At 36.6% G+C, this 110,096-nt stretch overlaps 1 protein-coding gene across 5 annotated transcripts; it reads right to left on the minus strand.

Moving 5' to 3' along the window:
- Positions 1 to 4,127: 4,127 nt before the first annotated feature.
- Positions 4,128 to 94,328, minus strand: OPA1 (OPA1 mitochondrial dynamin like GTPase). Of its 5 annotated transcripts, none has more exons than XM_032337637.1 (31): positions 94,103 to 94,328; positions 87,381 to 87,699; positions 86,630 to 86,726; positions 84,847 to 84,954; positions 84,297 to 84,350; positions 83,542 to 83,609; positions 75,161 to 75,271; positions 70,084 to 70,137; positions 66,905 to 67,009; positions 65,170 to 65,256; positions 64,363 to 64,476; positions 59,976 to 60,056; positions 59,778 to 59,852; positions 59,398 to 59,469; positions 59,214 to 59,313; positions 58,750 to 58,880; positions 55,852 to 55,924; positions 55,691 to 55,763; positions 53,287 to 53,402; positions 52,396 to 52,460; positions 51,554 to 51,630; positions 44,793 to 44,958; positions 42,450 to 42,602; positions 40,363 to 40,471; positions 39,567 to 39,646; positions 35,748 to 35,888; positions 33,850 to 33,966; positions 32,170 to 32,263; positions 31,352 to 31,466; positions 9,592 to 9,659; positions 4,128 to 7,436 (listed from the first exon to the last, which is right to left on the minus strand). In XM_032337637.1, exons 1-30 carry the CDS (start codon positions 94,132 to 94,134, stop codon positions 9,629 to 9,631), a joined length of 3,018 nt encoding a protein of 1,005 aa, XP_032193528.1. In that variant the 5' UTR covers positions 94,135 to 94,328; the 3' UTR covers positions 4,128 to 7,436; positions 9,592 to 9,628. The 5 variants fall into 5 exon arrangements, with proteins under 5 accessions (XP_032193528.1, XP_032193519.1, XP_032193538.1 ...); XM_032337628.1 differs by having other exon boundaries at positions 31,356 to 31,466; positions 94,103 to 94,327; XM_032337647.1 differs by lacking the exon at positions 84,297 to 84,350 and having other exon boundaries at positions 31,356 to 31,466; positions 94,103 to 94,327.
- Positions 94,329 to 110,096: the final 15,768 nt, after the last annotated feature.

Genomic DNA, 110,096 nt, shown 5'->3' on the forward strand with positions numbered 1-110,096 from the left:
CTTTGCCAGCCTTCAGCTTCTTTGTGTCTCTCACATAATAGAGAAACACAAACTGAGCAGCACACGATCTGTGGTTACACCCTTGGACAGAGCACACTCTTTGCAAATGCTAATAGTATTGTAGCATCCTGTCACCCGGGAACACAAAAAAGGATGTTGATTTTCACATGAACCAGAACAGGCCCATTGTACGCACGTTTGTGACCAACTTGTAGTATCTGCACATCAAAAGCCCAGCCAATCATAGGGTGTGCAGCTGGCGAACTGCACCGATGGGGGTGCCCAACGGAGAACAAGATCCAAATGCCTCGTCCGTCCATACAGCGACACACACGGTACTTTTGACATGAATGAAACTACCATCTCACAATCCTGGTTCAGCTCTGACCATGGCAATTGGCAAGTATAATTAGCAAGAAAGGAGATGTCTCGGATGTTTAAAAAGAGAAATCTGGATGTATGAAAACGGGAGTGGTTTCGCTCGTGCTGAGAGCCTCCCATATGGGAGAGGCAGCAAAGGGGGGGGGTGTTTAATTAAGGGTGATCTGATACACAAGAAGATAAACTCAGGAGGATGCTGGCAAGAAAAGTATCTATTTCCAAGTCCTGGCAAACTAGAAACTCAAGGCAAGAAAATTAAATAAAGAATGTATATGATGTTCTTAAAAATAAGTTGAGTCAAATTGTAGAGGCTTCTGCTAACAGCCTTTCTCTCAAGGTTTAAGCTTATTAGAAACAGAAAGGCAGCCAAAGTTTGGGAAGCGATTCAATCCAGGTTTTAAAAACTGGGGTAAAAATAATCCTGGATCTGAATAGTTGGACTAACTCAAAAGAATGTAGAGAATCAACATAGGTAAGATGGGAAAATTAACATAACATGTTGAGGAAAAATCACCAGGTACTAACTACTACTGAGGTTTGAGGTCTGAGGCAGGCAGGAGATTAGAACTCCCTGAATCTCAGTATCACCTTGTCCCCCAGGACCCCACAGGAGCCCCCGCCTCTGCTGAGATCCCCATTCTTGTGATGCAGCAATAGCCTCATTAGTTAGGGTTAGTCCCTTATGCATGTTCTAAGGCTTTTGGGGGCCAGGATACTCCTCAATAAATTCACTTCATAAATAAGCTCACTGTCCTAAAACTATGAGAGACAGGAATGTGCACACAGGTTTGTAACCAGACTTGTTTTCAAATTTAGAGTTTACTACTCACTAGAATGACCTTGGGCAGGTTACTTAAAATTTCGGAGCCAATTTCCTCATCGACAAAATGGAAATACTACTACCTGGGGTAATGAATGCAAAACACAAGATATACCCGTGCGAGTTCTTTTCTTAACTTCAAAACTTAAAAGAAAACCCCCCAAAATTTATGGGACTAATCCTTGGCAGGACAGGATACTAAAAAGGCTTAGGGACCTCAAAATGCTAATGGCCAGTGACAGTACACATCTTTGCTGTGCGCTCAGTCCTGCAAGGACCTTTCTGATGTGCCCTTAGTAAGGGTGTGCTACTGTCTGTAACTTTCTCCCAACACGCACCAGGCACCTCTTCCTCCTGTTAGTACTGCCAATGGAGGCAAGGAGGCAGGCTCACTGTTTCGTGCTGTGCTCTTAAAGCATAGCTGAGGCGTTTTAAGTGTGGGTACTTTTGGACTTAAGCTCTCTAGACAAATACATTTCTTGATGAAGAGAGAGTAAACATTGCAGCTTGTTAGTGATGTGTGACAACTTGCATATTAAGACCTATGGAAAAGAGAGATTAAAAACAAAAGTGGAAAGCAGAAAAATGGATAGGTTAATTCCTTAAAAGGTAAATTAATTTCAGCATTTCCTGCAGCTGAAGTGAAGAAACAGGTTAAAGTCTTGAATTCTTTTTGACAGTGACATATACATTTGTTTGGAGTGGGAAGCTTTGCTGGAACTTAATTATCTTGTAATCCTTACTTTAATGAACTTAAATGATAACAGTTATGTTCTTAGGTTTTACTTCTGCAAAGGATACTGCTGCTCAGTTAGAGGTTTCACAAGCTTCTGGCAAGTGCTAAATCGTATAAACCATGACTGTATTTCCTGACAAGTGGATATAATTCTAATTTCCTTGCTGTTTCTATGTGTTTAGGTGACTGCAAGAGGAAGCAGCAGAACAGACATTCAGCTTCAAACATGGAGTAAACCCTGTATTGGTAACAGCTTCTGGGGGAGGCAGCTAGCAGTGTCACGGTATGGTGACTGGGTTTTCACTGGGGTCTTGGGCCTACAGGTTTTTTAAAAACCGGGTTTTTCAATTTTCTCAAATATCTGGATAGGAACCAGGCCAATACCTGGATTAATTAGTTAAAAACAAAACAAGTAAGAATTCTTTACTGCAAAGAATGAGGGAACAGGGATTTAAAAAATTACTTCCTACTCAGTGACTTGTCCCCAAATGAGCCTCAACACTGGCCCTAGGGAATGTGAACCTAACTCAACTCCTTCATTTCAAGATACTTATTTAATCTTATGAGGCACATTTTTCTTACCCTTATTCTATAGAACTGTCTTCTTCAGGGTAAAGGCCACTCACATTTAAATGGAGGTTCCTCAGCAAGTTCAAAATAGAGCTACCCTAAGACCTAGCAACTGCACAGCTGGGTATTTACCCCAAAGACACAGATGTAGTGAAAAGAAGGGCACCTGCATCCCAATGTTCATAGCAGCAATGTCCACAAGAGCCAAAGTGTGGAAAGAGCCGAGATGTCCTTCAATAGATGAGTGGATAAAGATGACGTGGTTCATATATACAATGGAATACTACTCAGTCACCAGAGAGGAGGAATACCTTCCATTCATATCAACGTGGATGGAACCGGAGGGTACTATGCTAAGCGAAATAAGGCAATCAGAGAAAGATAATTATCATATTGTTTCACTCCTATGTGGAATGTAAGAAACAGTGCAGAGGACCATAGGGGAAGGGAGGGAAACTGAATGGGAGGAAATGAAAGGGAGACAAACCATGAGATACTCCTGAGTCTGGGAAACAAACAGGGTTGCTGGAGGGGAGGTTGGTGGGGGATGGGGTAACTGGGTGATGGGCAATAAGGAGGGCACATGATGTAAGGAGCACTGGGTGGTATATGAAGCTGATGAATCACTAAACATACATCAGAAACTAATGATGTCCTATATGTTGGCTAACTGAACTTAAATAATTAACAAAAATAAACTTTCCTGATACTGTTCTGCTTCTTAATCTTTGATAATTTTTATAGTGCTCACCTTAACTCTAAAGTTTTCTACATCTATTAACTTATATGTGCAGAATATAACCATTTTAATTATCACCAACTGGATGTGTTTATTTTAAAACACATTTTGTAACACACTTAAACAATACATCTGTATTATTTACAAGCACATGATGGCTGCTTCTCTTTGGTAGAGAATTCTTCATACATCTGAAACTAGTTTAGTATTATGTTAACTATATTTCAATTAAAAAATGAGTAATTTTTAAAAGGTATGATTTTTTTTCATTTGGAAGTGTGAGAAGGAACAAATCACTCTGTTAATCTACGGGAAGTAAATTCTTCAACCTTTTTTGATGCATGCAGTTTTTGAACCTGAAGTATACAAAGGATAATAAATTAAAGTACAACTACTTTTTGAGCCTCACATTGAGAATGGTCTGTTAACAGTGACAAGTGACATACAGGCTAACGTGACTAAGACATGTTCTTTTTTACAAAACTTCCAAAGGAATTCGAAGACGGTCTCTTCACATTAACTCATCAGCAATAAACCATATTCCAGCTAGAATGTACTACTTATAGAAGTGATCATGACTTTGAGTCTTTCCCTAGTTTTGACTTCAGCCAACCATAGGAATCCTGGAGAAGGCACTCCTCTACTCTGTCTTATTTTACACATCAAATGATCAACAAACATTTAATAAGCATCACTTAGGAACAAAGTTCTGGGAAGAAAAAAAAAAGAAATAGGAGTTCATAACAAGGTGGTAGATGGAAGTAAGGGATCCTCAATTTCTTCCCATTCTAAGACTTGGGTATGATTTTCCAGTAAGCCTCCTGTACAAATGAACACGCTAGCTAGCATCATTAATGAAAATGATGGCCATGGCAGCAAAATCCAATTAAAAGACATTTTTAATATATTTTATCAGAGAAAATACCAAAATGTTTTGACAAATATCAAGACATGAAAAAAGGCATTGTTTGACCATGGATTACAATGGTGAAATGTGAAGCATGTGAAATATAAGTATTCAGAAAAGAGCCACATTAAGAGGCTTATGAGACCATGAATTTGGTTACACTATGAGGTCAAATTATGAGTCTAGGTGCACAGGTCTCTCTCTTCTCTCTCTCACCTCCTCATTAATACAGAGAAAAGTTAAAAGATGCTCTCCAATATCAAATTATAACATGATTTAAAGATCTTTAATTACTAATCTATACAAATGACCTTAATTAAGCACAGGCAAAATAAAATAGCAATAACAACTACATGGAGTATGAAGGTTTTAAAAAATAATACAAAGTTCATTCACAGTGCACAAGTAAAAACAAGGTTAAGTTCTAAATATTTAAACACACAGCCATGACCATTCAAAAGTAAGTATATTTGTAAGCACATCTCTACACTGCTAAGTACCTGAAACTACAGCCAACACCAGCTTAGAGAACTGAGAGAAAAAGCACTGTTTTGATCCCTTTCAGTGGAAAACTAAAATACCATTATTTCTTTTTTAAGATAAATACATCTGAAATAAATAAATATAAAATTATTAACTACTTAAGGAATTTACCTTTTAAGCCTACACTCTGAATCTTACCATCATATGTAAATTTCTCAAATTATACGGTGAGGAAGTATCACTCTCTGCAATGTTCCCTACTCATTTTTACACTATTCATTTCCATTTGGAGGCAAAGTACCATTTCCAGTGGAGTGGGAAGGAGTCCACTGGGGTAAAGTCTGAAAAAGGGGGGTAATACAAAGAGGAGAGAATATAATGAAGCCACTAAGAAAGGCGGATTGCTCCACCGATAGCTAGAGCTCAGTGGATTCAACTGTGAAGCAGCGAGAAGGGCTTATTTCCTGTTGTGTACTGCCTACGAATATGGAGTTTTAAAACTGACACCTTGACCGAGTTAATTATAGATATCATCTACTTAGTTGTTCAGTTTCCATACAGGGCTTTGTTCACCCTATTCTTGGCAAATTCTGCCCTAAAACAAATGATTCCTGGTCAAGTTAGAACTTAACTCCTGTATATTCAGTTCCTGAAGTGATTTGTTTATATTTGAATCATTTGTAATTTTTTGAGTTACAGACAAAACACACAGGATTTACTGTTGAGAATCTGAATTTTATTTTTTCTTTAAATAACATCTGCATCAACCTAACTTCCAAGGGGTGGGGGGCAGGGGAGGCATGCTTAGAATGAGATCAGCTTAAAAAGGAAAAAAAAAATGTAGCCCATGAAAGAAAGAAGTCATATTAGTGTGGGGGATGAGAGGGAGTGTCTAGACTCTTACATGGGATTTTTAATCACATTAATTTTTATCATCTATTTGTGTTTAATTTATAAATACTGATCTCAAAAATGAAGACACCCATCACTGTTTCTTGTATTTACATAAAGAGATGTGAAAAAGTACTGACTTAACATTAACCTTCTGCTCGGAAAAAAGCTATAGAAATACAGCTGAGGGTATTTTTTTCCTATCCATAGCATATACAAATAAACATGGTCCTATTTCTTTAGAAACAGATTTATAGTTGTAAAGTGGCTGTATTTTACAACTACAAAAATATTAATAATTGCACGGTGCCTGCTTCAGTGAGGAGTAAGTTACCACCAAACAGCATGGTTAGAGGGAGTTAACCAGTGAGGTCATCTCTAAACTCAGCACAGAACATGTGTGTGTGTGTGTGTGTGTGTGTGTGTGTGTGTGTATGTGTGTGTGTGTATTTATTCCTTTTCTGTTCATCCATCAGCTCTAGAGGTGAAAGACACATGAAATGTTCTTGACTCTCATCTACCAACTAACAACGTAGATTGCTACCAGCTGAATAAAACTGGATCTACCTTTCTTATCAAACAGTATAGAACAAATATTAACTGAATTCTCAATTTCTGAAATAGTCTGTGATATCCTTCCAACTTTGTATATTAAATGTCCTCAGATCTTAGAGAAATCACAATGAAGAGTATATTGATGCTAAATTAAAAAAAAAAAAATGGGGTAGCAAGGACACTGTTACCAAAACATAATTCTAAAATAGCTGTAAAATTAAGTAAACTATAAAATAAAACTGTCACACAATGGGCACTTTTATTAGAATAATAAAGGCTTAATGAAATGGCAACAAAGAGCAGAGATAAACGAGAAAGAGATTTTAAGCCCAAAATAGCATATTTCTTTGCTGTAAGGTCCTTGAGCCAATAAAAAAGTATTTGTATGAAACACACAAAAATGCTGTGAGGGTACAGTAACTGAACTGCAGTGAATCAAATTTTATGTTTTTTTTTTACACGGTCGGCTAAGAGGGAGATGGTCAACGTTATTCGGTTGAAATAATTTCTTTTTAAAACAGTCTTGTGACAGAAAGCCTTTTCCTGAAGCCCACCAGAAGTGCTTGATAACAGTCTCAACGAAGTCAGTCAACTGATTATTCTTTATCTTCCTTACCCTGTGTCACAACCCAGTAGCTCTGCCCACAGGTTCAAAACACCCATGGTTAACAGAACACCGACTTACCTATACAACATCCAAAATGGGTACAGAAAGGATGAAACTGTCAACGGAAGCAACCAGGGAAGCTGCTGCCGACTTCGCTTCTAAGGCAGCCCCCTTAGCGAGCAAGTTGCTGAAATCCGAATTCACCTATTTGAGGCACTCTTCTGTTAGCTAGTCCTCTTTCACATGATAAATGTAAACTGAATTTTCATAATCAGATAGCTACTGCATATAGAGCATTACAAAAACAGACAACAACTTAGCGGGTTACCATCATCTTATATACAATTGATAGCTCTTCATAACATCTGGCATTTTTTCCCCAGAAAAAAACTGACACTGAGTAACACGAGCTAATGAATTAGTTGAACACGTGCCACCACAAATGAGACAAGCAGGAGAGCAGACTTCTTATCTTCAAGGACTGAATCTAACTGCCACACCACTTGTACTATCTCAATTTGTCACTTCAATAAAATAAAATAGGATTTTAATGCCATTTCCATTGTTCTTGCATTCGAAAGGCAACTGATGGTTAAAGTGCCTCGAACACGCATAAATTATTTTTATCCCATGACTTTATTTTATGTTTAAAAAGGTGGAATAGCAGAAGGAAAAAGGCAGGACAAGAGACCTTGACGTTTTCTTTCTTCACATGTATGCAGAGGTGATTACATTATGGGTAGGATTCTGCAAAAATAAACACATTTGATAAATTAAGGTATGAGGCAAATACAAAATTTCTAAACTTTATTACTGCATGATTATAAAAATACTGAAGCTTAACTGCCTGTCTGCTAGTTTTATTAAATTCAAAATATCACCTAATGTAACAATAGAACAATTTTATTAACATGATGTGTAAATAAAAAAATGCTGTAATTTATTTTTTATGGCAAAAATTTAAAAACCTATTAAAACCAATCAGCAGAAGGAAACTGTGTATGACTGTGTTGGGTATAAACCTCTTCAGCAATTATCAGAATGAACTTAAAAACCATCAGGCTGAGGAACCCTATCATTAAGAAACTATTCTTTAAAGTTTGTTCCTGGTAACTTTTATAAAATGGTCAGAATGAAGCAAGGCTACTACCATTTTGCCACGTTTATTCTTTTCATTAGCTTTGCAGGCTACAAAATAGAATTACTAACAACAGTTCACAGGATTATAAATCCCAAGGGTTGGGAAGGGCCTTAGAAAGACTAAAGACAAGTAAGGAAGAATGAAAGTTGGGGTGGTTTCCTCATAGACAAATATCGTTACAACTTAGCTCTTGGGACTGCCCTGGACTCCACCTGACACAGACACTCTGGCAGGAAAAGGCATGTTCTCAGAATCAACGGTAACACCAAGATGTCACACTGACCAGCTCAGGGAAGTGACACTGACCATTATGTAAAACACTGGCTGGCTTTAGGCTTCTTCATTTTATTAAAGACAGAAATAAAGCTTCTATTTTTAATGGGCTTCTGTGATTTTCATGAATTTTCTCCACCCCCTGCCCCAGCCCTGAACCACATTTATTAACAAAAACCTCAAGAGCACATTGGTGCTGAAGAGGAGAATCTCCAAATCAAAAAAGCTCTCAAAATGTTTATTTCTAACATTAATTATTCATAGTAATTATGACAACGAGGAAGATATAACAACCTTATAGCTTTAAGAGAAAATTTTCAGACACTGAAGTTGTATAAAATAATTTATGAACATAGACACTTAAAAAACAATGAATTACTTTTGGATGGTGTTCAAGATGATTGATACTTAGTTTCTAGATACATTTTGTATACATCCATATATACATCTGTCTTAACTTCAGGGAGACAGAACAAAATAACAAAGCATTACTAGAAAGCCAGTTTCTAACTCCTTCCTCCCTCATTCATTGCTGGGATGCTATTCTGATGAGAAGGATCTGAGCTGTGCTTCCTTTTCTAGCTTGCTTTCTCAAAGATACTGTCCTTCCAATAGAGGAAAACAGGTAGTCTGGCTAACGGCCTGTCCTGAAATGAATGCAGCTAGGGAGGGAATCTTTCACTTTTCTATTCCTTCCAGTTCTGAATGTGTTGCATGCTGCCTACAGGGCAAGGCTAACAAATGAAGTGATTAATTAAATATTTTAAATACACAATAATGGCTTAATTACAGCATTTTCCCTTTCTCAATTTCTTCAGTAAAAGCAAAAGACTTACTAATTATAATTCTTTAGCAATAATCAGCAGGTTACTAAGCTACTAAGGCAAGTCTTTAAATATGTAATACTTTATTTGGAACATGCTTCCAATGCCAGACTACAGAATTAGACAAGAGTCCACACATTCAGAAGAGTACTACATTCTAAGGCTATCTGAGTTCTTTTAAACAACAGAAATATTTTTAAACATAAGAGAATAAGATTTAGGAAAATTTTCAGGATTACTAGTCAAGCCAAATAAATGCTTTGCAACTTAACATACACATAATTACCTACTGAATGTGAACAACGAGCAATAAAATAATGAGGGCTACAGTCCAAGTCTTTACATGCAGAACACTTACGAGCCACATGCATATTATGAAACAGCTTAGAGCTTTGTTTACCTTTGTTCTGTTCAAAATGAGTTCTAGAGGATATTTTTAGTTCAGTCAGAAGACAATCAAGTATTTAAAAGGGACATTACATGTATGAAATGTAGAATTAGTTTCAGAGATTCCTGCTATTAAAATTATTTAATTACACTAAAACTGTTATTAAGGACAAGCAAAATATAGTCAACTATAATGATAAACTATAATAAAAAGTTAAAAAATACAAATTTTGCATCTAGTCAGTACCAATGCAGTAGGAGGACTTCTACTTATTACCATTTATTTCTCCTGATGAAGAGCTTCAATAAAAGCATCAAGTTTTTCTTGAATTTCTCTGACTTTTTCTGCAGAGAAAAAAAGATAACAAATTAGTTAAAAGTGAATTTATTTTTCAAGGCAACACAAATCGTAAAAGATAATTGTCCAGGGGTGCCTGGGTGGCTCAGAGGGTTAAAGCCTCTGCCTTCAGCTCAGGTCATGATCCCGGGGTCCTGGGATCAAGCCCCACATCGGGCTCTCTGCTCAGCAGGGAGCCTGCTTGTGATCTCTGTCTCTTAAATAAAAAATTTAAAAAATATATATAATTGTCCAATAAATGGTCTGGGATACTCTATTAGGGAAAAGGGGAAAAAAATTACTTTAGCATCCCATACCACCTTATATCGAAAAAAGATTAAGATAAATTACAGTAGTAGCTCACAACAATTTTCTGGGAAGGGGCCCGTAGGGTTTGTGATAGACCCCTTTCAGAATGTAGTAAGAGTTACGGAATCTTACACAGAAAAATGTATGTATAGATACGTATGTAATTGTGTATAGAATTTTAGGGAATTCTCAGATTCTCTGGAGTCCAACCCAGGACTCAGTTAGCAATATCTGGAACAAAGAAAAATATAAAATAAAATAAAAAACCATTTTTAAAAATTAAAAGTAAATACAGTGAGCATTGAACAGGCCTTAGACTGGAAAATGACTTTCTAGAATAAACGGGAAAAGTTACAAAGGGTAAGATTACCAGTAAGACCACATTAAAATGCATACTTTATATGTCAAAGTAAATCAAAGAAATTGCAGGAAATATTTGCAACAAACATGAAAAGGGCAAAACACTTCAAAAATACATAAAAAAGGGTACTTTTCTAGCTATAAATGAATACAGTTTAAAAACACTGCAGGCACTGAAGACAGACTTACATTATTTTATTTGATTTTAGGTTTTCATGTTCATAGACTTCCAAATAAAATCTATAACTTCTCTATGAAATATAAAGATTTCCTTCACAGATATACCTTAGTCACAATACATGTGAATTTCCAAATGTTAAAAACAATGGAAGTTGTGATTTATTCTACTTCATTGCCAACTTAATAATGCAACTCCTCCTTCAAAATATAGCTTGTGGTAAGCACAGTGACAAATATTTTTTTTCTTTTAATACAATTCTATATATTAGTGGGAATTATCAATTAAAGTAAAGTGACTGGTTCAAAACTATTGATCTAGAAACAAAACTGTAAAGTATTCTGCATTATAGCTATAGAAAAACCACTAAGATTTTCAACATTAGTATCTTTTAAGAAATTTATTTATTTATTCATTTACTTATTTTAGAGAGAGCAAGAATGCTTTCAAGCAGGAGAAGGGGCAAAGGGAGAGGGAGAGAATCTCAAGCAGACTGTGCTGAGCATGGAGCCCGATGCGGGGCTCATCTCATGATCATGACCTGAGCTGAAACTTCAGGTTTCAGATACTCATGTGACTGAGCCACCCAAGCACCTCAACATTTATATCTTTTATATTTAAAAATAAAGAATCTGGGGTGCCTGGGTGGCTCAGTCGGTTAAAGCCTCTGCCTTCGGCTCAGATCATGGTCCCAGGGTCCTGGAATCGAGCCCCACATCGGGCTCTCTGCTCAGCAGGGAGCCTGCTTCCTCCTCTCTCTCTGCCTGCCTCTCTGCCTGCTTGTCATCTCTGTCTGTCAAATAAATAATAAAATCTTTAAAAAAAAAAAGTTAAAAAAAAATAAAGAATCTGCAACTGAAGACATAAGTATTTCTACCAGTGAGACAGTAGTTTTGATGAACATCCAAAGAAAGGAAGACCTGTCTTCTTCATGAATTCTTATTAGCATTATAGGAACTCAACAAAGCCTATATGGTTCCAGATCAAGAACATAACGTCTTCATCTTTTTTTTGGCCAGTGATTTAACACTTCTACCTCTTGGTATTAGTCTGAGACTAACATAAAATCTAGATATAGGAAAAAAAGTATATTGTTTTAATCAAACTATTTACTGAGCCAACATGAGAATAGTTATTACAGAGGTGGCAAGAATTCCTTGTATGTGAAACCGGAAAAAATAATCCCAACCCATCTCATGGAAGTTTAGTCTACTTTTTGACTATAAACAGTCAAACCAAAAATATACAACCTTTCTCAAAATAAGGCTGTATTTTTATTTTTAAAATTAATTCATTTGTTGCTTAGAAACAGTTTCACCCATTTTCTTCAGCGAGTATTTAGAGAGTTCCATGTAGAGCAGTTCATCAGCTGAAGAATTTTTTTTAAAAAAAGGAGAGTAGGAGAAATGGAGTTTTCTTTTCTTTTCTTTTTTTAAGATTTTATTTATTTATTTGACAGGCAGAAATCACAAGCAGGCAGAGAGGCAGGCAGAGGGGAGGGGAAGCAGGCTCCCTGTCAAGCAGAGAGCCCGATGCGGGGCTCGATCCCAGGACCCTGAAATCATGACCTGAGCCGAAGGCAGAGGCTTAACCCACTGAGCCACCTAGGTGCCCCGAAAAGGAGTTTTCTAAATTGTCTCACAGAATTTTGGAAATGAACAGGGTATTTAAAAAATCATCTGGCTTAAATGGCACAACATATGGAAATCTATATCAGGTGTTTAAAGCCTTGGCAGCTCCTCTTAACATTTCACCGAGAACCACTTCAACTTGGGAAAGCTGTACTGTATGAAAAGGAAATCGGATTCTATCTTCTCCACGATCTGCGTACAATCGGGCAGCTGCAGGGCCAGCTCTATCCATCCTTTTGCCCTGTCCATGACCTCTATCCTCAGCTGGACAGACGACCTGAAAGTGGGTAGTATAGCAGCATCACTCACTAGAGACTGTTCAGAGCAAAATCTATTTGTATTGAAAGAAACCAAGGGCTACTCAGATGCAGGCAGCTAACTGTGGAGTCTGAATCAAACTCAAATTCTTCTAAAATTAGAGATAAGCAGTGTTTTTTTCCAAATGACAGTAAAAGGCTTATCTAATTAACTTTAGTAAGAAAACCACAGAATAAAATTGCCAAATTTCCCTTCCAAAAAGCTGTTTTTACATATTTTACAATTAGAATATCAGGACACTGTGCCACTATACTTTGAAATCCCAAGAATGACACAAAGAGTATTTAAGTAAGTAACCAGGAAGTAATGGGGGTAGAAGAGAAGAGAGAAGAGAGGGTGGAGGTAAACATTTCAAGTAAAAAAAAAAAGAGTAATTGTAATAAATGTACCCTTTTTACATTAAATTTAAAAATTTATTTCTGTGTTTGTTCCTTTAATTAATACAGTGCACTTAATGGAGTGACCTGGGGGGATACAGATGCTATCCTGCCTTTGAGAAGAACTCTTTGATCACCTCCTACCTACCTCATTCTAAGTCTATGAAGTGTCTACTATATTTGGAATGATTTTAAATCCCACGTTTCATTTGGTCCTCATAGACCAAAGGTGTCACTGCCAAAGACAAGGACATGAATCCTGGAGAGGTAGCTTTGACATCGCTCTAATTCAGAAACATACCAGATCTGTTACCATATACACACTCTAAATGGTAACAAAACAAACGCTGTTATTTCAAGTGTGTTTGTTTTAAGATTTACCTTCTATGTGAAGTAAGACACACTGTGGTGAAAGTTAGGGAATGGACTAGTTACCAAGCATGCTCCCAAGTATGTGCCTAACAATGACTAAGAAACATATAATAAATACTATTACAAGGAGGACTAGATCTGCACGCATTTGAAGAAATCCTTGGAAAATAATACAAAAGTATGAAACTGGACAAAAAAATTTCAGCATCTACAACAATGTCAGACTCAATATACAAGCTCAATAAATACTCGACAGGTAGTAAGCGAAGTTCCCAAAAGTATAGCACAAAAAATAAAGGCTATAGGTTATTAAGAAGAAAAATATCACTTAATAGGCTTCCTGAGTATGATGCCAATGACCAAGAGGACAGAAGTCAGGAGCAGAGGCCAGAACTAGAGCCACCCTGGGAACAGGAGGCAGGGTACATACGAAGGTCAAGGACAGCTGGTGGGTCACCCAAACCATATAAGCAATACAGAAGAGAATACTCAGATCTAACAATATATTACCAGTGTAAAGAGAAACATCAATTTGATTATTTCACCTTATTAAGAAGACTAAACTATGCTGACTGTGTGCGTGTGCACACACACACACACACACACACACACACAAAGAGTTTTAGAAAGTAGACAGATTTCATTGCTTGCAAAGAAGCTATATTACCAATAATAAACAATATTATTTCTTATATTTGAATTCATTCATTTTAAATTCTAAGTTTTCAGCTCTTCTTATATACAAACTGTCATCTAACTGCATACAGGAAATAGAGTTATCTGTAAAAATAAGGTTAAGTGTTAGCAACTAAAACTTTTTACTTTTCTGATCCTTCCAAATTAAAGTCCCAGTATTAGTGTTTTCAAATTCCAAGATCTAACTTCACTTAACTATTTTGCTATTTAGAAATTATTTTCCCATAGAAATTTGTGTACAGATTAGCATAGCTAATTACAAAACAAACTCCTTTTTCTATTATATATTTGCATCAAATATTTATAGCTAGAGAATTCTTATAAAATTTCAGATTAACTTGATAAATTAAACCAACTCAGGAAGGGATTAACAAACCACTATTTCTGTTTGAACTGCTATTTCGATTCCGAAATAGGCAATTCTACATATAGTGAATACGGAGTCTACTTTCCATTTATCCAATGTTTACTTAAAAGATGAACTATTTCAAACATCAATTCATTGTGCTTCTTGAGTCATGAATATTCCCATAATCCCCACCTCATAAACCATCCGTCTCAGTGAATGAAGTTCCTTCTCTTTTTTCTTTTCTTCAGATGACTTGACACCCATTCATGTTTTGGGTCTCTTTATCTCCACATGAAATGATACTGCTACTCTGGATTTCTTTTTGAATCTTCTGATACTTGCTCTAAAAGTCTCAAATATAGACTAATCTGTAATTAGGTTTTGAATACACTGTGAATACCAAAAGACCAAACCAGGGAGAAGGTTCACTTCAGTGGTTAATAACAGTTTAGAATAGGAACAAAGAATCACACACAAAACACTACTATATGCACTGAAATAAATCTTTTACAACTTCTGAGGTTTTTAAAGAAAGCACAGAGAAACGAACTGCAAAGTTCCTAATGCAGTGTACTTTCAAGAAAACCACACATCCAAAGATCAAAATGTACCTTAACAGAACTGTTTTGTAAGATGCTGAAAACCTACTTTGTACCAAGATGAGGACATCTTGTAGGTGAGATTTTGCTGTAAAAAAGTTGTTCACTAAAGGAACAATTCTTAAGATGTAATATTTGTTGTTCCTAAAAAGGTTTGCCTTTTATTAGACAATTATACTGCAAGTGCTCTATAGAACTTCAGTATTTAGAGGAATTATCTAGAATACAGGGAAACAAGGAAAATACCCAACAGATGAAAAAGGTGGACAAGAGACCAGATTTAAGATTCTCAAAGGAATAGTCAAAACAGATTTAGCACAAGTAAAATGGAGCACCTTTTATAGTCAATGAGAGGGAAAACCAAAGAGATAGTCAAATGTATATTGCTAAATCTCATACTTCTCCTCTAAATCTTGGCACTTTTCCCCCCCTTCAAACAGGCATGGCTATTTTTAAAGGGTTATTAATGAAGATGAACAGAATATTTCTGCTTGTTAAACAAAAGGTAAGCATCATTTCCTATGTTCTGGAAAGCTGTTTGAGACTGATACAGTAATTTCAAAGCTGGGTGGGGCCCCTGACTTCTAGGGGTCTGCTGAAGGTGGTAGCAGAGTTGTCTGGGTTATTTCTATTATCTCAGGATATCTTTGGCCAGAATTACGCCTACTCCCAGAACAATTATTATTTAGTCTGATAGAAGATATAATTTTAACTATGTTTCTAATGAAAAAGTATGTATTACTGTAGACAAATCTTCCAAAACATAGACTTCTCAGAGTATATAATGAAAGGAGTGTTTCATGACAACAAAGGTTAGAAACCCCTGCACTAACACCCCTAATAATCAATGGGGTAGTAACTTTATATGGTTTTTATAAAGATGAGAACATAATGGATTAAGAGCTATGTGACAGCGTAGTCAGCAGAAGCAAGGCTTCTAGCCCTTCCTTTGCCTTTAACATTCACAGTCATGTCACAGCCCGTTTATCTGTAATGTGAGGGAATCTATCCAGAAGAATTCAAAGCCTGCATTCCTTTAAAACTCAGAACTGAAATGTACTATTCTAACTGATCATATCTTTTAACTGCATCCTTTTAAACTTAATTGTCTTGTTTGCTCCTTACTACTTTTTATAATTTATTCAGTATTAAGCACAGAATAAAAATTCAACCGCAAATAACATTATTATTCTCACAGGGCTACATAATTTCAGAAACATTAGATTTTTTAAAAAGTCTATGAGATAAATTACAACTTAGGTCTAATGAATATACAAATAGCTCAAAGTGACTTGTTAGAAAATTTGCCGCCAGCCAGCCTGCCTGCCTTCCTTTCTCCCTTCCTCCCTCTTTTTCTCTTTTTAAAAACTCTCAACTGCAAGCATTTCTACTAGGCTCTTTTGGCCAATATAATCAAAACCTCTTAAAACATTTCCATGATATATTAAAGCGAATTCTCTAAAAGACTTCAGGATGAATGAACACAGAGTAGCCTTACACTCAGCTCTTTCCTTTTTGTAAGTAGATGGCCCTGTAATTTCATCTCAGCTAATTATTAATGCTTATGGATCTGCCCTTAATTAATAGAGTAGCTCCATTCCAGGTGTTTGTTACTGTCAACGAGTATAAAACCTTGAACCTTCTACTACTTGATTATTACAAGGCTCAGCTGCAAAAAGAAATCATATGTATGAAAGACTGTATGCGGGATATTAGATACTACGTAAGTTCATCTTTAGATAAGTCAAACAGCTATGTATCTGGACTGCATCATTTTGATTTCACCTAGAACTACTTATGTTATTAGCCTATAATGAGCCAAAACCAAGAGCCCCACAAAATTCGTGATAATACGTAGTCATCTGATGTACTCTATCATATAACTTAGTGTTCTGTCTGTGAGGATGGATGAAATTTCCCTCAGGTGTTGTATGCTAGCAACACCTATGCTTCCACTAAGCCACTGCTGGGTCTGACAGCCACCAGCAACATAATCAACTTTGCTTTCCATTTTGCATCAGCTGTCTAGGAAACTCAGAGCTAAATTTTCAGGTTACTTACAAAACAGAAGAACCCCTAAACAAGTATTTTGAGAGGGTACCAATCTTATCCCAAGTTTCACATGATCTCATGGGCCTTAACTTTCTCTTTCCTTTCACCCAACTTTCCACTTAAGCATTTCTACCTTTTGTACAGGATAGACCTCTGCAAGCTGCTGCAAACCCTTTTTGAAACGGGAGAGGGAATCAACAAACAAACTAAAAAAACTAGTTTGTGGAAGGTGTACCACTAGGCAGCTGTTTCATATAATACAGCAAAACTTGAGAAGTGGTCTTTTTATGCTGGTAATATTTTTAAAATCAGTAATTTAAAAACATTTTTGGGGGAGCGATATTTGTCCCATTAGGCTTCTATAAGTAATTTCTGCATGGGAGAAAAAAATATTTTTATTTCTGCTCAATGCTTGGAAAATCCAATGATACAAATATAAATACTTGAAGCATTTCCTTTTTAGCAACTGAAGAAAAAATAATAAATTTTTATGGGATTCATGATTGTCTTTTCAGTGTAAAAGTTAAGATTCTAGCATAAGATGAATAGTCATCTACTGTGAATTATTTTATTCTGTATCCAGTACATAAAATGTTCCATATTAATTACATCTATCAACTCAAATTATGGTGAAAAAAAATCTTTATAAGTTACTCTACATACTAAGTCATCATTGCTTTATTTGTCCCTCACAAAAGTTTAAATACACTATTTCAAAATAAATACATTCCTTTTGTCTCCACAGAAAAATCTAATTATCAAAACAATTTCTAAAATTGTTTTGATAATTAGAGGCAATTAATTGAGCAGGCTAAAAAATCTTTAGTAAAATATTCGGTCCCAATCAATTAAGTTTGGAAATAATCCATCACTTTTTTCTTTCCTATTTTCCTCTTCTTCTTAAAAATATATTTTATTCTGAATTTTATTAGAAGGGAAGTTGAAACATTTTAAGAAAAAGAAAACCACCCAGGCAGCCCTTAAAGAGACAGGACATCATTTATCACCTGCGAAGACAGATTTATAAGAAGAGGGCCCCTTCTGTTCCTTTAAGGCTGCAAAACAGATGGGAAGTGAATGGACAGTCAATGGGACAAGAAAACACATGGGAGGTGCTGCTGTATGTATGTTCCCAGCATAAGAAAGAGGTCAAGATTGTAACTGCATGACTGGGTCCTGGAAAGGGTCTTTCTTCAAGCTGTTACAAAGACAAACGCTGTTCCTCATCCTGCTGTCAAACTGTTATAAATATTGGTTTGTCAAAAGACCTTCAGTGCTGAAGCTTTAAAAGGAGGCGTAACAGATGAATGAATCATGAGAATGATTCTTAAACAGTCAGCTCATTAATGTAATCTTTAAAAGTAGAAGAAAATAATATGAGAATAAAGACTGTAATCTGATTTATGAACCTTACCAAAAGCTTATAAAAAAATATGGTACTAAAAATTGCAGGTTTCAATAAAGTTACGAGCTAAGTGAGATGAAAAACAAAAATGAAATACAATGATATTTCTTAACTTAGATGCTGCACTAGGACAAAGGATTATTATTAAATTTATCACAAGAAGAGCTAACAGGGATTCATGTTTTGTTAGGCTGATTCCGTAAGTTCTCAGTTATTTCTCACTATGACCCTGTGAAGAGGTATCATTGTTGATGCTGGTTCCAGTCAGAGTAAGACTCAAGGAAATGAAAATAACTTCAGAATTAGTTTTACATATAATCATTAATTCAGAAAATCACCTTCACATTTTGTCACAATTTCTTATTTTCTACAAAAAAGGATAATCACAAAATTGAAAGACCAATGCAGAACACACAGTTTTATAAACCTATATATTTATCTTTTTTGAAGAATGAAACCATTACATACATCTTTAGGAGACAAATTCACTGTTTTCGATTCTTAATAATTAGTTTAGAGAGTAGGATCAAAACTAGCACACTGAAAATAATATAAAAAAGGAAGCCAAATTATATGAATTTGGTTACCCACAAGCACAAACCTAAAGACTAAAGATGAGCAGATCCCAAAACAAATCCAAAAATAAACTATCTCTAACACATGTTGTTATCCCCAGTTTTGCCATAAATATTTATGTAACTAGCTAAATCTTTTCCCTCAATGATCATTAATTTCCCCATCTGAAGAACAGGGGCTAATACCTCACAAGCTTCATATGCCTTTACAAGGCAAACATGGACAAATGTAACACGTTTTGTAAAGTGCAAAGCTCTACACAGTTGTAGAGGTCCAAGCGGAATGTGGATCCCAAAGTACCAAATGCTGCGGTTACACCAGAATATACTTTCTATTCCTTAACGCTCACCTGGCTCACTGCTTTCTCCTGACTGTCAGCGATCTTGGAAAAAACAAATTTGGCAGAAGTGAGAACAAAAGATTGCAAAGTTAAGAGAGTGGATGGTTAAAGTGGAGGTAGCAGGCAAACGTTCGAAGGTTTTTCTAGATAAGAAAGTCAAGATCAAGGCAGAGTACATGCAAGAATCAATCCAGTGGCTTTAAGATGGGGCTGATGTGAACATCTTTGGAGAAAGGACAGACAAAATACAGGCATAAGCACACACAGGAAGTGCCAGGGTCCTGGATACAAGGTGGGGATTAACTTTCAAAGCAGAGTGATTTTCTGTGTGTTTTGCTATGATATATCCTTTGGAATACCTGACCTATTTAAAGTAACTAGTACCATATGAAGAAAAAAAGGAGAAATTTCGCTTACTCTGATAAATGAAGAGTCCAGAAATAGGAGCAATGGCAAGGTAGTGAAGATTGGTAGTGTAAGAGAAAGCCAAGCTAAGATCTCCACATGAAAAATGGGTTCCAGAAATGTGCAGAAATTATGTCCCTAAGACCACATTAAAATTTTTGTTAGAATACAGTGTTACAGTGGTTATCTTTGGGTAGTGGCAATTGTTTTAAAAATTTTGCACTGTATATTTTCTGATTTTCTTTCCAAAGACTTTATTTATTTATGGGAGAGACAGAGAGAGAGAGAGAGAGAGAGCGCAAGCAGAAGCAGGGGGAACAGGAGAGCGGGAGGAAATTGGAGAAGCAGGATCCCCATCGAGCAGGGAGCCAGATGTGGGGTTGAAAGGCAAAAGCTTAAAAGACTGAGCCACCCACATGCCTAGTATTTTCTAATTTTCCACAATGCAAATATATGTACTAGTTCTATGATAGTAAGAGGGATTAAAACCAACATCTGAAATCCTGGTAGTGTACTTGGTGGAGACAGGTAGTCTGTACCTATGACTCAGAGAATGAAGGAGTGCCTTAAGGAGACTCAACAGGTAAGTTTAGAAAGACCTGAATTCCTTTATCCAGGAAACAGATCTAACTTAAGTGAATAAAAACCAGCAAACTCATCTCTACAATGCACAATACTAAGGAAGATACGAAACAGCTGTCCTAAGAGAAATTAAAATGGACTATTTTCATACTTAGCAGGTAACAATGAAGCAGGGAAAATCTATTATCTTGCATGGGTTGCATGAGCTTGAAAACTTCACCAGTTCAAGAAAGATTTCAATTTGTTTACAGATGACAGAGTGGGCATTTACTGGAAATCAGAAAAATTCAAAGTGAATCACAACTACTGAGGAAGACCCCATGATGAGCAATTACTATCTAGTCCCATGAAATGTCTCTTGTCATCACAATCACCAAGAAATTATTTGAGAAAATCATCGGTCACTTTTAAGATTGATTATATCATGAATTAGATTTGTCATTTCTATGAATACAATAATTAAGAATATGAAATTTCTAAGGTAATTTTGAATTATGCTTATTTGGAGAAAGAAATTTAGAAATGTACAAAATAGTAAACAGTTAAAATTCCTTTGCTTTTAATTCCCCTCTCCAACTACCCCGAGAACCCCACTTCACAGAGGTTACGTCTTCAGTGCGCACCAATTCATCCTCCAAGACCGTTCCTTTTAAAAAAAATTTCTTCATATCTTGCTTAATTTTATTTTTTTAACATAGTGTTTCACAGGCCAGTAGCCTGTTCTATGATTAGATTTGGTTCTCAATGACTAAAATGTTGTTTTTTTCCATCTTAGCAGTGGAGAGAAAATCATAAAACAAAAACCAAAACACATCACAATTTAATCCCAACGTTAAAGATACTACTTCATTCTAGTAAGGTCTCAGTTAGGAGGAAGTGGTTAAGAATTATTAGCCTGGGTGGGGGGAGGAGTTGAAGTTCTAGCTGAAAATATGCACACTGGCCTTTTTACATAACGAGACACTCATAAACACATCACAATATGTAAATAAAACCTACTTCAAAATTTATTTATTTATTTATTTATTTATCTTTCTTACTTTTAATAATCTAAAATGTGAGTTTAAGGCAAAAAGAATACACTTGCTAGTAAAACACTACCAGTAAGTAGCCTGTATAAGATTACAGAGAAGTAAATACCATTTTCATCATATACCAATTTATCAATACCCCTGAATGTTGCCTTTAAAAGATACACTTAGGCCATGAAAAATGTGCTTCATTCTAAATGCCCCATTTTGAGTCTGGATTTTCCCATCAATAACCTGGAAAGCACACCGCTCAGGCTTGTCATGTGAATTCTGTGTGTAAATAACTACTTCTCTAACACAGAGGACTCTCCCTGAGGATTACTTTATTCTTTGGTTGTCTGTCTGTCTGTCTCTCTCCCTCTCTCGCTATAACACAAAGCAAAGTCTACTTCACCTGTGCAGACTCAAGGTAAAAATAATCCTTCGCTATCTTCCTTAGTCTGTCATTTTCACTTACTATGAAAAATATTTCACAAAGGCAAAATGTAAAATTCAACTACTTTTACCCTGAACATGCCTTAAAGAACTCAAACACTGGTAACACAAAACAGAAAGAAGTTATCTTACTCTGTATCAACAAGAGAAACATTCCAATCTTTCCGTTTTTAAAAATATACTAATTTCTACTAATAAACATTCCAAAAAGTACACAAAATGTACCCGAATGTTAAAGACAATGAAAGCAATTCCAATTAACTTAAAAAATTATGAAAGTTTTTTTTGTAAATTGGATGGATTGGCAATTAGGAAATCACTGGTGACCTAGAAGCAAGTGGTTTCATTAGGAATGAAAGCCGTATCACAAGATGTCAGCAAGGGAGTGGGTGGGTGGAGACAGGGAGAACACAGCAAATGCAAGCTGTTCTACAAGCGAAATGATATGGTAGCTTTCTGGCAGGACAGAGTGTTAGAAAGATTCCTTAGGATAAGAGTTAGCTTCCTTCCTCTTTTTTAAGCCAGGACCAAGAGGAGGCTAATAAAGAATCTGTATTAAAAGGTCATGATTAAATAGTCACTGAACGCTTACAATATATATCATACAAGATATGGTGCATTTATGAAAGAACCAAATCCCTTTAGCAGAACAGATCAAAACAGGTAAGAAAAAATTTTTTAAAGATTTATTTATTTGAAAGAGTGAGCGAGCGTGCCTCACAAGCAGGCTCCCTGCTGAGCAGGCAGCTGGATGTGGAACTCCAGTGGAAACCCAGGATCCAGGAAACCCAGGGTCCTGGGATCATACCTGAGCAGAAGCCAGGCACTTAACTGACAAGAGTCATGCAGGTGCCTCCCCCTGCACCCCTACCAAATTTTATTTTTTAAACTGGTTATTTCAGTTGATCTACTGTTGTCTACAGTGGGAAGTCTGCCTTCTGCTCAATTAAACAATACTGGCAGTAACTCAGTAAGGTTTTCAATCACTGGAGGAAGGCAAATAAGTAGGGAGGAGGAAAAATCCTGGTTGAGCAAGTGGTAATAGTCTGCAAGAAGGCAGACTGCAAGAAGGAAGAGACATAAAAAACAGACAAAGGGAAAAGACTGCTTAGAAATGTGCTAAATGCCAGGAAAGATCAGAAACCTGTACTGAGGTCTTACAATTAGTGGCCAAAGAAATGAAGTAACAGTATTCAGATACAAGTAAAACTGAACGGGTTATGGTCCTTATACTTCATGTTTTCTCTCCAGGGCACCTTACTCTATTCTCTATGATTGTGCCTTGAAAAAAAAAAGTAGGCCTTTCTAGGCCTACTTACCTAGAATTCTACAATTCAATGCTACCTGTTCCCTTTTCAAATCCCTTTAAAATTCATTTTCTGGGGCATCTGGGTGGCTTAGTGGGTTAAGCCTCTCCCTTTCTCCCTTTGGCTCTGGTCATGATCTCAGGGTCCTGGGATCCAGCCCCGAATCTGCTCTCTGCTCATCAGGGAGCCTGCCTCCCCACCCACTCTCTCTGCCTGCCTCTCTGCCTATTTGTGATCTCTTTCTCTCTGTCAAATAAATAAATCAATCTTAAAAAAAAAATTATTTTCTTTGGTTACATCAACAGACACAAAATGAATATGCTACTACAGGCAGAGTTCAAATAACTTACCAATTTTCAATAGTCACATGGTTTCTAAGGTTCTACTAAAAGAAGATAAGTATCAATTTTATCCCAGTTAATAAAAAGACAATTTTAATGCTGTGAATAGTTAGAATTTTCTAGAGTATGGACTTGGGGGCAGGAGGATTAGTAGTGGTGGTGCCCAGCAAAAATCCTCTATGGAGACTTGTTAAAATTTGCATGCCAGAGCCCTACCGCTAGACAAATAGTTTTAAATAGGAGTTCTCTTTTCCATAATTTTAAGTTCCAGATTCTGAGTATAATAATCATTTTTTAGGATAATTTTCAGTCTCACACTACTTCATAGTCACTATTTTCATCCATAATGGCCTTCGAGGATATGGCAGGTGTGGAAGAAGTTTAGGAACGTGGAATAATCAACAGAAATTAAATCCGAGTAGTCTTCCTTTCTAGATCAAGAACAACAGTATTGTTCTGGCTGAGGGTTCCATCTAGATATGTTCTGACTATCTTTTACTCAAGTTTTAACATAGCACAAAGATGTATTTCTTAACTACCTTACACACTTAGAATTATGCTTTCTTTCTTTCATGTCAGTGGTCTTTTAAAAAAAAGATTTATTTTATTTAAAGATTTTATTTATTTATTTGACAGAGATCACAAGTAGGCAGAGAGGCAGGCAGAGAGAGAGGGAGAAGCAGGCTCCCTGTGGAGAAGAGAGTTCAATGTGGGACTCAATCCCAGGACCCTGGGATCATGACCTGAGGGGAAGGCAGAGGCTTTAACCCACTGAGCCACCCAGGCGCCCCAATAAAGATTTATTTTAGAGAGAGAGAGCTCAAGTGAGCGCATACATGCATGGGGGGAGGGGCAGAGGAAGAGGGAGAGAGAATCCTCCTGGAGCGGACTCCCTGCAGAGTTCAGAGCCCAACTTCTAGGGCTTGGTCCCAAGACCTTGAGATCATGACCTGAGCCGAAATAAGTCAGCTGCTTATCAGACTGAGCCACCCAGGCACCCTTAGAATTATGTTTTAGATCTAATAAAAAAAGTTTAAAAATTTTTTAGTTGAAGTATAACTGACATGCAATGTTACATTAGTTTCAGGTGTACAACTCAGTGATGTGAGACAAGTCTGGTATTCTATGTGCACCACAAATGCAGCTCCCATCTGTCACCATACAGTGCCATTATAATACCATCGACTTGATTGCCTATGCTGTACCAGTAAAGGATCTTTTTAAAATTTAAGCAGCTATGGTGCATTTCTCTTTCAATTTTAGCTTTTAAAATGGCAGTACTGGTTCACTCTGCTGTCATGCCCTTTTTATCAACACAATTTCAAAAATACGCTAGTATGCTAATAATGAACAAAATTTTCACTCCAAAAATAATTTGCTAATGAATATCTGGTAGCTCAGAGAAAAATAAAATTTCCATCTAAGTTTTTAGAGCCAAAACTGAATCTCATGCACACTAAGATACAAAGCTGGTAACTTTGCTCCTTTTTAATTATCAAGAGAAAGCACAGGATGGATTATAAGAGGAGACTGGGAAAGTGAAGAGACACAAAGACAAGCCCCACCAGCATTGTATACTCCCAAGAGAAACAAACTTTAAGTTTTAAGAAACAATTGCTGGCTGTCTGGGAGATGCCCAGGCATCAAACAATAAAGAACAGTCAACAGAGGCAAGAGGCCGAGCACGCTGCTGTGATTCCTGCTCCCTAATCCCCGGGCTCCAGTGAAAGGCCAGCTGTTGCCACCTCGCGTAGGGAGTCAGCAGAGCAAATTAACTGCAGGAGGAAAAAAGCTGCGGATATTGGAAAATTCTAATCTGCTAGGCTCTATTAGCTGTACTATTTTAAACATTAGGGACATCAAACTGTATCATTAAATAAAATAAAGTATAAAGCAATGGCAGCCCAAGTAAAGGAGTTTATCATTGTTTCACATTTCACTTAGTAAATGAGATGGAAATACGAAGTTACTCCATTTTTACTGAAGCACACCTTTAATTTGTATAAAGTACAAGAAGCAGGAAGCAATACACTGAAGCCTGTTACACAGATTTCAACACTCCCAGGCCAAAAACAAAAACAAAAACAAAAAACCCCTCATCTTGGAGTAACAATGTTTACGCTCAAGTAAACATGCTCTATCTGTTACAACTGGATCTTGAAAAGCTGTGTCTGAATTTTGGGCAATGTACATACTACTTAACTCTGGTGGAATTTGATAGATATTAATTTGAAGCATGTTTACAAGTCATAAATTAATTTCTTTAACCTGGTCAATGTCTTGGTTTACACTTTAGTGTTCCCTTATCTAGATGTTCTAATTCTATCAAAGTTTTCATATCATTTGAAAGTTTAAATATTAAATCACTAATATGTATGTTTTTCTGATGCACTCCATAAAGGACACTGTTAACTATAAGCTTCCAAATGAAAAGGACCACGTTTTGTGTAATTATATTTTTCAAAGGCTTGAGTTTTGTTCTCAAGTTAATTCAGCACAGTAGTTGAAGACAGGGACTCAAATCTTGGCTTTACCACCTACTATCTATGTGTTCCTAGGCTTCCATTTCTTTATCTATAAAATTAACAAAACAAAACAAAACAAAACGACTGAACCTATGAGAATGCATATAAGGCACACAACTAACATCTAACATCTAACTAACATCTGGCAAAGGAAAAGTATTCAAAAATTAACTCATCATAAACAGTTTCAAGTTCTGATATAAAAATGATATGTATTTTAAAATAAAAGGGAAAGACTACAGATCTTGGATCTAAATGATTTGTAATGCCCCCTTAACTCCCTGGTATCAATGATTCTTAGATTGCGTACAGAATGAAAATTCGGGATTTACTGAACAAGAATTTAGAAAGAAACCTAAGCTCTAAATCCCAGGCAATTTGATATAAAGGTCCAAAACTCACAATAACCTTGGTTAACAACTGATACAACATTCATATAACAAATAATAAAAGAATTCCATGCTGTTTTGCTGAAACTCACTTTAGCAACATTACAGCAATTGTTACCAGTGCCCAAATACTCCATTTCCAGCGTGGGGTAGAACAAATTCCAAAATGTCTATGAGATGTTAACATTATCTATGAGTTGTTAGTATTGTTTTATATGATGACAATTATAAAATAGATTTTATAAATCATAAAACAGTATTTTATGAAAAAACTATACCAATCTTCCCCTCTTTAAAGAAAACATTAAAAATACAGTCTGTTTCAATAAATATATTGAAAACATTACTACAAATTTTACTAGGAATCCAAATGGATTTTATCTAAGTTGACACTGTATTTAAATATCCACAAAAAATCCTTTGAAATAAAATTTGCTACAAAGTCAAAAGAATTTCATCAAGGTCATAGTGGGCGTATTTCAACACTAAATAGTTGTAGGTGGAAGTAGATATTGTAAATAAGGAATTACGGTGGAAAGATGAGCTATGCAGGAGGTAGGGTACCTGGCTGGCTCAGTTGGTAGAACATGTGACTTTTGGTCTCAGGGTCATGAGTTCAAGCCCCACGCTGGACGTGGAGCCTATGTAAAAAAGAAAAAAAAAATGTCTAGGAGGTAACTAAGCCTTTCAACACATTCAGAGTTCATATTTTTAAAACTGTCATTTTCTCTAAATTATTTTCATCTGACCATGATCCATTTATACAAACAAATCCAGTTATAAAAATAAAATTAAACCATTTCATACCCTTTTTTATGTAAAAATTATTTCAGATATGGAGAAAAGTTAGAAGAACACTAAAAAGAATATTTTTCCTGAATAATTTACTGTCACTACATCCCATAAAGCCCAAATATTGTATTGTGTATTTGCTACAAATGCAGATTATCTTCCTAAATAATCCCAATTTCATTTTATTTATTTATTTATTTTTTAAAACAAGATTTTATTTAATTTTTGACAGAGATCATAAGTAAGTAGGCAGAGAGAAAGGGGGAAACAAGCTCCCCGCTGAGCAGAGAGCCTGATGTGGGGCTCGATCCCAGAACCCTGGGATCATGACCTGAACCGAAGGCAGAGGCTTTAACCCACTGAGCCACCCAGGCGCCCCAATAATCCCAATTTTACAATCAAAATTTAAAAAATTTACACTGATGTATCATTACCATGTAACACCCCATTCAAGTTTTACCAACTGTCCCAATAACATCTAACAACATCCCAATAACATCCTGTAGAGCAACAAAATTAGGTTCGGGATTACACACTGCATTTTGTTTTCAGTATATGTGCTGCTGAAGCGAGCACTGCATTTTGTTTTCATTCTTTAGTCTCTTTCAACCTGAAGTACTTCCTCACTATTTTGTTTCTCATGATCTTGATACATTTGAAGATTATAGGCCAGTTATTCTATAAACTGTGCCTCAATTTGGATTTCTCTAATGAATCTTCATGATTGGATTTAAGTTACACATCCTTTGGTAAAAATATCCAAGAAGTAATGTTTGGCATTTTTTTTTACTGCATTCCACAAGGTGGCACACAGTTCTAATTTGGCCAGTACTGATAATATTAATATTAACTTTGACAACTTGATTAAAGTGGTCATTGCCAGGTTTCTCCATTGTAAAGTTACTCCTTTTCCTTTTTCAATTATTTTGTGAGGAGCTATTTTGTGTGATTATACAACCACCCCATTCCTCATCACTAATTTTGTTCATTTATCTATATAATCCATTTTATTCATTTATATAATTATCAACTTATGGAATCCTATTTTATTCAGTGGGTTACAGTTAGTATTTGTCATTATTTCTTTTGCTACCTCAATTGTCCTAGTTTGGCTAGCGGGAGCCTTCTGAAGCTGGCTTTTGCACCTTGCTGACATGTCCCCATCATCCTTCAACCACTTCCTTCTTCTGTCATCTTCGGATGCTCCGGGTTCATCCTAATCTTTTCTTGTTCCAGCTATGGAATCCACCACCTCTCCAAAGAGTCCTGTTTCCTATGTATGACTTCTGTTCTTGACACTAGAAGGGGTAGGCTCTTTTTAATTTCTTTGACCCTCCTAACTCAGGACAATCAGTTGGTGAATCTCCAAAGGAAAGGAAGTGGTGAAAGCATTTAAAATCGAGCAAGTTTAGTAAGACTAGCAAAAAATATGATGCACCAAACTTTCCCAAACTCCACAACACTCTACCCCTGTACTATTTTGAAATTGTAGTAAAAGCTTGTTTGACAATTTTCCCTTCTCTAAATTCCATCAACATACGATATTCTAACTGAATACGCTATATATGAAAAACTCTGATCCAAGTAATACAGTAGTTACTGTTAAAACTTTAAAAGTTTTCTGGCTAAAAGGATCCATGACCATATTCCCAAGTGTTACGCTAAAGATAAAAAAGTGTGGAAAAGGTACTCCCAAGAGTCTTTTCCAACTAACAGATAACGTCATGGCTCATCTGCTCCTTCAGGGTGAATGATGAATCTGAGTCACTGGTGAAACACTTGCAAGGACGTTATTTGGTACATTAACACGACCATAATTTTATATGTACAAAAACAGTAAATCATTTCAAGGGAGTCATAAAGTATTTTCTCAGGAAGACGAGCAGGATAACATTAAGACTTCGCTTGACAGGGTACAAATCTGTGTTAGCAATTCACTTTCTTGAAATAATCAAATTGGGCCTGGAAAGTAATGGGGTTATTATATAAAGCTCTCCTACAAAATATGAGAAAAGACACATTATTTTTAATTACTTAAAATTATATATGCTGGTGAAATACAAAGAAGTATCTTGCTGTCTGATAACCATGTCCTGAAGGATACGAAAGAAATTATTTGCACACATTGGAACACTGACACACCTCTTCCTGTAACAGCACTAACGAATCATAAAACTGTGAAGAAGGGACTTGCAAGTGGTTTTTGAAGTAATTCTCCCAAAGCCCCTCCAAGCAATATAGTAACTACTGGAATCATTTTTATAAACAAAGGGGCTAGGGCTCTGAGAGATACCCTGCTTAAGGTAACACAGCTAGTGAAAGGCAGTTCACAAACACAGATCTACAAGTTAGCACAATCTTAATTATTCGATAAAGTGACAGAAAGACACTTAAAAAAAAGCAGCAGAAAATGAAAATAAAGGCTAAAATGAAATACGTTTAAAAAAAATTATTTAAGGGAAGAAAAAGGATAGAAGAGAGAACAAATGACGAGCTGAGGAGGCAACGGCGGTGGAAAAGCGTGCTGCTGAGGCACTGGGTGTTAAACAGGAAAACTGCTGGTTTCTCTTGGTTATTTTAGGGAGCATATTGTAGTGACCTAAGTTCAGATTAGAAATGGTTTTCAAATGTGAAGAACTTCTTTCTATTTAGTATCTGCTTTCTCTTAGATATCAGAAAACTCCTAAGACTAAATTTAAGGAAAAATACTTAGTTTCATAAAATTAATGAGGGAAAGTTGTACCAAGGTAAGCTCAAATGGAAGCACCAACCTCAGTATTTTTATTTTTATTTAATATTACTCTTTCACGGATTGCCTCAGTTTCTCGAGGATCTAAATAAATCTTAATATGCAATCCTTTTTTTTTTTTTTTAAAATATTTTTATTTATTTATTTGACAGACTGAGATCAGAGGCAGAGACAGGCAGAGAGAGAGGAAGGGAAGCAGGCTCCCCGCTGAGCAGAGAGCCGGACGCGGGGCTCGATCCCAGGACCCCAGGATCATGACCTGAGCCGAAGGCAGAGGCTTTAACCCACTAAGCCACCCAGGCACCCCTTAATATGCAATCCTTAAAGCTAGGAACTGACTAGCGTTCAGAGACAACCAAATATTCCCCCCAAACAAAGAGACAAGGTGATCAAGAAGGCCAAGCCAGGTTGGGGGTGGGGAAGTGGTGATGGAAGGGAAAGCCTTGTGGGTCTAGCATAGTTGTTAAAGCCCAATCTGGCAGAAGAGGGTGTTCATGTGGGAGTGCTGGTGGCTTGACCTAGTAGTGAGGGGACTATCTCTGCAGGAGGGCAGTCCGGTGTGGTGCACAGTACAGGAGCACATGTAGGATGAAGAGGGTGTCCTCCAAAAAAGCATGGCCTGGCTTTGGGGGAGGAGGATGTCCTGCTGCTGGGGAAGAGGTGGGAAGGATGAAGGGGGATACACCTGGTACACAATGCCAGAGCATGAGCTCAGTGAAAAGAGTGTCAACACAGGGCAAGTTACTGTGGTGTGGCCTGGAGTCGGGTGGTTAAAGCCTGAACTGGGTGAAAAGGATGCCTGTGCAATGAAGGGAACAGTGACAAGTTTGGTTATATATAGGAAGACTGATCAAAGGAAGTAAATATATTAAGGAGACTTGGAGCCAAATTTCTCCTTGTCAGAAAAAAGGAGAAAACTAGGATGAACTCTGTATTACTGAATTAAAATGTAAACTTAGGATTTTTCAATACATATACCTATGACTGGGAATACAGATGTAAATATGTATCTATACATGTAATCTATCTATACATAAGCGTATCTATACATGTACACGTGTGCATATACATACGCGTGCGTGCGCGTGTACAAGCACACACACGAATGCATGCAAAATCTGTTCCACAGCTCTTTCCATTGAGAGGGTCTGGGAATAGTGATATTCCAATCATAATCAGCGTATTTAGTTTCCAACTCTTGATTTCTAAATACCATTCTCAAAAAAAAAAAAAAAGAAGCTGGATCAAGGAAAGTACAGGTTGAGCATGGAACATCCTGCTACATGGAAGGACAATACCAGGATGACACATGATACTTGAAGAGGGTCTGAAAATTAGATGTAGTGATGTATCAGTGTCAATATCCTGATTCTGATGGTTGCTAGAAGAAAATCTTGTTTCTAAGAAACATACATTAACGTACTTGAAAGTGATGGGGATACAGGTCAGCAATTTTTTCTCAAATAGTTCATAGAAAAAAAGTTCTTGTATGTACTTTTCTACAGTTTGCGATTAAATGGATGATCGAATAATGGAAACGTGGAAGGAGAAAAGGTAGTAAGTGGAAGGCAGGAAGAACTACTTACTGAGGTCTTCAGCCAGCTGAACTCGTTTGCCAGTGAGCAGTTTTACCTTCTTCTCGCTATCTTCAGCAAAATCTTCTAATACCTCTTTCACATTTTTCTCTAATCGCCTGACTGTTTAAAGTAAACAAACAAACTTGAAGGGCATCATTTTTATGAATGCACGGGGATGATAAATTAGCAATATTTGGAGAGTAAGTTCCAATTTTTCTCATCATGTTAGATCTATTGAGTTCAGACTTTTCACAGTTATAGGCAGAATCTGTACCTATTACATAGTACACTTATCCACCAACAGGAATCTAATACATATTCTCAGAGGAAGTCATATTCTCAAGTCCTAACACTTTAAAGAAGTGAGAATTTCTCCCAAAAACTTAAGTGATGCTTAGGAGTCCCTTTCTAACAGTTTTTATGTATGAAGGAAGACTCCTGGTATGTTTTAACTTCTATCTTTTCCAATTATGATTTATTTTCATTAATATTTTAAGGGCAGATTATAGTTCTCAATTTTTCTAACAAATCTATTTTTACTTTAAAATTTATTTTTAACTTATTTGAGAGAGAGAAAGTGTGCATGTGGGGTGGGGAGGGTCAGAGGAAGAGGGAGAGAGAGAATTTCAAGCAGACTCAATTTCATGACCCTGAGATCATGACCTGAGCCAAAACCAAGAGTCAGGGACTTAACCAACTCAGACACCCAGGTGCCCCTAATGAATCTATTTTTTAAAGAAGTATTTTGATATCCTTCCATTAAAAAGGATTTTTTACTATTTTTTTGATATTAGAATTACCAAGCAGTCCCTCTGTGGCTTACCTTCAGTATTTGTAAGTTGCTGCCTCAAAGTATTTGCAGTGATAGCAAGCATGCGCTGTATTCGCCAAAAGAGGACGACATCATTGCATTCCAGCTGAAATTTAGGTAATTAAGATTACTGGATGCAAATTTAAAATTGAAAACCACAATCATAAATACATATGGCTACTGAAGTTGTACCTATACCCTAAACTTAAATAAAAAAAACCCCTCATATTTACCTAATACATATATTCCTATTGTAGATATAAGCCATTGAATCTTTTTTGTACAGATCCAAGAACATTTGCATGAATTGGTGTCAACCCACACCCCCCCACCCCAAGCAGAGGTTTGTTTTGATTCCAATGACAAAGCAAATAAATTTGGGAAGTAGAGAATTTCATGACATTATATACAAGTAGAAATTCGTAGCATTTACCCTTAATTTTTATTTAGTTTCAGCTAACATCCATGTTAGCTTAAATATACCCTTAGGTTAACCTCTTTTCTGCACTCAAGCCAGTTTTGAAATGCAGCTGTATATAAAGATAAATTAATGATATGTTTTGAAAGAAGCTTATTCTGTAGAGAGGCCTCCTCAACAATTATGCAAACAACTTTCCACTTTTTACATAGATATATTTAAATACAAATTTACTTTAAGCTGTAGAAAACGCAAAAGCTCTTATTTTAGGGGTCTCAAATAAGGTTACTGATTAAGAGAGCCCTTTCAGAAGGGTAATTTAAAAAGCATTTCTGCTTGTAAGAAAATGCTCAAAATATATTCGTCTGCTGCCACCTAGGGGTTACTCTATGAAACGTGGTATAAAACAAAGTACAACTTTATACCCTCCTTTTAAATAATTAAGAGATTTTAATGATATGAAGAATTACAATATAATACAGGAAAAAGCACAATAAAAATTGTTTTTGCAGTCTTATTTCCACAATCCAAAGGGATTGCTATGTCATACACATGCACACACAACTAAGTATAGAAAGAATTGAACATATATGTATAAATATGTTAACTAAAATTACTTCTAGGACAGGAAATTATAAGTGACTTATTCCTTAATAGGGAATATTTAAATAGGTGACTATTTCCTTTTGCAATTTTTTTTACATTTGTTCATTGATTTTCCACAAGAAGAATTTTTTTTACATTTGTTTATTGCATTTCCAGAAGAAGAATGCATTATTTCCTAACATAAAACATAAAAATGCATTATTTTCTAACATCAAAAAAATTTTTAAAATTTTGTTTATTGGTTTATTAGAGAGAGAGAGAGAGAGCGAGTGCACAAGCAGGGGGAATGGCAGACAGAGAGGCAGAAGCAGACTGCCTGCTGAGCAGAGAGCCCAAAGTGGGGCTTGATCACTGAACTCTTGAGATCATGACCTGAGCTGAAGGCAGACACTTAACTGAGCCACCCAGCTGCCCCAAGAAGTTAATTCTTAAAAAAAAAATTTAAAAAGTGGTTTGGAGCCCATTATCTGCATACAAAATTTTATAGTGTGTAAAATATAAACTGGAAATACCTTAGAAAAGACAGGAGTTAGGTTATTCTTCATAAATCACACTTACTTTCCCCAGTACATCAAAGGATTTAAAACTAATGCAAAAGCTATAGTTCACTTTTAAGCATCTAAATAATGATCACTAAAAGCATTTCCCCTTGTTTTTGGACACCGTACCTCAGAATCTACAAAATGCCTTTGGTAGTAGTAAAAGCCTCTTCGACAAAGGTTACAATGGTTTAGAGCTGTTTTTAAGAAGTGTCTTCTATAAACTTGGTGCCAAGTATCCTTAATCTAAAATGAAAAAAGAAAACAAAAAAACAGAGTTATTGTACAATCTGCAGATTAACCAAACACATTCTGAAAAGTCATCCAAAGGTTTACTTACAAAAAAAAAAATTAAAACTAATGGTAATATTATTATTCTAACCAACATTTTTATCCATTAAAAATATTTTAAGACAAAGATTAGATTTACCACTACTCTGACCCCTTACCAGTTTATGTACTTCCAAATATGCAGTGTTTTTTAACAAGCATTGTTATTATATTCATATAATCATCCTGTAGAGTAGATAGGGTTGAGATTATCATCTCCCCTAGTTAGTGGTAAGGAACCCCCAGGAAAAGGGGTGGTGAGCCTAATCTAAGGACAGTTAGGACTAGGAAGCCAATCTCAGACCATGTCCATCAATGTAACAGTATTTCCTTTTTGATTACTTCATTTCATTGTTACCACAGCAAAATGACCCCTGCTAACGTCATTACTATGTAGTGTTCAAGGTTCTCTGATATCATTGTCTTTTCTGAGCATGACAGTAATAATGTTAAGTAGGCAAAACAAGTATCACCAACATTATACCGCAGATGAGGAAAGTTGAAGTTCAAAGAGATTATATTAGTTACTAAAGGTACTATTACTAATGAATGGGATGAAACTGTGCTAGAATTCACACCTCTGACATCTAGCCCATCTACTATTCTTGTCATTATACTTTGCTAACTATTTCATAGTTTCATAAAGTGTCCGGAACAAAATGTCTCTTGGAAAAAAACAGAGATTTTCCTGCTCAGAAACAGAAATTAAGATATATAGTCAGTCCCTATCTTAATATGTGGACAAAGTCCAAATGTGGATAAATTAAATTTATATTCAACTCACAGTTCCATGTAATCATTAGTTTTAATTTCATTTTTTAATTATAAATAATGCTAGATAAAGGGTTTTATCTGCTTTCTTTTCTTCTTCTGACCTCTGGTGGAATTTATATATTAAGTATACTCATTTCTCAAGTACAGAAACATAAATAGTAGATAATCTCTGAAAGAATTAATGGGTGGCTCTGAAATTTCTTGTACGATTATTTTTCTCCTTAGAATTATTTTTCTAATTGTGTTTCACTTAACTTAAGCTAATATTAAAATGAAATTTCAATCCCTTACACCCTAACTGGGGCACACAGGCCCAGAGAGTTATTTTTTAAAAATTTCCCAAATAAGCATCACGAAGGTAAGTAAAACATAGTCTGAACTGTAATTATTTTTATTCTCTTACTTATTATGAATGAGGAAAATGAGACAGAACCCTAAGGCACTATCCAGTTTAATAAGACTGTAACACTTCTATTTTTTCTCAACCTACTCATACCTGATTAAGGTACACCGGACTAAGAAAATACAAATAAAAAAGAACTGTATCAAAGTAGAACTTGTATTTTGCAAGCTGAAGCAGTGGAACGGGGTGTAGGGATGTGGGTGGGCCTCACCCCCTCCTGCCAGAGCTCCCTGCTGAACCTGCCCAGGTACGTCACTTTTTCAAATCTAATCTCCTCACTTACAAATTAAAGCATTATGTTTAAGAAAGCAATACCAAGACTACATCTCTGCTCTGTAACAGTCAAAATGACTGTTCTTACAACTGTTCTTACAGTCATTTTAGAGCCAACAAAAGTACACATGACCAAGGTCAAATCAAGCAGTTAAATACCCAAATAACACGTAAGTAGTAGTCACATTTCACCACAAGAAACACAGATTAGGGAAGCAAGTGCATGCAAATCAGCAATAGGTATTACCAAGCTTGGGTCCACTTCTACTCCTCGGGATTCGAGGTTCTTTCGGACCGTAGTTATCTCATCACTTGCCAGATAGGCTGGGTGCTCCTCATTACACTTCAACATCTTCTCCAATTCATTCTTGGTTTCATTGTGGACAAACTTAAAATTGTTTAAAAGAGGACTGTATTTTAGATGGTTCATCCTTTGGCACACTTATAAAAAATTTTAATAAATATATTGCTATTGCACAACAGGGGACACAAGCTCTACACAAGAAACAAAAAAGAACACAGTATTCTGGCTTATGAACAACGGGCTGAACTTGGGTGAGGCAAAAAAAAAAAAAAAAAAAAAAAAGCCTTTATCTGTTACATATTTTACTTTTGCTGAAATGTTTTATTGTCATAGTTACAGTACCAGGTACCTTACTTCTTGACCTTAGCGTGGAATATCAGTCTAGGAAAAAGTACCCTGACTACACGGGAGGAGATAATGTTTTATTAATGCCTCGTATCTAAGAACTAGAGGACTATAAGGACTTGCACCTGCTGACATGTTTCTTTTCTGATAAATATTAAATACACAGTTGGGATTTTTAAAAAATGTCTGTTCATTAAAAATTGTGCTTTAGACTGCTTCTGCAAGGTGCTTATCCTCCCTTTTTAAGATTTCATTTTTATTTATTTATTTATATAGATTTTATTTATTTAAAGATTTTTATTTATTTATTTGAGCGTGAGAACAAGCAGGCATGAGAGACAAAGCAGGAGAGAGAGAGCACAAGCAGGGCAGGGGCAGAGGGAGAGGGAGAAGCAGACTCCTGGCTAAGCAGGGAGTCTGATGTGGGGCTCCATCCCGGACCCTGGGATTATGACCTGAGCCAAAGGCAGACGCTTAACTCACTGAACCCAGGTACACCTAAGACTTTATTTTTAAGTAATCTCTACACCCAACATGGGGCTTGAGCTTACAACCGTGAGATCTAGTGTAGCACCTGTATGGACTGAGCCAGTCAGGCACCCCAAGGTGCCTATTATTCTTAAATGTACTTCCAATCCCTTCTCTATAATTGTTCAGTCTGATGACCAAAGGAGGAAAACACATACTAGTGATAAACTTGAAAATAAAACTCATGCAGTGTCAAATTATGTTATTCTTTTTCTTCAATCCTTTCAAAATTGCATAGTAAAAGAAACTAGCTTCATATTCACCGATTATTCTCAACAAACTACTACCACCGACAGCACTATGCCCCTATTTAAGTACAGAAGAGTAAGATGTAAATGTAAATAACTGGCTTATAAATGAAACTACTAATTAATATTCTCTTAACACATGATACTTTATAAGAGCTATTACTTAATGAAGAGAATTTTACAGTTTCCTTAAACATCTGCTCGTGGTTTGAAGAAAGAAGGAAATCTCTAAGTTAGATAATGTTCCCTAACTCTTGTCCTGTTTTCACTTCCGTCTGTCCACCCGTCCCCTGACCACAGTGGGTCTTCATGAGAACACTACTCTCCCATCCATCCTGAAGATGATCTCTACAATTCAGCTCCGACAAGGAGAGAATGTTTCAATGGCATGGATTTTTCCCCAGTAACTAATGAAAATGTAATAACATAAAAGAACAAAATAGTTTTCAGAGCATAGACTTCTCATCTTTAACACAGGACAATCTCAAATTTTCCTGCTAAATCAGTCATTCAAAAAGACAGAAGGAATTGTTACACAGCCACTGAAACTTGCAGTGTGAGACATGGGTACAGTCTCAACCTCTTCCAGAATCTGTTTCTCACAGTAGCCTCTAGGGATGAGGTCTAGAATAGTGGCTTTCAACAGGGAGCAGGATGGATAAAAAGGTTGGAGAATGAGAACTTGGTTCAGTGAATCTGACAGGAGGGGATTTCTTCTGAAACAGACAATGAAACATAACACATAAAAATACCTCCCCAGGCAGTCCTGATGCCCCTGCCCCTACAATTCCAGTTACAGCCTCTGTTCTAAAGTCAGTCTGGGTCTTACACATGCTGCCCTGAAACCCTGAGGGGGCTCTTCTCTGAAGGTTTTCCACATCCCTCTCCTAGGCGACAGATCCCTGCATTAATCTAAAGATTTTATTTATTTATTTGACAGACAGAGATCACAAGTAGGCAGAGAAGCAGGCAGAGGGAGAGAGAGGAGGAAGCGGGCTCTGTGGGACTCGATCCCGGGATGCGAGATCATGACCTGAGCCGAAGGCAGCGGCTTAACCCACTGAGCCACCCAGGCGCCCCCCCTGCATTAATCTAAAACTAATTCTTCTACTTCTCTTGTAGGGATCCCATATGGGTTCAAATTCCTGAAAAAATAAGTTACAACTAAGAATTATTTCTCTCTGAGAGTGACTGACTAAAGCACTTTTGCCACTAGTTGCTGAGGCAAGCTGCCATCACTGATAATTCTGGGGACTTCAGGCCTAATTGCCCATTAGCCATGATGGTCAGACACCATTTTTCTTCCAAGTTTATCTGCCTCATGACAGTGCTTTTCAATCAATTCTTCTTCTAGTCTTAAAATCAGAAACCTCTGATGGATCTCCTAAAACTTCGGACAGACTTCGTCCTCTCAACCCATGTGTTAAGAGAGAGAACTGATGCTCCCTGAAAACATGCATGATCCAACCACTAACTGTCCACTTCCTTGGCTTCTCTCCAGTCTCTTAATGACTCATTTTTCCACAAGAATCCTTTCAGGAAAAAAAGAAGAGGAAGACTGTCCCTTCACTTTTTTAAGACAAATTGGAACTCACATTGGACAGCTTATGAAACAAAAAATGGATGAAACTAAAAAAAAAATATATATGTGTGTGTGTGTGTATGTGTAGGGTATTGATTATATAATTTAATTCTGTATTTAAGATGAGAACAAAAAAAATAGGAATGACATGATATTTGGTAATTTTCCATTTTTAAAATTTTTTCTCTTGATATTTCCATATCTTGGCCTCCTTTCTCTAATTACATGGATTCAAAGAATGAAGGAAAGAAAGAAGATTGGATTCCGCCTCTTTTTCTTATTCATTACTTCCTTCACTTTCATATTTTCATTCTTATACCCTCTTTTCTCTCTTCAGTTTAAGGAATGAACATAAGAATGAGATGTGGTATAAAACTCACTGCTAGATAGGAAAAGAAGCCCTAATGATAAGGAATAAAAAGATGGTAGGGGATAGGGACTTGAATGATCTGTACATCTTCCCTCCATTCATTTGTCGTTCTACTTTCCTTTACTGTTTTATTCTTCTGAGGTGCTCATTAAGTATTTACTGAATGAACAAATTCTATAGTTCCTCTTCCTATCTGAATTTTTATACCATTTTGGGAACACAACAGCAAAATAACAGAAAAATCCAGAGGTAACTGATATCAGATGAGGTTAAATTTAAAAAACAAAAAAAGTCACTACAGCTTTTATTCTAATCATATTCACTCTACATTCTCTGAAATCCTTGTCATTTTTTACTTCTGTTCATAATTTTAATTTTCACTTTACCTCAAACAGGGAATTGAAATGAACAAAGTAATCTACCACAAAAGGGGCATGGTTCATTTTCTCTTCGTTTTAACAACACAGCTACTTGACTTAAAAAAAAACCAAAAACCTAAAAAAAAACCCCAAAACAACTTTCTTTTGTAGTTTTCTATTTATTCTAAAGATTCATTATAGTTTAGAAAGGCTGATGTAAAACATTTGAAATTATTAAGCTTGGTCTGGAGGCATGGAAAACCTGTATTTTAATACCTGAATTACAATAAATGAAATTATATCATAACACAGAGATATGTTTGTTTTAACCTGTTCTTGGGTCCGGTTCTTCCAGTACAACCACCTCTTTTTCCAATCTGGACCTATCATGTTTTCAATTGCGTTTTCAGCTAGAAAAATTAAAAAACGTTTTTAATTCATCAAGAATTTAATCATTTACCAAATACATAAATTTTAACTAATAATAGTCTTGTTTTCTTAACTATTTCCAACTGCTATCTCAATATAAAGTCAGTTGAAATAAATGAAAAGATTACATGATTGATATGGTACATATAGAAGAAATAATTTAATTATATGTGTTTATAATCTATGAAAGGTACAGTTGCTTGTAAAGCTCCTATAAACATAGAGTCAAACACTAAAATAGTCTTCAATTTATAGTTTAAGAATATGAGTACATATAAACATATGTCCAGTTTATTTAGTATTTTCAGTAGTTACTAAGCAGTTGACTGAAAAATCTCACAAAAATATTTATAGTATTAACAACAAAGACTATGAAATGTCGGTTTCTTTTATTTTTTAAAAACTTTTTTTTTTTTTAAAGATTTTATTTATTTATTTGACAGACAGAGATTACAAGTAGGCAGAGAGGCAGGCAGAGAGAGGAGGGGGAGGCAGGCTCCCTGCTGAGCAGAGAGCCTGGGCTCTATCCAGGACCCTGGGATCATGACCTGAGCTGAAGGCAGAGGCTTTAACCCACTGAGCCACCTAGACGCCCTGAAAATCTTTTTTTTTTTTTTTTAAACTAATGTTCATCAAGTTGACTTAACTCCTTCACCACTGGAATACTCAAAATTCAATAACCTGTGTCCCTACTTACTATCTTTGAGACGAGCTTGAAGAGCTTCTTCCATAAAATAAATAGCTGCATCCCACTGCTGTTTATCAGATATGGAACGATCTTCTAAAGCATTGTGTTGAATAACCCTCTGAAATGACAAGGAAAGAGAAACAGCTAATTTGATTTATGCCTTACCATCTTTAAAAAAAAAAACATTTTATTTATTTATTTGACAGAGACAGATCACAAGCAGGCAGAGAAGCAGGCAGAGAGAGAGGGGGAAGCAGGCTCCCCTCAGAGCAGAGAGCCTGAAGGTATAGGGGTGCCTGGGTGGCTCAGTGGGTTAAGCCTCTGCCTTCAGCTCAGGTCATGACCCCAGGACCCTGAGATCATGACCTAAGCCGAAGGCAGAGGCTTAATCCATTGAACCACCCAGGCACCCCTATGCCTTATCATCTTAGTAATTTTATTCAAATCGATAGCTTATCAAATATACAAAATAACAGCTACACCTAAAACATAAAAGTATGTAGTTCCCACGCAAATACAGGAGGGTCCTACTATCTGCCTATTTTGTCAGCTTTCTTCCAAAAGAATAAACAGTGAAGATTTTTTCCTATACCGGGGCGCCTGGGTGGCTCAGTGGGTTGAGCCGCTGCCTTCGGCTCGGGTCATGATCTCAAGGTCCTGGGATCGAGTCCCACATCAGGCTCTCTGCTCAGCAGGGGGCCTGCTTCCCTTCCTCTCTCTCTGCCTGCTTCTCTGTCTACTTGTAATCTCTGTCAAATAAATAAATAAAATCTTAAAAAAAAAAAAAAGATTTTTTCCTATACCAAATTAAATGATCTATGTGAGATAGAGATACATCATACATGTAACTACATAAAATCTGCCTAGAACCCAATCATTAACTCAAGAGTTAATGATTCAGATCTTCCCTACTCTCCTTTTTGTCATATAATCTGTATGTCTCATCTTCAGAAAAGAGAAAAACAACCCGTCTCACTGTTAACATCACTGAAAAGTATAAAGGAGAGAAGCTTAAAAGGTCTGGACAACTATAAGCAAATGTGAGTTATTATAAGAAAATTGATTTCTAAATTTTATAATTTTTGAATGAATGAATGAAAAAGGACACTCACAGGAAGCTAGTCTCAAAGGCATTTAACAAGAATGAATACAGCTTTCAAACACAAAGACAAACCCTTGCTTAAAAATAAATTGTAATTACAACCAGCCCCCAGTGAAATATGCATTTTTCTAGAAAACTGTTCTATCTTATCTTTCAAAGGTACCTCTTTGGAACTGTCTGAGCAGAGCAGGGGCTTATTAACAAGGTTTATGGTGATGTGAACGTTTTACATAACAAAAGATCTGTTGGAGGCGGAGGATTTGGAGAAGGTCAAGAGCCAGGCTTTGTAATTAGAGCAGGGCTTGAGTCTGAGCTTTGCCAAGGACAATAATAAAACTACTTAAGAACTAAATAAAATAGTGCTTAGAAAATATATTATAGAGTTTCTGGCACCTTTTAAGCATTCAACATGTGGTAATTAGCATTATTTTAGGAGTCTAATATTTTATGACTCAAATCCGCTGAAAAGCAATGCATCTAATACCTTTCATTACCCCCAAGGGTAAAAATAAGAAGCAGCTATCCTCTGAGCCATCTGTGGTTCAGGCTCATGTAATGGCTAGTCTACAACAATTTGTGAAAGTTTAAAGAAGCCTTTTTATTGCGAAATTTGACATGAAACAAATAGCAGAGAATTGTTAAAGGGCTGATTACGGACAGTTAAACTATTTCTTTTCCTCATTATTTTAAATGCATATCCTAATTGAAATAGTCATATAAAAACAACTTCAGTTGTTAAGCCTAAATTTGAGTTGTTGTTAAGTATAAATTTGAGAAATTATATAAAACTGTGAGGATGACATTGTAATATAATTATAATATTACATTATAATAGAATAATCAAATTATATAATACATAGTAATATATAATTACATATAATAATATATAAATATAAGTATATATATATAAGTATATATCAATAATATATATAAGTATATAAGTATATATCAATAAGTATATGTATATATGTAATATAATAATCAAATGACGTACCAAGCTGTCCTCCGCAAAATCATTCCACTTGTGGCGTTTAATACTTTCTTCCTTAACAGCCTCTTTAAGTTTATCAAATATGTCATCATGCTCTTTCCCTTTTGGTTCTGTCATGAAGCGGGAAAATTCTTCTTGTAGCGTCTCCCAAGCAACCTAGATTTAAAAGAAAAAAAGCTGTATTTATACTACATACTTTAATATGTAACATGACAAACACGTGAATTTAAGCCAAACGGATGTAGTAAGTCAGCTTGTCACAAAACACATATGAAACCACAGTTTTTTTTTTTAAGGCGGCAAATACAAACTCACACTGGTAGCTGGTGGGATAGAGTGGGTGTCCTGACACTTTTTTCTGACATACAGTGTTTTAAATTTTAAAAAATTAGTAGCCAACACTAAAAATAGACTTCATATAAAACCTGTGTTTCCAGCCTCTCTTGAACTGAGAGCACTGTACCCGAGTTCCCATACAACACTAGCTGCAGCTGAACTGGGGCTACCCCCTTGAGATAGGTTTGCACTCCAATCACCCACCACACTTAGTTCACTTAATTGTTTCATTCTGTATAACATGTGAGTTTGACTGCTTCTTCCTTACTGTACAAAGTTTACAATGTCATAATAATTTATTTTCTTCACATCATTGTGAAGATCCAGTCTTTTTCATATCTTTGCCTTTATGCAAATATATGAACCAATGCATCAATACCTTCAATCACATTGAATATTACTTATACCAAGTAAGTAATATTCAACTTATATTAATAGCTAACTCATAATTACCTGGCCAGTGAAAGTAAGAGCACAGTGTCAAAAGTAACTAAGAACTAAATCTACTTAGGATTAAGTGGGCTAGTTGATGTTGTATTTTTTAATTAGCGCTCTTCATTTTAAACATTAAGAAATCAGGGCATAAACAACGTGACTGTCCAAAAATATCCAGTGAGGTGTGAGAATCTGTATTTCCTGACAGTTCAGCAGATCTACATCTTTCTGCCACACTCAGCCATGAAGGGAGAAAGCAGCAGGAAAGAGAATGACCATTTCCCTGCTGAGCCTTAGGATGTGACAATATCCTACCATGGGACAGGGGCCAGGTAGATGTCAAGGCCAGCTGTGAGAAGAGCTAGTGGAGTGGTGGCAGCAGCCCCCTCATTATTTGAAGTACATGTGTCGAGAACTGACAGGGGTCAGTTCTATGCAGCTTTGGAAAAACAGCTGTCAGTGCTTAGAAAGCTTAAAGAAGCTGAGAAAAGAGGTGAAGAAGCCAGGAGCAGAGCAGGACAGGAAAGGGGGGGAAACACACCCGAATAATTAAAAAGTTGACACTTTCTTTTTAAGAAAATGAAAAATAAAATTATCTTTAACACTGATTCTAATTTTGTGAGCAACCTCACACAGAAGAACAGGACACGCTGAGTCTTTGCTAGAATAATCATTCTTCAGAGTAACACGTATGGCAGATCAACTTAGATAACAGCAGCTGGCACTTACTGTGCAGTTACTGTGAGCCAGATATGTCTAAATATTTTATATGTTACATACATTTACATATCATTTACTTTTTTTTTTTTTAAGATTTTATTTATTTATTTGACAGGCAAAGATCACAAGTAGGCAGAGTGGCAGGCAGAGGGAGGGGGAGAAGCAGGCTCCCCGCTGAGCAGAGAGCCCAATGCGGGGCTCAATCCCAGGACTCTGGGATCATGACCTGAGCCGAAGGCGAAGGCTTAACCCACTGAGCCACCCAGGCGCCCCACATATCATTTAGCTCTTATAACAATCTGTGAGGTAGGCAACATTACCATCCCTAATGTACAGTCAAAAAAAAGCTTAAGCAACCAGTCCAAAGCTCACACAGTTACTAAGTGGGAGACCATGTGTAACACAAAAGCATTCTTCAAGGTACTTTCTTTTAATTCCTAGTCTAACCTTCTGGCAGGACCCAAACTAAGGAAATGATTAAGTACAACTGAGCTCTGCAGAAAATCAATAAATGAAATGCTTTATCCATTAAACATTTTCCTTATGAAATCCTTATCCAGAGAAAAAGCTAAAAACATTTCACATTTGAGCAAATTTTGCTGGTTTTGTTATATGCTATCTTTGGAATAGAACAAATACTCTCAGGCACCATACCAATTAGTAAATTTTTATAATGGTAGTCACCAGTAGTAGCATTAAGGTTAATCCCACCACAGAGAAGAGGAGTACAGAATAAATGGAGCATAATGACCCAAAGGAGAGACAATGGCTGTGATGGGAATAAAACCTAAAATTCACAGCTCCTACTCCCTTCAGATAATGCTTCTTACCCATTTAAATAAATTATATCCTAACCTCTACTGCTTTATTAGGAAGCTGTTTATCAGTCCACTGTTTAAGCTTGATATCCACTGTTGTATTAAAAGTCCCTGAATTCATGGTCTGTGCAGCTGGAAGATAGATGTTTTCAATCACATGAGTTGATACTCTTTCCCATAAAGACTGCTGAAGGATTTCTTCCCTGAAATTAAAAAAAAAAAGTTTCAAAAACACCAAAATTTAAACATAACCTTGCTTTCAAAAACAGCTTTATTGAAGTATCACTCACTTAAAATAGATTGCACATATTTAAAATGCTGACAATATGAACACACCTGTGTGAATCACCATAATCAACATAATGAACTTCTCCATCATCTCCAAAAGTTTTAGCCTCGGTATCTACTTTATTACTAGAGATTAGCTTGTATTTTCTAGAACTGTATACAAATGCAACCATACAGCATACTCCTATTTTGTTTGTCTTCTTTTACTCAGCATATTTTGAGATTCATCCATTGTTGTGTATATCAATGTTTCACTTCTTTTTACTGCTGAGTAGTATTCCACTATATGAATCGGTTTATCTATTTACCTGTTAATGGACATCTGGGTTGCTTTCCATTACTGGCTATTCCAAATAAAGCTGCTACAAGCATTCACTGTATGGGCACATACTGCTGGTCCTCTTGGGTAAAACATCTAGGATTGGAATAGCTGTATCATATGGTAATTATACAAATAACTTTTTATGGTACTGCCAAAACTGTTTTTCAAAATGGTTAAACTATTTTACATTCCCACCAGAGTATGAGAGTTCTAGATGCTCTACATGTTGCCAACATTTGATATGGTTAGTCATTCTGCCAGGTTTACAGTGGTATCTCACTGTGGTTTTGTTCTGCACTTCCCTAATGATTAATACTTCTGAGCATCTTTTCAAGGGCTTATGTGCCTAATATTAATAAATACTTTATATATATTGATGGTGAAGGGGAGACCAAGTCTGAGAACTTCTTGGCGTAATTTTAACAATTTATCAGACCACAGCACAAAGCACAGAGATGTTATCAGATACTGCTACGTCAAACTGTCCAACACATCATGATAAATAAAGGTAACAATGTAAAAGATGGATAATCAAGTTGAGAATCCTTCCTGCCTTAAAGACATCTTAGAAGAACAAAGATCTCTAAACAAAAAAAAAATTCAAGGAAAAAACCTGAACTCTTAAGAAAATATTTATTTGCCTTCTCCCAAACAAATTTCTACTATAAGATAATACTACAACATAAAAAACACTCTGCCTCCCCAAAGTGGTCAGTCTTAAGAGTAATCTCAACCCACTACTATGCAGCCACAAGGCTCAGGGTAGCAGAAACAGCTGACCAAAGGCCAAGTTGCAATTTTCTTGGTTGAGAAGTGTCAACACTCCCTTCTATCCAAACCCCTTCTATTCACTCAACATCTTGTGTAAAAACAAATTTACTAAGTCAATAAGCTTAGCTGCTGGTTTCCCCTTGCTAACTTTCAGGTCTGTTTTCAGTGACAACCAGAACACCAAAGAGTTAGTGTAAGGAGGTAAGGATATACCACAGGGGGCCAGAAGGACAAAGTTAATTTAGTAACAGTGTTAATGACAGAAAATGACAGGGAGATTTTTAGGAGCAAACTGGAAAAAAAAGCTTCTCAGGGTCTCCTATTCATTAATTTCAACTTAATTCATATTCATATAACTTTAAACACAAATTAAAGATTTCTCAAAGATGAACAAAAGGCCAGGATCCAGCCTCTGACCACCAAGCTTTTTGCTGCTCCTGTCTCAGAACAGACTTGGTCTGTCATCTCTTCCCTGGAGTCTGGGCCAAGAATTGACATCTCAGACACCCTTTCAAGGAGATAATAACAAAATTCCAGACCATCAAATCCTGACAAGTCTATGGTAACTTTCTTATAGGAGGCCTCTTTCCAACCCACCAGAGGTAGCTGCTGTCACCTATCCTCACCCCCCAGTCCTCACCTCCCCTTTCACCACCAAGCTGTTGTCCTCTGTCCACACTCCGCCTGCTCCCCTGCCTTCATCATAATCATGTTTACTGCGCCCCCTATACTCTGTTCCGTAACAAACAAACCACTTTACATTCTCACTCTTTGCCTGTTCCTTATATCCTCAAGCCTTTCCTGGCTCTCCCTTCCAGACTGTGGTTGTCCTTACATTCTGCTGACCGGAAGCTGCTCAGTTAGGAAGTGGAAGCCATGTTCTCTTCATCCCACAATCTTTCTTCTGGACCATTAGTCCTCAACTCTCACGCAAAAATCCCTGTGCTAAGGCCAGCTCATGTGCTTACACTGTCTGCCACCCTGACATGCATCCTTACTTACACTTCCTAACACGTTATGTGACTGTAGACTTCGCTATTCTACACTTTGCTATCATTTAGGTAAAATTCCACAAATACACAAAATATAACTTTAACATTATAGTTCTATGTATTCCCCTCATTATCTCCAGGAACTTTACCTCTGTTTTACTCCATTTTAATGAAAACACTTTTCAAAATGGAAATTTGTTTTAAAGCAGAGGTCTCATTCTATAATTTCAACTAATACAGAAAATGTAAAAAGTCCTCCATAATTCCTCTTTTAGTAGTATAATTCACAGCTTAATTTATCAATAAAAACATTTAATGCTTACATAAATATATGTGTGTTTACATAGGTAGATCATATTACACAGACTGATTTATAAACACTTTTTAAAAGTTAAAAGCATATTATACAGTTTTCCATGTCAACATCTTATATTTTTCTTTCTTCTTTTTTTTAAAGATTTTATTTATTTGACAGAGATCACAAGTAGGCAGAGAGACAGAACGAGAGAGAGGAGGAAGCAGGCTCCCCGCCAAGCAAAAAGCCTGACGCGGGGCTCGATTCCAAGACCCTGAGATCATGACCCAAGCCGAAGGCAGAGGCTTTAACCCACTGAGCCACCCAGGTGCCCCAACATCTTATATTTTTCAACAGCATCACAGTAATCTAGTCTATGAATAAATCAAATATGTTAATTCAAAGAGAAAACACAAGTTTTTAATTTTTTTACACTTATAAGTAAAACAACAGTGAAGATTCTTACGTGTTCATCTTTGTCAAATATATCTTTATTCCTACAAATTCACATTAATGTAATGACTAGATAAAAATGTACTCACTGTTTAGCTAATTTTTCCATTATCTATACATCCAATCACTAAATCCTATCAATTCTACCTTCTAGGTAACTTCTCAGATATTTCAAAACTGTCTCCTCTTCTCCATCTGCACAACCACTATTCATGTTCGAGCCACCATCACCTCTCATCTACATAATTTCAACAGCCAACTGTTTCTTTGCTCACTGCCCTCTTCTTCGTAACATTCCACTATCCCTAGTACAAAGATCTTTCTAAAACGCAAATCTGCCCTAAAGTTATTCAGCGGCCTTCAGTGCTCATAGGATAAATTCCAAGCTTCTAAACAAGGCTTATACGGCCCTTGATAATCTATATCTTATTTGTATCTACTGTTTTATCTCCTGCTATTCGCCTCCCCTATGCTAAAGCCTAGGTAACAGTCTTCAGCTACTTTTGTCATCTTGCTTGCTCTCACCTCCTGGGTTCTGCAATTTTCTGTCACTGCCTTTACCTAACACCTTTTACCCATTAAATCTAGAATTATGATATCAGAAATTTTTTAAAATTCCTCAACTCTGAGTTAGGGAACTCAGCTGTGCATTCCCATTTTCCTTTCACTCTTTTAACAAAATAAACTTTAACACTTTTAACCAAAAGTTATATGCATACCATCATTTTTTAAAAAGTGTATTTCTATCAATATAGCCAGCTACCCTCCTAAATGACTATGAAAAACATATAAAGCTATAATAATGGTCACATAATGTTAATGGTATACCAATATCTCCTGCTTAATGTTTGTAATCAATTCCTGATGAGGTATATTACATGAAATTGTTGGGAGCCTATTTCTGCCTATAATGCATCATATGTCAAATATAAACCCCTAACAAATTTTTTAAAAACACAGTTACAGTACAGTAGAATACCTATAAGTAAATTATAAACAATCACGTTTGGGATATAAAATACTTGTAATACCGCTTCCAGATTACAAAGTATACATCAAGTAGTCTTGGTAGTTAAATAATTAATATCTTAGTCCACCTTAAAATATCACATAAGGCATATGCAACAACAACAAATACTACTTAGGACAGTAACAACTATGTCGCAAAAATAAAATGCTCTGGGTAAAATGCAGTTGAATTCAGTGTGGTATGAACACTTCCAGTTAGGACCTGCTATTTTGATCTATGTTTGTGTTAAGCTACAGAGTCCAGGAAAAAAAAAACGCTGATGAAAAGATATAGAATCATCTGATCCAGCAGCTCACAGAATAAATGTCTAGCAGACATATGTCCTATTTCTTTCCCTTGCCTTATCAGTAGGCAGTCTGGAAATACAGGCTTCTCATCCCTTCAGAATTCCCCTCAGCCACCTGTGTGTTAAATAAATGACATCTATATCCATTGCTCTCTTTAATGCAGGCATAGAAAATCACCCATTTCATGATGATGACAGAAATTTACAGAGGCACCATATTTTTCTCCCATAAACAGCATTATTAGTTATAATAGTTTACAAATCACTTTTCATTACATTATCCTTATACAACCTAGTACGACAAGTGGTATTCATTCTTTGTGTACACATGTGTGCATGGTGTGAGTGTATACACACACACACACAGTATCTTACAATTTCAAAAGCTAATTAGCTTACAGAAAGCCATAGAACTGGCTTAAAATACAAATAATAACAAAGATAAGCTGGACTGTAAGATCAAGAATCCTTTTGGGGATATGGAGAAGAAACTGGAAACAGACCAACTTTGGCTCCTTGAAGAGGAAGAAAGGTCACTGATGTGGGGAAACTAACAATACTAAATAAACTAATAATACTGAATATTGAACTCAAATTTAAGGACTAGACACTACTCTCTAGGCTCAATTTGGATCTTCAGCTGAGCAAACCGAAGAACAGAAAACATTTAGTTCTAGTCCAAGAATGATAAATTCTTAAAAATGCTATAGACTTCATCATAAAGATAATTCATGCACAAGGAATTTGTTAATTAAAATATGATCACAAAAAAAACAATCAAGGCTATGTATACACACCTTGCCTGAGGTACACAGAACCTATTTCGGTTTCAGTGCCCTATATCCAACAAGTTTAAGAGTGCCAAAATTCACTTAAATATAAATAGAAGATGAAAATAAAAAAATAAATAAATAATGAGAAGGTGATAATTTGCCCCGAAAGAGATTTGCATGACTACTTTTCAAAATAATGCATTTACCTATTTTTTTAAATCTCCAATAAAATTCAACTTAAAATATGATTTGTACAAAACATGAGGCACGTATTACCAAAAGCACCAACTGTTCTTACTCAGAAATGAGAACATGAAAATACATATTCTTTTCCCTTTACAAATTAGTTTTCACTATAGTTTTGTTCTCTGTGATTAATCTAACAAGAGCAACAAGGTTTTTAAAATTTATTTTTTTATTTAAATTCAGTTAAATAACATATAATGTATTGAGTTTCAGAGACAGAAATCAGTGATCATTCTATCACCCTATGCTCATATCACGTGCCCTCCTTAATGTCCACCACCCATCTCTTCCCCCATCTCTCCACCCACTGCCCCTCCAGTTTGATTCCTATGATTACGAGTGTCTTATGGTTTGTCTCCTCTGATTTTGCCTTGTTTTATTTCTCCCTCCCTTCCCCTATAAGAACAACCAGTTTTGATAGACTAATCTTTTTTTTTTTTTTTAAAGATTTTACTTATTTGACAGAGAGAGATCACAAGTAGGCAGAGAGGCAAGCAGAGAGAAAGAGAGAGAGAGAGAGAGAGAGAGAAGGAAGCAGGCTCCCTGCCTAGCAGAGAGCCCGATGCGGGACTTGATCTCAGGACCCTGAGATCACGACCTGAGCCGAAGGCAGAGGCTTAACCCATCGAGCCACCCAGGCAGCCCTTGATAGACTAATCTTTATATAATACACAACTTGATGCAACTTTTGCCTAAAGGACTTGGACAGAAATCAAAATTTTTACATGGTTAAAAGAAGTCCAAGACAAATTAAGATTTAAAAGGACCATGCAGAAAGCAATTTTTCAGAATACCTTTTCTGAAAGATACTTAAAAAATATATAATTTATTATATTTAAGACTGACCACTTTCAGTAAGCAGAATGTTTTTTGTATGTTGTAGTATTATCTTACAGTAGAAATTAGTTTGGGAGAAGCCATATAAGTATTTTCCTGAGAGTTCAGTTGAAATAGCCTTTTTTTTTTTTTTAAAGATTTTATTTATTTGCCAGAGAGAGTACACACAAGCAGGCAGAGAGGCAGGCAGAGGCAGCAAGAGAAACAGGCGCCCTGCCGAGCAAGGAGCCCGATGCGGGACTCAGTCCCAGGACTCCAGGATCATGACCTGAGCCAAAGGCAGCGGCTTAACCAACTGAGCCACCCAGGTGTCCCAAAATAGCCTTTTTTAAAAAAAATTAGTTAGACAACCATAGTAGTTAGATTTTGCAAAAAGAAATACTTTTATGCTATTTACTGTTTGGGGGGATGAGCCAAGGCTACAATAAATCACTGATTTATCTAAATTTTAATATTTCATTATAATCCATGTAGTAAAATCTTTGAGAAAAGGTCAAATACTCACCAATGTTTTGGTGTAACCTGGCTCAGACTGATAACTTCATCGAGGATTTCATTTTTTGCTTTTTCAAATAGTTCATTCTAGATAATAAAGATACAAGTAAGTAAGATTTTCATAAGATTAATCTGCCCTGATGTGAATTTCAGAGATAACTAAAAAGAAGGCCTCTGACAGGCTAGTAGGGTTAGATTACGTCTGAAGCATGCATGACCAGCAAGTAATGTTCTTCTCTCCTACTCTTTTTTAGGAATACCAGTAGACAGATAAGAACAAAGACATGGATACAGATATCTATCTTACTCACTCAATTCTGAGTGTATTTTTTCATGTAACAAGTGTTACATGAAAATATCAATACATATTAATTTAGTCTATTAGCGTTAATAAACTGATGCAGTGTTTTACAACACATAACATTTTAAAATAAAAAAAAAAAAACAATATTTAAGTCCCACTAAATTAGAGTATATTTCTCCATGGTAAATACTGAAAAGGTAAAAAAGTTGATGTATAATTTTTAAAAGTTTACATTACACATATATATTCTCTAAAGACCTTTAAAGAAATGTTCCTCACTTTTTCAGTGTTTTTAAACACTTGCTTTAGCAACTTAGGATCTAAAATTATTTTTTAATATTATGTGCTAAATAATTCAAAATTATTATAGAAGAGAACTGCACTCTTGCATTTATACAGAGACTGTATTCTTGCAGCTCTAAATTAGTAATGCTATGGTCAAAACCAAAGCAGTGTGGCTTACCAGACTTTGCTCATCAACATAAATTCTGTTGGAGCACAATATTAAACAAGCCATATGCAAAATACATGAGGCACACAAACATTACCCGGTCAAGTTCTCGCAGGCGAGGATAGTTATTCTTCCACTCAGTTTCAAGGTTAAAACGTGTTGCTAAGGAAGAAGGAAAGACGTTCCAGTTTCAGGATTCTCTTTCTATCCAGCTGCAGTGGTTAAAGGTGACCTGACTTATCTCTGTACTAACTGAATTTCTGGTGTGTATCTACTGCTCCTGAGTATTCTGGCTCTCAACACCTCAGAATCTCACTATTGCAACAGTTTTCCAAACCAATCTTCTTGACTTGCTTCTCCATCTTCAATCCACACAGCATAGAGCTGAAAAAGCTTAGCACAGCTGCTAAGGCATGGACTCTGGAGTCACATCACAATGATTCAAATCTTGGGTCTATTATTTATTGTGTGTGATACTGAGTGCATCACCTAGGTAAGTTACTCTGGTGTCCCAGTTTCCTCTTCTGTAAAATGGGAACAATAACAATACTCATAGGGTTGCTGAGGGACTAAGCAGGTAGAATTCCCAAGTGGGAAAAGGGAAGGAAAGTACACTCCCGTCAAATGAAACTATGGAAACAAAGCCACAGAGCCGGAAAGTGTGGGCTTCAGGAACTAGGACAACAGAGCTGAAGCAGAGGCTGCTCTGCCTCCAACACCATTCCCCTCTTGAGTCCTCTCTAGTTTACTAAGCTTTCTCCCAAACACTACTGCAAACTTTTTACTCTGTTTAAACTCTGCAAAGTGTTCCTTGCGATGTTTCCTCTGAAGGAGAAAGTGTTCTTGAACAACTGAAAATTTCTATTCTTCCCATTTTCCACATGCTAGCTAATAAACAATGAGCTAAAAAGCAACTGTTTAGGGAATAAAGAATCTGCTGGATACTTAAGACTGCCAATTAAAGAAATGTCTAAAGTTGTTAACTTACCTTTGAAACTATCCGCCTGCTGCTCAACCGATTCTCGTACCATTTTCCAAAAGCAGTCTGAAACAGCTAGGCTTAAATTTCTTGTAGTCACTTGGTGTGCCTTCAGCATGCTTGTCCTATTAAAAAATAACAAGAGCTATGTACATAAAAATGGCAAAAAGGACAACACTCTCACCAGGTTTGAAAATGTGCTTGTTATAATATAATGAGAATAGTGACTCTCATATTTTATACTGGCGCTGTTCAATAAAACCTTCTATGATGCAGAAAATGTCCTCTGTCTGAGCTACCCACATGGGAGCTACTAAGTGCATGGGGAATGTATGGCTGGTGTGACTGAGAAACAGAAATCTAAAATTCCTTGAAGTTAACTAATTCAAATTTAAATAACCACGTGAGGCTAGTGACTATCATGTTGGACAGCTTAAAGTTCCATATACTTGTCAGCTCTAGTACCCACAGATAATACTCAAGACTACGTTTTCAAGAGCTATCTTGACTTACTACACTAATACAGACACAAATATACATTGCCATTTTTAGAGACTCTCTATATAATTTTTAATATAATTCAGTTGTCCCTGAACTCTTCCTTTTTGTTTCTCTGTCCGGATCTTACTTTCTGTTATTTTCTGTCAATATTTACTTAGGGCTATCCCTTTGACATCCTCATCCCCCACTCCAACTTTCCCCAATACTGAAAGAGAACCAAGTATGTGTACTCAAAATGTAATTGTTGAGCGCACTTGGATGGCTCAGCATGCAACTCTTTTTTTTTTAAAGATTTTATTTATTTAGGGATGCCTGGGTGGCTCAGTTGGTTAACTGTCTGACTCTTGGTTTCAGCTCAGGTCATGATCTTGGGGTCATTAGATTGAGCCTGATGTTGGGCTCTGTGCTCAGCACAAAGTCTGCTTGTCCCTTTCCCTCTGATCCTCCCCCTGCTTGCCCCACTCTCTCTCAAATAATACATAAAATCTTGAAACAATAAAACAACACTTTATTTATTTATTTATTGAGAGAGAGCGTGCGCATGGGCGCAAGCAAGGGGAGGGGCAGGGGGAAGGGCAGGGGGAAGACAGAGAGAATCTCAAGCAGACTCCCCACTAAGTGCAAAGCCCAACACAGGGGTCAATCCCACAACCCCAAGATCCTGACCTGAGACAAAATCAAGAGTCAGATGCTGAACCGACTGAATCCCCCAGGCACTCTGGTAGGCAGGCAAATCTTTTTTTTTTTTTTTTTTTAAGATTTATTTATTTATTTATTTGACAGAGAGAGAGAGAGAGAGAGAGATTGATTGATCACAAGTAGGCAGAGAGGCGAGAGGCAGGCAGAGAGAGAGAGACAGAGAGGAGGAAGCAGGCTCCCTAGCAAGCAGAGAGCCCAATGCAGGACCCTGGGATCATGATGTGAGCCCAAGGCAGAGGCTTTACCCCACTGAGCCACGCAGGTGCCCCAGGGCAGGCGAATCTTTTTTTTTTTTTTTTTTTTTAAAAGATTTTATTTATTTATTTGACAGGCAGAGATCACAAATAGGCAGAGAGGCAGGCAGAGAGAGAGGAGGAAGCAGGCTTCCTGCTGAGCAGAGAGCCCGATGTGGGGCTCGATCCCAGGACCCTGGGATCATGACCTGAGCCGAAGGCAGCGGCTTTAATCCACTGAGCCACCCAGGCGCCCCAAGGGCAGGGGAATCTTACTGTGAGTTTGATATCCACATCAGGGGCAGGGTACTTACTTATTTATGAGAGAAAAAAAAGAGAAGAGAAGAGAAAAGAAGAAAAAAGAGAGAGAGAAAGACAGAAGGAAAATAAATATAAAATACAAGATGTGTTTCTTTAAAAGATAAATAAAAATGTTAAGTATTGTTTTTAAATATCACTTCATAAATAAAACTAAAGAGGTGTCTGTGTTATCGTTCAGTGCCCACAATCCAAGGGGCAGTTTATCACACAAGCATGTGTTGTACCAGGTGATAAGCTGCTTCTCATTCTGAGTAGCTTGAGGACTTGCCTTTTATTTTTTTATTTTTTTTAAAGATTTTATTTATTTATTTGATAGAGAACACAAGTAGGCAGAGAGGCAGGCAGAGAGAGAGAGAAGCACAAGTAGGCAGAGAGGCAGGCAGAGAGAGAGAGAAGCAGGCTCTGCACTGAGCAGAGAGCCCGATGTGGGGCTCGATCCCAGGACCCTGGGATCATGACCTGGGCTGAAGGCAGAGGCTTTAACCCGCTGAGCCACCCAGGCGCCCCAAGGACTTGCCTTTTAGATAGAGATCGTTATTTGGGAAAAATTCTGGAAATTCAATGTTAAACTAACAGCTATAAAACAAATGTTTTAAGTGAAAACAGTTTAAGCTACTTCCTCAGTATAAAATTTTAAAATATTTAAACCATATACCTACTTTAAGAGTTTTGAATTTTGAAAAAATTCTTCTTCATATTCTCTTATAGCTTCAATGCTTTCAGAGCTGTTTCCTAGGGAAAGATGATGGAGGTCTAAGAAAATTAATTTTATTTGAAAACAAGAAAAACTTAAATTATATAATAATACCTCTTTGCATACCTTTTCCTGTTACAACAGCAAAATAACCCAGAGCTTTCATTGGGAAGAGTTTTCCTTCAATAATCTGCTGAATCTATTTTTAAACATGGGAAATAAATGTGAGATATATGTTTATGTAATTTTTTAAAGTACAACATACTATTCAAAAAGAAAATTTAATAATGCTGCATACATATATGTTCGGTGAAATATATAAATCTGTACAAAAGTGTTAAAATGGTTCTCAACTGCTATTTGAGGGAAAAAAATGAATGTATTTAATTTCATTACACTAAAAGATACATTATTAAGACCTAAGATGCATTAGTAAAACCTGGAATGATGTGCAGTGGAGTCAGGCCTTAGTTCAATTTCAATTCTACCACTTACTAGCTACAAGGCCTGAAGAAGCTACTTACTTTTTTTTTTTTTTAGATTTTATTTATTTGACAGACAGAGATCATAAGTAGGCAGAGAAGTAGGCAGAGAGAGAGAGAGGAGGAAGCAGGCTCCATGCTGAGCAGAGAGCCCAATATGGGGCTCGATCCCAGGACCCTGGGACCACGACCCAAGCCGAAGGCAGAGGCTTTAACCCACTGAGCCACCCAGGTGCCCCGCTTTTTTCAAAATGACTGTTGAGAAGATTCTCTGCAGCACTACGATACGTACCACAGTGCCAGGCATGCAGAGGCCCTCGATAAATGGCAGCTGTGATGATTATTTCCCTATACTTTCTTCAAATAGATAAATTCTAAACAAGGTGGGACAGTCTTATATTACTTTTAAAAATATTGGGATCCATTGGCTCTCATCTCTTTTAGGGTCAAAAACCCTTTTCTAAATGTAGTAAAAACTATAAACTCTGTCCCCAGAAAAATGCATATTTACATAGAGATCTATCATTCACACAACTGAAGGTTCTGCTCCCAGAAGCCCATTCACATTAACACTACAGGAAGAATCACTCCTTCAAGACAAGTTACACCCCTGAGCTAATGCTGCCTCTTTGGTATAAAAAAGGATTGATAGAAAACTTAACTGCACTTCAAAAGAAATACAAACTTACTATCCTAGGGAAGAGGGGAAAGGAATGAAAGAAATGAAGGGACATGGGAAGAAGGCACAGAATTTCCTTCCACTTTGTTTCTACTTGTCTTCATACCAGGACCAGCACCATCACAGCAGGCCCTGCCCCTCAAAACATGGCAATGCAAAGGTCATGGAGGCTGTGCAGAGAAGAGTTAACAGAGCAGGCATGAGACTGCGGTCCTTAGAAAGGCCTGTTCGTCCTTGGCCGGCATCCGAGGACCTCACTGGTAAACAATTCCCACATTGAAACAAAACTTTCCCTGCAAGAGTGGCTCATTGTGTGAGTAATGTGGTTTCTGCTGAACATCTGCTTTCCTTTGGGCGTCTGGAATTTTGGTACTTGAGGGGGCCTACATGAACAGCCCCCAGTAAAAACCTTAGGTGTTGAGTCTCTCAAGAGAAACTTGTTGCTGGAGGGATTAAGTGTTTCCTTCAGGACTCTCCCGGGAGAGGGCTCTTGGAAACCTGAACCTGGTTTCCTCCAGATACCATCTCTTGTACTTTTGCTTTTTGGGATTCTTCTTTGTATCTAATCACTGTTCACAGATGCTGGTGTAAGAATGACTATGTGCTGAGTCTTGTGAGTCCTTCTATGGAATTGGTAAACTCTGGGGTGGTCTATCTTGGGAACACAGCACAAGAGGCACACGCAGCAAGTTTCAGGTGGGAAGGAGAGAAATTCTAAGCAGTAGCACAAGGGATGGGTACTTATACCTTAAGTTGTTCTATGGGGGATCAAGATATAACAGATGACAGCCATCATGTATATAAGACAGTGCCAAGCACTATTTAACCACTTCACAACAAATATTTAACTCATTAAATCTTTGCAACTTATGAGATAGTACCATTAATATCTTCATTCCAACAGATGAGGAAGCCAAAAGCACTAAAAAGAGTTTAAAAATTTACCCAACATTATACAGCTAGCAAAGAGTAGAGCCAGCATTTGAAACCAAGCAATCTGGCTACAGACCCTATATTTTCAATCACTGACTTCTGCTTTTAGAACTAAGCAAAGAACTCGCTCTAAGTCATGACTTGCTCCCTAGTAAGAGTTACAATGTCATGTTGAAATAAAACTTTCTCATTGTTAGAGGAGAAAGAGGGACACTGAACCCCATGTATAAAGATGTATAAAGCTGCAGAATTTTAGAAATGAAAATGACCCTAGAGATCAGCTAGACTAATAGGATGGATTATGCACTAACTAGATGCAGAGAAGTAACAAGATTTGCCCAAGGACAACACAGCTTGGTGGTGGAGTATGGATAACAACTGTGAGGCCCGAGACCAACCCATTGCCTTCCGTATTATAAAAATCTGCTTCATAGTCTTTGATCAGTTAGGAAAGGTAATGTTTGTTTGCAAAAAAAAAAGAAAAAAAAAACCAACAAAAAAATGTATACATAATGTCCAGAAGGAATCTATAGTGTCACTAGGCCTACACTACTTTATAAACATTAACTTAAAAAAAATTTTTTTAGAAAAGAAACACCACAATCATTATTAATTTGTGGTTAATTAATAAGTGGTTAATGATCATCGGCATATAAGATTATTTAAATTAGAGTAAGCAGCATTAATAGTTTTCTAAGAATTTTTGAAACAAACAAACTGAAATTATGGAATTTTACTTAAACCTCAAAATTGCACTTAAGTAATTTACTTTAACTTTCTAATACTTTGTTTTTAATGAGAAGAAAAATCCCACTAAAGTATTCTACAAGTTTTTGTTTGCTGTATGTTTTTGCTTTTATCACCAGTCCCTATCATAGCTGAAGCTTATACAAAGAATCTGTTCTTTCACAATGAAGAACTTGCCCTCACCCTGCTTGGACTAGCCACGTTTTTTTCTGCCAGGTCTACTTTGGTCAAAACAAATATTGTCCTCCTTCCATGGGGATCCATTTGACTGACCAGGTCTGTCACAATGCTGCGTTCAGCATCCACAGATCCATCTGAAAAAAATTTGAAAAATGACACTATAACAACTGCAAAGTAGACTTTAAAATTTCTATATGCTACACCCTTGTATCTACATTACAGTAAGAAAACTTAATACATTTATTTTAGTTATGAAAAGAACTTCTAGCTAATAAAAATCTGCGATGCCTACAATAAAATTTATCAAAATATTGCCAATATCAATCCTATTTACTAATAAATGAATGATTTAGGGAGGGCAAGACATTTATCTTGTATGTTTATGTAATGTGCATATTTAGAGCAAAGCTTAGCCTGCTAAAGAGGGAAGCATATCAGTGCAATTAAAACCTTTTGATAAGATTTACCTTGAATACACAGTATGATGGCATTAGGATTCTGCATATAAGCTTTGCTGATACTGAAAATAGTTTCCTTTGTGTCAGGAGCCATGCCTGATGTCACAGTCTTGAAGAAAAAGGTTTTAAATATCGTTACACATATTTTCCACAATAGGAACAAGACAAAAATACATGTTCTATATATACTTACACTGATCACACCTGGTAAGTCAACAAGCACCATCCTCTGCAATCCCGGGCCTTTTACATTTAAAGATATGGTCTACTCAGGGAAAACAAAAGAAAACAAAATTCACCATGGGCGGCGATCTGTTAGTAATATATTCATGATATGTATGTTCTGAAAATTCTGTACCTCATCCATTCAGAAAGAAGTTATTCTTTTTCTGATCCTTTTATTTAATTATTCTAGAAAATTACTCACAAAATGATACATTATTTGGAATATTTTAAAAAATCTGTGTGTTTTAGAATAGCTGCAATCTAAACATGAATGCCAATCATGATTTATCTCAAATCATAAACTCTGAATTTCCACAGAACATTGTTAAAATGAACTACAACACTCACCTCAGGACTAACAGTACAGCCTTCTTTCACATTTTTCCTCATTCGGAGTTCTATTTCATGTCTTAATGCTGCGAGCTATTAATAGAAAACAACAAAATCCTATGAAAATCTTCAACTAACTAATATTCCAGTTTAGTTGTCTTTCTTAAGCTTATAGGAGTTAGAAGCTACCATGAACCTCATACAAATTCTACTTACATCCTCCTCTTTGGTAAGATCGAACTCCCGAGAACTATCTTTAAACAAGGCCACATGGTGAGGACCTTCACTCAGAGTAACCTGAAATTAATGGAAAATCAAGATGTAGTAATACATTTACAATTCATATTGATCCCATAGGACTTACAGGGTCTAGAGCAGCCCACCGCACTGCATAAATCCAGGCATCCCCTCACAGTACACATAAAGGAACATCCTTGGGGGCTGTCAACATGGCAGTGCAGAGACTACAGAATTTTTTATTTGTATTGTCCATATATCTGTTGCATGTGCTGTAATTTCCCAACAAGACTGCTGGCTACTCTTGATCTTTCATGACCTAAAACAAAATGCTGCTGCCCCGATCCTTTTCCAGTCAATGCTATAAGACTACTAAGAACAGAACCATCAAACTACAACTTGAAAAACAAAAAGAAATCTTGGATTTAACTTCAAAGGTTAACTTAGGTAAAGGACAATTCATTCATTCAACTTCTATCTATTGAGGACTAACTGTGTCAAGTGCTGCCGGAGGGTAAACAAAGAATCTACTGTCCCTCGTTTAGAGCTCACTACCTCCTGGGAGAAATAATACACAGAACTAAATGGCAGTGCAGCAAAACCTACGTGCACAGAAGACTGACCACAGGGGAGCTAATGTAGCTTCTACCCAAGGAGTGAGAGACATCTGCATAAAGAATTCCCTAACAGCTTATATATCAATAGTCAGGGCTTTCATGAGGACTTCTAAAGTTCACATTCCTTTGCTTTTCAACTGCAGCTTTTCAGGCTTCTTTATAATGATCCAATTTTACTTTTAAAATACAATTCCTTCTACTGAGACTTGCTAAGAAAACCAACGAAACTTAGCTGTTTGAAAGCATCAGAGAGCAGCCATGGCATCCTGGACTGGGCCCAAGACCCCAGAGGATTTTAGGGGCATATTCCTATGGCTGTTTTCCTTTGGGGTGCTTGTAGATTTGTGGCACAGGGTCACGTAAGAGAAAAGGTTAAAACTTGAAGCAGTCTTACTGGGTTGAGGAGACAAGATCAGAGATCAGAGGGTATCAAGCAGCCCTGGCTTAAGGTGCTAAAGCTCCAGAAAAAAACTGACAGCAGAAATCAATCTCCAAAAACCAAGCCCTACCTTTTGTCCACAATTTCCCCGTAACGTGTTTGCACATGAGTTAGCAAAACAGAAAGAATCTGCTAAAGAGGCTAAATCAAGATTCTGGCAATCTATCTAGGGGAGACAAAAACACAGAGTTCAGAGTCTATCAAAGAGAAGAAGTCCTGGTAAATTCTAGAGAAGTAATGGTGAACCGGAAAGAAACGAGCCTTGTCTGTTTCAAGGAAATCTGTTCATGATTTACTCACCTGCCAGAAGAAAATGAATTCCTTCCTAAAATATAATATCATTCATAATGCTATTCATATAACAGCCACTATAATTAGAGTGCTGGTAGCAATGTAAAAGGTAGATTTACAACATTTTTAGAGATGATTATAGAATAAGCTATGAGGTACAGTTAGACTTTCCCCCCACCAGAAATATTCCAAGTGCCTATCAATAGTAAGATGGATCTATAAAGTTTGGTGTGTTCACACAAAACCATGGAGCAACGGAAAAGAAACTGGTTTTACACAACATAGTTGAATTCATGCCCAGATCCAAAACAGTGCACTCTGTTATAAATCACACTAGACTGCTTGTTGCAGTTTTGAACAGACTTCACTTCTGGAAGATTTTAGCACTAGCCTTATTATCTATTCTGGCCTTTGTTCTTGGTGATGTCAATTTTCTAATTCTGCCATTATTCTACACCCACCAGCTAAAGTAAAAGAAAAAAAAAAAACCACCTTACGACAGCTTTCAGCTTTCCCCCTGAATTTATGTCCACAGATCGTTTTTGAGAGAAAGAGCAGATGTGCAAGTGGAGGGGTGGAAAGAGAGGCAGAGGAAGAAAGAGAATCTTAAGTAGGCCCCAACCCAGCAACAGAGCCCAACATGGGGGCTCGATCTCATGACCTTGAGATTATGACCTGAGCCAAAACTGAAGAGCTGGACATTCAACCGACTGAGCCACCCAGGCGCCCCTATCTCCACAGATCTTAATGGAGACCTTAGTATGGCTCAGGAATCCTATTATATCTTGCCTTATCTCCATCAACTCACTTCTGGAGTCACCACTTGCCTAGAAAGACTTGTTCACTCGATCTTTAATACCTTCTCCCCTCTCATTACTTCATAGCTGATAATCTAGCCTCTTATTTCACTGAGCAAGTGGAAGCAAGCAGAAGGATACTTGCACATATTCTACTTAATTGCCTTCACTGGTAAAATGGCCAATTATTAGTTTTCATCTTTCCTGATCTGTCAGCAGTGTTTGACCTCACTGATCACTGCCTCCTCCTAGTTATTTTCTTGACCTGGCTTCCAGTACACTATGCTGCTTGGGTTCCCCCTATTACACTGCTGGTTCCTTGAGAAGCTCCTTTGTTGTCTGCTCCACCCTCAACCTCTTAATCTTGGGTATGCCCAGGACACAATCCTTCATCCTGTGTCTTCTCTTTCCTCACTCCCTCAGTGAACTTACCTAGTAAGACCATGGCTTTACATACCACCTTTAGATATTTGATTATGACGTCTAAATTTATGTCTCTAGCCCAGATCTCCAACTGCTACTTATTTGTTAATATCTCTTGCAAGTCAAAAACTCCCAATCTTCTCTCCAGAGCTAACTCCCACTACTCCAGACTCCCCCATATCAATTACATGTTCTAATTTATTCAGGCCAAAAAGCACTGGCATCGTCTTGATAACTGACTTACACTTCTTCATATCAAGTATGCTAAGAAATCCTACTGATTTTGCTTTAAGAATCGATCCATAATCCAGTGATCTCTTATCATCTTTGTGGCTAGTTCCCTGGTGAAAGAATCACCTGAACATTCCAATAGCTTCCCATTTGGTCTCTCTTGATCTACCCATCTTACTTACATCTATTTTCAGCACAGCAGCTACAGCGAGCCTTTTTAAAAAGCAGTATTATAGGGCACCTGGGTAGCTCAGTCGATTGAGCATTCAGCTTTTGATTTTGGCTCAGGTTGTCATCTTGGGGTCCTGGGATCGAGCCCTGTGTCGGGCTCTGCACTCAGCACAGAGTCTGCTTGGGATATTCTCCCTCTCCCTCTGCACCCCTCTCCACTTGTATGCACAGGAGAACTCTTTCTCTATTAAAAAAAATGTAGTATTACTCTGTTCAAAACCCTGCACTGGCTCCCTATTTCATTCAAAATAAAAATCCAAGTCTGTGCAATGACCAACAAAGCCCTAATGATCTGTTTCCTCCTGCCTCCCATTAGTCCTCTGATCTCATCATCCATCCACTACTCTTCACTCTGCTCTAGCCACACTGGCCTTGAACACAACAGCCACCGAACTACCTCAGGGGCTTTGCACTAACTTTTTCTCTGCATGGAACACTCTTGAACTAGATATCCACATGACTTCTTCCCTCACTTTGTGCAAGTCTTGGTTCAAATGTCACCGTCTCAATGCAGTCTACCTGGCACCCTACCCTTACCTGGCTTCACCTTCTTTTTTTTGTGGCACAACAATTACCAGCTTCTAACATACTATGTAATTCAGTCATTTATTTTGCTTCTTACTTATTGCCTGCTTCTTCTAATGGAACTCATCCTCCATTATAGAAAGGATCTTTGTTTTATTTAACTAACACACTGCTAGAACAGTGCCAAGCATATTAGGCATTCAATAAATATTTGTTGAATGAAAGACTGTAACCATAGACTTTTTTCCTGCGGCAATGGATGAACTGTGAGAACTTCTATATATTGCATGCTGAGTTCCAGCCTTTGTCCTCAAAGACTCTGCTACTACGAGCAATTGTTCCCTGTCCCTTACATCATCATTTTTACCTCTCAAACTGTATCATTACAATCAGTTGGTAAATATCTTTCCCTTGACCCAACATATTTCAACTACTACTGCCCCATTGCTCCATTCTTCTTAGAGTAAAACTGGAAAATTATCTACATTTACAGACTCCACTTCCAATATTCTCATTTTCGGACTCAACCTCTCACTGACCTCACTCTGAATAAAATCCAGAGTCCTAACAACGGCTTAGTGCAGCTTGGTCCCACCACACCTCTGCCCTCCTCTTCCATCTCTCGTCCATCACCCGCTCCGCTCCTGTCACACTGGTCTCCAGGCTGTGCCTGCACCGATTTCCACAATAGGACTAATTCCCAGGGCTATGTATCCATCCTTTTTCGTTATAATTCTTCATTTCAACATAACAAACTTCACTGCAGCAGCTACGTTCCCGAGGAGTTTCATCCAGATGGCCTACAGTCCTACCTTAACTGGAGAGCGTGTCATCATCTCCCCAGATCCTCGAGGGAATATACGTGCTTGAGCAATCATTTCCAACACGCTGGTTTTTCCAGCGCTCTGGTCTCCAACCACAACAACCTTACCATAGAACAAATAACATCAGTTCAGATTTTTTAAATACACACTTTTACTTAAATAGATTTGAAATATCACTGAGATTTTTTCAGTCTTTTAAAAATACTACAGTTAAATGATTTTAAAAATCTCATCCATAAAAACAAAGATGGTCATTACCTCTATGCATACCAAAAATATAAACAGTAAAATATTAATTGGATCCAGTATTTATATCCAAATTTTTAACAAAAAGTTGTGCTAAATTAAACTATTACTTCTAAAACCAGATCACTCATGTTCTATAAATCTTTTCCGTAGCTAGCTTATTCATTATAAAGACATTTTCAATTCTATGATGTTAAATTTCCTTCATGACTAATTTAATCCACTGTTCCAATATTTTAGTTTCGTGGATGTTACAAATACATAATGCCAAGTACCTAATAACCTTACTTCATTACATATAAATATAACTAAGCCAGTGGACCAAGAGTCAAGCAACAGTTAATGCTTAACACATCATCTAAAGCACATAATAATATATAGGTAAAAAATATATATCTCTGTTTATATCTCTGTCGTATGTCCCTATGTATATGGCTAGACTGTGTGTCTGAGTATATACATACACAGACACACACACATAACTTTTTTAAAATCTGAAGTGTTCTTTTGCTGAAGAGCAAGCTCACTGCATATAAATTTTTCACTTACCCTTGGCAGATGATCTTGTGTATTGTAACTGGCATCATAATCAGATAGAACATCAAGAACTTCAGAATACATGTCAATCAAAGATTTCTAGAAAATTTCAAAAATTAATATGAATAAATTAAAGAAAATCAGATGTGTCAAGAGAAAAAAAGTTGATAAATCCAAAATGTTTTTCTATAATGATTTTTTTCTAATTATATAATATACTTTCATAGTAAAACAGTATATAATAAAATTCCATTTTCTCTTACTCAATTTAGAGATAGGCTGATTTAATATAGTACATTAACTGAGGATTTTCTAACCTTCCAATTAAATGTTAAAAGAGGGAAGTTACTGTTTAATATTGAAGAACAAATATTAAATGCCCAACAAAGGAAGATCATTAACACCACAAAGGCCAAAAAAGGAGTCAGGTGACCAACTACAAGGAAATCATCCCCTATCAAGTTTGGTATGTGTATGGTGGCGAGGGGAGAGAAACTGAAGAAAGGATAAAAGTAGAGAAGAAATCACTAAGAAGACTATTAAATCAGTCAGAATGAGTAAGTGTACTGTGACAGTTGTACAGACTCAAGTGTGAGAGCATCAAGGGCAGACATCCTGCATTGTTTCTCTCTCGAGAACCAGGACAGAGCATGGTACCTGGCAAATACTTCAATAAAGTATTTGAACAACTAATGAACAAATAAACAAGCGAGGAAAAAAAGGACTACCATGCCAAGCATTTAATAATTAAAGACAAGTTTCAATGCAAGGCAGGAACAAAATGAGGGCCAACATTTCCTTTCAGCTCTTAACACCTAGAAGTAATTAAATGGAAAGCAACTGCTATCCTTTCCACCAAAAAATAAACAAAAAATTCTTGAAATTTTCATTACCATTTCATTTTATGAGAAAAAATACCATTTCTGAGGTGAACTCTCAAAATATATTGCATTTGGATATGACTTTACTCAATCACCACATGTAAATTGTGAATAAAGCCATGCTATTTACTGTTTTATGAAGTCATGATTTACAGTTAGAACTATTAATACATGTAGGTTAAAGAGGAACTACTTATCTTTGGACCCTGGCTTCAGAATACATGTGCCATGACTTATTGTAGGTTTGCTATATACAAATTCTGTTTACTTATATAAGATATACATTAAAAATGTTACTAATTCAACTAATTCAGCACATACAGCTTGGTTTAGTGGGCAATAATGAGATTTAACTTACTGATAATGGTAATTACCAATGTGCTGATGATAAAAATACCAGCATACACTTTTTACAAAAATGCTGTAAAATGCCTACAAAACCTTCCAGAAGAAAACAGTAATTCTCATAATACTGAAGAAAATGGACTAATCATTCACTGGAAATTTAAGATATGATGCCAAGTCATATCTAAATGTCCCTCAACTCACAATTCTTATTTTATAACTGTAGAACTTAAATCAGCCTAAAGATAAATTTATTTATCTTTATTTCTGAAAAATAAATTGATTCACAAGAAATGACTGTTAAAAGGATGAAGATTTTATGGGCCTATATGAAACAAATATCTGTAGACTATAATTTATGAAGTGTCTTAATACAGGAAAAGACTTCCCTATCTCCAAAGGGTATCAGGTTAGAAAGAAAAGAATAGAACACATTATGGCTTTAAAAACTGGTATTGATGAATGTACAATGTGAAATGCAAAGTTCTGGAATTAGCAAAATTAAGGTAAACTGAAAATACCTTAAGTTTTCTGTGATGGATGCCTTTGTCATCTTTCTGCAATACTAATTTTCTTAATTCTTTGTTCTCTTTTTCTAACCGTTCCAAGATCCTCTGGTACTTTAACTGTAACAAAATAACACCATAATTACGTAAGAAAAAGATGAGTTAACAATTTAATTAGTTTAAATTAAAATCTTCCAAAATCCTGAAGTCGTATCTTCTGAATATTTAAAATGAATTATTTCATTTAAGAAGCTTCTTTGAAAATGCTGAGGATAAAATAAATTATGAAAATTCTCATGCAAACAATGGAATTCGTTTTTCTATTATAAATTGGCATTTTCTTTGGAAAATTCTTTGCTATTTACATTGAAGAAACTGAATTATTTAAAAATAGTAAAATGTAAGAATTTAAAGAAGTAAGTTCTTAAGTATACTCTACTGAAACAGTATTTCCTATTACATCAAAAATTTAAGTCTTTACCATAGGGACATTTGACAAAAATTCAAATTCTTCCCATTCCCCACATTATTTTATGTTGTATATTAAAATGAAATAACAACAGCTAATAGTACCTGAGCATGTATTATGTGACAGGCCCAATACTGAATGTTTTATTAGCATTAGCTTCCTAAAGTCTTTACATGAGGCAAAGGTTCCCTAGATTAGGGATCTGAGGTTGGGGACCCTTGGTAGCTTATCACAGGGTTTTGATTATAGGTCAGAGTCAAGAACTCAAACTCTCCAAATTTTGGTTATGTTTCCAAGGCCAGAGATTTCACATTAATTCTTAAAATACTGATATAAAAAGAGATTTTTTAAAAAGATTGATACATGTAGATAGCTTGCTTTGTCAAGGTAGATGCTTAGCTACACACTTCTCTTCTCAAATAAATGCAATCCTTTTCTACTTGATCTTCTTAGTTTGTATACTATCATCTCTTCTCTAAACATGAGCAATATTCAGACACTATTAAAAATTACTTCTTCCTAAAACCAGCAGAATGTTTATGTCCAACTTATATCATGCCTTTCAAAATGGAAAAATCATCCTCTGGAAAATTTTTAGGTTGTTGTAATCTTTCAAGAATAAAGTAACAGGCAATCAGGGGTCTATCCTCAGACAATGTCCAACTATAGTCAAATTTAAAAAAAGCATATTCTGCAGTAGAACTCAGTAATATGAGACAGGTAGAACAAGAAGCTAGATTCTACTATAAACATTTTTAAGTAACACCTGCTCATTTATATGCTGTATATATAAAATATACAACAAAACTCTGACATAAATAAATCTCTGCTGTGTAATATGGTAGCCACCAGCCACTGGAGCTGTTGAGCACTCTGAAACATAGTTCAGTCGGAAATGAGATGCACTGTTAAATGTAAAATACACACCAGACTTTTACAATTCAGTAAATAAATGAATAAATAAAATATCTCATTACTATGTTTCTACTCATTACATGTTAAATGATCCTAATTTGGAATTCACTGTGTTAAATAAAATGTATTATTAAAATCAGTTCTACCTATTCCTTTTTACCTTTTTGGAATGCAAAAACTTTAAATCACACACGTGGCTTGCATTGTATTTCTACTGCACATCACTGGTATAGATAGCTAACCCTAGGGTTTATTATGTCAAGAATTTTTCAGTCTTTGTGTCAATGCCCATGGCTGACACTACAAATTACACAAGTCAAAGAGTTGATATCAACAGATAAACAAGGGTGGTAGGATTTACACTGGCTCATTTCTTTGTAAATATGGAATCAATTATGCAGATCTACATTTTCTGGGGATGGAATAATTCTTTGGTACAGGTGCCAATCTTCAGCCATTCTGTAGAGATGTGTTAGTGAGCTGTCCTCCAAAGATCAAGACCAACAGTGCTCAAACTTAAGGATGCATCAGAATACTTTGAGGGCTTTTAAAAAGAGAGATTGCTGGGTTTTACTTCTAGTTTCTGATTCAGGAGGTTTAGGAAGGGGTCAATAATTTGCATGTCTAACAAGATCCTGAAAGGATACTGATGCAACTGCTCGAGAGACCACACTTTGAGACCAAGGATTCCTAACCTCTGGCTGAACTGAAGATTGGAATTGCTTGGCTGAAAAGCCTTTAAAAATATATATGGAGACGGCCAGAGCACAAGTGATTCTATGGTATAGTTAGGCATGAGGATCAATGCATAGATATCAATGAAATCAAGAATATTAAGAGAACCTGTGAAAAAATATACTGTTTAATTTCATCTAGGTTGACCCTTGTATTTCTTCCCTAAAAAAGAGACTCTCCTTAAAAAAAGTGTTAATTTAAAAGACAAAAACTTAATTATTATTGCACATTGTTGTTATCCATGTAAATTAACATAACTAGATTATAGATTTCAATTGTATTTATATCATATAATAATAATAAAAACATATTAATTAATGATGGAGTGGATGATATGGCAATTCTGCACTAGAATTTACCTACTCATCAGATTGCACAGAACATGTCTTTAAAATAATCAAGGTTTTATAACCAACTACAGGAGAAGAGCTTTTCAAATCAGTGCCAGAAATACATTTAGAAAAGCCATTATCTGATTCATTTTGGGGTTAGAGAAGTAAAGGAAAAAGATACTGAGGGACGATTAGAACTATGGTAGACTTAAATCAGCCTACTAAATGACTTGAATTATCAGCCTATCTACGTAAAAATGCAAGCATAGGTCTATGTAAGAACAAGTCACTTTCCCCCACTTTTTTTTCCACAGCAGTTTTTCATTAAAATTAGAAGTACAAGGTTCACTCAGATATGTTTTTACACATATGAGTAAAGCACACTTACCAAGTTTCTTTTTTATTCTTTATTTCTTAACTTACTTTTGCATTTTTTTACATCTATTTATAATGATTGTATCATCAAACCACTCCAAATTTTGCTCCCTTAAAAAAATTCCATTATCAAACTTAAGATAAAGTCCCTTGTTCTTTTTTCTTTTTTTAAGATTTTATTTATTTGATAGAGAGAGAGAAAGAGAGAGAGCCAAGCAGAGTGGCAGGCAGAGGAAGAAGCAGGCAGCCTGCTGTGGGGCTTGATCCCAGAGTCCTGGGATCATGACCTGAGATGAAGGCAGATGCTTAACCACTGAGAGACCCAGGTGCCCCTCAAGTCCCTGGTTCTTTCTATTCATCAGAATTACCTGAGTATGCAGAAGTTCTTCTTGAAGCTGGTCAATTTTCTCTTTGTCTGTCACCTAGATATTTAAAATAAATTAACTTTATTTCAGTAGAAATAGATTTACATAAAATGTACAGTAAGTTAACTTTTTTGAGAAGTATTTTTAAAAATTATTGACTTTATATGTATATTTAATCAAAGCACATTTTAAATTACATGATTTAATAAAGTAAAAAAATCTGTATTCAACACTAAAATTGCTTATCAAAAATTTTTAACTATATTAATAGCCTTAAAAAGCAATCCTATTCCAGACACTATTCTAGTCATTTCTGATGAAGGGCTCGTTAAAAAAATAAGAGATCAGTATATGCAGTTACTATAGTTTTCATAGGTTGTTTTATATTCTGCCCTAGGCATTTGGATGCTTGGAGAAAAAGAGCACTGACACCTCCAGAAATGTGTTTTGGGAACTTAGATGCATGTTATCATTTATAGTTACTGAAAAAATTCACTAGTCACAGTGTATAAGTTAAGCATCTATTACCCATTTCTGTTCTGTAAGTAGAGAAGTATTTAATAAATCAAAGAACAACTTGTATTTTCAGAGCTTTAAGTAGAGCCAGATGCTTGTTTTTAAATTCAATTCCAGTGCAAGATCTGCTAACCCACAACAGAGTGAATGCATCAGTAGCAATAAAATTGAGTAAGGCAACTAAAATTGATTTAAACATAAAACAAAAGTAGGATAAAATCTATCGCTATTGTAGAAACTACTTCCAATTGTTACTAATGCTAACAGTTCTAAAATAAAATATCCAAAACAACAAAGAACTTTATTGCATTAACAGGCTCTAGTCACAGTATAATTCAAAATATAAAACAACTGATCAATTTTATTAAAATGATGTCATTTATGACAAATCCATATAACTGCTCTTTGACTCCTTGGTGAGGTGCAGAAGTTGTCATACTCAGTCTTTCAAAATAATTATCTAATTCCTGATAATCAAAATTCATAAACATGACTTTATTTCATAGGACACAAAACTCAAGGTGAAATTCATGTAAGTCCTTGTTCACTGTCATTCAATAGTTATTTAAGCAATCAAGGCATTATGGTAGCAACTACATATGAGAAAATTTTAAGTGATTTACTTATTGAGATAGATATTAATAACTCTTATCCACACAATAAAAATGTATTTTGAGGTTTTAATTCCTCTTTCCAAATGGTTTCTCAAAACATTCCCCAAACTTCTTTTAAATAAAAATAGCAATGCTTGCTATGAACATACTGTTTTTTCCTTAGAAGCCGATGCCTAAAAATCTCTGCAAATATGATTCAGTAATTAGAAGAAAAGATAATATAAAACAAACTCTGTATTACTGTTTTCTCATTCTTGTATAGCAAGCAGACTTATGGAGAAAAGCTTTTTCATTTGACTGTGTTTGTGTAAAATGGACAAGAATTATTAATAGTCTCCTAAAATGTGAGGAAACAAACAAGTTGGGAAGGCACCAACAACCGGAAGAACAAAATCTTGAAGACCAATGGAGAAATAAATAATTTCATATTGTTTTCATATGGCATGCCATCATACTATGATAATGCACTCATAAAAACTGTGCTATGTCGATTAAATTCCCAATTCATTTTAAAAGGTAACTGTTCCATTAAAAACTCATCTGACTGCAGCTAATTAGTATGAAATATATAAGCAGTGTTAGTATAAACTGTTTTAGTTTTGAATATGAGTATTAATGGCTTCATGCAATATACCCTAAATTATAACAGAAAAATCCACTAGTACTCTACATCTGGGACAATAATTAAGTAACTAATATAATTACACCAAAACAGTTTGAATGCTTACTGTAAACCAAGGTCTACAGAAGGTAACTTGGTAATTTGATAACATAAAAAGGGTAAGTTAAAATGATACAAGGTTATTAGACTATTAATTACAATCTTTATGCTAACATTAGTATTTAGTAGCAGTGACTTCAGATTTTTATAAATTTGTATTTTTAGGAGTCTTGAGGTTTATCATTTGCCTTTTGGCACAAGTGTTAGGCATAACTCATGCACAGACTTATCACTATGCTTCCTATCTGCTCAGTTTAATGGAATATCAAAATTAACATTATATTAAGTCAGGTGTTATGGTGGGAGTCAAGAATAAGACCTAATATTTTCTGGCAAATAAGATGAAAACATTTAGGTTTCTGAAGTAAATATTAAAGAAATGAGAAGATACTTTTCCGTTTTTTCTTAAGGGAACAGCACATCTGACTTTTCACCTGTCACCTATTCTGGGTATATTTAATGTTGTATATTTAATGTTCTGGGTATATTTAATATTTAATGTTGACACACTTCGCTGGTACAGTTCTGCCACTTATGACAAGAGTTAAGTTCTTGTCCCGTTGCTCAATATATTCAGTTTGCATTATGAAATTAATTTAAAACTCACCCTGACAGAAATGGGTATCAATGGTCTTGAAACCAGAGCTTTTCTACAATTCCAGGGCTGTGAAACTGATGGAGAAAGAGCGGAATCCTCCGCAGAAACAAGCTAAAGCTGAAAAAGAAAAACCTTTACTAGCTCCTCACAAAACCAAGCCTGAGTTTCATATTTTAAGTGTTTCTTCCTACTAAGCCATTGTGGCCATTCTGAAATACCAAAATACATAGGTAAAGGACTCGTAAACATTTCCAAATATGTTATGTATTCATAGGAGGCAGAACTACCAAAGGCAGTTTGAATCTACTGTCTCTGCATGAGCTATAGGGACAGTTTATTAGCTGCTACTAATAAGATATAAAGAAGTTAAGGCCTACCTACATTTTCAAGAAGATAAGGGAGGAAGAATGATTAAAATGCAACAAAAAGGGGCGCCTGGGTGGCTCAGTGGGTTAAGCCGCTGCCTTCGGCTCAGGTCATGATCTCAGGGTCCTGGGATCGAGTCCCGCATCGGGCTCTCTGCTCAGCAGGGAGCCTGCTTCCTCCTCTCTCTCTGCCTGCCTCTCTGCCTACTTGTGTTCTCTGTCAAATAAATAAATAAAATCTTTAAAAAAAAATAAAATAAATAAAATGCAACAAAAAGCTGTGGTTTTGCACCTCAAGAAAACTTCAAATGTTTAGAGGAATGACACAAATCTCATGAACTGGGGTTCAGATCATGAGGACAGTGAAGGGTTGAAACATCACCTGTGTCCCTACCATAGGGAGAAACAGGGGAAGGTGAAGTAAGGAAATGATCTTTCAGGACAGATAGGGAATGATGTCATTACAGAAGAGCATGAATTGTTCTTGAAGTTCCATTTCCTTCTGCATGGTGTAACTCTGGAGTGGGCCAGACTGTTTGGTACTCTACTGAGTATGCCTCCACACACACGGAGGTGCAATCCTGCCAGCTACTGTTTTACAAATGGGGAAAATGCAAAATAAAGGGTTACATGGACAATCTGATGACATCAGAAATAGAAATGAGATTTCTAAACCTGAAAGCAGACTAGTAAAGTAGGCCTCAGATGAACACTAACCTTGAGCAATGTAGAAAATTAACATTATTCACTACTAAGATCCCTTTAATCATCTGATTCAAAAGTGTATCGATAATCTTAAGCCATATCTTAGAATCTTAGGATGGCATATCTGTGGGGTTCATTTCAAATTATTTTACCATTATGAGAAAACAAGAAATTGTAAGTAGAGCTCTTCATATTTCTAACATACCAGAACATAGTAACTCCTTCCCTTCATTGTGTAACAAACCCAAGGAACAGATGGCTTGGCTTAAGCATCCAATTTGTGAGACTATTTATGGCACTTCAAAGACATACAGAGCAGAGAATGCTAAAGCACCACTTAAAATAAGTCCTTTTTGGTTTAAGGCATCTACTTTAACTTAATCAAATAGGAAAATAACTATTTTCAATTTCTACCTATGTTGTTCATTCACTGAAAGTTAAATATACAAGAGTTGATTCCACAGCCATGGAATTGAGAAAAGTCAGGAAATGACACTGAAAAGATAAATGAAACTGTGAGGAGTACTCTCAAGTATTACCCATCACCAAATGAGGTAATAAGGTTAGTAAGCAAAACTTCATTAAATCATTACAATATTGGTTGTAATTAAATCATTACAATATTGGTTGACTTCAAACCAGAACCTATAGGAAGCTAATTAAATGGCTTAATCTCTTTTCCTGAGTAAAACTTACATACCACTTTTAAAACTTTCCTGATCTAATAAATGTAACCTAATTAAGCTGATGTCAAGATCTCAGAAGTAACTCTGAAGTCATTACATTCCTTTCATTTCGACTCAAGTCTTTTCAGAACATTAACCTTGGGATCTACACCACGGGATCATTTAACAGCCAAAAGCATTTTTTTAAGGACTTCTTAATTACACCTATAACCAAACATTTGTACAGATTTATGCCAACTTTTATTAGAATCTCTTCTTTAGGACCTGAATCATATCAAATTTCCAATGTTCAATCCTTCAGTAGTCCAAGGTGAAAATTTATTTGTGCTAACTTCACTGATGACTGTGGAAATAATCAATGAGTTTATCAGGGTGTATTTGAATAATTTTGCCCAAAATTTATACCAGAATATTTTTTTCTACAAGAAGTAGCCATGTTTTCTGCTAACCCATTTTACTAAAACAAGTAAATTTCATTCTTTAAATAATTTAAATAGTGGCCATCCACAGTAATCCTTTACATTTTAGGAATGAAAACTTGGGTGAACCACAGACAAGCTGGCTACAAACTGGGGTGCCTCCATACAGTAACTGGACCAAGTGAACCACAATTCATAATTCTTCTCTAAATACAAATCCATGGACCCTCACAGAGAATCTCAGTTTCAGAAAACAAATTCCTATGTTTAATATTTTGGGTTTATTAATCCACTCCAGGAAAGTTACATATTTGTATTAGGTGTCTTTTATATTTTTACTTTGTTAAAAATAATTTCCCATCACTGGAGTCCACAAACGGATTAAGGTGACAGGATCCTGGCAGCAATAGCTGGTTAGTGTGAACACATCAGTAGCCCCCTTAAATCATCCATCACCTTGCGCTTCTGTTGGACATAGCTCGTGCTATATTGGCCAGCGGCTCTGCGTGCTTCCTCTTCATGCTCTTGAATTTGCTGTTGTAAGAGAATGAGCTCACCAAGCAGACCCTGCCATGAGTTTACAATGAGGAGAAGAGGAAAATTGGGGAGGAGAACAATGTTAAACCAAAGGGCACAAGCAAGGAACAGGTGTAAGTTAGGGAAGAATGGATAGCTTCTAACAAAAATGGAAATGCATTTCTGTACCTCTTGAGCCGCTATATAATAGGGCTCTATACTGCATTTCCATTTTCCCCCCTCACTAAAACTAGATCTGTCAGAAATATAAAACAGCAGAGTTTAAAAAGTGAAAAGCAATGTGACTGTCAGCTGAATAAAATGAGCGAGACATATAATATTAAGATACAGTAAAACCTAGACTAACTGGAATGCTCAAGGAAAGTGGTTTGTCGTTAACAATTTATTACTTCAACACTTATTTTTGAATTGCCAATATGAACTAGTGTATGCTCCTCACTTGAATCAAAAGGGAAAAAAATCATTTAATTCTCAACCATAATTTTCACAAGACTGGAGTATATATAGTAGCTTATTTAATTACTAAATTATTATTAAGTATTTTTTCCTTGCTATCTAATGACTTCAGTTTAAGATTACAGCCCCTCAAAACTATTAATTTGAGTTTCTAAGCATCAAGTTAATCACAGTTTTACATTAATTCATATATTCTATATACCTTCTCACACAAGCTTATATGACTACAATTTAGGATCTCTTTCAAAGTTAAAAAATGATGTTTGAGGCACTGTTTTAACTTTATACTATATAAAGTAAGTAGTTCGACTGAATTTTTATTTTTTATGAGCTGCTCTGACATTCAGTAAAAGCAGCTTCTAAGAACATAGGTAAAAATCTATCAATTACTAAAGCAAAAGTACTATAAAAAAACAAAACTCAGATTTGGAGATAATACAGTTATTCTGAAAATTCAAAATGAAACAAAACCCAGTTACCCATATACAACACAAACAGCATTCCTATGTTTAAAATTCATTCCATTTAATAATCGTGAAATGTTAACTGGTACCATTTTTATCACAATGTATTTACATGTGGATTGGTACTCAATATATGTTATTTTCTGTACAGTATTTTTAACTGCTGGCCTATCAGATAAAAGACCTCAAGAGATGTGGGAGAAAAGACAACTAAGAATTGACAATGTCACAAGCCTAATATTTTTTCAATTAGACACCCAAAAAAGGGTAAAATTTCAATGAATGAGGTCACTAATTTGTACAAGAACAGTGTTCTGGGAGAACAATGGGCTCAATTTTTACCACATTATAAAAATAAGAGTTAGGAAAACTAAACTCATTAAAATAATCTAAATTGGCAGTTTCAAATAGCTTCAGAGTTTTTTAAAATAATTGTCCAAATATTATATTTTATATAATATAACTAGAAAGTTTCCTAAAATGCTGGTTAACATTACATTCAAAATTTTAATTAGCAGACTCATCCAGAGGCTTAAACTTTATATAACCCAAAGACTTCTACTATAAATAAAATTTTCCCAGAAAAGAAAAAAATACAAACAGTAAGGCATTTTAAATTAAGGGAAAGTATTAGCATATAATTTGGGAGATTTTTGTCTGATTCTTAGACTGAATACATTAGGCTGCGCCAACAGTAATGAAACTGGTTGATTTACTATACATCAAAGGATGAAACTAGTTGAAATTTCTGTGTGACAAGCGAGAGAACATCAAAATGGCAGGTGACATAACTGAACTGTCAACATCTGTTTCCAAATTCAACAGTACAAAATGTATTTACAAAAACCTGTGGCTGTCTTTAGAGATAACTCTTCTAAATGAACACTTCTATGGTCATGGATAGATCTATAAAGAAAAGACAATGCCAACCAACTACTCTCACTGTCCTCCTCATTCCCCTTATCACCTGTCATTTTTCCATTTTTTTGTATGACTGTTTCTCATGAAGCAGAAAAAAGAGTAATCCAACTTATTTTTATTAATTTAGTCATCTACTATAATCACTTCTCATCATCCAAATGTTTAGATGTCTCAAAATAATATACTTTTACAGGTTTCTTGTGTTGGCTTATACAATAGTGTACCTGTGGTTTGATTAAAATACCACCAATAATCTAACTTATACAATGTCAAAGCAGTAAGCAAATATTCCACATTTCTTAACTGTCTAGTAGTCTACCAGGCACACGATTCCTTTTTACCTATAGCTTAAATACCCTCCCAAATCCATATATATCTCTATATAAATTATACGGTAAATACTTAATATCTATTATATTATAAGCAAACACCCTCTTTCTAGTGACACCTCACTTTCCTTCCCAGTTTGTTACTGAAGCACTGTTATGTGAAGGTAGCTGAAATTAACTGTTACCTCCTAAAAAGACTAGGAAGAAAACAAGAATTAGACACGGAAAAAACTACTTACACTATGTTACATGACTAAAGGAAGTTACTGTTATTCACTTTGGGGCATCAAATCTCACCTTAACTACAGCTTCTGAGCTAAGGCCATGTGGAATAAGGAAGGGAAAGAAATGTGGCTACAAATGGACAAAATATATTTTGTTCAATAAATATTTTCCCAACCTCGGACATTTTCCATCAATAAATATTTTCCCAACCTCGGACATTTTCCATCAAGAAATAGCACGTAATTATGTTAAAATCGTACACATTACATATAAAAATGATGTAAATAATAGTTATTTACAGATGATAGTTATTTACAGATGATATGCTCTCTAAACATCTCTTAGTTATTGTCAATTTGATACTGCAACTCTCACAGTCTCATATTTCTATAGAATTGTCAGATTTTTAAATTATTAGATCAAGAAAATCAGCGATAACTCTAGAAACCAAAACATCAGCCAAAAATGCTGTGAAAACCTTAAAGTCTTTCCTTTCGATAGGAAAGATTTTAAATAATCTTAAATTTAGAAGTCATTCATATATGAATACATTTAAAATACTGTATTTATAACAGCATTTTAAAAATTCATAGCAGAACTAGGCCCTTAAACTGTTTGCATACGCACCACCTAGAATAAGACCTGACACTTGAGATGTGTTACAGCTGACACCTAAGGAAAGGCTTGGCACATGTTTGCTCCTTCAGTGAATCGAATTATGACCACTTTTACCTAATAATAATGATGCACACGAAGTTTCTAGTATAAAAATCCAAAATGGCTTTTCAAAAAAATGTATATTCTGTCAATAAGTAACCCCATAATCTATTTTCCCATTTTTCATAATCCCCAGAACAGCCTCCACAGAAATTAAGAAAAGGGGAGAAAAGTCATCAAATAATGTTAATAGGTGATAAACTCATACAGTGATTAAAAATGTAAGGTAATCATCATCATCACCCTAATAGGCAGTATTTGTTTAGTTTTATTATGTGCAGATCTTGTGCTAAAGGGCTATACATAAAACAACCCTATCAAGCAGGGGGTCTGCACTTTACAGGAGAGGAGACCAGCAACTCAGAGTTCAATCTTGTCCAACCAAGACCACATAGCTCAGAAAGCAAGCAGGACGTGATCTGCACGCAGGCAGTGTGATTACAAAATCTGTGCCTGATACTGTCTTACTGCAGTGACGGTCTATTTACAAAGTAGCCTTGATTCCATCCGATTTAATCCACATTTAAAAGAAGAAAATGGTAATACTACAATACACCAGAAGGCATATCTGAATCACTAAGAAGGTGGACTGGCTGAGTAGTCCACAAAGACCTTTGGGCCTACAAACCTAAAACATTCACTATCTAAACCTTTATGGAAAAGTGCTAACTTCTGCTTTATTAGTTTTAAAAGTAACTTGGGTCTAGAAAAGAACTTTATGAAAGTGAAGACTTCTTTTCCCTTTCATTCAAAAAATACTGGTATGCATTAAACTACTTTTCAAAATTTGAATAATTCTATTTAATTAGCTAAAAACAACTATTTTTCCCCCCTCCCAGAAATACATAGTACTGTTCAAGGTATTTATGGTCAATGGAAAAATGTCTATTAATGGATATCAGAAGGAAATATGTCTTTCCATTTGGATTATTTAACCTGCTTCTATTCAGACATATCATTTCCTATTTTACTAGTTAGACAATTTCTACAACTGATCATTTTTAAGAGATGAATTAATCAGTCTGTTATGGATAGTTATGTTATTATATTATATTATATTATATTATATTATATTATATTATATTATATATTATATTACAATTCCTACAAATCTCCTTTGTTCTAAATTGTTACCAAAAAATAGTATTAAATACAAAATATGTACTTAACGTTTCTTAAAAGATGTAAAAGGGCAGTGTGCTTATGAAAGAATAAAATAGGATTGCCTCTTTTGCCATTCCATTTTTCTTCATGTAGATCTTCCCTGCTTTTCTTCCTCTGATCCCTCTGCTTCCTAACTACTGTACTCTGGTGCGCAAATGGGTTGGCTTCCTAGCTAAGATTCTAACCTACTCTAGTTGTTGCCAGTTAGCTGCTCAGGAAACTTAAGTTTACTGATCTGTGGTTGCTTGATGATGCTGGTGGTGGGAATTTCATTTTGCCACAGTGAGTGCATTATTTGCTGCCCGAGGAATCCCAGAAACATAAATCCCACTTAAGCAGTGCTGTTTCATTATAGTTACCAAGCATTGGTACTACTTTTGTATTCCTATGCTCCCCAGTAGCTGCCAAATACCAAAGGCCAAGGAAAATTCACATGTGATCAGAGCGAACACATATTATATAAAATTTTGTGGCCTACTTGTTGGCATTAAATGAAATTTATATACTTCGATTAGCATCTCTTTTACTGTGTTAAATCAATCACTCAATTTTGCTAAAAGCTCAGTATTATCCTAGGTGTTCTGAGGACAGAGATTTTATGATAGAATGCAAGCAGAAGTAAATAATGTTTTAGCTGGCAACCGTTTTCAGTGTTAAGAGTACAGTTAATGGAACTAAAATAATTATGCAAGGTTTCATGAAAAGGACAACAGAGCAAGGCTTTAAGGATGAGAAAAAATTTGGCAGAAAAGGGAAGAGAGATTTCAGCTGGAAGGTACAACAGAAGTAAAGCCACAAAAATAAGAATTAGAGCAACATGTGAAAAGGAAGAACATTAATTACTACCTAATAATTATACTTAAAACAGTATCCCCATTCTTCATGATTTAGACTTTTAAAAGGTCCTTCAAATATTTCCTGTAAATTATAAATGTGTCTGTAACCTTCAGAATGACCATACTGCTTCTTCTGTGAGATGTTTCTGACCAATCAAAAACATGATAAAACAAAAGCACAGAAAATAACTGTCATTTAGCAAGCTAGTTTTCACTAGTCACAGACAGTTTTTCTGAAGCCAAAAAAAGGAGATTCACTAAGTGGTCTTGTCACCTATCTATGTTGTGACTGATATATAGAAATCTGCAGATTTGCAAATTATTCACTAAAAAAGGCTCATCACTTCAATTCTCAATTTTCCTTCAGGTGGTTCTGAAGGTCTCCAGGTCTCAAGGATATTATTCAGTTGACATCAAGGGCTCTAATATTTCTCTTCAGTGGATACAAATTCTAAAATTTCTGACTAACACCATTTATTGAAAAGTGGTTTTAGTATTTTTCCATTTTTTAAATTTGGTAATACATATCACAACTTCTGGTCAAATGATGTAAATAACTACTGTCCATAAACGGAATGGATATAAATACATGCAAAGTCAAAGAAACTTGATATTTAGTTAGCCTGTGCAGCATCATGCAGAAATACATGCTTTTCACTTTTGTAGACTTTTGGTAAACCTCAATTACAACTTTCCAGAGTACTTAAAAGTCTAGTGACCCCAGACCGGGCGCCACAGGTAATCAGTTCATTGTGCTATTCATTCTGTCTAACTCAAGTCCAACAATCTGAATCTGTATTCTCCAACTCCGTCATTTTCACTTCAATTGATTTTGAAAGGTCCTACCTGTTCCTGTTCTTTCTAAATTTATTTATTTATTTTAGGGGGAGGGGGAGATGGAAAGAGAATGTATGTGCATGAGTAGGGGGAGAGGCAGAGGGGAAGCAGACTCCCTGCTGAGTGGGGAGCCCCATATAGGGCCCCATCTCAGGATGGGGAGATCACAACCCCAGCTGAAACTCAGTGGCACATTTCATGGACTGAGCCACCCAGGTGCCCCTGTGTTCTATTAGAAAGGACAAATCTCTTTTCTAGTTCTAGCTGTAGAAATGTTTCACTACTTTAAAAAATAATTGATTCACATTTACTTTTACATTTGTAGTTTAAATTTTACATTTGTCGTCTAAGTCCGGCCAGAAATTTTGGTACAGCACAGACAACCATTAAGCTAAGACATGACTGCTTCAAACTCTGAATACCATTTTCGATCTGGGGCTCTCACAGGTAAGCGTATCATAGGTAAGTACCAAGCCTTGAAACCCATAATGTTGCATATTAACAAAATTCAAAACCACTAGTTGAGGCTGGAAATACTTTTCCTGTATAATAAATTCTTATACTAGCATTTGCTACAATTTAATTTAAACCGTAATGAAAGTAGCTTAATTACAACTCTAGACTTAGTAATATTAATTGCTGAGCTTTTAATGGGAAAGATAATCCCCATAAATTATGAAGAAGTTAAAAGGAAATAGTAGATGAGAACATTTACCTTCAAGCAAAGGTAAATTATTTATAAATTTATTTTATAAAATAAAGCAGTAAATTTACTTTTATGTCTATTGTGTAAAATAACATCTGAAGACTATAATTATATTTCTAGGGATCCATTCTATTGCTTCTTCTGTACTGCAAAGCTCCTGATCACTTACCAATTATTTGTTAAGCATCTTAGCAGGATTTTAAGGAGATTATCTGAGTTAGACCCTGAAACAGGTTGTTCATTCACCAAAGCAATCCTTGTTGGCTATACCAGAGAAGAGCAAAGATGTGGACCTCCCCTAAATGATCTAGGCAACAAGGCCTCATCACTCTAAAACTACACTACTAATCCAGTAAGAGAGGTTCCTACCCCCTCCTTAGATTAGCTGTTGTCTGCATATTAAGTCTACCTGCATTAAGGGACAAGGCCTTGGCAAAATAAGCTTTGCATAATAGGCTAATTGCTATTCAAACTTTTCTCCCCAGTAGCATGAATAGTCAAGGGTGTTCCTTTTGTTAAAATGCCAATGGAAAAGGTATCAAACAAGATCAAGTTAAAAGGCAAATACACTTACACACACACACACACACACACACACACACACACACGTACACACATTTTAAAATGTTTTTTCCAAAAGATCTAGTTAAAAGGCAAGAGAAAAGTCTTTTGAAATACTAGAATTCAAACTTGGAATATCGTATAAAAAGTTCAAAGTTAAAGGATAAGGAGAAAAGATGGAAACCTACACACAGGAATTATTTTCTTTCTGCCTTCCAAATAAACATAAAATTAATTTCCATTCAATTTATAAAAACCACAATAACCTTCAGTATAAAAGTTACATATTCCATATTTAATTCTGAAATGTTCATTAAATATCTTTTTTAGGTATCTGTTTATATAAATATTATTTCAGAAAAACTTCCAAGGAATCAAGTTATGTCGCCAATTACAAAAGATGAAAAAAATGAAGACTAAGAGAATGTCAGGTTAACATCTGAATATAAATAAAGAGCAATGCATATGTTATTTTATATCAGTAGCTCTCCCAAATATTCGTATGGATTTTAACACAAGTACTGAAATTGACATAACCGAAATAAATCCATACACAGTTGTTAACTGTTAATGTGAGAGAATCAATTTATCCTCTAACGGCCCATTTCCTATTCCCTTAATATTTCCCCAAAGTATATGCCATGAAAACAGTAGTCCCTAGAATGTATTTCATGGAAAAAGGTTCTGTTGCTAAATAAATCTGGACGACTCCGTACACTTTGACTTCTCCTGGGATTCACAATGCACAACAAGTATATTAAGGTCGAGAAGTCCTAGGGAAAAGAAAAGCCTGCTTATATTACTTAATCAGCTTTTCCTACACATATTTAACAATAAAGCCCTTTGTTGAAAACAATGCTTGTAACTAGCATTTCATAGAGCATATTTGAAGGAAATGGCCTTCTCCAATATTTCCAGAACTGTCACACAGTACCTTCACTTTGTACCAAGATTAAAAACATCTCTACTTAGATGTTTTTATATTTGCTCCTCAGATGTTACTGCTGTCAAATCTTCTAGGTGGGTAAAAACTATTTTATCTCTTTCAGGACTACTGATGTGATGAATTCTCCTTTGTACTTACCTTTCTATAATGCTTGTCACTTTCAGATCCATGATCTGTTGCTCTAAATGCTGTTTCTCCCGGTGAACCTTAAAGATAAATAATGCAGTCCTTTAAATTCTCCATTGCTGTCAAAAGTCCAAATTCCAACTTACTTTAAAGGCAAGTAGATTTTTAGAGCAAAAATCACTTTTTTGAAAAATAAAAGCTATTCTTATTTTAGGGAACATACTGGTAACCTATGCAAAAAAAAAAACCCCAAAACCAAAAAAACCCTTTTTGAATATTGTAGGACGTGTTTTTAAAATTCCACTGAAAATTTCAATTAAAAAAAAAAAAAAGAAGACAATATTTGATAAGGATTATTTTCCATGAGAGTACTTACAGCTCAGCCATTTACCACTGCCATTACAGACCACAGATAGTAACAAAATAAATTTAAAATGTCAACTGTGACAGGGCAGATGAGACAAACTAAAATTACTTTTCATTTCAATTATCAGAAACAATCAAATCAAGTGATATTTTGAGAAAATATTTTGGTTAAGCAGTAATAATTTTAATCTTATAGATACATACTTAGGAATTTTAGTTTTACTGCAAAATAATTATTTCATTATTTTCTCCTGTAAGGTAAAGAATTTGCCCAATATAGTTCTGGAGTTTTAAAATTCAGCATAAGCAGCATAAATTTGGTCTGAAATTTTATTTGCAACTAGTTTATTAGAAGCATTTAAAAGGCATGTTAAGGTCAGCAAAAATGTCTGTTTACACACCTAACAAGAGAAGTAGGTCAGAAGCTCCTATGACTTCACTAACCAATTTGTGACCTGTGAAAAACCAGCAAAAGGGGAAATAGAAATGTAAAATTTGACAGGAATGAGCAAACAAGTATGTCTGAGATCTCAGAGTTATATTATGATAGGGCATGAATTGGGCAAATACAACAGGATTAACCTCAATAAATTCCACTCATTATGGTCCATCATAATTAAGTTTGTCTTAAAATCACCAAATTGGTTCTAACCAATTATGAAAAGCAAGCACATAGGAAGTCTCATCTACTTGTCAGGAACAAGAAATACTTTTTCCCTCATTGATTAAAGCCAAGCATGTTTAAAGTCTTACATTTTCATTTTTGTTGCACTAACCAAAATTTAAAACCAATGAGCACCAAAACTTTGTGTGTCCTTTTTTCAAAAACCTGTTTTTCATTTGTACTAACTGTTTTCATTTAAAAGACAGGAATCAACAATGAATATATCTCAGTACTTTTCCTCCTGGGTTTCTGACATTTTAAGTGAGATCAAATAGGTCCTTCCTTACCTGTGGTGAAAAAGTCCTTCAATAAGCTGAGGCTTTCAACAATCTTATCAAAGTCAGGTGCCAATTTTGCAAGGTCCTCTGAATTAGGAAGTGCTTTTCTAATTTTCTCTGGAGAAGACAAAAAAAAAAATTCTCAAAATAAGAATTTCACTATTAAAACATTTATAAAATTTAAATAACACCATACATTATGTGTCATATATAAATTTAAATTAAAATATTTTTTGCATTTTTCTCCCTATTACAACCACAACTGCTACATGTATCTGGAACAATGTGTAATTCTGAGGATATTCCATGAGCCATGAAATTTGTTTAACAAGACTCACCAATGTCTGGCTTAGATGGACAGCTTTGATCTATAAGTTAAATGCCTTAAAACAAGCAGGAAATTAACAAGGTTAACACTGTATTGGAATCAGAGGTAGTTTTAAGGAGAAAGTCACAGTGAAGAGGCCAAGAATAAAAGAAAAAAAGAGAAAAACGCCTCCTGTAACACCTGGTCCAAACTCAAAAAAAGTAATGAAATCTCAGTTCAAGCTCAGAAACAGTTCCATTACTTTTCTCTGTCCTTTCACAGACTTTCAGAAAAGTCACACTTGTCACCACTTAGAAATAACTGTCTAAGAGCCCAAGGCATGCTTTGGTTTTATTTTTGCTAGCTTCATTTAAAAAATGGTCAGAGTATTTACTTTTGTTTACAACTTTACAGTATCTTCTGAATTTACAGGATCGGCTTATCTTCTCTGCAGAAGACCAAAACACATAAATATTCTCAAAATAAGGATATATGTCAGATATTGTTCTAGTGCTATAAAAAGCATTCACCTGTTTAGTCTTCATAGCAACCCTACAGAACAGTTATCATCAACTCCACTTTACAGGTGAGGGACTGAGCCACTGAGGTTAAGCAGCTGGACCTGCGCACACAGTGAACAAGTAGGGAGTCAGGCTTCAAGCCTAGCCAGGCCAGCTTCAGAATTCAGGCCCTCAGCCCCACACTGTGGCAAATATATCAAAGTCGAAAGTTCTCCACATGAAGATTGGAAAAATACTCAAAGAATACTTCAAATTCTTGCAGGTTCTCTGTCAATGCAACAGTTTTCTCTTTAAGGAAATACCATGTGAGTAAAAACAGAGAGGTTAATTCTACCTCCATATACACCTAGGCTAAGAAATTAGACAGAGTCTAAAAAAAAAGAGGCTGAGGAAAATAATTTCATTCAAAAAAAATTTTTTTAAGTACTCAGCTTAATCTTGGCAATCAAAATTATCAAATATACTTTTTTCTCATTTACCCATTATAGAAAAAGGGGAACAGTGGCTGACTATGGGGAGAAATTACTCTGGACACATAGCAGACTTTAAGGGACCTGCTTACAAGTGGAGGTAAACAAGGGAGCTAGTCAAAATTAACTAGTTAGGTAGGTCATGGTGAATCTGTTCTGGGTAATAATACAAAACACTGAAAGTGATGTCTAGAAGGCTGCTTAGCTGACAATCTATTAGTTAGCAAAAGATAAAAAATGAAAGCGTATGTTCACTATGGCTCTAAAATATTAACCACACACACAGATTAGCTACAACTAAAAGAAAATGTGAGTGATGGGTGAGGGCATTATTTTTTTTTTCCTAACAATTTTTTCTCTGATATTCTGTTACGTCTATCATTCAAATAAAACGGCTACACAGTAAGCTCATGAGTTAAGAAAATCTCAATACCACTATTTCTCTTTCCTAAAGACACAACCAAGAAACATGTTTTAATGTTGATGATACAGACCTAAATCGATGTACTCATCAATTTCCCACACGATGTCAGGCACAATCCATTTATAGTCACTAAGGTCAGGTATCATATCTTTCCACTGATCAAAAGTCTAAAAGAAAAGAAAGTATGCCAATCAAATGCTCTGAATGTCATACAAAAATAGAGAAAAACTACCTTAATTTATCTAATTAAAACATGCTAATCTACTAAAAACGATGTATTATGTTCAAATATTTTAGAAACAAAGTAGCCTTGGCTCTTCTAAAAATAAATTAGTTGGCCAGCATATAAAATATGTAAATGTTCCTTTACAAAATATGGAAAATGTAAAAATTCAAAAGACAGTCTTATTTCAAACAGGTTTCATGATTTGGCTTTAAACAATACTGTAGAACAGAAGACAAGCCAGGGGTCAGGACACATTGCCTCTACTCTCAAAGTTGCCCAAAAGTGGTTGTGTTAGCATGCCACCTACTTTCTTGTCTGAGCTACTAAGTGGCAAGCTGAAAATCAAACCTAGGTGACCTCACTCCAGCCCAATGCTCCTTCCATTAGGGCCATTCTGATCTCTTATAAGTATAACCAAGATTCAGAGAGCAGTTTTCTATTGGCATCATTAAAACAACTTAGCACATGGTAGAGATACACACTACATTTTTAAATATCAAATTACAGTCTATTGCACTAAAGAAAAATGATTTGTGCTATAAACCCTTCAAATAATCATGCTAAAATAACTGAAAAAGCAATGGAAACGACTCACCTTTTTGGCTGTATAGCCACCCCCAACAGCAGATCCTAGTATGAGATAGCGAAGTTTTAAGAGTCTTGCAGCTAATCTCGCTGGCCAAAAATTCCTGCGTGGCTGGTAGCCATATTTAATTGGAGAAAGTTTCAATTTACGTAAGGGAAGGTTAGTTAAAGAGGAGAACTGATGAAATGACGTCCTGAATTGGGGTCTTTGAAGCTTTAAGGTAGGATGATGCGAATGATAAATGCTTCGTGAAACCAGATGCAGTTTTTGTAGCGGTAAGCTTCCTTTGATTCCAGAGCTATGTTTCACTAAGGACTGGCAGACCTCACTAAAAAAAAAAAAAAGCATGGGACAAAGATCAGACTGGGTAATAGTGCAAAGGAAATGATAAAATAAAAAAAAAAAAAGCAATATGCACAAGAGAAAACACACCTGCGGGCACGTGTTCAAACCCACTATGTCGGACCGCACCTCCCATTTACTATTTATTACACGCCAGGCACTGCTGCATGCAGCATGCGCTACCTCCTTTAATTCTGCTAAAAATCCTATGGTGAAAATGCCAGTATTACCTCCATCCTACCAATGAGGAAAAGGTGGCACACACACATAAATAACTGGCCCATGTCCACACAGATACGATTCAAACCCAAGAGCTGGGACTCCAGAGCCTGTCCTCTCGTTTACTTCTTTATTAACTGCTATTCGCTGTCAATAAAACTGGAAAACAAAATGAATGCAAACCCTGCTTTTAAGCACAAAAATTCCAACAGCTTAGAATACCTATTCTTTGGCCTCTCCTCTAGGTCTCAGGATCCTGAGACAGCCCAGGGATAGAAACTAAGGAAAAATCATTAACTGTATGTAAGGCACCTGGCGGAAAGTTTCTGAGTAGAATAAATTAATTACAGAGTAATGAAAGAAGATACTAAAAGCAATGTGCAACCATCTGAATATTTGTGTCCTCCCGAAATTTATACATGGAAGCCTAATTCTCAACATGAAGTATTTGGAGGTGAGGCCTTTGGGAGGTAATTTGCTTTGTATGTGGTCATGGACACGGAGCCCCTGTGTTGGGCCTGGTACCTTTATAAGGAAATAAATGGCATGTATCTCTCTGTCCCCTCTCTTTCTTGTGAGGTCACAAAAAGATGATGCCTGTCTATAAGCCAGGAAGAGAGTCCTCACCATACACCAAATATGCTGGCACTTTGATCCTGGAGCTCTCAGCCACCAATAACTGTGAGAAATAAATGTTTACTGTTGAAGCCACCCAGCTTTTGGTAATTTGGGGAGTGATAAGGTGACTGTATATCAGTTGTGAAAAAGGAAAGACAGATACCAGAATGATGAACTGACATGGGAATCAAGGGAAGAAGCAAACAGTAATCCTGACATTTTTGCCACTTACAGATATTAAAAAAAAAAAAGAAAAAAATCAAGAGCCTAACCAACTGGGTGGGGCGAGTAGCCCACGGTTCCATAATATTTAGCTCAAACTTCTTTTAGCTCTCTTCTTACAGCCACTTAGTGTTTTGAGCCAGATAAACTTTGGTTGCATTATAGTTTCACTGCTTAGTTTTGTGCAGTCAAGGGCAAATTATGAACTTGCCAAAGGCTGTTTTAAAAAATCTGTTAAAATGGGATAATAGCTACATCAGAGTTATATTGTCAATACTCACTAATCTAAGTTATCTTCTTCTCAGACCATAATCCCCTTCACCCCTTCACTACAACCATCTTTGATCTTACTGGAAGAACCAAGTCATGGATCCTTCTATCTTCTTAACCTACTAGTCTCTACCTTATCTATTTACCTCCTTACCCACCTTATAAATAGTTCATAGTTCATAGTTCACAGTTTCAATGACTCTTTTACAAATACTCTAAACTCAATTGCCCTCTGGCTTTTTGTTACACTTGCCTGGCAAAATGCAAACCCTAGATGAACCTTATCACTTTAAGCCTGTACCAACGGAATGAAGCACTACTGAAGAAAACTGCACCTACTGGACACACATCTCACCTTGGCTCCAAGAATGCTTGACAATCCTACTTTGTTTAACAATCCATTCTTCCACTCTCTGCTAGGACCATTTCGGATGTTCTCCCCACTCCTCTACCCTCCCATATTCTCCTATACTTCCTGCAATTTTCTGGAGAAAATGGAAGCCATCTGAAGGAGACATGCTGTTGCTTCCTTGCTTCCTATTGCATCTACGCCCACCCTCCTCTAGCTGCTCCCCCTGAATTCCCAGAGCCCTGAACCCTGAGTCCTGTAAGATTACAGTCAGTACTCCTCTTCCCTTCAAAGGCAACTCCCTCTGTTTCCTCTGAATTCCCTATTTAGGAATCACTAGTCAAGTCTCTCTCAATTTAAAGAAGAGATGGAAAAAAACCTCCAGTTCCCTGCTCTAGCTATTCTATTAAAAGCCAAACCAACCTGATTTCCATTTGTATCACTTCACTGAAACAGCCCTTATTGAATGTCCTGATGCCTTCCAATGGGCATTTATTTTTTCAATTCTCATTTTCTCTCTCTCAGCAATATCTGACCCCTCCTTGCAAGAACTCCTTTATACCAACAGTCACTAGCTTTACCCCACTCACTGACCACTCTTTTTCAGGCCACCTCTTCCCCAACTACCCCTTCTCCCCCTTTTTTGGATTTATTTATTTTAGAAAGACAGACAGCTTGTGAGCATGGAGGGTAAGGGGCAGAGGGAGAGGGAAAGAGAATCCCAAGCAGACTCCCCAGTGAGTGCACAGCCCAACATGGGCTTGATCCTAGGACCCAGAGACCACCCCTCCAGCCAAAATCAAGAATCAGATGCTCAACCAACTGAGCCACCGAGGCACCCCTTCCCAACTACCTTTTAAATGCTGGGAGCATGGGACTCAGATGTAAAGTCACTTTTCTTCTCATTCTATTCACTCTTCCTTGCTAATCTTACCTATACTCATTTCCTCAATTACCATATACATATTCATGTTTCTCCAAACTTCTACATCTAATACAAATAGTTAAGTTCCAGAGCCTTGTGTCCAACTGCCTACTGAACACCACCCCTTAGATATCGAAAAGTATCCCAAATGTCCAAATTCAAATTCATGGTATCTTTCCTCCCTCCCCTCAAACCCAGACCCTCTCTAGTACTTCCTGTATCAGGAAATGGCAAAAACATCTGTCTGGCAGTTGCACAAGCCACAGGCTTGGGGCTCATTCTTGATACCTTCCTCATCCTCAAGTTCTACTTCCAACATAGATCTCGAAGCTTCCATTTCTCCCGTCTCCACTACCAGGGTTCCTTACCTGGGCTGCTGTTAGCAGGCCTGACTGCGGTGTTCTCCACAGCACAATCAGAGCACTCTTCTGAAATGTGAATCTGATCACTGTCATTCACCTGCATAAATCTCAATGCCTCCTCCTACACTCAGAATAAAATCCAAACTCTCCATGGTCTGGTCCTGCCTCTCTCCCTCTCACCTCCCAGCTCCACCCAGACCAGTTTTCATCTAGCTCCTCAACTGTGCCATACTCCTTCCCACCTCAAGGCCCTGATACCCACTGTGCCTGGACAAACTCTTCTACCTACTTAACTCCCATTACTCCTGTTAACTCTGGTCACAAATGGTTTCACTTCAGCAGTCCCTCTTCTCCTGGACCTACATTCTAATTTGAGTCCCTTGCTACTTTTCTTAGCTTCTTCAGTGCACATAAAATTGGTATTAAATAATAGTGTAATTATTGGATTAATATTTGTCTCTACCAGTAAACTGCAGTCTTCATAAAGCCAGGGTGGTCCTGTTTTGCTTCTCACTGTATTTCTAAAGCCCAGCCCAGTGCTTCACAAGTAGTAGATGCTTAATAAATTCACTGAATGAACATATGTAATTGGGACAACAGCAAAAACAAAACAAAAGGTGAAAGAACCTAGCAATGACCATAGAGTAAGTACTCAACAAATGTCATTTCAACATTAACCGCACTAACCTCTACTAATGTATCAATGAGTACACTGTATCCCTCAAAAGTTGTTTGCTTTTTTCAAAAAAGGAGTTAATCCAAATATATATGCAAATTAGATAAACTCAAGACCCAAGTAGTCCTACTGCTAAGATGCTCTTATAAAGTTTATTGAATTAAACATATGTTTAAGAGTGTAATACAGGCTTGAAAGGAATTCATGGAAAGTAAAGCTGTAATAGTACATTAAGAAAAAAAAAAAAAAAAGAACAGCAACACCAAAAAATGTATTAAGGAAACTCCTGGGAACTTAGAACATAAAGAAAAAAGGTGGAAACCCTGAGAAAAAAGTGACTCAGAGAATTGGTATCCAAAGTGGGGTGTGTGTGGAATGTGTTTCAAAGGATACACAAAATAACTCACTGGGATTCAGGAAAAAGTACCAACGCTTCTAAATACAGTGTTTTTTTTGGATCTCATCTTTCAAGATTATGTTAGGGTAGAATTATAATGTAAATAATAAAGTAATACAGCGATATATGTAATTCAAAAATAAGTGTGTATATGCACATTTGTGGCATATGCCTACTATTTTTTTTTTAAAATATGATAGGCACAGATCATATTTTGCAAATCATGGACATACAGGATCAACCTAAGAAGACCAATTCATCTAACAGGAGTCAAAAAAAAAAAAAAAAAAAAAAAGAGGAAAAATGGAAGGAAGAAAATAAAGAAAACCGAAGAACTAAAGAAAGAATCTTTTTAATGGAAAGGCCCACTAGTACCAAGCCAGATTTGGGTGGGGGTGAGGGGGGACCCATACCTTTCTCAAGGACAAAGCCTTGAGAAATTAAAGATAAGGCCAAGATCCTGAAAGCTCCTGTGAAGGGAAAAGCAGAATACCTACAAAAACACAAAAATGAGATTGTCCTGAGAGTCTATATTAGTAACAAAGGATTCTAGAAAAAAAATGTACCAATGCCTTTACCGTTCTGAAAAAATATTTTGAATATAGACTTCTATATTTGGCCAAACTAAAAATCAATGTGATGCAAAACAACCACCCCCATGACTCCTGAAATCATGTATTCTCTCTCATCTATCATCTCTTTTAAGTATATAACATCTCCTAATATGAATTCTTTTTTCAACAAATTTACCAAACATTTATTGCACCTAAATAAATGTTGGTCACTATCTTGTTATTTGTCAGTGAGTATGCATTTACATACCTTATATCAAAAAAATGTTTATGTTCCGATCTGCTTAAGAATGGGAATTTAAATGTACTCCTTCATAACAAACATGCAAAACAAATACAGCAAAAGACAAAGTCCAGAGCTTGACGCTTCTAACCTTCCACAACTCCTCTTCTGCAAGAAAGCTAAACTGTGCTATCAACATAAACACTTTTAAGCCATGACTCTGTGGAGTCCATAATAACTTAAGAAACAATTTAGCCCAACAGCATCCACCCGAATAAACAAATATCAGTTATTAATCAGTCTGTTAAGTTCAAATTTTAAAGTTTTCCCACATGTCTCAATTGTTCCAATGAAGCATGATGTTTTCTGCAAAGCCTTTTCCCTTTTTATTTAAACAGCATTAGGTATGTTTCTCCAGGAAACCGGGAGTAGAAATAAAAAGGTAATAAATAATTTACTGCAGTATCAAGAGCTGTAGATTTACTCAGAAACTCAAATTCCATAAAATTAGAAATAACTATCCAATTATTCTAATTGACTATAACTATTGTATGTCATCCAGTTCTAAATTTAGACTCAACCTTCATAAAAAATGGATACCATTCCTTATAAAAACCATCAATTATCCATACCCTTTAAACAATATGAAAAAAATTCAAGACAGGTGTTGAGAGGCTAATTCAGGAAAACCAAGTTTTTTCAACCCTATTTGATGCATATTACTTCTTATCAACAGCCTGCAACAATAAGTTAAGCCTGAAAGTATCTAAGGATATCAGAACACAAATACATTTAAAGATAAAGTCAAATTTAAATCTTTTTGAAATGTATATAGTAACCCACAGGAATGAAAGGATCCTAAGATTTTTTTTTTTAAACTTGGAATTAAACCAGGCCAGGGCAGCAATAACCATGTGATAAGAAAGTTGGTGCTATATTCACCACTTTTCATCCAAAGCAAGTCTTCTTCCCTAAACGCTGAAAAGCTGCTATTGAGAGGGCATCTCTAATCACCATCTCCGACACCATTTGCGTCACTGCCCAGATCAGACTCCAAAGCAAGTCAACTCAGACGATCAGGACAATAGGCAGAGCCTCCTCACTCTGGAAGAAGAACGAGTACCCGCAAGAGCAACGTACACCTGTCGTGGAGGTAGAAGAAAGAGTTGAAAGGCGGAGAGGGGGACACATGAATAGAGCCAGGAGCCAGGGACGCAGAGGGCAGAAACAAGAAGCAACCAGAGACAGCGATAACAGCAAGGACAGAAAGGTGACAGAGGCAGGGACAAGAGGACAACAGAGACAGGCCAAGACTGAAAAGAGCCCAGAATCTTCGAGTGGCACAGGACAGGAACAAGGGCCAGTACTGCAGCCGGCACCTCAGGGAAGCCGGGTCAGAGCTCCTGTAACCACGGGTCCTCAAAAATATCCCGGAATCCTCCAACCTTCCTCCGCCTGGCCTGAAAGTTATGTGCACATTCTGGAGGTAGCGATGAAATAACTCGGCTTTTCGGAGGCCCCAGAAATAACGGGGCCAGGTCGGAGCCCACACTTACCAGGCCACGGCGGCCCGGTGTAGTCGCCACATCCCGCCGGCGAGGAGGTCACACAGGCGCCTACAGGGCCACGCGGGAGCCCGGGTGTCAGCCCCCGTCCGGCCCTTGCTCCAGGAATGACCCAGGAAGAAGCCCTCGGCAACAAGGGCACAGAGCAGCCGCTGCGGCCCTCCCAATGGCGCATGGACTTCCGTGAGAGCCCGCCCGGCACCCGTACTCGGTCCGTCAGAAAAACAAGCACCCACCCACCCTTCCTAGGAGGGCAGCACAAACGGTCCGCGGAGGAGTAGTGCTTTCGCTCTGAGCCTCCAGAGGAAACAAGCGCTTTCCGCTTCCCCTCACCTTTTCCCTCCCTCTTCGTTTCCGGGATGGAATTAACGAAATTTGAGTTTCCCCGGTCAAAGATTTGGAGAGGGGAGGAGTTGAGAGTTGAGCAGGGACTGGCGGGGTGTAGGGCGAAGAAAGCGGATTGATAAATTCTCTCTAGGTGGCTATCGGCTACCGATTTAAGTAAATTTAGTACTGAGGAGGCATGGAGGAGCCTACGTAGTACCAAATGAATACAGTGAAAGGGTAATAGTATAAGAAAAGCCAGTGGTTGCCAGTGGATTGTTCGGTGTCCTTGTTTACAAAGCACTTTCAGAACAATCCTGGGAAGCAAGAGGAGTCGTGGATTGGTTAAGTGCTTTAGGATCCTCTGAAGGTCACATCTGAGAAGGGCTCGGATGAGCAGCTGTGGGTTTGGAATAAGTTTGTGCGCTTTATAAAAGCATCGATAATGATCCCCCCCCCCATTCACTTTTTAAATGGTTTTCATTTGGCTTTTAATCCCACTCATTTGTTTAAATGGCTTGTGTAAAAGCCTCTGACAATTCCATATTATCAGTGGCCACTGGACCTCAGCATTTAGTTTAGAATGTTGGTAATCAGCACTCTCCTTAGTTGGCTTCCCTCTCTGTGTTTTTAGGACATAACCTTTTCTTTTTTTTCCAGGAGCCGCTACTCCCCATTCTCTTTTGCTGGTTCTTCCACCCCCAAACTCTTACTGTAGGAAGCTTCCAGAGCTCAGAGATCCTGAGCCCCTTTCCGTATCTTCATACTCTTCCTACCTAATCTGAATCAGTTTTATGACTTTAAATACTGTTTTCCCTTAACACTCTGTGTTTTATGAGGAAATTGAGGTCCATAAAAAGACGTGGTCCGTGAAAGGTAATAAAGTCAATTGCTGACTTAACCAAGACCAAAATCAAAGGGCCCTATTCCCCCTTCTTCACTTCCAGGGCACCCCCACCCCCAACTCCTTTTCCCTTAGTCACCAGAATCCTAAATCAGTATCCATCCATTCACAACAAAGCCAAGTATTAGACCCAGTCATTGCTAGTAAACTTCCCAAACGTAGGACTCTGGGGATTTTCTTTATTACATTTATTGTCGTGACTATTTTAGTGGCAGGACCAGTTAGGAACTTGCTATACTGACCTCTGCAAACTGTAGCTTTTTCCAGGATTGCAGAGTTGTGCAAAATTCCTTTGTTACTGTTGCTTCCCAGTTGTTTTTAAAAAATAAGAGAAACCAAATAATGGTAACTAACCCCTCTCATGTATGGGTTACCTTTACATTTCACAAAGCCACCCCCCCTTTTTTTTTGCGATTCTATTTCTAGGCAGAAATGGAATACTGAAACATTCCCACACGTGCAAAGACAAAGGCATGTTTATTTTTGCATTGTATGAAATAGTGAAAGATTGGAATCTATATTATTAAAAGATAAACTGAGGCATAATAAAAATTGTAAACATTTATTTGATCGAAAATTGACTTAAATTAAGCAGTGCCAAGCCAGAATTGATTAGGATTGCTCCATCAACAGGAGCCAGGGACAAAACTTTTATAGAGAAGAAAGGGAAGCAAAAGCGAGGAAATTATTTGTTTGGCTAATAGCTTACATGATTGCCTTATTTGGGAAAGTCTAGTTAACTGTGATTGGTTGCCTTTTTTTTTTTATTTAAATACAATTAGCCAACGTATGGTATACCATTTGTTTCAGGTGTCGAGTTCAGTAATTCATCAGTATTGCTTTCTTAACCTTAGGCATTTATAGGCTTCCATTTTGGTTTGCTTAGTAGGCTGCCAAGGTATTAGAACCAAGTTGGTCTATGTATTCAGCCCATTCCCAACATAATCCCAGCAAGTATTGCAGAAATTAACAATTTATTCTAAAATGTATGTAGAAATGTAAAGTGCCTAGAATATCCAAAACAAAGAACAAAACTAGAGTATTTATAACCAACTGACTTCAAGACTTAATATTATAATCAAGATAGTATAGTACTGGGATAAGAAATAGATGAAGGGACCAAATTAGAGGGCTCAGAAACAGATCTCTGTGCAGTCAATTGGCTTTTTACAAAAGCACCGAAGCAATTCAATAAAGATGGAAATCTTTTCAATAAATGATGTGAAAAATATTGAGTATCTATATGGGAAAAAATATACCCTACATATGATACACATAAAATTTAATATAAATTTATATCATATACAAAAATTGTTATACATAAACAAAAATTGTATAAGCTGGGACACAGTCCTAAATGTAAAAATAAAAACTATAAATCTAAAATAGACAAAGATTTCTTAGGTCACACACAGCATGTAATACCACAAAATTTAAATTGATAAATTAGACTCTATCAAACTGAAATACTTCTGCTCATGAAATAACAACACTGAGAAAATTTAATAGACAAACATCAAATTTGGAGAAGGTATTTTTAGAATATTTATCTGACAAAGTATACATCTCTAGAATATGTAAAAAGTTCTTACAACTCAGTAGTGAGATAAAAAATTTGCTTTGAATGTTTGTACTAAGGCCCATTTTGTTAGGATTAAGGGTCTTTGGGAGGCCTTAAATCATGAGGGGGAAGCCCTCAGGAATGGGATTAGCCTCTTATAAAAGAGACCCTACATAGCTCCCTGAATTTTCCATGCTATAAAGTTACAGTAAAAAAGACAGCCATTTATGAAGCAGAAAGCAGACTCTCACTGACCCAAACAAGACCACCCTGGTACCTTGATCTTGGACTCCCCAGCCTCTAGAACTGTGAGAAATTTGTGTTTTTATATGCTACCCAATATATGGTATTTTGTTATAGCAGCCCAAATGGACTAAGACACAACCCAGTTAAAAATTCAAACACTACACAAAGGAAGATATATATATCTTACATACAGTGCTCACACATAAAGTGCTCAATGTTAATGGTTATCAAGGAAATGCAAATTAAAGCCACAATGAGACAGCACTCTATCTTCACTAAAACTACTAGCCTTAAAAAAACTATACCAAGTTTGGCAAGCATGTGAGACAACCAGAACTGTCAGCCACTGCTGAGGGGAACGTACATGATATGACCACTTTGGAAAAATATTTGGCAGTTTCTCACAAAGTTAAACATACACCTCTCCTTTGGTCTAGCAATTCCAGTCATACAGACTTATCTAAGACAAAAAAAAAAAAAAACATGTTGTGCACAAAAAGGCTTATACAAAAATGTTCATAGCAGCTTTATTCATAGTAACCAAGAACTGGAACCAAACCAAATGTGCATCAACAAGAAAATGGATAAATGAATTTATACATGGAAATACTACTCAACACCAAAGAGGAAACAGCTACTGGACGTGTAACAACATGAATCAGTCTAACAGACATGCTGAAATCAAAAAGGATGTTCCACTTGTGGGAAAATGGGTGTTGGGAGTGGGAAAAGAACATTAGGGAACTTTTTTTAGGAAGATGGAAATGTTAGGAGTCTGAGTTACTTGGATGTATCTGTTTATCATAATGTGCAGCTAAGAACTGTGCATTCCAAGTTTCAAATTTTTTCACATTTCCAAGTTTGCAAGCATTTATATATTGATTGAGTGGGGAGAGTTGAAGTGGGTGGAGATGAGGGGGAACAGGAATGACAAAATGTAGATAATTATGGAAGCAGGGTGGTAGGTACCTGAGGCTCCGTATACTATTCTGTTCACTTTGTACATACTGGAAAATTTTCATCCTAATGGCTTTAAAATTTATCACAGACTTCTTATAAAAATGATACAGGAAGAAAAACAAAATGAATGTAACAGAAAAGCAGTCCTGTGGGTGTATGAAGGAGGGAACAGTGAATATGAAAGGCACACAGCCTGTGTAATACCACATACCATAAATGTAGAATTTATTCTAGCTGTATTTGTTTCCTATTTGGCTACAGCAGATTACCCCGAATGTAATGACTTTAAACAAAACAAACATTATCTTACTGTTCTATGGGTCAGACTTAAAAAATGGGTTTCTCTGAGCTAAAAACAAAATGCGTACAGTGCTGCTTCCTTTTGGAGGGCGACTCTCAGGAAGAAAGCTGGTTCTTTGCCTTTTACAGCTTTTAGATGCTCCCCACATTCCTTGGCTTCTGGCTCATTTCTGTCTTCAAAGCTAGCAATGACTGTTTGAATCTTGGTAATATCATAGCCTTTGACCCTGACTGCCTTGCTTTCCTCTTCCGCATTTAGGGACCCTTGTGGTTGCATTGGGATCATCCAGAGAATCTAGGGTAATCTTCTTATTTTATTATTTATTTATTTATTTATTTCCCCAATATTTTATTTTTATTTATTTGACAGAGATCACAAGTAGGCAGAGAGGCGGGCAGAGAGAGAGGAGGAAGCAGGCTTCCCACCGAATAGAGAGTCCGATGTGGGGCTCGATCCCAGGACCCTGAGATCATGACCTGGGCCGAAGCAGAGGCTTTAACCCACTGAGCCACCCAGGGGCCCCATAATCTTCTTATTTTAAAGTCAGGGCTTAGCAACCTTAATTCCATCTGCATCCTTAATTCTCCTTTGCCATATTCACGGGTTCTAGGAAATAGGATGCAGACTTCTTTGTGGGAGGCATTATTCTGCCTACCTCACAGCTCCATTTAAATTCTTTTCAGTGAGGTCTCTCTGATGCTAAGGAATATGTGCGCGTGCTTGAAGTATCAAGTTTATGCAGCTCAGTCACACTCAGAAATAGCTGTTGCTTTAAAACTGTACTTCTAATAATTGTTCTTTATATTTATCATTTTCTTAGTTTTAATGACTTTCATACCTTTTTCTTCTTTTCCTGAAATCTAAGAAGAAACCTCAAGTCCGAATTCCATGTCACAAATTTCACTTTCTACAGTGGCACTTTTGCCTTCTAAGTAGTTTCTAAAATTTACTTTTGCATTGTAAATCTTGAAATCTTTCCTTTACTTATCTTTATTGCTTTCTGGAATGTGTATCTTAGAGGTCAAGGTTTTTTTCATCTTATTAAAGATGCAAAATTACTGTCTAAAAATTTTTCTTGTCCCTATAGTGAATAAACTCATAGATAATAAATTCACTGATGTGAATTTGGATCTTTTATTACAATGGATCTTTTTATTATGAAGACTATTGTTATTACTATTGCCAGTGGACACCCATGTAATGTGCTAGGTGGTATGTTACGCTTTATGTATAATATCTCCTTCCATTCTTTCCTACAATATTTTTTCACAGGCTTCCTCTTTTCTTTCCCTTTCTGGTTCTCCTAAGGTCAGAGGGTTTACTTGGTTTTATGCAGCAAAAGATGTATTGGCCAATGACTATAATCTTTAATTCTACTGCACAAGTCTTATCTTTAGTGGTCAGTCCTGTGAATCTGGTTATAAATGTTCATATTTTTATTGAGTTTCCACAAGTATTTTAGTAATTGACTAGGGAAAAAAAACTGCTTCAAGGACTGCTAGTCAAATACCTTATTGACTAAGAAAATGTGGTTCCACTGTGGACACTCAAACCGAAAATGAAGACTTTCTCCAGCTGTATACACTACTTAGTTGAGGTAAACTTTTGAACTGAATTTATGTTAATTTTCCAGACTTCTCTTTTCCTTCCCACATTGAAAGGAGAGGCAGTTTTTGTAATTTCCTTGTCTCAGGGATGTTAGTGGGAAGGAATGTGTGGGGAATTCAATGGCTCTTTTGGTAAAAGCTCTCTAAGAAAGCTTAAGTCTGTCCTGGGATTTTGTTGGGAGCCTGGGAGTAGAGAGGGCCTTGGAGAAGCAAAAGTTGGAGGGTAGAGGGGCGCCTGGGTGGCTCAGTGGGTTAAAGCCTCTGCCTTCGGCTCAGGTCATGATCCCAGGGTCCTGGGATCGAGCCCTACATCGGGCTCTCTGCTCAGCAGGGAGCCTGCTTCCCTTCCTCTCTCTCTGCCTGCCTCTCTGCCTACTTGTGATCTCTGTCTGTCAAGTAAATAAAATCTTAAAAAAAAAAAAAAGTTGGAGGGTAAAGATTTGTAAAGGCCAGAAAGAGGAGAATGTTCTCCCCTAACTACCGTTCCCATACTTGGGAGACATCAAGATCTCGGAGGGTTCTCAGCCCCTTGAAAGATTCCACCTAAGGATGATCAGAAACAGCCGATCCATCAGATTCAAAAAATCATGAAAATTAGGAATTTGGGGGACAACAGAGATAACCTATGACCACTAATTATAAAAAGAACTATCTTCTATGCACACTGTTATCTATATCCAGTAAATCTGTGTGGTGTAAATAATTATATAATAGCATGTTATTGTGTATCTCTTTCCAACTTTACATTCACTGACATCTAGTTGATAGCTTGACATTAGTTTTGGTGGCAATATTTACACCACAGAAATAAGCAAACCCTACCAATCGAGGCTCTATTTATCATTCTATTGATTGTTCAGTCTTAAGGAAGTTATGGAAAAACAGTGATACTACAGGTTAAATTTTAAAGTGTGTTGCGTCTGTGGCTATTTCATTGTAAAAAGCACGGAAAACTGAGGAAATATTCTTCCACTATTTAAAATCTTTTATCTGATTCAGTAAAGACATCATGATGTTTTCATGAATTATTTAAGTTCTCATGTATATCTTTGTTGTTTCACTTTCTTCTTGTTAATGTATAGGCAAATAGCAACCAATATTCATGTCAGATTTAAACCCTAGGTCAATGATGTGAACAACTTCTTTGCTGAATAGCTAGCAATCAAAATAATCAAGCATTTATCTCTACTAAAACGTATAATAAACATGCATATATATATATATATATATATTTTGTAGACCTGATTGCTGAATATTTAGCAGCATACCGCTGGTATGTATATGTATGCTTGAGCATTGTACCAGTTCTTTCCTTTGATGTATTTCCATCTTTCCATCATAGAAAACTTTTGCCATTTAGTTCCTAATTTGTTTCAAAGTTTCCTATTATCTCTGACTACTTATACGCTGTCTAATTTTGGGGACCCAATGCCACGACCAAAGCAGGCAGAAGTATTACCTTCTTCCACTCTCCAGGTTCTGAGGCTTTCTCCTTCCTGCTTGGAGGTATTTTTGCTCACACTTTGGAACATTTGCTTTTTGCTTCCTTTTTAGACTAAAAATATATCTTCTACTTTCACCATGTTCCCAAACTTGGCCTATGCAAGAAATAAAATACATATTAGTCCCTAAGTAATTCTGCATGGCAGTCTATTCTGGGATTACCTGTACAAACTCCTTTCCAGCCTACTAGTGTCTTCTTCAGTAAGAGGAGTTGGGACTATGTGCCTTGCAGAGAGACAGGATCCCATACCCTTGCTGCTCATTGTTACAAGCTGTTGACAACCTCCTTACTTTCTCATCTTTTGGGTGGTCTTGAGTTTCTTCTGTAGTAGGAAGGGCCAAGATGAGCAGTTGAGGCAGTAGCTTGTTACAAGAGCTGTAATCCTGATATAGCTCACGAAAGCCATCAGAAAAGTGAGATCTACCATCTCCTGGTCTCGAGACCCACCTACACAACAATGGTGCCAGCATTTAGAGAAGACAAAGTGATTCATTTACCTGTTTATTCCAGTAGGAGAGATGATAGGAATGCACAATACCCAAGGAATTCTGAGCAAGCAGGATTGGATTTACACATTTACATAAAACAGACAGAAATTAGAATCCTTTCTTCCTTTGTTTTCTTTGTTTGCCATCTTCTTTCGTCCTTGGGGATGGGTGAGATTTAGAAAAGCGAAATACTGTAAGGATGTGTGTGGTGAATTTGTAGTTCAATGACTGTTTCAGGTTTGTGCATCTGCATTGTTCTGTTACCATGACCCTATACTATGTATGGGCTAATGTGTCTATCTCATTATTAAAAAAGCTAATAAATGTTGAGGCATTTAGAGCTGTGCTTGATATTTAGTAAACACTTACTAGTTGTATTAGTTGAGGTAGGGTGGGATATGATGCTCTAGAAAATATATTACCAAATTTCAAGGACTTAATCACAAACAGCTCTTTCCTTCTCAAATGATAGTCTAATGTACAATGGAGGGAGGGGGGTTTCTTGAAGCCTGGAGACTCAGAACTGCACGTTGCTTCCTGCTTGAGCCTATACCATCTGAAACATCTGGTCTTCAAGGTCACTTTGGAGAGTCCAGTGGGTTGTTAAGGACTAGAATAGAAATAACTTGAAAATGACCACTCTGAGAATGGTCAAGAGGTCAAAGATCACTTCTGCCCACATTTTATTTGCCAGAACCTCATCATATGGCCAACTTAACCACAAAGAAAGCTGGGAACTACAGAGGAGCACGTGAAAGCTGTGCAGACTCCCTAGCTCTGCCATTATGAGCATCAGCTACAACAACAACAACAATAACAATCATATTATTCTCCCATGATAATGTTGCTATTCTCCAAGAATGGAATATTGTCTTCTGGTTACATTTGCTATTATATTCCCATTGAACTTAGAGTTTTAGATTACTTTGTAACCTCTATCAATGTCTAAAACACCATGAAACCCACTTTCATTTTATTCTTCATAATGGTAGAGTACCTAATTTTATTTTACTCTCCACCATATTGACAGGTGTTAAATTTCCTAGAAACCAACTAAACATGGGCTCAGAGTTAAAATCCAGTTGATGTAAAGAATGCAGTATTTATTGCATACCTGAGTTTGCAGTCTGAGACTGATTCCTACCGCATTAAAATATACACTACAAGGAGAGACTGAAAGAGATCAAAGTATTCTCAACTTCAGGACCATTCCATGGACCTGTCAAGAAGGCCTGGCTATTTTAAGAGAACTGGAAGAAAAGGTTAATGTGAGCTACAGCCTTCCATATGTTAGGCTGCAGCTTAGAGATCTGATTGAGAAAGGGTTGGACTTGGTAGTCTTACTGCATCAGCAAGGAGCATGAAAAAGACTGTGTGCTAGTGCTTACCCTCCAGTTTCGTCAGGACACAGGATTTGAAGCTATCAGTTCTGCCAATGAAAAGCACATATAAGAGGATTTCCATTTTGTATTTTTATGACTTCAGAGAAATATATTAATTTTCTCAAGGTCATACAGTCATTTGGATGTATTTGGTATATTTAGGATCAAAATGCAAACCATTTCCCTGGAAGAGTTTTGGCAGAGAAAACTGGAAAGTAGGTTTAGAATAGATTATAAAGTGGCTTGAAGATTTCCAATTATTTTTGGATATTTTTCTTCTGGCAAAAGAACCATCGTGCAGTTTCTTTGCAAGGAAGCACCATGATTCAAACCTCCATGGAGGTTAATCTACCTGTGTGTGTGTGTGTGTGTGTTGTGGGGTGGTGGGTAAAGGTGGGAAGCTACAAGCAGAGAGCCTTGTTAGGAGGCTATCATAATTATCCTAATGTGGTCTGATCTAGATTATGGTTAGGGGTTCAAACATAGCAACTAACTTTTAAGCATAAGTGGCTGAATTTAGATTTTCTATGTTAAGGCTGAAAGACATTTATATGCTTGTAAAATGAACTTTTTTGATGTCATGTATTTTTCCCCCCTATTTGATCTGCCATGTTTCATCCCACTGAATTATCAGCCTGCATAAGATCATTTCAGTGATGCTTTATTAGGAATGAGACGGCCACTGGGAGAAGCCAGGATGCTTTCAACCAAAACTTCCATCACCTGCCATCTGGCTGGATGAGCAGCCCTTCCGGTGTGGGGTGTCCCGGTGTGGTCTTCAACAAAGAACGATCTCTGGGCCGGGGCCCGAGGAGCACTGCATCCAGTGCTGCCCTCTTACTACCTTTTAGGGTCCGGAGAGCCTCCACCAGGGCATCTTGATTGACTAACTGACATTTACTGGTGTGTTAAAGGATGTGGTAAAAGGTACGAATCTGCAGCCAGATGAAGAGATGCATTGGTGTGGAGAAAGGGTGCAAGCTTCCATGTCTTCTCCAGGCTGCCACTCTCCCTGCATCTCCACATCTTCAACAACCTGGAAGCTCTTCTCCGGTATCCATTCTATCTGATGGCTTTGCTATCCTTCCTTCTTTCCAGCAGTGTCTCTGACAGCTGTGGGAGCACTGACGTCTTCATAGCCCCATTATGGAGTTTGCTTCTATGAGCTGTTCTTTTCTGTGTGGTCTCCAGGCCCCTTTCCCCAGCCCTTCTAATGATTCTCTGAGATGCCCATTATTAATACATTCCTTTTTGCTCATTTTTTCCTGGAGGCTGTTTCTGTTATTTCCAGATAAGAGCCATGACTGGTTCATTTGTTAGCTTTGATGCCATAACCCAGATGTTAACTAGAACCGCCCTGCCCTGATGATTAAGATAAGATTGATTCAAAGTACATTCAATGGATGCTAGAAAGTGCAATGTCTTCTCCAAGATTTCTACAAATTCTGCTGGAGATTTAGGTTCTCATGGACACATCTGACTCAGATCTTTTGCTTCCTCTAAATCAGGATTTCTCAACCTCGATATTTTAGGCTGGACAATTCTTTATTGTGGGTGCCTGTCTTGCATATTGGAGGAATTTTGGTATCTGCCCACTCGATGCTAGTGGCTGCCCTGTCCCAGTTATGACAATTGAAAGTGTCTCCAGACATTTCTAAATGTTGCCTGGGGGCGGGAAGCAAAATCACTCCTATTTGGAAACCACTATCCTGAATTAGTTCAGTGTTGGAAGTGACACCTGTCCCTGTTGTCACCAAGTCAACATAGGTGTGATACTTAAACATTTTTCTTAGTTCCACTTTTCTTTCTTTCTTTCTTTTTTTTTTTTTTTAAGTCACAAAAGATATCTATACTGGTAGCAAATCTGATGGGAGTTTTGGAAAAATTCAGATTTCCATCATAAATATTCAACCAAATCAAATTTGTTAGATGTCTATGTTTTTAAAAAGTCTCCTGGTCATTTTTGCAACTTGGGTTCTAACTTCTGGCCACGTTGCTCGTCCCTCCTTGGTTTCTCTCCCTTTATCTCTCTTTACCTCCTCTATTCTCTGTTCTTCCCTACTTCCAAATTTCTGTCCATTTTCAATTTAGAGTGGTTTAGTTTTATCGTTTTACTTCTCTGTGCCAACTTATCCCCTCAGGGTCTCGCCTTCCACTCCTAATTGGCAAATCAAGGTATTTTTCTAAACAAAAAGGGCCCTTCTCCCATGGTAATTCTGGAAACTACTATGGAGATAATTAAAATAGAATCTTGTCATAATTCTCACTACAAGTTCTTTTTGTGTAGCTACAGTAGTATTAACCCCCTTTTGTAGGAAGGAAGCTGTTCTAATTATCTGTTGCAGCATAACAACTGACCAAAACATAGTGGCTTAAAGTAACAACCATTACATCGTATTTCTCTTCAAATGGCATATCCACACAATTAGCTTGGGCTCCTCCAGAAGGATACTCTTGGACTAGTTCATTTTTTACATGGTGGCTCAGGGGTCCTAGAGGAAAGGTTTTATGTGACAGGAAGAGAGAGCCATACCAGTCTCGTAAAGTTTTGGGTTTTTAATGTCACTTTTTGCCATATGGGTCAAAGGGGTCTTAAGTCTGTCAGATTCAAGTCAATGTGCAGTGTATTTCTTTTGCCACAGTACAACATCTGGCCATAAATGTTGACATTACTCCTTCATGCAAATAACCCTTTTCTCCTCCTAGGACCCCCCAAAGTTTCATTCCATTATAGCATCAGACTCAGACTTGAGGTCTAGGTTTTTGATGCATCAGAGACCTAGGAAAAAAAAAAGTTAAGAGAACTTGGTGTTCTGAAAGCTGAGGAACAAGTGGGTCTCAAGAAGAGTGGTCAGTAGGGTTAAAGATCAAGTAACCCAGACACTGAAGAGAGGAGAGCTTTGACTTTGCCCAGTGGAAGGCTTAGGTCCTTCATTCCCCCTCTTTCACTGTGGTGGAGATGCTGGAAGCCAAAGACCTTGTTTATTTCCCTTTTATGTATAATTTTCTTTTTCGGATGGTATAGAATATGTTTCTTCTAGAAATTCAGAAAATATGGAAAATTATTAAAAAGAAAGTATAATGTGTAGATGACCACTGAAACCTTTTATTGAATTGATTTCTCTATTCTTTATATGAACATGTATACCTACATAGACATGTATATATGAGCTTGTGTGTATATATTTGTTCCTTTTTACTCTCATTCTTCCTCTGATTGTTTAATCGCGAGCAAAACTTTTTTGTGTGTGCACTTAGAGTAAGGTTACAACAGGAATGCGAAGAGAAAGGAAAGAGACAATTTTCAGCATTTATGGTTTCTAAATAGATTTGTAATTCTTGGAAGAGACGTTACTTAGAGAAAAAGGATTTCTGAGTCTCCAAGTTTGCCTTGGGGGACAAAAAATTAATTCTATTTTCATAAATAATAGGCTTTGGAAGCACGAGTGAAGTAAGAGTGAATTTTCCTGCCATGAATTTGATAGAAATGTCACAGCTGAGGGAGGAGAGATTTGGGAGGCATGATTGGGTTTGGTGCTGGTGTCAGTCTCGGGGACACTTGTACACTTTGTGGAATGGTAGAAGTTTTAGAGGCATGGCGTTGGGACCTGAAGCAGAGAACTATGTCCTGATTCCTGGGGAAATCTGAGGGGGTAGTGATGATGGCACAGAAGTCCTTCATACTCGCATGTCACAGCAGTAGTAGAGCAGAAATGGGCAAAACCGAGCAAGTCTAGCTAGAGACCACAGTGCACATTGCTTGTGGCCCAGCAGGACAAGTGCCCTAGAGTTTCATTTCCTCTAAAGGGATAGAGAAGACAGAGATAAAACTCATGCACATGTCGCAGACGAGGAAGCTGAGCACAGGCAAAGGACCAGATAAACAAAGACAAGTAATGGCTCAGCTTATGCCAACGGAGGACAGAGGATGGGGAATGACCCACCTTTCCTCACTCTGTGACACCAAAATCCGGTGAATATAGGTGCCAGTCTAATGGGAGAAGGAGGGAAGGGGTAAATCCTTAAATGATTGTTTCAACATAGAGTGCTGAGGAATACCGTGGGGGTGACTGGGCTTTTTCTGCCATCAGGCAAAATGAGGGATTAAAACAAAATCAAGTTGAGTTATTAAAAAAAAAAAAGTTACATTTTCTGAACACTGTAACCTAAGAACTACGTGTCATTATTTATTTGTGTATGTGTATATATGGTCGTCTGTATTATTTCCTGAAGTTTTGATCACACTGTTGATATTGTTTTATTAAACATTGTATCAGGAACGGTTTAACCATGTCACTAAATATTTTTAGGAATGCCTTTATCAACTGCACAGTAGTGCAGTATATAGATACAGTTTTCCTTCTTTCCCCTTCCGTTCTTTCTTCCTCCACAATTCCCTGATTGTCAAACACTTACTTTGTTTCAGATTTTTCATTGTTATATATAAAATTAAAAAAAAATATTTTATTTTATTTTTTAAAGGTTTTATTTATTTATTTGAGAGAAAGAGAAAGCAATCACAGAGAGAGAGGGACCACAGAGGCAGAGGGAGAAGCAGACTTGCCACTGAGCAGAGAACCTGATGCAGAGCTTTATCCCGGACCTTGAGATCATAACCTGACCTGAAGGCAGAGGCTTAACCGACTGAGCCACCATGGCGCCCGCATTTTTAAAAAAATATTTTAAATCTTTTATTGTAACTTGCATTATTTCCTAGGAGACAGTTTCCAAAAGTGAAATTACTGGGTGAAGATGCATAAACATTATTAAATCTTCCCATCCACACTGTCAAACTGCCCCCTAGCCTCTAGAAATGCCTTTTACACCAGCCAGTTCCCTCGCATAAATGTGTCTCTCCTCTGATACCATTCAGGAAGGTAAAGTTCTTGTATGTGAACAGAATAGGGGATGGTTCCAGCAGAGTAAAGGCCCTTGAGTATATTCTGGCTCTTGTATGGACTTTGAAACATCAAAAGGGACTGGTACAGGTAGACTTTCCTGTGCCACTAAATGTACATAAAATATTACGCCACTAGAGGGCAGGGTTATCTCACTAAACCAAGAGGATTTTTTTGTTGGTTGGTTGGTTTTTGTAAATCCCAATACGGTTTATAGCACCAGTCCAGATAAAAATTTTGACATTGCGGTCAAGGTGGCTTTAATTATTTTAACAAGGTGATAAACAAAGGCAAGGATGCTATAAATTTAAACCAATCAGTTCTCAATTACTATAATAAACACATTGCATTCACACTGCTTTTTAAAGACTAAACTTTTAATATCCGAATAGTTTTGATTTACAGAAAGATTGTGGACATAGTACAGACTTTACATGTGCTCCAGTTCCAGTTTCCCCTATGGTTAACATCTTGCTTTAATATTTCATATTTATTACAACTAACGGACCAATATTGACATATATCACTGTTAAGTAAAGTCTATAATTTATTCAGATTTTCTTAGTTTTAACCTTATTTGTTCCAGGAAACCACATTACACTTAGTAGTCATGTCCCCTTAGGCTCCTCTTAGCTGTGACAGTTTATCAAACTTTCCTTGCTTTTGGTGACGTTGACAGTTTTGAGGAGTACCATGGGCGGTGGTGGGGAGTGTTTTGTGGAATGTCCCTCTACTGGGGTTTGTCTAATGTTTTTCTCATTATTAGACCAGAATCATGAGTTTTTGGGGAAAGGGAACATACAGAGGCAAAGTGAGAATCCCATCTCATCTTGATAAGAGCAGATACCGCCAACATGATTTATCATTGTTGATGTTGATCTCTGTCCCTTGGCTGAGGTGGAGCTTGTCAGGTTTCTCTACCACAAAGTTACTTTTTTTTTTCTTTTTTTCTTTTCCTATACTGTACTCTTTGGGAAGGAAGTCACTGTGTGCAGCCCACACATGAGGGGAGAGCTGCCTTAGTCTCCTGGGGTAGGGTAGGATATACGTAAATTATTCGGATTGCTTCTCGTAGAAGACTGAGCTCTTCTCCCTGATTTATTTATTTACTCTACCCTTATTTACATCAGTATGGACTCATGGATAGCTATTTTATACTTTGGGTTATAACCCAAATCCAATTTTTAAAAAATTTTTCAATTTTTATTTTTAAAAATTTCTTTTCAGTGTTCCCGAATTCGGTGTTTATGCACCACACCCAGTGCTCCATGCAATATGTGCCCTCCTTAATACCTACCACCAGGCTCACCTAACCCTCCATTCCCCTCCCCTCCAAAGCTCTCAATTTATTTCTCAGAGTCCACAGTCTCTCATGGTTTCTGATTTCCCTCAATTCACTTCTCCTCTCCTTCTCCCAATGTCCTCCGTGTTACTCCTTGTGCTCCACAAATAAGTGAAACCATATGATAATTGACTCTCTCTGCTTGACTTATTTCACTCAGCATAATCTCAAATCCAATTTTTAAATTCTGTTGCTCAGATTGTTGGAGCTTTGGGCATGGGGAGCTCTTTAGCTGTTCCCTTGCCTTTGCGGTATATCCCCACCATTGTTTTGTTTTGTTTCTGAGCACGTCTTTAGTTTCTGGCACTGTAAAAGGCTCCAGGCTCATCCTGTATACTTATTGCTCTGGTCCTGGAATCAGCCATTTTTCCAATTTTTATTGGAAGATGGTATTGGAAACAAAGATCTGAGGGCTAGGTGTACGTTCCCGCATGGACATATTTTGTACACTTTTCTGTACATTATTAG

Source organism: Mustela erminea, chromosome 1 (genome assembly GCF_009829155.1).
Source record: "Mustela erminea isolate mMusErm1 chromosome 1, mMusErm1.Pri, whole genome shotgun sequence".
NCBI classification, from domain to species: Eukaryota; Metazoa; Chordata; class Mammalia; order Carnivora; family Mustelidae; genus Mustela; species Mustela erminea.

What these genes read in the sequence shown, in the direction of transcription:
- OPA1 (XM_032337628.1), bottom strand. Translation starts at nt 94,134, where the DNA reads ATGTGGCGACTACACCGGGCCGCCGTGGCCTG. An exon ending in ATCTTACCAAAGAGGAGGAT is followed by an intron (nt 59,853 to 59,975) that starts GTAAGTAGAATT and finishes TTCTATTAATAG; the next exon opens with CTCGCAGCATTAAGACATGA. An exon ending in AGAACCGGACCCAAGAACAG is followed by an intron (nt 35,889 to 39,566) that starts GTTAAAACAAAC and finishes AACAATTTTAAG; the next exon opens with TTTGTCCACAATGAAACCAA.